The 144,179-nt window shown below is 43.3% G+C and overlaps 1 protein-coding gene across 1 annotated transcript; it reads right to left on the bottom strand.

Annotated features, from left to right (window-relative positions):
- Nucleotides 1-52,211: 52,211 nt before the first annotated feature.
- On the bottom strand, nt 52,212-91,797 carry LOC120913571 (sphingolipid delta(4)-desaturase/C4-monooxygenase DES2-like). Its single transcript, XM_040323599.1, has 4 exons — nt 91,654-91,797; nt 88,745-88,866; nt 59,303-60,045; nt 52,212-52,667 (listed from the first exon to the last, which is right to left on the bottom strand). Exons 2-4 carry the CDS (start codon nt 88,824-88,826, stop codon nt 52,524-52,526), a joined length of 969 nt encoding a protein of 322 aa, XP_040179533.1. The 5' UTR covers nt 88,827-88,866; nt 91,654-91,797; the 3' UTR covers nt 52,212-52,523.
- Nucleotides 91,798-144,179: the final 52,382 nt, after the last annotated feature.

Below are 144,179 nucleotides of genomic sequence, written 5' to 3'. Positions count from 1 at the left end.
AAAACGCTGACTTTTCGAAAACACTGAGTCAGATTGCTGGGTCAGAGTTTTCGAAAACGCTGACTTTTCGAAAACACTGAGTCAGATTGCTGGGTCAGTTTTCGAAAACTCGGACTTTTCGAAAACTGACTTTTCGAAAACGCTGACTTTTCGAAAACGCTGAGTCAGATTGCTGGGTCAGTTTTCGAAAACTCTGACTTTTCGAAAACTCTGGCTTTTCGAAAACTCGGACTTTTCGAAAACTGACTTTTCGAAAACTGACTTTTCGAAAACTGACTTTTCGAAAACTCTGACTTTTCGAAAACTCTGACTTTTCGAAAACGCTGAGTCAGATTGCTGGGTCAGAGTTTTCGAAAAGGCTGACTTTTCGAAAACGCTGACGTTTCGAAAACGCTGAGTCAGATTGCTGGGTCAGAGTTTTCGAAAACTCTGACTTTTCGAAAACTCTGAGTCAGATTGCTGGGTCAGTTTTCGAAAACTCGGACTTTTCGAAAACTGACTTTTCGAAAACGCTGACTTTTCGAAAACGCTGAGTCAGATTGCTGGGTCAGTTTCGAAAACGCTGACTTTTCGAAAACTCTGACTTTTCGAAAACTCTGAGTCAGATTGCTGGGTCAGTTTTCGAAAACTCTGTCTTTTCGAAAACGGACTTTTCGAAAACGCTGACTTTTCGAAAACACTGAGTCAGATTGCTGGGTCAGAGTTTTCGAAAACTCTGACTTTTCGAAAACTCTGAGTCAGATTGCTGGGTCAGTTTTCGAAAACTCTGACTTTTCGAAAACACTGAGTCAGATTGCTGGGTCAGAGTTTTCGAAAACGCTGACTTTTCGAAAACGCTGACTTTTCGAAAACGCTGAGTCAGATTGCTGGGTCAGAGTTTTCGAAAAGTCTGACTTTTCGAAAAGTCTGACTTTTCGAAAACTCTGACTTTTCGAAAACTCTGACTTTTCGAAAACTCTGAGTCAGATTGCTGGGTCAGAGTTTTCGAAAACGCTGACTTTCGAAAACGCTGACTTTCGAAAACGCTGACTTTCGAAAACGCTGACTTTCGAAAACGCTGACTTTTCGAAAACGCTGAGTCAGAGTTTTCGAAAACTCTGACTTTTCGAAAACGCTGACTTTTCGAAAACGCTGACTTTTCGAAAACGCTGAGTCAGATTGCTGGGTCAAAATTTTCGAAAAGTCTGACTTTTCGAAAAGTCTGACTTTTCGAAAACGCTGACTTTTCGAAAACGCTGAGTCAGATTGCTGGGTCAGAGTTTTCGAAAACGCTGACTTTTCGAAAACGCTGACTTTTCGAAAACGCTGACTTTTTCGAAAACGCTGAGTCAGATTGCTGGGTCAGAGTTTTCGAAAAGTCTGACTTTTCGAAAAGTCTGACTTTTCCAAAACTCTGAGTCAGATTGCTGGGTCAGTTTTCGAAAACGCTGACTTTTCGAAAACGCTGACTTTTCGAAAACGCTGAGTCAGATTGCTGGGTCAGTTTTCGAAAACGCTGACTTTTCGAAAACACTGAGTCAGATTGCTGGGTCAGAGTTTTCGAAAACGCTGACTTTTCGAAAACACTGAGTCAGATTGCTGGGTCAGAGTTTTCGAAAACTCGGACTTTTCGAAAACTGACTTTTCGAAAACGCTGACTTTTCGAAAACGCTGAGTCAGATTGCTGGGTCAGTTTTCGAAAACTCTGACTTTTCGAAAACTCTGGCTTTTCGAAAACTCGGACTTTTCGAAAACTGACTTTTCGAAAACGCTGACTTTTCGAAAACGCTGAGTCAGATAGCTGGGTCAGAGTTTTCGAAAGTCTGACTTTTCGAAAACGCTGACTTTTCGAAAACGCTGAGTCAGATTGCTGGGTCAGAGTTTTCGAAAACTCTGACTTTTCGAAAACGCTGAGTCAGATTGCTGGGTCAGTTTTCGAAAACTCTGACTTTTCGAAAACTGACTTTTCGAAAACTGACTTTTCGAAAACTGACTTTTCGAAAACTGACTTTTCGAAAACTGACTTTTCGAAAACTGACTTTTCGAAAACTCTGACTTTTCGAAAACGCTGAGTCAGATTGCTGGGTCAGAGTTTTCGAAAAGGCTGACTTTTCGAAAACGCTGACGTTTCGAAAACGCTGAGTCAGATTGCTGGGTCAGAGTTTTCGAAAACTCTGAGTCAGATTGCTGGGTCAGTTTTCGAAAACTCTGACTTTTCGAAAACTGACTTTTCGAAAACGCTGACTTTTCGAAAACGCTGAGTCAGATTGCTGGGTCAGGGTTTCGAAAACTCTGACTTTTCGAAAACTCTGAGTCAGATTGCTGGGTCAGTTTTCGAAAACGCTGACTTTTCGAAAACTCTGACTTTTCGAAAACTCTGAGTCAGATTGCTGGGTCAGTTTTCGAAAACTCTGTCTTTTCGAAAACGGACTTTCGAAAACGCTGACTTTTCGAAAACACTGAGTCAGATTGCTGGGTCAGAGTTTTCGAAAACTCTGACTTTTCGAAAACTCTGAGTCAGATTGCTGGGTCAGTTTTCGAAAACTCTGACTTTTCGAAAACACTGAGTCAGATTGCTGGGTCAGAGTTTTCGAAAACGCTGACTTTTCGAAAACGCTGACTTTTCGAAAACGCTGAGTCAGATTGCTGGGTCAGAGTTTTCGAAAAGTCTGACTTTTCGAAAACTCTGACTTTTCGAAAACTCTGACTTTTCGAAAACTCTGAGTCAGATTGCTGGGTCAGAGTTTTCGAAAACGCTGACTTTCGAAAACGCTGACTTTCGAAAACGCTGACTTTCGAAAACGCTGACTTTCGAAAACGCTGACTTTCGAAAACGCTGACTTTCGAAAACGCTGACTTTCGAAAACGCTGACTTTTCGAAAATGCTGAGTCAGAGTTTTCGAAAACTCTGACTTTTCGAAAACGCTGACTTTTCGAAAACGCTGACTTTTCGAAAACGCTGACTTTTCGAAAACGCTGAGTCAGATTGCTGGGTCAAAATTTTCGAAAAGTCTGACTTTTCGAAAAGTCTGACTTTTCGAAAAGTCAGACTTTTCGAAAACGCTGACTTTTCGAAAACGCTGAGTCAGATTGCTGGGTCAGAGTTTTCGAAAACGCTGACTTTTCGAAAACGCTGACTTTTCGAAAACGCTGACTTTTTTCGAAAACGCTGAGTCAGATTGCTGGGTCAGAGTTTTCGAAAAGTCTGACTTTTCGAAAAGTCTGACTTTTCCAAAACTCTGAGTCAGATTGCTGGGTCAGTTTTCGAAAACGCTGACTTTTCGAAAACGCTGACTTTTCGAAAACGCTGAGTCAGATTGCTGGGTCAGTTTTCGAAAACGCTGACTTTTCGAAAACACTGAGTCAGATTGCTGGGTCAGAGTTTTCGAAAACGCTGACTTTTCGAAAACACTGAGTCAGATTGCTGGGTCAGAGTTTTCGAAAACGCTGACTTTTCGAAAAACTCTGACTTTTCGAAAACTCTGTGTCAGATTGCTGGGTCAGTTTTCGAAAACTCGGACTTTTCGAAAACTCTGAGTCAGATTGCTGGGTCAGTTTTCGAAAACTCTGTCTTTTCGAAAACGGACTTTTCGAAAACGCTGACTTTTCGAAAACACTGAGTCAGATTGCTGGGTCAGAGTTTTCGAAAACTCTGACTTTTCGAAAACTCTGAGTCAGATTGCTGGGTCAGTTTTCGAAAACTCTGACTTTTCGAAAACACTGAGTCAGATTGCTGGGTCAGAGTTTTCGAAAACGCTGACTTTTCGAAAACGCTGACTTTTCGAAAACGCTGAGTCAGATTGCTGGGTCAGAGTTTTCGAAAAGTCTGACTTTTCGAAAACTCTGACTTTTCGAAAACTCTGACTTTTCGAAAACTCTGAGTCAGATTGCTGGGTCAGAGTTTTCGAAAACGCTGACTTTCGAAAACGCTGACTTTCGAAAACGCTGACTTTCGAAAACGCTGACTTTCGAAAACGCTGACTTTCGAAAACCGCTGACTTTCGAAAACGCTGACTTTCGAAAACGCTGACTTTCGAAAACGCTGACTTTTCGAAAACGCTGAGTCAGAGTTTTCGAAAACTCTGACTTTTCGAAAACGCTGACTTTTCGAAAACGCTGACTTTTCGAAAACGCTGACTTTTCGAAAACGCTGAGTCAGATTGCTGGGTCAAAATTTTCGAAAAGTCTGACTTTTCGAAAAGTCTGACTTTTCGAAAAGTCTGACTTTTCGAAAACGCTGACTTTTCGAAAACGCTGAGTCAGATTGCTGGGTCAGAGTTTTCGAAAACGCTGACTTTTCGAAAACGCTGACTTTTCGAAAACGCTGACTTTTTCGAAAACGCTGAGTCAGATTGCTGGGTCAGAGTTTTCGAAAAGTCTGACTTTTCGAAAAGTCTGACTTTTCCAAAACTCTGAGTCAGATTGCTGGGTCAGTTTTCGAAAACGCTGACTTTTCGAAAACGCTGACTTTTCGAAAACGCTGAGTCAGATTGCTGGGTCAGTTTTCGAAAACGCTGACTTTTCGAAAACGCTGAGTCAGAGTTTTCGAAAACTCTGACTTTTCGAAAACGCTGACTTTTCGAAAACGCTGACTTTTCGAAAACGCTGACTTTTCGAAAACGCTGAGTCAGATTGCTGGGTCAAAATTTTCGAAAAGTCTGACTTTTCGAAAAGTCTGACTTTTCGAAAAGTCTGACTTTTCGAAAACGCTGACTTTTCGAAAACGCTGAGTCAGATTGCTGGGTCAGAGTTTTCGAAAACGCTGACTTTTCGAAAACGCTGACTTTTCGAAAACGCTGACTTTTTCGAAAACGCTGAGTCAGATTGCTGGGTCAGAGTTTTCGAAAAGTCTGACTTTTCGAAAAGTCTGACTTTTCCAAAACTCTGAGTCAGATTGCTGGGTCAGTTTTCGAAAACGCTGACTTTTCGAAAACGCTGACTTTTCGAAAACGCTGAGTCAGATTGCTGGGTCAGTTTTCGAAAACGCTGACTTTTCGAAAACACTGAGTCAGATTGCTGGGTCAGAGTTTTCGAAAACGCTGACTTTTCGAAAACACTGAGTCAGATTGCTGGGTCAGAGTTTTCGAAAACGCTGACTTTTCGAAAAACTCTGACTTTTCGAAAACTCTGTGTCAGATTGCTGGGTCAGTTTTCGAAAACTCGGACTTTCGAAACTGACTTTTCAAAAACGCTGACTTTTCGAAAACGCTGAGTCAGATTGCTGGGTCAGTTTTCGAAAACTCTGACTTTTCGAAAACTCTGGCTTTTCGAAAACTCGGACTTTTCGAAAACTGACTTTTCGAAAACGCTGACTTTTCGAAAACGCTGAGTCAGATTGCTGGGTCAGAGTTTTCGAAAAGTCTGACTTTTCGAAAACGCTGACTTTTCGAAAACGCTGAGTCAGATTGCTGGGTCAGAGTTTTCGAAAACTCTGACTTTTCGAAAACGCTGAGTCAGATTGCTGGGTCAGTTTTCGAAAACTCTGACTTTTCGAAAACTGACTTTTCGAAAACTGACTTTTCGAAAACTGACTTTTCGAAAACTGACTTTTCGAAAACTGACTTTTCGAAAACTGACTTTTCGAAAACTGACTTTTCGAAAACGGACTTTTCGAAAACTCTGACTTTTCGAAAACGCTGAGTCAGATTGCTGGGTCAGAGTTTTCGAAAACTCTGACTTTTCGAAAACTCTGAGTCAGATTGCTGGGTCAGTTTTCGAAAACTCTGACTTTTCGAAAACGCTGAGTCAGATTGCTGGGTCAGGGTTCGAAAACTCTGACTTTTCGAAAACTCTGAGTCAGATTGCTGGGTCAGTTTTCGAAAACGCTGACTTTTCGAAAACTCTGACTTTTCGAAAACTCTGAGTCAGATTGCTGGGTCAGTTTTCGAAAACTCTGTCTTTTCGAAAACGGACTTTTCGAAAACGCTGACTTTTCGAAAACACTGAGTCAGATTGCTGGGTCAGAGTTTTCGAAAACTCTGACTTTTCGAAAACTCTGAGTCAGATTGCTGGGTTAGTTTTCGAAAACTCTGACTTTTCGAAAACACTGAGGCCTCGTACACACGACAGAGATTCTCGGCAGAATTCGCCGAGAAACTCGGTCAAAACCCGGATTCTGCCGAGAATCTCTGTCGTCTGTACAGTTTTGGCTCGATGGAGCCGCCGAGGAGCTCGACGAGAAAATAGAGAACATGTTCTCTATTTTCTCGTTGGCCGCGTTGTTCTATAGGAGAAGGCGGCCCGCCGAGCTCTTCGGCGGCTTCATCCCAAAACGAGACGAGGAACTCGACGTGCCAAGCACGTCGAGTTTCTCTGTCGTGTGTACGAGGCCTGAGTCAGATTGCTGAGTCAGAGTTTTCGAAAACTCTGACTTTTCGAAAACTCTGACTTTTCGAAAACGCTGACTTTTCGAAAACGCTGACTTTTCGAAAACGCTGACTTTTCGAAAACGCTGAGTCAGATTGCTGGGTCAAAATTTTCGAAAAGTCTGACTTTTCGAAAAGTCTGACTTTTCGAAAAGTCTGACTTTTCGAAAACGCTGACTTTTCGAAAACGCTGAGTCAGATTGCTGGGTCAGAGTTTTCGAAAACGCTGACTTTTCGAAAACGCTGACTTTTCGAAAACGCTGACTTTTTCGAAAACGCTGAGTCAGATTGCTGGGTCAGAGTTTTCGAAAAGTCTGACTTTTCGAAAAGTCTGACTTTTCCAAAACTCTGAGTCAGATTGCTGGGTCAGTTTTCGAAAACGCTGACTTTTCGAAAACGCTGACTTTTCGAAAACGCTGAGTCAGATCGCTGGGTCAGAGTTTTCGAAAACGCTGACTTTTCGAAAACGCTGACTTTTCGAAACGCTGAGTCAGATTGCTGGGTCAGAGTTTTCGAAAAGTCGGACTTTTCGAAAACTCTGAGTCAGATTGCTGGGTCAGTTTTCGAAAACGCTGACTTTTCGAAAACACTGAGTCAGATTGCTGGGTCAGAGTTTTCGAAAACTCTGACTTTTCGAAAACTCTGACTTTTCGAAAACGCTGAGTCAGATTGCTGGGTCAGAGTTTTCGAAAAGTCTGACTTTTCGAAAACTCTGACTTTTCGAAAACTCTGACTTTTCGAAAACTCTGAGTCAGATTGCTGGGTCAGTTTTCGAAAACGCTGACTTTTCGAAAACACTGAGTCAGATTGCTGGGTCAGAGTTTTCGAAAACGCTGACTTTTCGAAAACGCTGACTTTTCGAAAACGCTGAGTCAGATTGCTGGGTCAGAGTTTTCGAAAAGTCTGACTTTTCGAAAACACTGACTTTTCGAAACTCGGACTTTTCGAAAACTCTGAGTCAGATTGCTGGGTCAGTTTTCGAAAACGCTGACTTTTCGAAAACACTGAGTCAGATTGCTGGGTCAGAGTTTTCGAAAACGCTGACTTTTCGAAAACGCTGACTTTTCGAAAACGCTGAGTCAGATTGCTGGGTCAGAGTTTTCGAAAACTCTGACTTTTCGAAAACTCTGACTTTTCGAAAACTCTGACTTTTCGAAAACGCTGAGTCAGATTGCTGGGTCAGAGTTTTCGAAAAGTCTGACTTTCGAAAATGCTGACTTTTCGAAAACGCTGAGTCAGATTGCTGGGTCAGAGTTTTCTAAAACGCTGACTTTTCGAAAACGCTGACTTTTCGAAAACTCTGACTTTTCGAAAACTCTGACTTTTCGAAAACTCTGACTTTTCGAAAACGCTGACTTTTCGAAAACGCTGAGTCAGATCGCTGGGTCAGAGTTTTCGAAAACTCTGACTTTTCGAAAACGCTGACTTTTCGAAAACGCTGAGTCAGATTGCTGGGTCAGAGTTTTCGAAAAGTCTGACTTTTCGAAAACTCTGAGTCAGATTGCTGGGTCAGTTTTCGAAAACGCTGACTTTTCGAAAACACTGAGTCAGATTGCTGGGTCAGAGTTTTCGAAAAGTCTGACTTTTCGAAAACTCTGACTTTTCGAAAACTCTGACTTTTCGAAAACTCTGAGTCAGATTGCTGGGTCAGTTTTCGAAAACGCTGACTTTCGAAAACACTGAGTCAGATTGCTGGGTCAGAGTTTTCGAAAACGCTGACTTTTCGAAAACGCTGAGTCAGATTGCTGGGTCAGAGTTTTCGAAAAGTCTGACTTTTCGAAAACTGACTTTTCGAAAACTCTGACTTTTCGAAAACTCTGAGTCAGATTGCTGGGTCAGAGTTTTCGAAAACTCTGACTTTTCGAAAACGCTGACTTTTCGAAAACGCTGACTTTTCGAAAACGCTGAGTCAGATTGTTGGGTCAGAGTTTTCGAAAAGTCTGACTTTTCGAAAAGTCTGACTTTTCGAAAACGCTGACTTTTCGAAAACGCTGACTTTTCGAAAACGCTGACTTTTCGAAAACGCTGACTTTTTCGAAAACGCTGAGTCAGATTGCTGGGTCAGAGTTTTCGAAAAGTCTGACTTTTCCAAAACGCTGAGTCAGATTGCTGGGTCAGTTTTTCGAAAACGCTGACTTTTCCGAAAACGCTGACTTTTCCAAAACTCTGAGTCAGATTGCTGTGGTCAGTTTTCGAAAACGCTGACTTTTCGAAAACGCTGACTTTTCGAAAACGCTGAGTCAGATTGCTGGGTCAGAGTTTTCGAAAAGTCTGACTTTTCGAAAACACTGAGTCAGATTGCTGGGTCAGTTTTCGAAAACTCGGACTTTTCGAAAACTGACTTTTCGAAAACGCTGACTTTTCGAAAACGCTGAGTCAGATTGCTGGGTCAGGGTTTCGAAAACTCTGACTTTTCGAAAACTCTGAGTCAGATTGCTGGGTCAGTTTTCGAAAACGCTGACTTTTCGAAAACTCTGACTTTTCGAAAACTCTGAGTCAGATTGCTGGGTCAGTTTTCGAAAACTCTGACTTTCGAAAACGGACTTTCGAAAACGCTGACTTTTCGAAAAACACTGAGTCAGATTGCTGGGTCAGAGTTTTCGAAAACTCTGACTTTTCGAAAACTCACTTTTCGAAAACTCTGACTTTTCGAAAACTCTGAGTCAGATTGCTGGGTCAGTTTTCGAAAACTCTGACTTTTCGAAAACTCTGACTTTTCGAAAACGGACTTTTCGAAAACTCTGACTTTTCGAAAACGCTGAGTCAGATTGCTGGGTCAGAGTTTTCGAAAAGGCTGACTTTTCGAAAACGCTGACGTTTCGAAAACGCTGAGTCAGATTGCTGGGTCAGAGTTTTCGAAAACTCTGACTTTTCGAAAACTCTGAGTCAGATTGCTGGGTCAGTTTTCGAAAACTCTGACTTTTCGAAAACTCTGAGTCAGATTGCTGGGTCAGTTTTCGAAAACTCGGACTTTTCGAAAACTGACTTTTCGAAAACGCTGACTTTTCGAAAACGCTGAGTCAGATTGCTGGGTCAGGGTTTCGAAAACTCTGAGTCAGATTGCTGGGTCAGTTTTCGAAAACGCTGACTTTTCGAAAACTCTGACTTTTCGAAAACTCTGAGTCAGATTGCTGGGTCAGTTTTCGAAAACGCTGACTTTTCGAAAACACTGAGTCAGATTGCTGGGTCAGAGTTTTCGAAAACTCTGACTTTTCGAAAACTCTGACTTTTCGAAAACTCTGACTTTTCGAAAACTCTGACTTTTCGAAAACGCTGAGTCAGATTGCTGGGTCAGAGTTTTCGAAAAGTCTGACTTTTCGAAAATGCTGACTTTTCGAAAACGCTGAGTCAGATTGCTGGGTCAGAGTTTTCGAAAACGCTGACTTTTCGAAAACGCTGAGTCAGATTGCTGGGTCAGAGTTTTCGAAAAGTCTGACTTTTCGAAAACGCCGAGTCAGATTGCTGGGTCAGAGTTTTCGAAAACTCTGAATTTTCGAAAACTCTGAGTCAGATTGCAGGTCAGTTTTCGAAAACTCGGACTTTTCGAAAACTGACTTTTCAAAAACGCTGACTTTTTGAAAACGCTGAGTCAGATTGCTGGGTCAGAGTTTTCGAAAACTCTGACTTTTCGAAAACACTGAGTCAGATTGCTGGGTCAGTTTTCGAAAACGCTGACTTTTCGAAAACACTGAGTCAGAATGCTGGGTCAGAGTTTTCGAAAACGCTGACTTTTCGAAAACACTGAGTCAGATTGCTGGGTCAGAGTTTTCGAAAACGCTGACTTTTCGAAAAACTCTGACTTTTCGAAAACTCTGAGTCAGATTGCTGGGTCAGTTTTCGAAAACTCGGACTTTTCGAAAACTGACTTTTCGAAAACGCTGACTTTTCGAAAACGCTGAGTCAGATTGCTGGGTCAGGGTTTTCGAAAACTCTGACTTTTCGAAAACTCTGAGTCAGATTGCTGGGTCAGTTTTCGAAAACTCTGACTTTTCGAAAACTCTGGCTTTTCGAAAACTGACTTTTCGAAAACGCTGACTTTTCGAAAACTGACTTTTCGAAAACGCTGACTTTTCGAAAACGCTGAGTCAGATTGCTGGGTCAGGGTTTTCGAAAACTCTGACTTTTCGAAAACTCTGAGTCAGATTGCTGGGTCAGGTTTTCGAAAACTCTGACTTTTCGAAAACTGACTTTTCGAAAACTGACTTTTCGAAAACTGACTTTTCGAAAACTGACTTTTCGAAAACTGACTTTTCGAAAACTCTGACTTTACGAAAACGGACTTTTCGAACTGATTCGAAAACGGACTTTTCGAAAAAGCTGAGTCAGATTGCTGGTGTCAGAGTTTCGAAAAGGCTGACTTTTCGAAAACGCTGACGTTTCGAAAACGCTGAGTCAGATTGCTGGGTCAGAGTTTTCGAAAACTCTGACTTTTCGAAAAACTGAGTCAGATTGCTGGGTCAGTTTTCGAAAACTCGGACTTTCGAAAACTGACTTTTCGAAAACGCTGACTTTTCGAAAACGCTGAGTCAGATTGCTGGGTCAGGGTTTCGAAAACTCTGACTTTTCGAAAACTCTGACTTTTCGAAAACTCTGAGTCAGATTGCTGGGTCAGTTTTCGAAAACTCTGTCTTTTCGAAAACGGACTTTTCGAAAACGCTGACTTTTCGAAAACACTGAGTCAGATTGCTGGGTCAGTTTTCGAAAACTCTGACTTTTCGAAAACACTGAGTCAGATTGCTGGGTCAGAGTTTTCGAAAACGCTGACTTTTCGAAAACGCTGACTTTTCGAAAACGCTGAGTCAGATTGCTGGGTCAGAGTTTTCGAAAACTCTGACTTTTCGAAAACTCTGACTTTTCGAAAACTCTGACTTTTCGAAAACTCTGAGTCAGATTGCTGGGTCAGAGTTTTCGAAAACGCTGACTTTCGAAAACGCTGACTTTCGAAAACGCTGACTTTCGAAAACGCTGACTTTCGAAAACGCTGACTTTCGAAAACGCTGACTTTCGAAAACGCTGACTTTCGAAAACGCTGACTTTTCGAAAACGCTGAGTCAGATTGCTGGGTCAGAGTTTTCGAAAACGCTGACTTTTCGAAAACGCTGACTTTTCGAAAACGCTGACTTTTCGAAAACGCTGAGTCAGATTGCTGGGTCAGAGTTTTTCGAAAAGTCTGACTTTTCGAAAAGTCTGACTTTTCGAAAAGTCTGACTTTCGAAAACGCTGACTTTTCGAAAACGCTGAGTCAGATTGCTGGGTCAGAGTTTTCGAAAACGCTGACTTTTCGAAAACGCTGACTTTTCGAAAACGCTGACTTTTTCGAAAACGCTGAGTCAGATTGCTGGGTCAGAGTTTTCGAAAAGTCTGACTTTTCGAAAAGTCTGACTTTTCCAAAACTCTGAGTCAGATTGCTGGGTCAGTTTTCGAAAACGCTGACTTTTCGAAAACGCTGACTTTTCGAAAACGCTGAGTCAGATCGCTGGGTCAGAGTTTTCGAAAACTCTGACTTTTCGAAAACGCTGACTTTTCGAAAACGCTGAGTCAGATTGCTGGGTCACAGTTTTCGAAAAGTCGGACTTTTCGAAAACTTGAGTCAGATTGCTGGGTCAGTTTCGAAAACGCTGACTTTTCGAAAACACTGAGTCAGATTGCTGGTCAGAGTTTTCGAAAACGCTGACTTTTCGAAAACGCTGACTTTTCGAAAACGCTGAGTCAGATTGCTGGTCAGAGTTTTCGAAAAATCTGACTTTTCGAAAACTCTGACTTTTCGAAAACTCTGACTTTTCGAAAACTCTGACTTTTCGAAAAACGCTGAGTCAGATTGCTGGGTCAGAGTTTTCGAAAAAGTCTGACTTTTCGAAAATGCTGACTTTCGAAAACGCTGAGTCAGATTGCTGGGTCAGAGTTTTCGAAAACGCTGACTTTTCGAAAACGCTGACTTTTCGAAAACGCTGACTTTTCGAAAACGCTGAGTCAGATTGCTGGGTCAGAGTTTTCGAAAAATCTGACTTTTCGAAAACGCCGAGTCAGATTGCTGGGTCAGAGTTTTCGAAAACTCTGACTTTTCGAAAACTCTGACTTTTCGAAAACTCTGAGTCAGATTGCAAGGTCAGTTTTCGAAAACTCGGACTTTTCGAAAAACTGACTTTTCGAAAACGCTGACTTTTTGAAAACGCTGAGTCAGATTGCTGGGTCAGAGTTTTCGAAAACTCTGACTTTTCGAAAACTCTGAGTCAGATTGCTGGGTCAGTTTTCGAAAACGCTGACTTTTCGAAAACACTGAGTCAGATTGCTGGGTCAGAGTTTTCGAAAACGCTGACTTTTCGAAAACACTGAGTCAGATTGCTGGGTCAGAGTTTTCGAAAACGCTGACTTTTCGAAAACTCTGAGTCAGATTGCTGGGTCAGGGTTTCGAAAACGCTGACTTTTCGAAAACTCTGGCTTTTCGAAAACTCGGACTTTTCGAAAACGCTGACTTTTTGAAAACGCTGAGTCAGATTGCTGGGTCAGAGTTTTCGAAAGTCTGACTTTTCGAAAACGCTGACTTTTCGAAAACGCTGAGTCAGATTGCTGGGTCAGAGTTTTCGAAAACTCTGACTTTTCGAAAACTCTGAGTCAGATTGCTGGGTCAGTTTTCGAAAACTCGGACTTTTCGAAAACTGACTTTCGAAAACGCTGACTTTTCGAAAACGCTGAGTCAGATTGCTGGGTCAGGGTTTCGAAAACTCTGACTTTTCGAAACTCTGAGTCAGATTGCTGGGTCAGTTTTCGAAAACGCTGACTTTTCAAAAACTCTGACTTTTCGGAAAACTCTGAGTCAGATTGCTGGGTCAGGGTTTCGAAAACGCTGACTTTTCGAAACTCTGGCTTTTCGAAAACTCGGACTTTTCGAAAACTGACTTTTCGAAAACGCTGACTTTTCGAAAACGCTGAGTCAGATTGCTGGGTCAGAGTTTTCGAAAAGTCTGACTTTTCGAAACGCTGACTTTTCGAAACGCTGAGTCAGATTGCTGGGTCAGAGTTTTCGAAAACTCTGACTTTTCGAAAACTGACTTTTCGAAAACTGACTTTTCGAAAACTGACTTTTCGAAAACTGAACTTTTCGAAACGGACTTTTCGAAAACGGACTTTTCGAAACTCTGACTTTTCGAAACGCTGAGTCAGATTGCTGGGTCAGAGTTTTCGAAAACTCTGACTTTTCGAAAACTCTGAGTCAGATTGCTGGGTCAGTTTTCGAAAACTCTGACTTTTCGAAAACTCTGAGTCAGATTGCTGGGTCAGTTTTCGAAAACTCGGACTTTTCGAAAACTGACTTTTCGAAAACGCTGACTTTTCGAAAACGCTGAGTCAGATTGCTGGGTCAGGGTTTCGAAAACTCTGACTTTTCGAAAACTCTGAGTCAGATTGCTGGTCAGTTTTCGAAAATGCTGACTTTCGAAAACTCTGAGTCAGATTGCTGGGTCAGTTTTCGAAAACTCTGACTTTTCGAAAACGGACTTTTCGAAAACGCTGACTTTTCGAAAACACTGAGTCAGATTGCTGGGTCAGTTTTCGAAAACTCGGACTTTTCGAAAACTCTGGCTTTTCGAAAACTGACTTTTCGAAAACGCTGACTTTTCGAAAACGCTGAGTCAGATTGCTGGGTCAGAGTTTTCGAAAAGTCTGACTTTTCGAAAACGCTGACTTTTCGAAAACGCTGAGTCAGATTGCTGGGTCAGAGTTTTCGAAAACTCTGACTTTTCGAAAACTGACTTTTCGAAACTGACTTTTCGAAAACTGACTTTTCGAAAACTCTGACTTTACGAAAACGGACTTTTCGAAAACTCTGACTTTTCGAAAACGCTGAGTCAGATTGCTGGGTCAGAGTTTTCGAAAAGGCTGACTTTTCGAAAACGCTGACGTTTCGAAAACGCTGAGTCAGATTGCTGGGTCAGTTTTCGAAAACGCTGACTTTTCGAAAACACACCGAGTCAGATTGCTGGGTCAGAGTTTTCGAAAACGCTGACTTTTCGAAAACGCTGACTTTTCGAAAACACTGAGTCAGATTACTGGGTCAGAGTTTTCGAAAACGCTGACTTTTCGAAAACTCTGACTTTTCGAAAACTCTGAGTCAGATTGCTGGGTCAGTTTTCGAAAACTCGGACTTTTCGAAAACTGACTTTTCGAAAACGCTGACTTTTCGAAAACGCTGAGTCAGATTGCTGGGTCAGTTTTCGAAAACTCTGACTTTTCGAAAACTGACTTTTCGAAAACTCTGACTTTTCGAAAACTGACTTTTCGAAAACTGACTTTTCGAAAACTCTGACTTTTCGAAAACTCTGAGTCAGATTGCTGGGTCAGAGTTTTCGAAAACTCTGACTTTTCGAAAACTGACTTTTCGAAAACTTTGACTTTTCGAAAACTCTGACTTTTCGAAAACGCCAGAGTGCTTTCAGAGCCCTTTCACACTGCCAGCGCCCGAAAAACACTGGTAAAGCGCCGCTAAGACCCCTTTCACACTGGGGCGTTTTTCAGGTGCTTTGTCGTTAAAAAAAAAAGTTCCCTCAATGGGAAGGGGGCTTTAAGGGGGCTGTATCCAACGCTCCTAAAGCACTGCAAAGAAGCTTCTTGCAGGACTTTTTTTGACGCCCTGCCAGCGCAGCGCATCAGTGTGAAAGCACTCAGGCTTTCACATTGGGATTGTAGATGCAGCTTCTTTCAGGAACTTTTTTTTAACCGCTAAGACCCCTTTCACACTGGGGCGTTTTTCGGGCGCTTTAGTGTGAAAGCACTCTGACTTTCACATTGGGATAACAGATGCAGCTTCTTTCAGGCACTTTACATGTGCTTTTTTTAATGCTTAAGCGCCTGAAAAACGCCCCAGTGTGAAAGGGGTCTTAGGAGCGTTGAATACACCGCTCTTAAAGCGTTCCTTCCCATTGAGGCGCTTTTTTAACGCCCAAAGCGCCCTAGTGTGAAAGGGATCTTAAGGAGCTTTACCAGTGTTTTCCCGAGGCGTCTTTCAGGACAGCACCTTGAGATATGGTGACTCCTCCCACTCCATCAGGAAACACCTTCTTTCCAATCTTTAAAAGGAGGTCCCTCCTTGTACCATCAGTTTTGTGTTTCCTCCTCCGGAGGGGGCATCTTCTTAGGAGGGAGTCTGATATCTCAGGGAGCTCCTGAAAGTCGGACTCTTTTTTTGTACTCCTACCTTTCTTTTGCGGCGATCGTCGCGGAGACTGTCCACTCTCCTGTGCCACCCGCGCGGCGGTGATGGTATTCAGGCTCCTCTCTTCTCCGTGCTCAGTGGGAGCCAGCAAATCTGGGGCCTAGCATTCGATTCCCCGCGTGTGCGCGGGGCGCCGCCATTTTGGCGGAGCCAGGCTCCGGAGACGCGCGTCATTTCCGGCGCGCCGGGAGGAGGGGCAGGCGGACGCTGGGGCCTATTTCCGCTTCCTGGTCCGGCGCAGCGGCGCTTTAGGATTCCAGGAAGCGCTACACATGCCCACATGAGTAGCGCTGTCGTCTCTACTATGGACAACACAGAAGACACAGCGAGTGGAGCAGGCACTGGCACCAGCAGGACCTCGGCGGGAAGCAGTAAACGGAGTCCTGTCTTCCTTAGGGGTGAGGGGGTCTTATTTCTCTCTCTCGGTCTCCTTATTTTTTTCCCCCCAGTGGCATGGGGGCCTGTCAGGACGCAGGCAGTGGTCACTTTCCTTCTGGCGCACCTGGTGAATGGGGGGGTTTTGTTTCCGTTTTCTTGTCTGAGACCGGGTCTCATTCCGGACCCCTTTTATTGTTTTTCTTCTCGCCCGTTTCCTTAGGTCAAAACGGATACTAAGAGAAGGTGTCCTGCGTGCAGGACTAGATTGGGGGAGGACTGGAAGAAACCTTGGTGCAGAGCATGCATTGCAGCAGTAGTGCAGGAAGAGTCAGCTTCTATTAGGAGGAGTTAGTCTCTTCCGTTAAAAACGAGTTACTGGCCCAATTCCAGTCAGTTAGGGGATCCCTAGCTTCTACCCCCTCTACTCAGCCGTCCACCTCTCAGTCCTCCCAGGAGGTAGTAGTATTATCTTCTGGGCCCTCAGTCTTCGAGGAGGTATCTTTAGGGCAACCTCAGGACCCCTCTAGTGGGGAATCGGAGACTGAGGAGGAAACGGGGTCTCCCGCAAAGTTTAAACTTTCCTTAGAGGAGGTGGACAATCTCCTTATAGCCATTTACGCTACCTTGGGACTGGGTGAGGAGAAGAAGGACCTAAGTTTGCACGATAGAATGTATGCTGGTCTCTGCGAACCCAAGGGTCGTACCTTTCCGGTACATTCGGTTATTTCCGAAACTATTCTACGAGAATGGCAGGAGCCGGAGAAAAAACCCTTTTTTTCCAAGTCCCACAAGAGACGCTTTCCTTTTGGAGAGGATCCATCAGCTATCTGGAACAAGGTTCCAAAGGTGGATGCAGCCTTTTCGCAGGTCTCGCGTTCCACGGACTTGTCCTTTGAGGACATGGGTCTGCTCAAAGATCCTATAGATAAGCGTATGGATCTTCTCCTTAAGAAAGCCTGGCAGTCCATTTTGATCAATCTGAAGCCAGCCATGGCTACCACTTGCGTGGCTCGTAACCTGGAATATTGGGTGGATCAGCTTAAAGCACATATTGAGGCTGATTCCCGAAACAGGATATTTTGGATTCTTTTTCCACTATAGCTGCAGCAGTTGCCTATATGGCAGATGCCTCGGCCGAGGCGATTAAATTTTCTGCCAGGTCCGCAGCCTTAGCCAACTCAGCCAGGAGGGCCCTTTGGCTCAAACCTGGCCAGGAGACGCAGCGTCCAAAAGCAAATTATGTGGAATCCCGTTCTCGGGAGATCTACTGTTCGGCCCTGAACTAGATAGTATTCTGGACAGGACGGCAGATAAGAAAAAGGCTTTCCCAGTAAAAGCGAAAAAATCCTCCCCCTAAGCGTTTTTTTCGGGCCCATAAGCAGCAAAATAAGGGTAAAGGGCCACAGGGAAAGAGAGGTTGGTCAGCGCAGAAGGGTAAAGGTAAGGGAGTCCTTTTCAATCCTCCTGCGCAAACCAACAAGCCGCAATGACTCAGCCCTTCGGGTAGGCGGAAGGTTGGAGAATTTCCTTCCGCAGTGGTCGGCAGTATCAGACAACCAGTACATTCTGACCACTATCGCCCAGGGTTACACTATAGAGTTCTCGGAGGCCCCACCAACAAGATTTTTGGTAACTCAGACCCCAAGAGATCCAGTGAAGGCATTGGCCTTAAAGTCCTCCCTGTCGGAGCTTCGACAGCAGGGAGTATTAATCCAGGTCCCTCTAGTAGACCAGGGCTGGGGGTTTTACTCTCATGTCTTCCTAATAAGAAAGCCCACAGGAAAATTCAGGCTAATCCTGAACTTAAAACCTCTAAACAGATGTGTGAAGTACAAAAGATTCAAGATGGATTCGATATTTTCCATCAGGAATCTTCTGACGCCAGGTTGCTTCATGGCTTCGATAGACCTGAGGGACGCGTACTTACACATTCCTATATCCCCAAAGTCGCAGAAGTTTCTCAGGCTAGCGGTAGAGTTGGAGGGCACAGTACAGCATTTCCAATACAGGGCCCTCCCCCTTCGGGCTCTCATCATCACCTCGGATCTTCACCAAGGTGCTGGCAGAAGCCTTAGCACCTTTGCGGCTTCAGGGGATACAGGTCATCCCCTACCTGGACGACCTCCTCTTCTTTGCCCCCTCGAAAGAGAGGTTGTTGGCAGATCTGTCTCGGGCACGAAGTCACTTGGAATCCTGGGCTGGATCTTAAATCTTCAGAAGTCCGCCTAGTACCCTCCCAGGAGATTCGTTTTTCTGGGATTCCAGGTGAATTCACTATGCCGGAGAATATTTCTCCCTTTGGACAAGACAACCAAGGTCTTAGATTCCATTCGGTTGTTGCAGGCCCACCAGACACTAACAGTCAGGCAGGTTATGGCAGCTCTGGAGTCTTGACTTCCACCATGCCAGCCGTCCAGTGGGCGAGATTGCATTTCAGACCCCTGCAGGCTTTTTTGTTGAAAGCATGGGATCACAAGCCCAATTCCCTGGACTCCCAGGTGAAGATTCCAGCCAGTGTAAAGAGATCCCTATACTGGTGGAAAAATCAGAGAGTGCTTGTGGAAGGTCTGGAATGGTTCTTCCCAGTGGAAAAGAGGCTTACCATGGATGCCAGCGCCTGGGATGGGGAGCCCACTTAGACGAAAGGTTCACTCAGGAAATTGGCTAAAGGAGGAATCCCTGCGTTCCTCAAATTGGAGGGAGCTAAAAGCAGTCGCCCTGGCCCTATTGGGCTTTGCTCCACACCTACGGGGTCACCATGTTCAGGTTTTGACAGACAACTCCACGGTGGTAGCCTACTTAAACAGACAGGGGGGTACGAGAAGCCGGATACTTCAGTCCCTTACCACAGAAATCCTGCTCTGGGTAGAAAGCAACTTACTTTCCCTGACGCCTTACATCTGAAAGGATCACTAAACCGGGTGGCGGACTTTCTAAGCAGACACCAGATTCGGAATCAGAGTGGTCCCTGAATCCAGAGGTTTTCCTACAGATCACCGACAGATGGGGTCTACCAGAGGTGGACTTGTTCGCCTCGAAGGAGAACTCCCAGGTAGGAAAGTTCTTTTCCCTGAGCCAGGGGGATGGCTCCCTAGGGGTGGATGCTCTGGCGAATCCCTGGGAATTTCGCCTTTGCTTTGCCTTCCCCCCGTTTCAGCTAATTCCCTTGGTTCTGAGAAAGGTCCAGAAGGAAAGGGTCCCGGTCATCCTCATTGCCCCGTTTTGGCCAGAAGAGCATGGTTCGCGACGCTCCTGACGATGGCAGCCGAACCTTGTTGGCACCTGCCCCTCAGGCGGGATCTTCTAGCACAGGGCCCGGTCTCTCACCCGGAAGTGGCACGACTTTCCTTGGCAGCGTGGCTTCTGAGAGAGAAATCTTAAAAAAATAAAGGGTTTTCTGACCGTCTAGTTTCCACCTTACTTAACAGTAGAAAAAAGTGACCCGAGCTATCTATGCCAAGGTTTGGAAGGTATTTTCCACATGGTGTAGCTCAGCGGGCCAGGACCCTAGAGATTTAAGTTCCATCTTGGAGTTTTTACAGGCAGGGGCAGATAAAGGCATAGCTATCAGTACCCTAAAGGTGCAGGTATCCGCACTCACAGTGTTCTTAGAGAGGCCTGTGGCCACAGAACCCTTAGTGGGTAGGTTTTTTAGGTCTCTCACGAGATCCAGACCACTTCGGTTACAGGGGTTCCCGAAGTGGGAGCTCTCAGTGGTACTTAGATCCCTGGCAAACAAGCCGTTTGAACCCTTAGGGGAAGCATCGCTTAGGAATGTTACCCTAAAAACTTTGTTTTTTGATCGCTATTACCTCGGCACGTAGGATCAGCGAATTACAGGCCCTGTCTATTAAGGAGCCTTATTTATGTTATTTACGGATAGGGTAGTGCTTAAAACTGACCCTAAATTTTTGCCAAAGGTAGCTTCTAAGGCAAATCGTTTACAGGACATTGTCCTTCCCAGCTTTTTGTTCTAGTCCTTCGGGAGAGAAGGAATTATTTTTTCACATGTTGGATGTCAGAAGGACTTTATTAGGTTATTTGGAAATAACAGGTCCGTCAGACGCTCGGATGCTCTATTTGTCCTCTTTGGGGGTATCAAGAAGGGCCAACAGGCATCTAAGGGGACCCTAGCTAGGTGGCTGAAGCTGGCTATCCGGGAGGCTTATTTACAGGCAGACCTGACCCCACCAGAAGGGGTTAATGCCCATTCAACCAGAGCTCTTGCAACTTCATGGGCAGAAAGAGCTGGTGCCACGCCAGAGCAAATCTGCAGGCAGCGACGTGGACAAGTATTCACACGTTCGTAGAGCGACATTATAGATTGGACCTCACCTCGGCCAGTGATCAGGCATTTGGCAGGAAGGTCTTACAAGCTGTCGTCCTGCCCTAAGGTAGTAAAGTCTCTGTTATCCTCTCAAGGTGCTGTCCTGAAAGACGCCTCGGGAAAATTCAAGTTAGTCTTACCGGTAACTTGTTTTCCAGAAGTCTTTCAGGACAGCAACGACCCCCCTATGAGTGTTAAATGAACTATGCTGTGACTAACGTATGTGTTTATGTGTTCCAGCCGGGGCCGGAGGTTTTTCTCTATTACAACTGATGGTACAAAGGAGGGACCTCCCTTTTAAAGATTGGAAAGAAGGTGTTTCCTGATGGAGTGGGAGGAGTCACCATATCTCAAGGTGCTGTCCTGAAAGACTTCTGGAAAACAAGTTACCGGTAAGACTAACTTGAATTTTTCGGGTGCAGGTAGTGTGAAAGGGCTCTGAAAGCATCAGGCTTTTCACATTGGGATTGCAGATGAGGCTTCTTTCATGCGCTTTTTTTAATGCCAAATGCCCCAGTGTGAAAGGGGTCTTATACAAGCGCTGAGGGTTATTATTGTGTGATGAGAGGTATTATTGCGGTTATTGACACCAGTGCGTAGGATGTTATTATTGCAGTTTCTGACACCAATGATGGGAGTTATTATTGCTGTCTCTGACTTGGACACCTGTTCTGAGTTACTGTCAACTGACACCAATAATGGGAGGTATAATTTCAGTCATTGACACCAATGCAGTGGGTTATTATTGCATCCAGTGACACTAATGGTGAGTGGTTGTTGACACCAATGCTTGGGATGTTATTGTTGTGGTTTTTGACACCAATGATGGGATTTATTATTGCTGTCTCTGATTCACTGACACCAGTGCTGGGTTTTGAGTGAAAAATTCAGTGCGCTACTGTGAGTAAACAGATAGGATAATAAATAGTGATATTAAAGTGTACAAAATATCTGAGGCAGCTTTATCTAAGAGTGTTCACATAACACAAAATCTAATAAAATAAATAAACAAGTGATAAGCGCTTCAGATACGTGATCGAGATCACAGTAAAGAATAATACCAGTAATGAGTGCACAAACACAATATGTGACTGAACTGTGATTGGTGAAATGAGTACCAACTGGAAATAAATCCCAAAATAAACACAGGGAATGTGGACCTGAAAAGGTGCAAATAAACCTCTGTGCAGTTATATGTCCTACAGCAAGGAATGCAAGTAGTGAAAGTTCAAAAATAAATAAATGGAAGATTAAAGTTCAAAATGTAACAGACAGTCTGTAAACACAGTGATCAGATGGAATAGATTTCTAGATCTCTGCTCTCTTCCCTCAAAAGGCTGGTGGACTATCCTCATAGGTAATATAGTGCCCTTACCTGCAGGGTGCTATATATGGGCATATAGTGTTGTCTCCACAGCGTGATGGTCTTGCCTCTCCAAATGTGGGTTAGTCCTACTGCTCCAGCTGCTAGATATCTCCAGGCTCCGTGATCCAGAGTGAGAGATGGGATGGGGAGAAAAGAAAGAGTGCCTCCGATGGTGTAGTGGGTTTAGGTTCAATTCGATTTATTGTAGCGAATAACATGCAAATACACTTGGCAGGGATGGGTGCATGCAGTAACAAGATTTAAAATTCCCGGGGACGCGGCGTTCTAAGTACTGCCTGACGTCCGATGGCCTCCGGCTTGTGCGGGTGTGTTAGTATCGGTCTGATTCCCTACGGCGTTACGTCACGCACCTCGTGACTTCATCAGGGGAGTCCTATTGGCTGTCAGGCCGTCAATTAAATACTAGCAAAACCGGAAGTAAACAAGCTTCCATTTTCTCGAAGTCCATATCTGTAGACATGGTAGTAAAGGAAGTGAATGTTGTTGGACATCGCTGGGACATTAATGAGTTCTGTGGATATAGGGAAATCCAGACTTAGAAGTAGCAGAACTAATGTCCCCAAGGCAATATAAGTTAAATAAAAATAGGAATAAAAATAACGAGAAGAACTTAGAACGCCGCGTCCCCGGGAATTTTAAATCTTGTTACTGCATGCACCCATCCCTGCCAAGTGTATTTGCATGTTATTCGCTACAATAAATCGAATTGAACCTAAACCCACTACACCATCGGAGGCACTCTTTCTTTTCTCCCCCATCCCATCTCTCACTCTGGATCACGGAGCCTGGAGATATCTAGCAGCTGGAGCAGTAGGACTAACCCACATTTGGAGAGGCAAGACCATCACGCTGTGGAGACAACACTATATGCCCATATATAGCACCCTGCAGGTAAGGGCACTATATTACCTATGAGGATAGTCCACCAGCCTTTTGAGGGAAGAGAGCAGAGATCTAGAAATCTATTCCATCTGATCCACTGTGTTTACAGACTGTCTGTTACATTTTGAACTTTAATCATCCATTTATTTATTTTTGAACTTTCACTACTTGCATTCCTTGCTGTAGGACATATAACTGCACAGAGGTTTATTTGCACCTTTTCAGGTCCACATTCCCTGTGTTTATTTTGGGATTTATTTCCAGTTGGTACTCATTTCACCAATCACAGTTCAGTCACATATTGTGTTTGTGCACTCATTACTGGTATTATTCTTTACTGTGATCTCGATCACGCACCAGTGCTGGGTTATTGCATCAACTGTCACCAATGATGGGAGGTATACATTTCAGTCACTGACACCAATGCAGGAGTTGTGGTCTGTGACTGGGGGCTATTATCAGGCCAGGTTCACACCTATGCGAATTGAGTGCGGCTTAAACCGCATCTAATTCACAGGACATTTCAAAATACATTGTTTTCAAGGAGGCTGGTTCACATATGTGCGATGCATCCGCACTGCGCATTGCCTCCAAACCGTGTGCGGTTTTTATGTCTTGCGGTGCGGCTCAGGTGCGAATTCAGTCCCATTATCTTCTATAGGTACGCAGCTGAATTCGCAGATGTGTTCATTTCTCTTCAGTATTTGTCTCATTCAGTTCAATACACTTCCCCTCTCCCAGGTCTCCAAATTCGCACCTGATCTGCAGCTAAAACGCAGTTGATATGCAGAACACCTTATAGAGAAATTCGCAAAGACAACGGAGCTCCAAAACGCAACGCACTAGTATGATTCAGGCCTCAATGTGGCCTCTGACACCAATGACATACCTCCCAACTTTCTGAGATAGGTGTTCCTCATTCCAATCGGCGAAAGTATGCAGGCATAGGACACACCCACTGTCACGCCCCCTTAAATGAGAATTGTACAAAAAAATAAGATTGGTTAAACCCACAAGTGCTTTTTTTTTACCACTACTATTCCTTTATATTGTCTTTTGGAATTTACAAATGCAGCATAAATGCAGATAAAAATGCATTTTATATAGATCAGACCAAAATGAGGGACAAATGAGGAGGAAAGAGGGACAGAGGGACATTGCTCCAAATCAGGGACAGTCCCTCGAAATTAGGGACAGTTGGGAGGTCTGACCAACGATGTAAGTTATTATTGTGGCCTCTGACACCAATGCTAGGGGTTAGTACAGTATTGTAGCCACTGACACCAATGGTGGGTGTTGATTTAGTAGCCACTGACAACAATGCTACAAGTTTTGACAATGGCCACTAAAACTAATGATGGGCTTACTCCAGCTCTCATTTCAGTGTGCGTTGTGGTATACTGCCAAAATACAGCAGGACTACAATTTTAGGGTGTTGAGGTGCGTTACAGTGCATCTATTTTGAGAGGGCTGCTTAGCTTGATGCAATGCACCTCAATATACAAAAGCACACTGCTATTGTGTGGCCCTCTCGAAGTGTTGGAGACTGCACTAGAGGCTGTCTGTTTTTTTAAAGTTGACCACCACTGGCATTAGATTGTGAAGTTCATCTTTCTGCTTCCGACAATATACACACACCTCACAAGCTGCCTCATCATGTATGAAACTTAAAGAGCTGATGCCTGACTTTATCCAGTACTCGTTAACATACAATGGAAAAATTTGGTTTCTAAACCTTTAACCAGTGGCGGCCTATCCATTAGGGGCACGGGGGTGCTACCCCCTAATCCATGCGCTCAGCTCTAATCTACATGCAGGGCATTAGACACATAGATTCCAAAGTTTTTTTTTTTGAAGCACATGATCAGAGCCAGAGGCTCTAATTGGCTTCAAAAGGGGCAGGCTTGCGGTGCAGAGCACTGCGCCTGAGCCCTCCCAGTTGCGTGACATTAGCAAATTAATATTTGCTAATGTCTTCCTGTTTCCTCCCGGCCAATCAGGAAGCAGGTCCTGAGTCACGATTGGCCAGGAGTTCTAACTCCTGATTGGCCGGAAGTAGAGGCGACTTTGAGTTAAGTGGTGGGCTGGCTGGGGGGGGGGGGGCAGTGGGCCGTCCCCCCCCCCCCCAAAAAAAATGAAACACCAGTGGCAGTCGCCACTGCCTTTCTCTATTTGTTAGGAGAGACAGTGCTTAAATCTAATACAACTGACAAGATGATATCTGGCTACACAATACAGACAGGGGTTAATTATAGAAAACACAGCTCCCCACCCCCCTCATAACAAAGAGAACCAAGTAGGATTTTCCCCTCTTGTAAGTTTCAGAAAAGAGCATTTAAAAAAAATAATAGGCATTTTTTTTGGTTATGCTAAGTCAGTGCTTCTCAATTATTTTCTGTCATGCCCCCCCCACCCCCCCCCCCAGGGAGAAGAAAACATTTCGGGCCCCCCCCCCCCCCGCGCGACTGTAAATAGTATCTTTTGTCTATAAAATTGTTATTGCTCTATACGTTTTTTAGGTGAACCTCCACTTTAAGCTGACAACTGCGCGTTGGTTTTTGATCACCTCTGCGTTTTATTTTTTTCCTTTTTTTTCAACAAAAGATCAATTTTGACTTTTTTTTTTAACGTTTTTTTTTTTTTTATAAACCCTCCTCATTGGAGTACAGGTGAGGTGGGAGGAGGGATGACACCTGTCAGCCTGCTGGATAAGGTGGAGGGGACGGGCGGCCTTACCTTTACTTTTCTTCAGCGCACTGTGTAATGCGGCAGTCTGTCAGTCCCGTCCTGGTCCCGCCGTTAGAATTTGAACTGCATGCCTTACGCATGCACGCAACGGCGCCGCGCTACCACCTGACCACCTGACCTGAGACGCGGAGGAGGGAGGAAGGGAGGGCGTGCGTGCCAAGGGGACCAGACAGTGTCAGACACTTTGGGCAGATCAGCATCCCCAGCATCCCCACACACATCATTGCAAAGGCCGGCCCTGGTCGCTATGGTGGTAGTTCCGCCACTGGCTGGAAACGGGGGATAATTGCCAGGTCACACGAGCCCCCCCTTACGGAGCCTTGCGCGCCCCACTATTTGAGAAGCACTGTGCTAAGTGAATGGAGATGTGTAACAGATATACAATAGGCGTTATCTCAATTTGGCTGCAAAAGTGAAAATACACTTTTAAGTTGAATTCCAGATAATAAAATAATTATGAATGAATATGACTTGGAGTGATAGGGCATCTGATCATAAAGGTGAAAGAAAGTAAGTTCTTCATGTCCTCCATACTGGAGAAAAAGGCAGAGTAGTTTTGCAGTGGTTTTAGGGTGTCTATTGGAATGTGTATGAGACACTTCATGCAGGACTAGCAATTTGGAAGTGCAAATTAAACCACTAAAGATCTTGCATGCTGGGGCTTTGGGAGAAGGCTGGAAATTTGGATGAGCGGTGTGCAGTCCTCATGGCCAAAACACAAATGTCCTTAACCACTTGACCACTGGGCACGTAAACCCCCTTAATAACCAGACCAATTTTCAGCTTTCGGTGCTCTCACAATTTGAATGACAATTACTCAGTCATACAACACTGTACCCAAATGAAATTTTCGTCCTTTTTTTCACACAAATAGAGCTTTCTTTTGGTGGTATTTAATCACCGTTGGGTTTTTTATTTTTTGCGCTATAAGAGAAAAAAGACTGAAAATTCTGTAAAAAAATATAATTTTTCTTTGTTTCTGTTATAAAATTTGGCAAATTTAGTATTTTTTCTTCATTCTTTTGCATAAATGTGAAAGATGAAGTTACGCCGAGTAAATAGATACCCAACATGTCACCCTTCAAAATTGCACACGCTCGTGGAATGGCGCAAACTTCGGACTTAAAAATCCCCATAGACGACGTTGCAGGGTATTGTGGGGTATTGCGGAGTATTGTGGGGTATTGCGGAGTATTGTGGGGTATTGTGGGGTATTGCGGAGTATTGTGGGGTATTGCAGGGTATTGTGGGGTATTGCGGAGTATTGCGGGGTATTGTGGGGTATTGCGGAGTATTGCGGGGTATTGCAGGGTATTGCGGAGTATTGTGGTGTTTTGGGGGGCATTGTGGAGTATTGCGGGGCATTGTGGAGTATTGCGGGGCATTGTGGAGTATTGCGGGGCATTGCGGAGCATTTTGGGGCATTGCAGAGTATTTTGGGGCATTGCAGAGTATTTTGGGGCATTGCAGAGTATGGGGGCATTGCAGAGTATTGCACAGGGAGGGATGGATGGCTGGCTGGATCTGTGACTACATGTGTCACAGATCCAGCCCGCAGCAGCAGCAGCAGCTGCTGCTGCTGCTTCCGCTCTCTCCCCTCTCCTCTCTCACACTGTACCGTTCGGTACAGAGAGGAGAGGGAGGAACCGGCGTCATCACATGACGCCGGTTTGTTTACTAGTGATCGCTCCGTCATTGGACGGAGCGATCACGTGGTAAACCGCCGCTATCAGCGGCGATTTACCGTGATCCGTGATCAGTCGGGTCCGGAGGACCCGGCGATCACGGAGACTCCCGTGTGCGCGCCCCACAGGGCGCGCGGGAGCGCGATTCTGGGAGGACGTACATTGACGCCCTCCCAGAGTTAAGCAACCGCCTTGTAGACGTATTTTGTCTATAGGGCGGTTGCTAACTGGTTAAAGCGGTTGTATACCCGCAATTTTTTTTACACCTGTAAGGAAAAAGCCATAATGAGCTAGTATGCACCGCATACTAGCTCATTATGAAATACTTACCTTAAAACAAGGTGTAGAGAACTTGGTCCACGCCGAGCGAGATGTCATCTTGCCTCGGCGTGTCTTCCAGGTATCGCCGCTCCAGCGCTGTGATTGGCTGGAGCGGCGATGTCGTCACTCCCGCACATGCTGGCCCTTTAGCTGAGGATCCCCGCTGTGCATGCGCCGCTACAATCAGTGGCGCATTGCGAGGGGAATATCTCCTAAACCGTAGAGGTTTAGGAGATATTCTTTATACCTACAGGTAAGCCTTATTATAGGCTTACCTGTAGGCAAAAGTGGTAGTAAAGACTTTACTACCACTTTAAAGAGGCTGCAAATACACACAGGATACATGCCATTGCCACCTCCTGTAACTGAGATCCTGGAGATATGACATTTGGAGGGATTTTTCCTTTTTTGGTACCAAATCCCTCCGACCCTCGTTCGTCGACATTTGTCCCTCTTTATTGGTCCAATTTATAGATGTCTATAAAGTTGCATTATTCAACTTTCAAAACCATCAAGTGAGAAACACCAGACCCAACAATGCAGAAGAGCTGAAGGCCGCTATCAACCTGGGCTTCCATAACACCTCAGCAGTGCCACAGGCTGATCGCCTCCATGCCACGCTTCCTTGATGCAGTAATTCATGCAAAAGGAGCCCCGACCAAGTATTGAGTGCATAATATACTGTACATGGACATACTTTTCACTAAACCAACATTTGTACCCAAACAAAATGAATGTCCTTTTCCTCCCACAAATAGCGTTCTTTTGGTGGTATTTGATCACCTTTGCGGTTTTAACGACACTCATTAAGTCTGTGGCAGAGACTTTGAACGAGCTTCGCACCGGCTGCTAGGTCAGTGAGAGTGGACCTATCCGGTGGTTGCTGAATCCAGCTTGGAACGGATTTGTCCTCTGGATCTAAGACTGTACCCGTGATCCGCAAAGCAAGGTACCTGAGTCTTCCCTATCCCTCTACCCCTCTGTTGGAGAACCTGTTTAATAAAAATCTTAAAGAAAAAGAAACCGAAGTGTTGGTGCGGACATTCTTTTTGAATAACCCTTCAGGAGGGATCCCTAGATCGCGAGTAATGAACAATTAGGTAACGACAGGCCCAAAATTAAACCAGCAGCTCCTTCGGGGACAGTGCTGCACCAATATAAAGGAATAGTAGTGGTAAAAAAAAAGCACTTGTGGGTTTAACCAATCTTATTTTTTGTACAATTCTCCTTTACGTCGTGGCCGGTCCTTAAGTGGTTAAACTGATTGATGCAGTGCCGATCCTGACCTCCCTGGGGCCCTAAGCAAAATGACATGTCACATTAAAGTTGAGAAGTGGGGGGAGGGGTGTTCTGCTGTCGGAAATGACATCTTACATTAAAGTGAGAAGCGGGGGTGCTGACTTCTTACCTCTTCTCCCATGCAGCCAGCGAGTTGGGAAGCAGGGTTTGAGGACTTCTCACCATGCGGGCCTCTAGTAATTTGGGGGGCCCTCTGCAGCTTTGCGGGGCCCTAAGCGGCTTGCATAGTGAGCCTATAGGGGGGATCGGCCCTGGATTGATGAAAGTGGGATTGAAACCCACACCTCCTTTTGGAGATCAGAACACCTACAGAAAGTGAAGAGACAACTCTTGAATCTGCCACCCTAGACCACCAAGCCACCTTGACAAGAAAGGTTCAGTGGTGGGTGAGGCTGAGAGGATCATTGTTAGTGTTTTGGTCGCGGTTGGTGAGATCTAACCTGCCGTTTGTCAAAAGGGGTACTTGATTTAATATTAACAAAAGAAAAGTGAACACACTCATTCTAAATTGACGGTCACTGAGCTAAGATTTCTGCTGGCATAATTTAAAACAAAAACACACAAATAGAAATTGAATGTCTTTTATTGGTATTTTACATGATATTGGTGAGAAGAGCTGTTGGTCAACGTGTCAAAAAAAATTTGGTGTGATTCATGTTATCTTCCACTGGGTGGCACTCTTGTGTAACAAGATTCAAACCTCTTTTTAATAGACTGGATTATAAAATCCATTTCCCCTTTTGCAGTCATATTGGGAGAGAACCCCACTATAATGTATGTTTATTATGCATTCCCATACACACATCATTCCTAAAATATTTCTTACCTGTCTATTTGCTTCTTTGGCGCAGGTTTTGAACAATTTTAAAGTGCATTAGAGCAGCATTTCACAAACCCTTTTTGACAAGGCACCCCTTAACACACGATCAAACCTTTGTCCGACCAATATCACATCGGAATTCCGATGAAAATTGTTCTCTATCTAAGCTCCGAATTCATTGGAATTTCCAATGGAAATAATCCGATGGGGCTTGAACACGGTCGGAATTTCCGATGGAAAACACAGAGCTCCACATGCTGTCAGGGAGAGAGGAGACCGATCTGTGTCCCTTGTACATAGGGACACAGCATCGGTCACCTCCCCCAGTCAGTCCCCTCCCCCCACACAGTTAGAACACACCCAGGATACACATTTAACCCCTTCCTCACCCCCTAGTGTTAACCCCTTCCCTGCTAGTCACATTTATACAGTAATTAGTGCATTTTTATAGCACTGATCGCTGTATAAATGTGAATGGTCCCAAATTTGTGTCAAAAGTGTCCGATACGTCCGCCGCAATATCGCAGTCCCAATAAAAATCGCAGATAGCCGCCATTACTAGTAAAAAAAAAAATCATAATTCTGATCCCCATTTTGTAGGCGCTATAACTTTTGCGCAAACCAGTCGCTTATTGCGATTTTTTTTTTTTTTTTTACAAAAATACGTCGAAAAATACGTATCGGCCTTAACTGAGAATTTTTTTTTTTTTTTTTAAATTGGGATATTTATTATAGCAACAAGTAAAAAATATATATATATATATATTTAAATTGTCGCTCTTTTTTTGTTTATAGCGCAAAAAATAAAAACCGCAGAGGTGATCAAATACCACCAAAATAAAGCTCTATTTGTGGGGGAAAAAGGACGTCAATTTTGTTTGGGAGCCATGTCGCACGACCGCGCAAATGTCAGTTAAAGCGACGCAGTGCCGGAAGCTGAAATTTCGCCTGGGCACGAAGGGGGTTTATGTGCCCAGTAAGCAAGTGGTTAAAGTATGCAAAATCTTAAAGCACGTGGGTGATGTGTACATTGTTTTTTTTTATTTCAGGATAAATTGGGCCATCATTCGTGGCAAATGTTATTTAACACCTCTGTTTTTTACTTTTAAATGTGTATTTTTATGTAATTAAAATAACTCATCAACAAAAAAAAAGACAAAATAAATTCTCCTACTCCTCCCATGATTTTGCATGTGTGTTACACCATTGTTTGGGGAAAGTTATTTAGAAAGTTATTTTTAAATGATGCTATATGAAAGGGAACACAACAAATATAAAGTAGATTTTGCCTCAAGTTTGCTGTAAAAATGGAAATGCACTTAAAAGCGATCTTCTGGCTAACGCAAAAATGTAAACCAGAGGTTGAACTCTGGGCATTCTGCCAGGTGGGTAGTAAAGGCCAACCCAAACTATTCCTAAAAACAATCCCTCCCATTTCCTCCTACCTATGTATAAAAAAAGATCTCTGTACTTCTCTTTTTTAAACCAGTCTGGTTACATCATTTGGCAGCTCTGGCTTCCCTATGGCTGTGAATTCCCAGAGCCGTGATGTTATCCAAAAGCTTTCATGACTAAGCGCTCCCTCACACTGAAGCGATGGGTGCGCTGGATAGAAAGGTGTGGCTCTTTCCGGGCGCATTGCAGGCGCTATTTTTAGCGCAATAGCGCTTGCAAAGTGCCTCAGTGTGAAAGCAGCCTGCCTCTTTGACACAGAGAGCCAGGAGCTGCTGGATCACACGACCAGACCGGATTTAAAGAAAAAAGAGAGAAGGCAGCAGTTTTAAGAATAGTTCATGTTAATCTTTTCTTCCACTTTGAGGCCGGATTCACACCAGCTATGGCCGTGGTCAGCGGCAGGGGGTCTGGTGCGTCCCTGTTCTCCATTTCAGGTGTGAATCGGATCTGAATTTGTGCCTGAATTTGAACCCGAAACTGAGCCAAAGACGCACAGGACCCTTTTTCAGTGTGGACCGCAAACCGCCCCCGGAGCTGTGTAAACCGGCTCCATTGAGAGCCGGTCACAGTCCCCTATCATGCAAATTGCATGAGGGGAGGGAAAAGGGGGAGAGGGGGAGACATCAGTCTTAGGCCCCTTTCAGACTGGGGCGGGAGCTGCGGTGGCGGTATAACACCGCTAAAAATAGCGGCGCTATACCGCCGGAATTGCCGCGGGTATCAGCCGCTAGCGGTGCGGTATTAACCCCCGCTAGCGGCCGATAAAGAGTTAATACCGCCCGCAATGCGCCTCTATAGAGGCGCATTGCGGGCGGTATTGCCGCGGTTTCCCATTGTTTTCAATGGGAAGGAGCGGTATACATGCCGCTCCTCTCACCGCTCCAAAGATGCTGCTGACAGGAGATTTTTTTGTCTCCCGCCAGCGCATCGCCTCAGTGTGAAAGCCCTCGGGCTTTCACATTGAGTCTGCATTGAAGGAGTTTTTCAGGCGCGATAGCAGCACTATTTTTAGCGCTGTACCGCCTGAAAAACTCCTCAATGTGAAAGGGGCCTTAGAGAGGGATGGATGGTGAGCTCATTCACCCCTTGGCATTCAGCACCTCTCATCCAAATGTATCTGTGGCTGCTGGGCTTCAAATTTCCCACCTCACTTTCTAAGACACAGCAAAATCCGAACTGTCCGGGTGAATCCCGGACACGTGGCAACCCTATGATCTCCCCAGTTGTATTCAGCAGGCAGTACCGCTGCCAAACACCACCTATTCACATGACTGAGGCCCATGGTTGTGTTGCGGTATACCCACTGAAAAATCCCATTTGGCTGTCAGAAAAATAAAAAAACAAGAATCTTGAAAGGGGAAAGTATGACCAACTGAATGGGACTTTGCTACCCCACAAGTGCATGCACATGGTTACAGTGCAGTAGTGTGGGGTTTTAGGCATTGAAACAGGTGCTGAGCAGGCAACATATTGTCTCCTCACCATCTGTCAATCTCCCTATAAAAGGTGATTCACCACAGAGAGCAAGGCCAGTGTGAATGAGTCATAACCGTTCTTGGAAAACATCTGTTAGCAGTTGTAGATCATTCCCTTTTTATTTGGACATTCTTCAAGTCAGAAGACTATGGTGGCGGGCTTCTGCAGTGCAGCAGTGAATGCATGGACATATAATTAGACTCATCATTCCCATCATTTTCAGCGAGATCGCTGACGATGACTACTTGATGACGAAACGTGTTAGAAGAACCTGACAGATGACGCAAGCACGCTACAAGCCTTGGCCTTTTTGATTAATCTTACTATGATGCTGATTATTATTGGACGTATGCAAGTACCATTTTGATAATAAACTTTCCCTTCGTGAACATACTTTATCAGGCAACCTTTCATGTCTATTACATAACTGTATGTCATGTGATCGGTGAGCTGAGTGCGTGATCGTGATAGCAGTGGTGTGCAGTGGGAATTCATAAAAACAGCCATAGAGATCTTGATGGGAGCTACTTCACCGGCCGCCTGATGCTGTGTGGGTTGGGACAGTCTTGTAACATATGCTTATCTGACCACTCTATAACATGAGGGTCCAACCCCTCTGGTAAGAAGACTGGCTGGAAGCAATGTAGTGTGTTTCTATCTTCACACTGAAGCTGGTGCGGGCTTTCATCCATCATCTACTATATGGACTCCATTTACCCATATTTAATTAGCGCTGCATATTGACATTTGTCATACATGGCAAGTTTTTATGCCTTAAAGTAGTGGTGGTCAGCTTCCTTGATATAGGGGGCCAAGTGGGCTACATGCGGTTCCTGTGCCTTAGGACTCATTTACATGTGTGCAGCTCTATAGCGAGCGATCCACAGTGGATCACTTTTCATAGAGCTATGAAGCTTGATGTTTGGATTATGGTTGTGGCATGGCCCCATTCACTTGTATATGTCATGTTAAGTGTCAGTACTGCCTGCCAAACACAAAAAGGGGGGCGCAGTGTTGCTGTGCTGCAACACAAAGCATTGTGGCTGTGTTATGTGTATACCCCCTGTATGGCTTTTGCAGCTTAAGAGGATGCAGTTGGAGTGGCAGTAATAATGCAGCCCAAATGCAGCACCACTGCCTATTTTTTTTTTTACCACCCCCCGACCACAAGTGTAAACTAAGCCTAAAGGCTCAATTTCTCCTCTCCACTGTCATGCCTCCCTGCCCTTAGAATACACAGATATTTTCAGTTTAATCAGTGCTGCAGCACTGATCTGTGTATTCTTAAAGGGGGGGGGGGGGAGACGGGAGAGCCATAACACAACATTAGCAGAAGTTGCCCAAATGGTGGTGCTAAAGAGCTGAAAACAATGTAGTTTTGTATTTGTTTGCCAACAATTCTTTGCTGTTTGTATGCATTACAAGTTCACGGACAACGCCCTTCGCACAAAATTCCATGGCTTTATCCGATGGAAATCCGATCATGTGTACGAGGCTTTAGAGATATGAGGAAGGACAGATTAAACCACTGACTCATTAGCCACCAAGGGAGGATGTGATCTGAGTGAAACTTGGCTGCTTATTCTTTAACTAATTTGAAAATCACCTTCAATAATTTGGTTATCTAAGTACACACACCCTATGTAATAGAAGATTTTGCAAGTTATTGAATATTTTTATCCATTGCTAGAATAATGTTCCTGATAGAATAGTTTTCACAATGATGATACTATTTAGTACAAATTACTTGTGCCCCAGAAATGCAGCAATTCTATGAACACATATATTAGGCCAGAATAATATCCACAGGGTGAGGTTGGCCGCTTTTAGCCCTCACACTAAATACGGCTTTGAAATGAACTTGCACAATTCCAAAGTCACATTTCAGTCCGAAAGCGGGGGGGGCGATTTCAAAGCGATCTGTGCAGATTTATGCACAGGTGTCTATCAAAATCACCCCCGAAATTTCCAAAAGTAGTGCAGGAACTACTTTTAAAAATCGGTGCAGCGCCGCAAAGTCAGCGTCATAACGATTGGGACGCTTCTATTGCCGGCAATAGGCTCCGATTTGACATGCAATTTGACGTGTGAAATTGCGCTGATGTGAACGGGGGCTAACACATCAATGCATGTCTAATGCCGCGTACACACGACCGTTATTCATGTCATGTTAAAAACAACGTTTTTCTCGACGTGATTCCTCTCAAGCCTGCCTTGAATACACACGATCGTGATAAAAAATGCTCGAGCAAAACGATTCAAAGCTTACAATAATGCCCTGTACACTCGATCGGTTTGTCCGATGAAAACGGTCCAGTTTTCATCGGATGAACCGATCGTGTGTGGGCCCCATCAGTTTTATTCCCATTGGTGAAAAAAAATAGAACCTGTTCTTTTTAAAATTTTCTGATGGTTAAAAAACCCGATAGAAAAAAACGATCGTCTGTGGGGAAATCCATTGGTCAAAAATCCACGCATGCTCAGAATCAAGTCGACGCATGCTCGGAAGCATTGAACTTAATTTTTCTCAGCACGTCGTTGTGTTTTACGTCACCGCGTTCTGACACGATCGGATTTTTAACTGATGGTGTGTAGGTGCAACTGATGAAAGTCAGCTTCATCGGATATCTGATAAAAAAATCCATCGGTTCGTTTTCATCAGATGAACCGATCGTGTGTACAGGGTATAACCGTTATACCACTTGGTAAGCCCCAGTATTTGTACATCCACTTGACCTTTGGAAGATTTACCCCCCCCCCCCCCTTCATGATCAAGTCAATTTTTTTTGCGATACGGCACTGCAATATTTTAACTGGCAATTGCGCGTCTTGCGATGCTGTACCCAAATAAAATTTATGTCATTTTCCCCCCCCCCCACAATTAGAGCTTTTTTTTGGTTGTATTTGATCACCACTGTGTCTATTTTTTTATTTTTTGCGCTATAAATTAAAAAACACAGACAATTGTGAAAAAAAATATATATTTTTCCGTTCTGCTATAAAACATATCAAATAAAGAAAAGTAACAAATCAATATTTCTTCATAAATTTAGACCAATCTGTATCCTGCTACATATTTTTGGTTTGTGCAAAGGTTATAGGGTCTACAAACTACGGGATATATACTGGAATTTTTTTTTTGCTGCTGCTGTTGTGTTACGGTTCAGACATGTGCACGACGAAAAAAAATTGTTTTGTTTAGATTTGTTAATATAGTTAAAAATTTGGTTAATTTGTTTAATTTGGGATTCGCAGTCAACCAAAAATGTAATAATCCTGATACAGTATGTGCCATGTACTTGTATGAAACATGTTTCTGTTCTCTTTGTATTGCTTCCTCTATGTGAAATCCCTGGGGTTCCGGCCAGTCCCTCTGCTTTTGTATTAAAAACTGTCCACACTAGGAATGAGAACACAGTGTAGTCAGTTCTCCAGCTGTGCTGAGAACTCAGCCTGCTCTCTCCAATGATCAGACTGGTGTTAACACGCCCTCCGTCCGGCACAGCCATTCACTGGGAAGTTCAGTTTGCGGCTGTTCCCCCCCTCCCCCCTTATCTCTCTGAGCTTCTTATGCAGCTGAGAACAGAGGGAATGTGATCACTTTAGATCAGTTTATTTCTATTTTAATCTGAGTTGGTCGTTTTACATGGTGATGGTTCACTAATACTAAGCAGTGGATGTATATGGATTATTTTTGCAGAATAAGGATATCATTTAGTGTCAGTTTAAAGAGAACCAATCAGGAGTTCATTCCAGAATCAGAATGTTCAACCTTAAATTGTTACAAATTTGCAGATGTATATTTGCCTTTCTATTAAACTTAATTTTGCTTTGTCTGAGACTGGCATTTTAGCTTGAGTGTCAGAGGTTAATGTTCACCTTCAGTCTGACAGTGGCTCCCCTGTTAAAGTCTCTGACCTCCAGGGCCGCCATCAGGAATTATGGGGCCCCTTACACAGCTTCAGGCATGGGCCCCCTGGGGCAGAGAACCGGGGGGGGGGGGGGTGCTGCCGCCTGAAATTGAGAAGTGGGGGGGGGGGGGCTGCCGCGAATTGAGAAGCGGCGTAGCAGCAAAAAATAAGTCTCATTTACGTAATTCTCATCTACATGGTTCTAAAATGTAGAAACTCTCAAGTTTATGAGGTCAGTCAGTTTATAAAGCAGTCCTTAGATTTCATGTGACCTCCACATTCATTTTGCATGACCACGATTTATTGTATCAAACCAAGCCTAGGTGTAAAATGTGGTGACCCTGCCAGAGGGAGTTGCTGTAGGCGACAATTGTTGTTTCCCTTTATGCCGCGTACACACGATCGGAAATTCCGACAAGAAAACCGTGGATTTTTTTCCGACTGAATTTGGGCTCAAACTTGAGTTGCATACACACGGTCACACAAAATTCCAACCGTCAAGAACGCGGTGACGTACAACACTATGACAAGCCGAGAGAAATGAAGTTCAATGCTTCCAAGCATGCGTCGAACTTGATTCTGAGCATGCATTTTTTTTTGCACGTCTGAATTGCATACAGACAATCAGAATTTCCTCCAAGATCTTTTCCCGTTGGAAAAATTGAGAACCAGCTCTCAATTTTTTCTTTGCGGAAATTCCGCCAGAAAAATTCAGATGGAGCCTACACACGGTCGGAATTTCCAACCAAAAGCTCACGTCAGACTTTTCCTGTCGGAATTTCCAATCGTGTGTTCGCGGCGTTAGGCCGTAGTGATGGAAATCTGTCCCTGATCAAAACAAACCAATGCCATTTGGTGTCGACATGCAACAGGCCAACTTTGGCTATGAAAAGCATGCAATTAAATGTCTGGGTTGAATGGAACAAATTAATGAGATTAGTACTTTGTTCTCTTCAGTCAGTAAGTTTGTGTGAAAATTGCTTTGCATCAGCGACTGAAAAGGTACAACTCCGGGTTGACAAATAATGAATGGTTGCTACACCTGCTAGGCCGAGTGCCAAGCCTGAGATTACTAGTGAGACCGAATACTTTACTTGTCAGTTGTCACTTGTTCCTAAATAATAAGCACTGTCGGAATAATAAGCACATCTAAAATAGCAAGGAATGAATCAGAACTTTTACACAAATGTATTACAATCGGAAACAAAGACTTGCCTAGTCATAGTACAGGTAAGCAATAATTTGTCACTAGTATTGTAGCTGTGGTTCTTATATTCTCCACTAGCTGTGGTGCAAATAAAACACATTACATTTATATAAACGTGTATGCAATGCCAAAACTATGGAAGAGCCCTGGGGCCATCATAAAAAAAAAAAAATACAAAATTCTGAGTTTCAAAGTCAGAATTCTGAGTTTCAAAGTCAGAATTCTGAGTTTCAGGCCTCGTACAGACGACCGGACCTGTCCGATGAAAATGGTTCGCGGACCGTTTTCATCGAACATGTCCGCTGGGATCATTTGGTCTGATGGCTGTACACACCATCAGACCAAATTCCCCGCGGACAGGATACGCGGTGACGTGGCGACGTGCGCGACCCTGGAAGTTCAATGCTTCCACGCATGCGTCGAATCACTTCGACGCATGCGTCGAATCACTTCGACGCATGCGGGGGATTTCGGCCCAGCGGACATGTCCGATGAGTCGTAGTGACCATCGGACATGGTTCCAGCAGACATGTTTCTTAGCATGCTAAGAAACATTTGTCCACTGGAAACCTGTCCGGTCGGCCGGAAAATTGTCCGGTCGGCCCTACACACGACCGAACATGTCCGCGGAAACTGGTCCGACGGACCAGTTTCAGCGGACATGTTCGGTCGTGTGTACGAGGCCTCAAACTCAGAATTCTGACTTTGAATCTCAGAATTCTGACTTTGAATCTCAGAATTCTGACTTTGAATCTCAGAATTCTGACTTTGAATCTCAGAATTCTGACTTTGAATCTCAGAATTCTGACTTTGAAACTCAGAATTCTGACTTTGAAACTCAGAATTCTGACTTTGAAACACTACTACTTCTACTAGAAGGGAATTGAATGGACAGAATTAGACACAGACAGCAAAATATTAAACTGATAAGAGATCTTATCATTCATGGAACCCATATTTGGAGTCTCAGAATTGGCTCTAAAATGGTTTGTCATATTATTATTATAATACAGGATTTATATAGCACCAACGGTTTGCTAGGGGCTTTACAATATAAAGGGGACTGTACAATTACATTACAGAACAAATAGGATGGCCATGCTTACGGTGCTTACAATATAAAGGTAGGGGGTGGTGGTACAAAAGGTAATAGCTGCAGGGGATAACCTGATGGAGGTAACTCAAGTACAGTTCTTAGGTGTAGATGGGTTAGGCTTCACTGAATAAATGAGTTTTCAAAGATTGCCTGAAGGCGGACGGGGTGGGAGCTGACTGGACATACTGGAGTAGGGAGTTCCAGAGGATAGGAGAGCTTCTGGAGAAGTCCTGGAGGTGAGCATGGGAGGGAGGTGACAAGGGAGCTAGAGAGCAAGATGTCTTGGGAGGAGCAAAGAGGACGATTTGGACGATATCTGGAGATGAGGTTGGTGATGTAGCTGGGGGCAGTGTTGTGGATGGCTTTGTACATTGTGGTATAATTTTATATGCTGGATTAGTGGAAGCCAGTGAAGGGATTGGCAGAGAGGGGCAGCACTCGTGGATCGGTTAGTAAGGTTTATAAATCCGTAATTTACATCCCCCATGACCGCGCTCCATGTCAATATAAAGTAGTGGCACACCGCGCACCCAGCATTAGAGCGGGAAAGAGTGAGTCAACATTGTCAACATTGGAAGAAGAACAAAAGGGAGAAGACAGCGGAGAAGACCCAGCAAAAGAGCGAGAAGACAGCGGAGAAGACCCGGCAGATGACAGCAGACAGAGGGAGAAGAACCGGAGAGGGGAGACAAAGAACCGGCAGAGGCAGAAGTGCCGTAGAGAGGAAAGAAGAACTCGGAAAAGATGCCGGAGATGCCTTAATAAATTACTTGTGTAGTGTATTTTATTTTTGACACGTTTATTTTAGGTGAATAGGTAGGGGTACAATGTACCCCATACTCATTCACATAGGGTGGGGGGCCGGGATTTGGGGGACCCCTTATTAAAAAGGGAAAACCAGATTCCGATAAGCCCCCGCCCACCAATGGCCAGGGTTCGGGAAAAGGCCCTTGTCCTCATCAACATGGGGACAAGTTGCTTTGGGTGTGGGGGGCGCAGGGCCCCCCTGCCCCAAAGCACCCACCCCCACATGTGTGAGACTTTTACACAGCCTGGCCACATACATGCAGGGAGCACATCAGGTGTTTTAGGGGTAAACGTTTCAAATCTAATTTGACTAGCTATTACACTTTTGTGAGGCATTGTAGTGGCACAGATGAGAACTGATGTGGCATGGATGAGTCGTGGATGGGGATGGATGAGCCGTGGATATGTATGGCATGGCTGAGCATGGATGCAGGACCGTCTTTGCTAGTGACTGGACGCTGAGCAAATATTTTCTTGGGCCCTCCCCTGGGCAAACATTTTCTTGGGCCCTCCCCTGGGCAAACATTTTCTTGGGCCCTCCCCATGGCAAATATTTGATCTGATACAGTTTAATGTATGGCAGTACACTGTGGTAAATTCTGAATCATGTGGAGCAAAGCTGGAAAGCTTTGGCAAGTAGGGGGATTCTACACTGACCACCAATGTGAGGGAGCATTTGCACTGACCACCATGTAAAAGGAGATTTTACACCACCCACCAATATAAAGAGGGATTTCTAAACTGACACCAATGTAAAAGGAGCATTTACCACCAGGGTAAGGGGGAATATACAATGACTGCCATGTAAGGGAGAATTTACAATGACAACCATTGTTAAGGAGATTTGTACTGACCATTAATGTAAGGTGACACTTCTAAACCGACCACCAATGTTAGGGCGGATTTACACTTACCACCAATATAAAGGGAAATGTACAATGATCACCAATGTAATAAAGAATTTACACTGACAACCAATGTAATGAGGAATTTTACATCAACAACCAATAAAGAGGGATTTCTACACTGGCCACCAAAGTAAGGGGATTTACACTCACCACCCATTTAAAGGGTGCTTCTTCTTTGACCACCAATGTCAGGGAGCATTCGAAACTGACCACAAATGCAAGTTTCGATTTTTTTTTACCAATATAAAAAAGGAGGGCCAGATCCTCAGAGTAGATCCGACAGGCGTATGGCTTCGTACGCCTTCGGATCTAAGATGCAATACTTCGGCGTCCGCTGGGTGGCGTTCACGTCGTTTTCCACGTCGGGTATGCAAATTAGCCATTTCCGACGATCCACGAACGTATGAGCGGCCGGTGCCTTCCTTTACGTCGTCTCTAGTCGGCTTTTTCCGGCATATAGTTCAACTTGCCATGTTAAGTATGGCCGTCGTTCCCGCGTCGAAATTTGAATTTTTTTTTTTCTACGTAAGTCGTCCGTGAATCGGAATGTACGTAAGTCCCGTCTAAGTTAAAAAAAAATGACGTCCTAGCGACGTCATTTAGCGCAATGCACGCCGCAAAATTTTGGGACGGTGCATGCGCAGTTCATTCGGCGCAGGGACGCGATTCATTTAAATGAAACCCGCCCCCTAATAATAACACCCTCACACATTGGCTGAGATGTGTGTATTCACATGCAACAAAATTCACAGTGCTGTGGTACCATATTATTTTGAAAAAGGGTTCCACATCCAATTTGCATACCTTTTGTAGTACAGGCTGATGGTAGGTTTAATGAGCACAGATGTAGGCAGGACTTTCAACCTTGCCCCTTTACCTTCCCTAGTGGGCAGCATTCAGCAGAAGTAAGGGTGGATATAACCTCAGGGGGACATGATATACATATCAATGCAGCGGTCCACAGATATTTACATATTTCATTTCAATCTGTTTATTGGATTTTAGGAATCAGGAGGAAACAGGGAGAAACAGGGCGTGCCGTCACTTGGGTTTCATCAGCAACGTTATTACAACAAGGCGTCATAGAATTTACCATAAGGTTACAGAAATTTAAATTGCCACATGCTCAAGTGGTGCGAGAACAAACCAGAATGAAATAAAGTTCCTGTGTGGTTACACCAAATGTCTTGTGCCTTTATTTTGAATGAATCTCCAGACTTTCTGCAAGTGTCTACAGATTTCATATTATTTTTTCCTAACCTTTTTCATGAACTGTCTATTGGTGAACAGGGAACAGACTGAACTGTACATGCTGTCATCTCTGTAATGTTCCTTTATTGTGTCACAGCTAGCATTGGATCTCAGAGAGAGAGAGAGATCCCTACATGACACGGCATACAGGCCTCCAAGGGGGCGGAATACACTAGATAAATCAGAATGACGTACTTTTATTGTATACTTTTATTGTTTATTGTATACTCCTGGAAACCAAAACAATTTAATTTCGACTTTTTTATAAGGCCCCATACACACGATAGAATCTATCCGCAGATAAATCCCATCGAATGGGTTTCAGCGGATAGATTCTATGGTGTGTACACTCCGGCGGATATTTATCCGCGGATATTTCCGAATTCCAGCAGATAAATATTTGTCGACATGCACAGAATATCTATCTGCTGGAATCGGATCCCACGGATGGATCCGCTCGTCTGTACAGACTCACCGGATCCATCCGTCCAAAGGGATTCCCCGCACGCGTCGTAATGATTTGACGCATGCGTGGAATTCCTTATATGACAGCGTCGCGCCCGTCGCCGCGTCATAATCGCGGCGACGGCGCGACACGTCATCGCCAGAGGATTTCGGCGCGGATTTCAATGCGATGGTGTGTACACGCCATCGCATAGAAATCTGATGAAATCCTCGAGAGGATTTATCCGCGGATACGGTCCGCTGGACCGTATCCGCGGATAAATCCTCTCGTGTGTATGGGGCCTAATAGTAATCCTGTGCAAACAGTGGTGACATATAAACTCCCATATGTTTAAATGAGTCATATTTTTCTTAGTGCCACAACAGTTTCTGCAGACGCCTTCCAACTACTGTATGTGCATCATGAAAGGGGAAAGAGTTTTTAGAAACTGAAAGGCCAGCTTTGACTTTACATGTGCATTCATTTTTATTATTATATATATATATATATATATATATATATATATATATATATATATATATATATATATATATATATATATATATATATATATATATATATATATATATATATATATATATATATATATATATATATATATATATATATATATATATATATATATATATATATATATATATATATATATATATATATATATATATATATATATATATATATATATATATATATATATATATATATATATATATATATATATATATAATAATAAAAATGAATGCACATTTTTTTTTATGGGTTAAAAAATAAAAATATGCATTTTTCTTTCTAGAAGCCTATAAAGCATTGCACCCAGAATCAGCAGATCGCAGGTATATTGTCTGTGTAGCTGTCTGCCTATACCTCCGAAATGGGCAGGTAGTTACCAAGTGACAGGTAGATCGATGAACGCCAGAGCAATGTTTCTCAACTCCAGTCCTCAAGTACTCCCAACAGGTAATGTTTTCAGGATGTGCCTCAGATGAAACGGCTGTGGTAATGTGTGAGAGAGAGTGAGTAAGACCCCTTTCACACTGAGGAGTTTTTCAGGCGGTACAGCGCTAAAAATAGCGCTGCTATACCGCCTGAAAAACTCCTGCCCAGCTACCTCAATGTGAAAGCCGGAGGGCTTTCACATTGAGGTGATGCACTGGCGGGAGACAAAAAAATCTCCTGTCAGCAGCATCTTTGGAGCGGTGAGAGGAAGCGGCGTGTATACCGCTCCTTTCCATTGAAACCAATGGGAAACTGCAGGGGCGCTATGCGGGCGGTATTAACACTTTATCGGCCGCTAGCGGGGGTTAATACCGCACCGCTAGCGGCCGATTCCCGCGGAAATCCCGGCGGTATAGCGCCGCTATTTTTAGCGGCGATATACCGCCAACGCGGCTCCGGTCCAATGTGAAAGGGACCTAAGAGAGTGAGATCAGATGCTAAACATGTTACACCAGTGTTTCACAATTCCAGTCCAAGGCGCACCAACAGGTCACGTTTTCAGGCTTACTATTATTTTGCACAGGTGATTTGATCAGTTCCACTGCCTTAGTAATTACCACAGGAGTTTGAATATCTTGAGTACTGGACTTGAGAAACACTGTGGGTGTAACATAACCTGATCAGAAAGGTGAACTTATCCTGTTAATCTATAAGCATAAAGCCCGGATTCACAAAGCACTTACGCCGACGTATCTCGAGATACGCCGCGTAAGTGTAAGTATGCGCCGTCGTATCTATGCGCCGTGCCCATAAACAGAAATACGCCTGAAAATAGGCTTCATCCAACCGACGGAACTTTCCTACGCAGGCGTATCGTGGGCACATAATTACGCTGGCCGCAAGTGGCGCTCCCATTGATTTCCTATTCAAATAAAGAAATGAGGGAGATACGTCGATTCCCGGCGCATAATATACTCGGTTTGCGCAAGTCGTACGTCCGGCGTAAACTTATTCCCCATATAAGAGGCGCAAGTCATGCTAAAGGTATGGACCAGGGAACACAGCCATCGTAGTTTACGTAGTATGTGAATAGGGCTGGGCATAGGTTACGTTCACGTCGTAGGCAGTGATCCTTCGTATCTTAGGGAGTAGTTCCGACGTGAATCTGAGCATGCGCACTGGGATACGTCCACGGGACGGCGCATGCGCCGTTCATTTTAAGTACTTGTATAGCACTCAGCCCATCATTTGCATGGGGTCACGCCTCATTAGCATGGCTCACGCCCACTTCCACCTACGACAGCTTACGCCGAGGGAACCCAGTGCAGTTTGGGAGGCAAGTGCTTTGTGAATTCGGTGCTTGCCTCTCTGCGCGACGTCGGCATAGCGTATATTAGATGCGCTACCCTGGCATAAATATGCGCCAATGTATGTGAATCCAGGCCATAGAGGACATCTGTAGCTGGATACACACACACAGGAGTTTTTTTTTTCTCTCTTTTGACCAGAACATAAAATGAGAAAAAAAAATAAAAATTCCACATCCACACAAGCAATGTGTGCATGCAGGGATCTTCTCTGATGCACTATTGTATTCTGACAGCAGGGACTTCAGAATTCCCCCTCCAATGGGAATATCAGAATATACTGACCAGCGTGGGCTGATCCAATGCCAGCTGTTCCATTCAACAGAAGCTGTCAGACAGGTACACACAGAGCAAGCAAAAATTAGCGTAATCCTTCTGAAGCAGCCAATTTTTAATCTGTTTATACTCAGCTTTACTCATTGTGGCTTGGCTCAACTGTAACACCAAGAATCTGACAGCTCCAGAGGAACTTTGAGTAAAAGCTAAGGCTACAGTCACATGGTAGCCATGGTATCAATGACAGCAGCAGGAATCCATTGATTTTTGCAGCTCTTTTTGCTACCTGTGAGTCTGTAGTTGTGGCTGCAGAGCCTGTACACTTTAATGACAGCTCAGTGGAGGCCACAGCCAATCGTGGCTATTCGTCCATGTAAATGTAGCCTAAGAAGATGGGTATGTTAGTGCAGGTTGATGTGCACTGAGGTTTGTTGCATTAATGATGAGTTTACGTTTAAAAATAAATTAAAAATAAATGCACAATTATTATTTTTCAAAGCCTGGAAAGCATTGTACCAGTGCTGATGCCATGCAAAAATGGATAGAACATGCAACATGTTCTCGAAGTGGACTGGAGGGATCACCTGGCGTGGAGAGTGACTGTCGCTGTGACTCAGGAGGGGACATGTGTCGGTGATCTGTGCTGCTGCACACTGCTGTCATTATCACTGTGAGGCCTTGTACACACGACCGAACATGTCCGCTGAAACTGGTCCGCGGACATGTCCGACCGTGTGTACGGCCTAGCGGACAGGTTTCCTGGCCTAGTGAACAGGTTTCCAGCGGACAAAAGTTTCTTAGCATGCTAAGAAACGTGTCCGCTGGAAACCTGTCCGATGGTTAGTACGACTCATCGGACATGTCCGCTGGTTATGACGTATAACCAGCGGTCCGAAATCCCGCGCATGCGTCGAATCGATTCAACGCATGCGTGGAGGCATTGAACTTCCATGTTAGAGAACGTCGATGTCTTCTACGTCACCGCGTTCTCTGTCCGCTGGGATTTTGGTCTGATGGTGTGTACACACAGCAGACCAAAAGCTCCCAGCAGACATGTCCGATGAAAACGGTCCGCGGACCGTTTTCATCGGACATGTCTCCTCGTGTGTACAAGGCCTGAGAGTCAGTTTCATATGTGTGTGCCTGACCCAATCTAATTTCTTACCCTCCTGAGTCCTGTCTCTGACCTATTTACTTACTATATTGAAAATAAAAGAAATATGTTTTTTGCATTATTATGTATCTTAAATCACATTGCTAATCGCATATTGTACTTGTTTGTAGCCTAAATACTGAAATTTGCACTTAAAACAAATTATTTTACCACCGAGCTATAGACAAAACACGTCTACAGCGCGGTCGAGTTGTTCTGGGAGGACGTCCCTGGGACGTCCTCCCAGAATCCTCCTCTCGCGCGCCCCCTGGGGCGCGCTCCCGGAATCATCCGTGAGCGCCGGGTCTTCACGGATCGCGGTAAATTGCCGCTGACGGAGCGATCACTTGTAAACAAACTGCCGATGTGATGACGCCGGTTCCTCCCTCCCCTCTCTGTACCGATCGGTACAGTGTGAGAGGGGGGGAGCGGAAGCAGCAGCAGCTGCTGTGGGCTGGATCTGTGACAAATGCCATCACCGATCCAGCCATCCATCCCTCCCTGTGCAATACTCTGCAATACCCCCCCCCCATACTCTGCAATACCCCCCCCCCCCCATACTCTGCAATACGTCGCCTATGGGGATTTTTAAGTAGAGAAGTTCAGCGCCATTCTACGAGCGTGTGCAATTTTGAAGGGTGACATGTTGGGTATCCATTTACTCAGCGTAACTTCATCTTTCATATTATGCAAAAACATTGGGCTAACTTTACCTTTTTTTTTTTTTTTTTAGCACAAAACTGTTTTTTTTTTTTAAATTGCTGCGAAAATACTGTGCGAGATAAAAAGTTGTAATGGCCGCCATTGTATTCTCGAGGGTCTTTGCTAAAAAAGCATATATAATGTTTTGGGGTTCTATGTGATTTTCTAGCAAGTAAATGACGATTTTTTACATGTAGGAGAGAAATGTCAGAATTGGCCTGGGTGCTCCAGAACGCCTGATGCTCCCTGCATGTTGGGCCTCTGTATGTGGCCACGCTGTGTAAAAGTCTCACACATGTGGTATCGCCATACTCGGGAGGAATAGCAGAATGTGTTTTGGGGTGTAATTTGTGGTATGCATATGCTGTGTGTGAGAAATAACCTGCTAATATGACAGAAACAAGATTTTTTTTTTTTTTTTTTACAGAATTTTCAGTGTTTTCTCTTTTATAGCCCAAAAAATAAGAAAAGCCAGAGGTGATCAAATACCACCAAAAGAAAGCTCTATTTGTGGGAAAAACGGACAAAAATTTCAGATGGGCACAATGTTGTTTGACTGAGTAATCGTCATTCAAATTGTGAGAGCACCCAAAGCTGAAAATTGGTCTGGTTAGGAAGGGGGTTTAAGTGCCCAGTGGTCAAGTGGTTAAACTGTTGGAAATGCCATTAAAAACTTGGCTGTGCCAGTAAATTTTGGGTGGTTTGTCAGTAAATTTCAATCTGATAGGTTGGCAACACTGACACAGAAGCATACATCTTAGTTTTTTCCATATACTGTAGGTACTCTCCCAGGTGAAAGAAGAAGGTACTACACATAAATGAGAAATTTAGGGCAATCGCCAAACAATAATGTAGCTGCTTTTCATAAGGTGGTGCAGAGTAAAGTATCTTTTCAGCTCTGGTTGCTAGATTGCTCGAGTTTGTTTGACAAGAATATCATTGTAATACTTCGGTGTACATAAAATATCTACAGGGAGGTACAGGCAGTAAACATCACAAAGAGTGCAGCATTTGAAAACATTTACTTCACATTAGAAACAATTTTATTTAATAATCTTAAATGTCTTTTTTTAAAAAAAATCTAAATATACAAAAATAACCTTATACACACATACAAAGCAAAAATATACACACAGAATTATATAACAACTACCACCAACCTATATTCAGTGTCAAATCACATAATAACGGAGGTACATACTTCATGGATATCTGTCAGGTAAACCATAATAATAATTAAAAAAAAAACTAGGTGGTGCCTGCACATACCTGAAAACGTTTGAAGTTCATTGAAGGACCACAAAAAATCAAGGTTCTCAACACTTCTGTGTTATGTTGAAGGCGCCCTCCTGTTGGCCCACAGCTATAATGGGCAGGCTTTCAATACTGCTAGAAGTGTAGAATCTAGCAGAGTAGAATGCCCTGGATTTTTAGGGTGCCAAGATGCACTTGAAGAGGAAAGAAGATATATGCAGACACCTATGGGTGGCTGGACTATATGCAGTTATTAAAGCGGAGCTCCACCCTAAAGTGGAACTCCTGCTGATCGGATCCGTCCCCCCCTCCGGTGTCACATTTGACACCTTTCAGGTGGGAGGGGGGTGCAGATACCTAAAGACAGGTATTTGCACCCACTTCCGGCTACAGTCTGCGGCCAGGACGTCACCTCTCCCCCCCCCCCCCCCGTTGTGTTCTGGGAACACTCGGCTTTCAGAGCACAGCGGGAGCCAATCAGCAGGCGCAGCGCGACTCGCGCATACGCCGTAGGGAACCGAGCAGTGACACCGGAGCGCTTCACTTCCTGGTTCCCTCACCGAGGATGGCGGGGGGCAGCAGAGTGCTGAGTGATCGCTCGTCCTCTGCTTTCGGACGGCACTGGACTCCAGGACAGGTAAGTGTGCCGATATTAAAAGTCAGCAGCTGCAGTATTTGTAGCTGCTGACTTTTAAATATTTTTCTTTTCAGCGGACATCCGCTTTACAGTTCTAGTATTACCCCAACAGGCGTATTTTAACTTTACCAGTGTAATCTTAAGGTGTACATTTTACCTGCGCACATTATAAGCTGTTATTGTATGAGCTATTCAATATAAGAACAATACCAACTAATTCTCTAGGAACCAAAAGCTCTTCCATTATAGCCCAAGTCCATCTAAATCTGGAATTTCAGTTTTAAGGGTTTACCAGCAAGTGAATCACCTACCACCCTTTTATATTGCATGATGGTGTCACGCTCTGGATACTGCATTCTGCATAATGTAAAGAAACCGTATAAATGAGGCAACCAGTTTACAATAGAATGACCCTGATTAGTAGAAGGGTGAAGCTAATGACTATTTCAGGGAGATCTTGGCACTGGAATGTTTAAGATAAAAGTTATAATAAAAGTCAGCTGGTGATTAAATCCAAATATACCCAAAGAAAACCCAAGTACCAGTTAAACAGATTTCAAGCGGTATTAAACCCAAAAAACAAAACCTGTATTGTATTGCAGCTTACCAATGCTTAAGGCTCATGAGCGGACTTTTTGACAACAAATGTCCGACGGACCTGTTTGATCGGACAATCCGACCGTGTGTACGCTCCATCGGACAAATGTTTTCGCTTTTTCATCAATCAAATGTTCACTGTGGAAACAGACAAACTTTCTGGCAACAAATGTCCGATGGAGTATAATCCGATCGTGCTAAAGAAAAAAAAAAAGAGGGTGGGGGTGATATAAACTGTAATAAATATACGTACAGGTACAAAACGTGCAAAGAAAAATTCCCCCATACTATTTAGATCACAAGGTAAATGAATTATATATATATATATATATATATATATATATATATATATATATATATATACTGTTCAACTATATAATAAATCAATTGCTATATCCCACTAGCAAAATTGAAAATATAAACAAAGTGACATTGGAATATAATGAAATAGTGCATCAATGAATGGTTGATGTGGTGAATACCACTGATAAAGATAAAATAAACTATACAAAGTCCTTAAAAATTCATAGAGTTGGAACGCACGCCAGCTTTGGCAGCTAAGGGACCATCTCTCCCCAAATTTGATACGCCACTCAGCCTCAGTGCCGGGTTCAGGGCACCCCCAAAAGTAACAGTATATATATATATATCTATTATTCATTTACCTTGTGATCTAAATAGGTTGGGGGAATTTTTCTTTGCACGTTTTGTACCTGTACGTATATTTATTACAGTTTATAGTGCCCCCACCCTCTTTTTCTTTAGCACATATCTCAGTACGCACTGACTTTTGGGGTGCAGCTTTATTTAATTTTGTTTATTTATTTTGACGTGAGATACACACCTTTTCCATAATCCGATCGTGTGTACTAAAGTCCAAAGTACAAACACGCATGCTCAAAACCAATGCTAAAGATCAGTCAACAATAGCAGAAGTTGCCCACAGGGTGGCGGTAAAGAGCTGAAAAAAACCCACAGGATTTGGTGAAAGTTGGCTGAAAAAGTCCTGCCGCGTGTATGCAGAACAAGTTCACAGACAACGCTCTTTCAAGCTTGGCTTGCATACACACGGTCACACAAAAGTTCTCTAAACTTTTGACCGTCAAGAACGTGGCGATGTACAACACTACGACGAGCCGAGAAAATTAAGTTCAATGCTTCCGAGCACGTGTCGAATTGTTTCCGAGCATACGTCGGAATTGCTCAAGACGAACGGATTTTCCGAGAACCAGATCTTTTGTTGGCGGAAATTCCGACATCAAAAGTCTGATGGAGCCTACAAACGGTCGAAATTTCCGTTCAAAGGCTCACATCGGACTTTTGCTGTTGGAATTTCCGATCGTGTGTATGGGGCATTAGGCTTATTTTGCAGTCTGTGCCCTGGTTGGGTAGAGTAACCCTCTCTATTTGTCCTGTTTACAGTCATCATTGAAAATCCTCAGAAAAGTAATCTTCCAATAAGGACACTAGTTCTGGTGACTTTGGGGGCCCCAAATGATTCCCTTAAAATGTACAGCGTTTTTAACTTCCTGTTTTGGCTATAGGATAGAAAAAGAAGGTACATTTCCCCAATTGGATGCAGATGGGAAAATAAAAATTGACAAGGGTTATAACCCTCCCCTACTTTACCCAAAATAAAAAAAATGTTGCCTATACTTCTATTTTAATAATTTTCCACTCTATCCAAAACAAAAAAACATTTTGAGGTTAAAGATATACCTTAAAGCGGGAGTTCCGTGGCAAAACGGTTTTTTTTAAATAGCATTTTGAAACGCTGGTGGTACAAAGAAATTAGTACTCACCAGTCTAATCCTCATAGCCGCAGGCATGGCGATATCCCTCCGAAAGATATTTTATAAAATATTGCGATGGACATTGCCATCTTTAGTCAGGGCACTCTGAAGCCCTCCTGCAGTATCTTCCGGGATGCGGTGAATGCTGTCCCAGCATTCACCGCTCTATCCCGCGCATGCGCAGTGTGACGGCGAGGCGCGCCGTCAACACTGCAGAGTTGCTAGGACAACGGCCGAGATATCGCGAGATTGCTCCTCTGGCTGCTGTGTCTCGTCACCGTCCAGAGACACACGTGTTAGCTCCCAAAATCCTTTGTGGAGCTAACCGACACGCCCATTCCCGAAGCCCTGCAACCCGGATGTGCCTGCTCGAGATGCTGCAAAGGGGGTATGTAGATTTTTATATTTTTTAGGAACGGCCAAATCGTCAGGTACACCGGGGGGACTATTAAAGTCAACAAAGTGACCTAATAGGGTGAACCTCCGCTTTAAGTGTTGCCTTAAGCATTTGCCACACTAGTTAAAGTCAGATTGACAGATGCACTTTAGGGAATTAAATGAAAACAAGGAGGATTGTGCATTGCTAATCAAATGGAAAGTGGGTTAAAAAAAAAAAAAAAAAGACTTTGGCTATACCTATGTGCTACGAGATATGATACTCTGACAGATTCTCAGCGAATACTTCTTCTCGGAGAGAGTAGGCATTATATTAAAAAAAGTGCACATAGCCCTGTGAAATAATCTGCTACATCTGCTCCTCCAAAAGTCACAGCATATGCAGCTGTTCCACTATTACCTGCAGATTTCCTGTTTCTGAACTTTGCTCTCGGCAGTCAGGAAATCCACATAGACCTCCGTGGGACCACTACTTTGTAGGATGCATAGACGAGAGCAGAAATGGGTAATTTGTGGGCAATGGGCATTAGCTGAAGTGGGGAGAGCTATGACTGATGCAGTAGATCCAGTAAAGTGCAACTTCCCTCACAAGACCACATAATGACCTGCTTAGTAAAAGAGGACAGCTGGCTAATCACAAGAATTTCATGTCCACAAGTACACAGTGGCAGAAATACAGCAATATGTAGAATCAATATTAGCTTGCCTTTCCCTGTACCTACACAGCTCCCATCAGGTGCACACCCAGGAGCACATCCTGGCACAGCTGTTCCCATTGTCAAGTAGAAACGACTGGCCTGCACACAGGTTCGGTCACAGATGTAAAACGAGCTTAAATAAAAAAAAAAAAATAGAGGCTTCACAATATATGGTCTCACTTGCCCACTTGCTCCAACCTGTTTCACCCACAAAGGGCTTAATCATGGAGACTATAGGCTGTGAAGCTGCAAAGCTGGCATTAGTGTGCTGATCGTTCATTTTTATTTGATGAACAGAACTTTAGTAATAAAGTCTTGTGGGCAAAATAGATTTAGTTTTCTTTGCCTCCTTGGCGTATATGGCCAGGAAACACAAACACTGAAACAATCAATGGTTTTTATATGTATATTTGGTACATGCATCAGTTTTTTTTTTTTTTTAACACTCCGTTTTTTAAGATGTGTGTCTGTACCAAAAAAAAAAAAAAATTACAAAAAAAATGTATAGAAATTTTAAAAAGTCCCCTAGCACTTCAACATGTTTTACCTATTCGTTCATGGCCTCCTGCCAGAAATAAGACAAGGAACCGGGGAATGTATGAAAATAAAGAGGCTCCGAATTGCACATGTAGTCCTATCTAGGGAACGCTGAATCACATAACACTTTATAACCATGAAAATGAACATACTTGCTGTATTAACCAAGAAATAAATTAATATTTAATTGTCCATTGACATTCATTCCTTCTTTGCCAATTCACATTCTCTCTTGACACGGGAAAAGGGTCCCAGTTCCTTGCAAAATACAAAGTCCCAAAGCACACGTCCCCAAGATGTATGGTAAGGTAAGGTGTCATAATACTCAGAAGCTATTCTACGAACCTGTAAGTGATGAAAACAGAGGGATTAATGACACTAAAAGAGTTGAACATTCAAATGCGAAAATAATATATATTATAATATATTGAAATTGCTGTCTTTTTTTTTAGGTTTAAATGTTTTAAAAAACTAATGTTGTATGTTTTATAACCAAATGGAAAAAAAAACCTTTGTTTTACAAACAAACATTTAAGAGTGACAGAGGATTTACAGATTATTTTTTTTAAATATAAAGCACAGTACAAGCTGTCTGGAGTGGGGTGTGGTTGGTTTCAACTTGAGCTATTGAGCTCTGTTAGTCAATATTCACCAAACTGAAAATATATATATTTTTAAATATTGTATTTTTCTTTCCAGATTTGAATAAATACGGAAAATATATCGGTATGTAAAGCCACTATGCATTCCTTTCAATACTGTAGGAAGAGCTGTGTGTGTTTCTTAGAAATGGAGGGTAAATATCTGTGTCATTCTTGTACAACTCCCCTAAGGATTACACAAGCATAACATCCTTATCTACTTTTTAGAAAACCTTATATGGGTTAAAAATGCAGACATAGTTATATATGTTAGATAGAAGTACCTACAAAATGTGTGCTTAGAATGTCTTGATTTGCCTTACTATAAGATGACCAGATTTTTAAAATGAAATCTGGGGACATGTTATTATTTTTTTTTTACTAGTAATGGCGGCAATCAGCGACTCTCTGCCCGTCGCCGCCCACCTCACAGCCTGGACTTGAGCCAAGGCAGAAGAACAAGCGAGCGGAGCTGAATGGGCATGCACCCGAAACTGAAGAAATATTCCCTCCGCTATGACCAGCACATGATCATCATAAAGGGGCACAGATAATGGAAAGAAATAGACCCCCCCCCTTAAGCTAGTAGGATTGGCGAAGCAGGGGTGTGCAATTCAGAATATTTTTTTTTTAAATTCTGCACTGACTCATTGAAATTGCCCCAGCCCCTGTTTAAATCCAATAAGGGCACAGTTGTGATGGAAGTACTAAAATTCCTATTTTGTGATGAGCTAATTCTTTTATTAGATCCACTGAAATTTTGTTTTTCCTTTTATATTCTTATATATTGTTTTTTTTTCTTTTTATTTTCTTTATCTATTTAAGAGATATACATATGCATGTGTGAAGATATATATTCCAAGTGTTTATTTTCCTTAAAAGAGGTTATGTCAGATATAATGTTTTAAAGTTACAAGTACATCTTAAACTTTGAGTGAGAACAAAGGATTAAAATCAGATGCCATCCCCTCCTCCTCCTCCTCCTCTCTCTCTGTATGTCCATATATGACTTTGAAGAGAAAAACCCTTGCAGAGTTGAGAATGGGTCCCTGTTTATGAACATTCCACAATGGACTTACACAAGGCTGTCTGTGCCATGAGGAGCTCCATACCATATATGGGCTTGCAAGGAGAACGTGTCCAGTATAGATGTCACAGGGGCGTGTAATACGGGACTGAACTATATGAAACTGACCAATGTGTATGCTTATGTTTGTGATGTCATGTTGTTAATAAAATGAGCCGCACAGGCTCCACCTCTTCCTCTTGAGGCTGAACGTTCGAAAGGTGAAGATGTAGATTTTTTTCTCTCTGGTCTGTATGTTTCACTATTATGATTTGGGTCAAACGGCAGAAATGGGGTTCGCCCTGAGGTTGGATCAGGGGTCAATCCTTATCACAGTGTCCTCAATCCGGGGACTGTCCCCAGAAACCGGGGATATCTGGTCACCCTACCATACTAGTGCTTGCACTGCTCAGGTCCTGATATTCCCTGTCATCAGTGCTGAGAGAGAGTACATTTTCTAAATAAGCAATTTGAAAATTGTATTTGCCATTTACAAACCCCCAAATAGTCCACTACAATGTGAGGCACTCTAAAAAAAAGGACAAAAAAAAAAAAAAGTTAAAATTTTGATAGCCAACAATGTAAATAACCCATGGTAACGAAAATACTACATGCATTCTGCTTTTGTGCACCAGGCCTATTAATAAGAAAATGGAGGATTGGACAAGATGGCAGCAAGAAATATGACAGGAAAGGGAATGTATGACAGATGATGATTTTTTTTTTTTTGCTAAAGTTTTTGCTAAATAACCTGTTTTACAAATAGTGGAGAAATGGAAAACATGGAAAATAGTATGTAATCACAAGGGATTGTGTCATAGCTGAACTCCATGTGACCCTCACATTTATGATGTATTTGAGTAATGTGTTAACAAAAATTCCAAATCAATTATCAGTTGACTAACCTGTCCTACAGAAAACCCTAACCGAACTTTGGAGCCTGGTCTGCTAGAAACTGAAGTTAATAGGTAACCACGATAATATAAATGCTACAGCCAGGTGCCCTACCTTTGTGAGCCTATTATAAATAAGAGTCACAACTTGCAGATCCATCAAAAATACATTTGTGTATCTTATATGGATACTGCAACAAAGCAGTTCAAGTCTAATGCCCTGTATACACGATCGGTTCGTCTGATGAAAACAGACCGATGGACCGTTTTCATCGGACGAACCGATCGTGTGTGAGCCCCATCAGTTTTTTTCCCCATCGGTAAAAAAAATAGAACCCGTTTTAAAATGTTCGCATTGTTAAAAAACTGATAGAAAAAAATGATCGTCTGTGGGAAAATCCATCGGTCAAAAATCCACGCATGCTCTGAATCAAGTCGACACATGCCCCGAAGCATTGAACTTAATTTTTCTCAGCACGTCGTTGCCTTTTATGTCACAGCATTGGACACGATCGGATTTTTAACCGATGGTGTGTAGGCAAGACTGATGAAAGTCAGCTTATTCGGATATCTGATAAAAAAAATATATCTTTTTTTTTTCCCCATCAGATGAACCGATGTGTGTACAGGGCATTACTGGTCAAATCCACAGAATGTACACTGATCATGTATCAGCTTAATAATGAAACTACACTTTAACCACTTAAGCCCCAAGCCTCTTTCTGAGATTTAGTGCTTGCAATTTAAAAACATTTTTTTTTGCTAGAAAATTACTTAGAAACCCCAAACAGAAATATATTATATATATATATATATATATATATATATATATATATATATATATATATATATAATAACAACACGCTAGAGAACAAAATGGCGGTTGTTGCAATACTTTTTGTCACATCGTATTTGCGCAAAGGTCTTACAAGCAAATTTTTTGGGGAAAAAAACACTTTCTTGAATAAAAAAAATGAACAAGACAACAGTAAAGTTAGCCCAAATTTTGTTGTATTGTGAAAGAATCTTACGCTGAGTAAACTGATATCCAACATGTCACGCTTCAACGTTGCGCTTGCTTGTGGAATGGTGACAAATGTTTACCCTTAAAAATCTCCATAGGCGACATTTAAATTTTTTTTTTTTACAGGTTGCATGTTTTGAGTTACAGAGGAGGTCTAGGGCTAGAATTATTGCTCTTGCTCCAACGATCGCGGCAATACCTCACATGTGTGGTTCAACACTGTTTTCATATGAGGGCGCTGCTCACGTATGCGTTCACTTGTCGAGCTTGTCGGGACAGGTTTTTTAAAAAAAAAAAAATGTTTTTGTTTTTCTTATTTATTTTACTTTCATTTTTTTTTTATTTTTTTTTTTTTACACTTGGGGTCCCTTTTATTCCTATTAGAAGGAATTTAAACATCCCTTGTAATAGAAAAAAAAGATGACAGTTCCTCTTAAATATGAGATCAGAGGTCAAAAAGACTAGACTAGATTTTAGACTAAAATGCAATAAAAAAACAAAAAATTATGTCATTTAAAAATAAAACAAACATTTTCCTTTAAGAGCATTGGGTAGAAGTGATATTTTGACGTTGCTTCCGCCCTGCAATGCTATGGAGACCATCTTCTCCCTCACTCGTCCTCATACTTAACAAGGAGCAGCAACCGATCGCCTCCACCGCTGCAGACGGCTCTGGTAAGCGGCAGAGGGTACCAGAGAACGTCGGGAGGGGGGGCCCCCTCTTCCGCCACCGATGAAAGTGATCTCGCGGAATATCCGCCGCAGAGACCACTTGTATCAGAAAGAGGACCGCCCGCTGAAGAAGAGGATACCAGGGTAATGGTAGCTAGCTGCTACTATAACAAGGATATTCCTCTTCAAAGTGCCGACGTATTAGTCTGTAAGTGGTTAAAAAGGTTAGGTTGTAAAAAAATCACCCACTGGTTAGTATTTAAGGGACTGTGGTAAAGAGTACTGTGCCACATTTATTATGGGGTGTTTCTCTTCCTGCAACGCTCATTGCCCTCACGTTAGGCAGGACTTAGAAGTACTGAGACTACCCTTATAGAATCAGGAGTATCAAAGATTGTGTAAGCCCAACATTTCATATTCCTGATGTGTCTGCTGTACCATGTACTGTATCCTTTTGACTTTGTATTACTTCCTTTATGTGAAATTCCTGGTGTTCCTGCCAGTTCCTATTAAAAACTGACCCCACTAAACAGGGTGTCAGTTCTCTAGCTGTGCTGGGAACTCAGTGTGCTCTCCTCCAATGATAAGACTTGTCCTGACACCCCCCTCCCCTGCACAGCCATTCACTGGAAAGCTCAAGGTACTGCTGCTTCTCTTGCCATTATGCAGAATAGAATAGAGGGAAGGTGATCACTCAAAAAAAAAAAAAAAAAAAAAAGGGAAAATATATATTTTTTTTTATAGCTATACACATATGTTTTGCCCATTTTCAACTGAATGGGTTGTTTTACAAAATGATAGTTTACAGTCACTTTAAAAGGGTTTGTCTTTTATTTTCTAAATTGGTTCATTTAAGCTAGTGCATTGTTGCTTCACTTACCTTTTCCTTCGATTTCCCTTCTAAATGTTTTTTTTCTTTGTTTGAATTTCTCACTTCCTCAGTAAGCTTTCCACCACCATCTGAGCGGTGGAAAGTCAGCAAGAACAGCTTACTGAGGAGAAACAGAAAGTGAGAAATTCAGACAAAGAAAATATGCCTTTATCTTGGAGGGTGTTGAGGAGTTTAGCAGCTGAAAAGAGATCTGAAGCCCAAAAACATCCAGTGTGCATAAGGCCTAATCAAAAAAAAATTCACCTGTTGGGGTGCTGGGGGGTGGGGGGTTAAGCTTTCAACCAGGGCAAAGAAGCGGTTAATTTGACCAAAATTAGACTTTTTAGGAAAGTACAAAAAAACTTATGTTTATTAAATATCTATAAAATAAAGAATTCTTGTTAGGCACACTTAGTTACAAGGAAAATATATAAACAAAACATTGCAATTCAAATCAAGAAAAACAAAAATAAATATATTTCTGTGATTTTTGCCTTTTTTCTTTTCTTTTTGTTTCCTTGATTTTAATTGCAATATAGTTAAGTTTATATTTTTTCCTTGTAACACTTGTTACCTGTGCCTAACAAGACTTATTCATTTTAATGATATTTAATAGAAAAAAGTTTTATTAGACAAATCAGCATTACAGTACAGATACATCACAGAAATTACAGCAATGTAGAACTCAGAGTGTCAGGAGTGTACATCACTTCCAGAGGCAGAACCCAAGCAATCGGTAGCAATGAGGATTGGGTAAATATCAAACATACATAACAAATATATCTTATCAGGTACGCCATGGCTACTTCAAACAACCAAACAACAGTATCATGGGGGGGGGGGGGGCAAAACAACATTCGTCAGGGGAGGGCCAAATGTCCAAGACATTCAGTCGGGAGGGGGTCAAGGGCAGCGCGGGTCTCCATCCAGGCAGACCAGATTTTGTCGAACTTCCCCGGGCATTGTCTATTCTAATAAGTCAACCTGTACAAGGGCAGGACTGAATTCACCGAGCGCTGCCAAGAAGCACAGATGGGGGGTCCTCCGAATTCCATTTCAGCAGAATTTATCATCGAGCATAAATAGGGAGAAGGTCAGGCGTAGTTTACAGTACCTGTCCCCCTCCACATCCTCCAAATGGCTCAGTAACAGAACTGGTCGGGTCGACCGGGATGTCCGTCCCACTCACATCAGACAGCCTGGAGGCAACCGCCATCCAATATGGCCGGAGTTTTGGACACGACCAGACCATGTCCTAGACCGTACAATGATATTTAATAAAAACACACGTTTTGTACTTTCCTAAAAAGTCGAATTTCTGTCCAATTAACCGCTTCTTTGCCCTGGTTGGGAGCTTTAGAACCCTTAAGTGCGCATCTCTCTCTCCCTAACAGTGGTAGAGGCATTGGATTGATTCCCAACAATCTTTATTTACACCCATTATTTTTCTTATATCTAGAGCTTAAGAAAACGTATTTTATTTTAGATGGGAGTAAAAAAAGGGTTAAAAAGTCTGTTAGGTTAATTTTTTTGTTGTGTATCCATACCTTTATTTGTCCTGGTGACCAATGTCACTAAGACAAGAAGTGATGGGAAATCCCCCAAAAATGTTTTGCTCCTTTTGTTGCCCTCATATTTAAGGATAAATTCTATCACTGCCGTTGTGTTCCAGGGCAGAAGGTGGGGATCTATCCCAATGAGACACAGAGTCCCAGTTAGTTAAGCTGCACATGTAATTATATATATATATATATATATATATATATATAAGTTCTTTACTATAGAAAACTGTGGTAGATATAAATGGTCTTACCTCTGGAAGTTTGCTTCCAGGAATGCTGGGAAAGTCGTGATGTTCCATGTGATAGCCAACGTTGAAGGTCAGCAGGTTGAGTGGTCCATAGTAAGAGTAGGTTTCATAGCCTTTTAAAAACATATAGTGTTCAGCAATAAAATGCCCAGATATGGGGTGCAGACCCATTGACAGAACGGACCCAGCTAGTAAATATACAACAGGCTTCAGCCCCCACAAATTATATATCACCATGTCAAATGAAAACTGAACAATGGCATTAATGACCTCCATATGGGTGATGGGCTTGGGATTCACATAGAGAGGTCGTAGGACGTAGAGTAGTGGCTGTAGAATGATCCAGATTATTTTGAGTATGGGAGTACAAAAAAACCTTCCCTCAAAATCAGTGGGAATATCCACATCCAAGACGTCTCCTCCAAGATATCGGTGATGATCGATGTGGTACTTTTTGAAGGATGTTGAATATGGCATGGCAATAGGAAGATTAGCAAACATGCCAAAGAAACGGTTCCAACGGGCTGATTTGTTTCCAAATGCCACATTGTGAGAAATGTCATGAATGGCAAGAGTCAGTGAATGGTTTATCACACCACCAAAAGTATAGGACCAAAAAATCAACCACTTCCAGGACAGATCACGAACGAGGTAACAACAAAGGATTTGGACAAGCACCATGCAACTAACAGTCCATTTAAGTTGCGGGTCAGGTCCCATTAAGTTCTTGATCTGTGGATATTTTGCTGAAATGAGAAAAAAAAAACATAAATACATGCAAGAAAAAAAAAATGGCCATATTGAAAAAACAGCACAAAAAGTATCAAAGCAGTAAAATGGAGCAACCAGTCAGATTTTGGATTGACAAAGATAACTAAAGGATGAATTCTGATTGCTTACAACACTTCTCAATTTGCTTTATTGAATCCACCTTAATACAGGTGAAACTCGAAAAAATTTGAATATTGTGCAAAAGTTCATTTTTTTCACTATTGGAACTTCAAAGATGAAACTAATATACGAGAGACTCATTACATGCAAAGCAAGATAGTTCAAGCCGTGATTTGTCATAATTGTGAGGATTATGGCTTACAGCTCGTAAAAAAACAAAAACAAATCCACAAATCGCAGAAAATTAGACTATTGTGAAAAGGTGCAATATTCAAGGCTCAAAGTATCCCACTCTAATCAGATAATTAAGCCATAACACCTGCAATGGGTTCCTGAGCCTTTAACCACTTCCATACTGGGCACTTAAACACCCTCCTGACCAGACCAATTTTCAGCTCTCTCACACTTTGAATGACAATTACTCAGTCATGCAACACTGTACCAAAATTATTTTGTTGTCCTTTTTTTCCCCCCACAAATAGAGCTTTCTTTTGGTGGTATTTGATCACCTCTGGGAAGTATTTATTTTTTGCGCTACTAATGAAAAAAGACCGAAAATTTGGGGAAAAAATTATTTTTTCTTAGTTTCTGTGATAAAATTTTGCAAATTATAACATTTTTCTTCATAAATTTTAGCCACAATTTATACTGCTACATGTCTTTGATAAAAATAACCCAAAGTTTTTGGAAATTATTTGGTCTGTGTGAAAGTTTTAGAGTCTACAAGCTATAGTGCAAATCATAAAAAATTATCACATCTGATCACACCTGATGTACTGAAGGCCTATCTCATTTCTTGAGACCCTAACAAGCCAGGAAAGTACAAATGCCCACAGATGGCACTGATGAGGTGGCACAGATGGCACCGAGGTGGCACAGATGGCACTGAGGCAGCACAGATGGCACTGAGGCGGCACAGATGAGATGGGTACTGATGTGCACCGATGAGGCCTGTGTACTGGTGGACACAGGTGGGCACTGATGAGGCGGCACAGGTGGGCACTAATGAAGCGGCACAGATGGCACTAATGAGGCGGCACAAATGGCACTGAGATGGGTACTGATGAAATGGGTACTGATGTGCACTGATTGACTGCGGCACAGGTGGGCACTGATGAGGTGGCACAGGTGGGCACTGATTGCAGATGTGCACTGAGGTGGCAGATGCGCACTGGGCACAGGTGGGCACGGTGGTACTGATGGGCACGGTGGTACTGGTGGGCACACGGTGGTACTGGGGGACAGATTAGTCACTTTTTTTTTTTTCAAATCGCTCTTTGCCCTGTTTGCTCTCCCCTCCTCACATGCGATGTCTGTGTGAGGAGGGGAGAGTCGACAATGAGAGATGATCTCATATGTTTACATATGAGATCATCTCTCATTGGCCACACAGATCGCGCTGTAAATAGCCGCTGTGATTGGCTATTTACCACGATCTGTGTTTGGCTGTGTCCAAGGGACACGGCCAGCACAGGAGTTCCCCGCTGCGCGCTCGGGAGCACGCGCGGGGAACGCGGAAAGGGGCGGCCGTAAAAACACGGCCTGTAAGAGATCTAGAGCCACGCTGTGGCTACACACACTGCACACACTGCAAGATGCTTGAAGTCCAGTGTGAAGTTTCCACAGTCTGTGTTGATTTGGGGAGCCGTGTCATCTGCTGGTGTTGGTCCACTGTGCTTCATTAAGTCCGGGGTCACCGCAGCCGTTTACCAGGAGATTTTGGAGCACTTCATGCTTTCTTCTGCAGACAAGCTCTATGGGAATGCCAACTTCATTTTCCCAGCAGGACTTGGTACCTGCCCACACTGCCAAAAGCACCAAAACCTGGTCACATGACTGTGGGATTACTGTGCTTAATTGGCCAGAAAACTCACCTGACCTGAACCCCATAGAGAATCTAAGGGGCATTGCCATGAGAAAGATGAGAGACATGAGACCGAACAATGCAGAAGAGCTGAAGGCCGCTATTGAAGCATCCTGGTCTTCCATAACACCTCAGCAGTGCCACAGGCTGATCGCTTCCATGCCACGCCGCATTGAGGGGCCCCAAACCAAGTACTGAGTACATAGGCATGCTTATACTTTTCAGAGGTCTGATATTGTTCTATGTACAATCCTTGTTTTATTGATTGCATGTAATATTCTAATTTTCTGAGATTGTGGATTTGGGGTTTTCATGAGCTGTAAGCCATAATCATCACAATTATGACAAATCACGGCTTGAACTATCTTGCTTTGCATGTAATGAGTCTATCTCATATGTTAGTTTCACCTTTTAAGTTGCATTAGTGAAATAAATGAACTTTTGCACGATATTCAAATTTTTCGAGTTTCACCTGGAGATATATTAATAAGGAAGTTTGCAAAAGCCATTTTATAAGACTTAGGGCCCTTTCACACTAGCGGACCGTATGTCCGCTTTTTCATCCGTCCGTTTGCGGATGAAAACGGGACATACATGGGTCCCCATGTGATAACGGGTGTCAGCGGATGAATATCCGCTGACACCCGGAATTTGTCCGCCTCCGCAAAGATTCGCATTTGCAGACGGAAGAAATCCTATTTTTCTTCCGTCTGCTGGATCGGATCGGATGAACACGGACATATGGTCCGTGTTTGCCCGATCCCCCATAGGGGAGAGCGGAGGAAACACAGGGCGGTCCCTGCACAGTGTGCGGGGACCGCCCTGTCAGCTGCCAGCTCAGCGGGGATTTTACGGAGGATCCCCGCTGAGCAAAGCAGACAAACAGAGCGGATCATTACTGATCCGCTCCGTGTGAAAGGGCCCTTACAATGGTGGTCAGCAACCAGTATATCGCGGACAGGTGATTGGTAGATCGCGGTCTGGGCTTGCTGACCTGCCATCCCAGAGCATCAAACAGTGCAATGCAGAGGGACTTGTAAAGTTAGAGCTGTTGTAGGAAGCGGCCCAAGCCGATGCCTCCTATCTAGTGCTGGTTCCTGTCCCATGCACAGTAATACCGAATTCACTCCACCTCTTATCTCGGCTAGCGATCTCCAGAGTGATGCCAGCAAGAAGAAGAAGAAGATCTTCAGGTCAGTGTCAAGCAATACACTGGGCATAATAGTATAGGGCTGCTTTCATACTGATGTGCTGTAATTTACCCACACCGCGAGTGCAGTGCAGTGTACCTACAGCTTTCCTGTGGGTTTGCTGTGCTTAGCCATAGACTGTGTGTTTGGTGCGCTTTCTGAATGCAGGAGTTTTAATGTGCTTTCAGAAAGTGTACCACACTTGCAGGATATAGTAGAAGTCTATGGCAAAGCGCAACAAATCCAGGAAAGTTGCAAACGCACTGCGCTGCACACATGGTGCAGGTAAACCACACACATCAGTGTGAAAGCAGCCTTATAGGGGGCTCAGAACAGTAAGGGTTCATTTGCAGTTGGGGGTAGTAAAATCCTATAGCCAAGCCTTGTTTTTACCATGCCCGCCTCAACTGCACACCCTTTAAAGCTGCAGTGGCCAGGAGTGTACACGTCATAGGAGGAGTTCTATGCCCTGTCGTGGTTGGTGGGTGTAGCACCTGCCAAGCATGACCCATTCAAGTGAATGAGGCCACTCTGCAAATGCCCTACAATCTTGTGCAGTACAGAAAACAAGGGGTTAAAGCAGGCAGCATTGTGTTGCTTTCTCACAACCTACTTTGACCCTGCAGAAGGATGCAGTTGCAGGGCGCTTCCAGAGTGGCCCCGTTTACTTGAATAGGTCGCGATTGACAGGCGGTAGCACCCACCAGATTCACAGGGGGTTTATTTCCAGCTGTGGTATGTGTACACCTTTGGCTGCTGCCTCAGGCTGGGTTCACACTACTACACTACTTGCATCCTACTTTGCTCTGCTACATTGGTCCTACATTTATCCTACATTGGTCCTACATCCATCCTACTTTCATGAACAGGATACTACTTTGGTCCGACTTCAATGATATTCAATGGGTTGAAGTAGGATCAATGTAGGACCAAAAGTAGTACAGGGAGCATTTTCAAAGTCGGACCGACTTGTGTAGGACCAGTTAAGACAGCTCTCATAGGGAAACATTGATTTTCACACTTCATGCTACATGAGACTCCCAATGTAGGACCGTTTGTCGGACAAGTGTGAACCCAGCCTCAGCAGTGAAAGGCTAATTTGCCTTTTCCATTTAATAAAGTACACCTTGCCTATGTACCAATATATTACTAATGTACAGGACTGCAGACATGAAAAGGCTTTCTCCATGTTCTAGGGTAGGCTCACCTCAGCCTCCAGTTTATTCTATAGAAAGCTCCTTCAAAATGTGCAGTTCATGCAAGACAGCCCAAGAATTTACAGGAACTGGATGCGTTTTGCCAAGAGCAATGGGCAGCTTTACTATCTGAGAAGATAAAGAGCCTCATCCACAAATTAAAAAAAAGGCTTCAAGCTGTCATTGATGTTAAAGGATGCAATACATAGTATTAAGAACTGGGGTAAACTTTTGATCAGGTTAATTTGGGTAGTTTCTGTTTCTGTTGTCATTATGGGATTTAAAAAGAGTTAACACAGTTGATAATAAATGGCTTCAGCCAAACACTAACCATGAGTGAAAAAAAAGTTTGTTATTCATATTCTCTGAAAAATGGCCAAGAAATCATAAAATTCTGCCATGTAAACTTATGAGCACAAATATATATTATATTATATATATATATATATATATATATATATATATATATATATATATATATATATATATATATATAATCCCCATGTGTATTGAAACACACATGGATTTCTTCAGAATAACAAAAGGAGTCCACATGAACTGGCCCATATCTACTCTGCAGCAGAAAGTCCATTGGTTCAAAATATCAGCCTTCAGGAGAAGTCATCCAGATCGTCTGGTCATCCTGTGAGACCCTGCAGCATAGATTTTGGTCCTTCTGGACCACAAGCACATCTGACCCACTGTTACACAACAGATGAGTCCATCTCACATGGTAAGCGTACCCCATATTTCCTTTGTGTGAAGCAACCTTTAATTCTTCAGGCAAAATCGGTTATTCAGCATCCAATGTTGTGATTTGGAGGAATTCTTTTACACTGTGTGTTCACTATACTATCAATATGGACTTTATATTATTGTATTTAGTTGTGGTCTCACCACCACACATATTAATTTACTTTGTGGTCACTTCACTAGTTCACCATTTTTTATCATTTAGCGCTGCACTATTTATTATTTGTTTCTGTTACACTTTGTTGGAGTGCTGGCAGCTTATTTGTATTCACTTTTGAGTTTAGCGCAGTTTTTCAGTTCGGTTCAATATTGAGTTGGCCCACCCTTTGCAGCTACAACAGCTTCAACTCTTCTGGCAAGGCTGTCCACCTTTATCTGACCACCTTAAAAACGCGCCTTGAAGATTCTGAGGCCACATGGAAAAGGGCATTATGGTCAGATGAGACTAAAATTCAATTATTTGGCCTCAACACCAAACGATATGTCTGGCGGAAATCCAATAAAGCTCACCATCCAAATACCATTCCTACAGTAAAGCATGGCAGTGGTAATATCCTGTCTTGGGGGCGTTTCTCTGCAGAAGGGACTGGAGCACTTGTTAGAATAGAAGGAAAAACGAATGGGGCAAAATACCATCAAATCCTTGACGAAAATCTGCTGCCATCTGCCAGAAAGTTGTCAAATGGGAAGGGGGTTTCCCTTCCAATATGACAATGACCCAAAGCAGACAGCAACAATGACCACACAGTGGTTGAGGGAGACAAAGGTGAATGTCCTTGCATGGCTTAGTCAGAGCCCAGACTTAAACCCCATTGAAAATCTGTCGAATTACTTGAAGACTACAGTCCACAAACGGTCACCATCAAATTTAACTGAACTTGAGCAGTTCTGCAAACAAGAGTGGGCAAATATTACAAAGTCTAAATGTGCAAAGTTAGTAGAGACATCCCAATGGACAAAAGGCTGTAATTAAAGCAAAAGGTGTTTCAACAAAACACTGACACAAGGGGGATGATCCTTTTTCCAACTCAATGACTCTTATATGTTATATCTTTCACTTGGATGTTAACAGTTACACTAGTAAATACAACTGGATAAAACAAAAATGGTGTCGGTCTTCATTTCAGGCTGCAAAGCAACAAAATTTTATTATTTTAAAAAAGGGTAATTCATTTCTATATCCACTGTAAGAACATTGGGATGGCTTGGGCCGAAAAGATAGGCTTCGACCAATTATAAAAAGTGAACTTCGGATTGAAAAGGTGAACTTGGCCTTTATATCAGACTAAATGAGAGTTACTGAACTTTGCATGCTTTTTTTTTTTCTTCAGGATAACATTTGTGTGTGGTCTAACTCAGGTCGGTGTGTTCGTTTTTAGCGCTGCCAGCATGAGTTTTTGGCGCATGGGTACTAAAAGCCTACTGCGAGCAAGTGGCAGCTCTTGTGACACCAGGGAGGTATGTGAATTAAGACTCTTCCTAAAAGCAATGAGTGACATCTAATAAAGCTGAACTTCAGTCAGATATTAACAGAAAAAAATGGTATTATGCATTTATTAAAAAATCATTAAATGCATTTAAAGCCTATTAAAATGCGCTTTATAGTAGGACTGAGAATGTAAAAAGGAGGGGCAATACTAGTTGTGAATCAGATGTCCTACATTTATGCCAAGGCACATACTGACTGAAGGAGAGAACAGAGAGATAACCTCATCATACTATTGATGCTCCTTCACTGTTTAAATCACAGGCAGCTCAGCTGCGGCCAGGAAGGTGGCCTTGCTTCGTTGCTTAATTTCAGAAAATCCCTCGACAGATATGACAGGTTTTATACTTGGCTGTGTATTAGCCAACTTTCCCCTCGGGTGGACATCACAGGACATCCTCAGATTGAAGTGGTTATACCAGGATGATACCTGCATCTACAGGCATCATCCTGGTATCAAGATTTTCAGCCATGGATGCCCTTTCGTGTAGGGGCGATTCAATTGGCTATATAGCCGCTAGATCAATGCTACAGGTGGTGGAAGGGAGGGTGGGAGGGTGCCCTCCCTCCTGGACCGCTCTGACCGGCAGCATCCTGTGGACTGTGCAGAGAGAAGAAATTACGTTCCTCCCTCGCTGCGAGATCAGAAACGGGAAGCAATGAGGATTTGGTCATTTCCAGTTACAGGTCTTTTGTTTAGCAGCTTGTACAAGCATCTGATCAAACCGATCTCAGTTTGATCAGATGCTTTGGAGGTCAGATAAAATATATGGGGTCTAATAAACATACAAGGAGAAGACTGATCAGAGATGCAGTCAAGAGGCCCATGATAACTCTGGATGAACTGCAGAGATCTACAGCTGAGGTGGGAGACGCTGTCCATAGGACAACAAATCAGTCGTATACTGCACAAATCTGGCCTTTATGGAAGAGTGGCAAGAAGAAAGCCACTTCTTAAAGATATCCATAAAAAGTGTTTAAAGTTTGCCACAAGCCACCTGGGAGACACACCAAACATTTGGAAGAAGGTGCTCTGGTCAGATGAAACCAAAATGGAACTTTTTGGCAACAATGCAAAACGTTATGTTTGGCGTAAAAGTAACACAGCTCATCACCCTGAACACACCATCCCCACTGTCAAACATGGTGGTGGCAGCATCATGGTTTGGGCCTGCTTTTCTTCAGCAGGGACAGGGAAGATGGTTACAATTGATGGGAAGATGGATGGAGCCAAATACAGGACCATTCTGGAAGAAAACCTGATGGAGTCTGCAAAAGACCTGAGACTGGGACGGAGATTTGTCTTCCAACAAGACAATGATCCAAAACATAAAGCAAAATCTACAATGGAATGGTTCACAAATAAACATATCCAGGTGTTAGAATGGCCAAGTCAAAGTCCAGACCTGAATCCAATCGAGAATCTGTGGAAAGAACTGAAAACTGCTGTTCACAAACGCTCTACATCCAACCTCACTGAGCTCGAGCTGTTTTGCAAGGAGGAATGGGCAAAAATTTCAGTCTCTCGATGTGCAAAACTGATAGAGACATACCCCAAGCGACTTACAGCTGTAATCGCAGCAAAAGGTGGCGCTACAAAGTATTAACTTAAGGGGGCTGAATAATTTTGCACGCCCAATTTTTCAGTTTTTTTATTTGTTAAAAAATTTGAAATATCCAATAAATTTCATTCCACTTCATGATTGTGTCCCACTTGTTGTTGATTCTTCAAAACAATTTACAGTTTTATATCTTTATGTTTGAAGCCTGAAGTGTGGCAAAAGGTCGCAAAGTTCAAGGGGGCCGAATACTTTCGCAAGGCACACACACTATTTATATTATATTATATATATATATATATATATATATATATATATAAAAATAAAGTTCTAAGTAGTTTTCTGGCAAACAAATGCTGATTTGTTTTACATGTAAGTGTCAGAGTTGGCATGGTAAGCAGTGGTTCAGCTTTGACTTCGGTGCTGCCAACCCTTTAGTTGACCTAGATCAATTTCCTGTACTGATTTTTTTTTTTTTTTTTCACTTAGCTAGATTCCCAATATCACAATGTCTGCTTTTGTGAGGCCTGTATTCTCAGGGGTGTTAGTTAATACATGTGGTGTGGGTTCTGGCCTTTGGGTCCAACCAACATAAATCATATTGCTCTGCTATGGCTTTAGTCACAACACAAATAAAAAATCATTATAAATTAATAAATATTATAAATTGTGACATGTTTGCTTTAATAAATCTTTATGGTAAAAGAAATCTCATATCTCCTCACTACTCTCCTGGGCTATACAAATGCCCCTTTCATTTGGTTTTGCAGTGAAGATTGTCGATAGGATGTAAATATATTTTTTTCACAGGCAAGGAATACCAAGATCATCATGTTCACGGGATACTTAGTTATTCATGAAGGTATTTCTTCATATTTGTTGATGTTCATAATTGCCAACTCTGTCACTGCATCACATACTTTGTGATTTTAGCCAGGAAGCTTTGTACAAGCTGCCAAAAAATAATGTTGCACACACGCTAATAGAGTCTAATTTGGAGCTTCCCTTCTAAACTGGATAATTGAAGCTCATGTGGTTTTGACGGAGGTTGAGAAGCCCAGAAGTTCCAGTACACCTGCTCCTCCTCAACATAAACAAGCCTTTCTAGTTATCAGAAGCCTGCTCAGACCCACTATTGCAAGCATCTGCAGAGGTTTACATAACCTAGAATATATAATAAAAAAATAAATATACAGGGATATACAAGGTAATACTGACATATAATCACACACAGGCTGGATTTGAGTCTTTTTTCAACCTCACCCACTATGCAACTATGTAACTGTTGATCATATCAAAACAAGAGATGAATTGTAATTTTTTACTTTGGGTTACTGCATCTTGCACACTTGTCTTAGGCCAGCCATAGATGGTTCGAATCTCGGGCCGATTCAGCAGGAAATCAGCTGAGATTCAATATATGTATGGACAGGCTGATTGTACCCACATCGAGCCATCGATCGTCTTGAGTACAACCAGCATGTCAGATTTCTAGAATGCAATAAAATTGCATTGTCTATGTCCTGCCTTACTGACAAGGCATAACAGGGTAGAGTTTCAGTTCAGTTTCTATAATTTTATACACAAGGGACTGTTTAGACAATTATATTGTTCCATTTATTGGATCAATCAACTGTATAGTTGCCTTTACAGACTATAGTAAACAATGCATATTTATAGCACTGTTCACTGTATAAATGTGAATGGTCCCAAAAATGTGTCAAAAGTGTCCGATATGTCCGCTATAATGTCGCAGTCCCGAAAAAAAACGCAGATCCCCGCCATTACTAGTAAAAAATAAATAAAAAATAAATCGTTATGTCCCCTATTTTGTAGGCAATATAACTTTTGCGCAAACCAGGTTATTGTAGAAGAATACGTTACGGCCTAAACTGAGAAAAAAAAAAATATATATTTTTTTTTAAAAATGGGATATTTATTATAGCAAAAAGTAAAAAAATTGTGTTTTTTTTTCAAAATTTACGCTCTTTTTTTGTTTATAGACCAAAAAATAAAAACCGCAGAGGCGATCAAATACCACCAAAAGAAAGCTCTATTTGTGGGAAAAAAAAGGACGTCAATTTTAAAGCGACGCAGTGCCGGAAGCTAAAATCTCGTCTGAGCAGGAAGGGGGTGTATGTGCACAGTAGGCAAGTGGTTAAAATTTTCCACATTTTGTCATGTTACAATCAAAAGCGTGAATGTATTTTATTGGGCTTTTATGTGATAGACCATCTTATGTGATATTTTTTGCAAATATGTAGCACCCTCTACCATAGGTAGGTGCTAGAGGTGTAGTGTTTGAGGTTCTGTCAGCACAGGTAAATTTAAACAGGCCTAATGCTGCGAGCTAGGCCCGTTTGTTTTTGATCTGGGGGCAGGGAGTGGTTAGTGTAGCAGTGGGTGTGACCGACATGTGCTTTAGCTCTTGGGCACCTCCCCTGCTTTCAGTGAGAATGTTCTGGAAAAGGGGCAGGGCTGAGAGTTGGAGTAGCATGGAGTACATGTGAGGAGCCCTGACCAATCCCCAACTAGGATTGGCAGGGGGCAGGCCTCCTACATATACTCACAGTCAGCCTGCTCAGGAGGAGTTTCTGGCTGGGTGAAGTGAAGAATGGAGTGTTAGACTGCAGCAGAAGGCCCCATCCTCATCTGGAGGGACGGAGCCTCTCCTTACACAGTCATGGAGAGGTGTCCTGGAACAGGAGTTGGAGAAGCAGTCGGTATGCATGTCCGGGTAAATTCTTCACCAAGGACTCAGAACAGGAGAAGATCAGCGAGTGAGACACAGTGGATATCTGGAGGAGGCATGCCAGGGGAGCTGGGTGAGAGGTCAGAAGAGAGTCTGTGGGGTTTTGTGTCAAGTCGTTGCAGTCAGAAGACACAGGATTTGCAAGTCTGACTGGCTGGGATCAGTAGTTCACCAAGCATGAATTTCTGCTAAAGTAACTAGGCCACCAAGTAGGAGTACTGCAGGCCCCTGGCCTATTACAATTCAGCAAGTTCAGCAATAACTAGGCATTATTCATAGTGATGTCTAGTACAGTTCAAGATGGGGCGGAAAGACTAATGTTGTGACAGGAAAGTTTGTGCAGGAGGAGAAGAGTCCTGGGCAGGGGCGGTGCTTCCATAGAGGGCCAACACAAAGTGGCAAATAATTGTGAAGTGGAAGGAAAATGATAAATGGTTTTCATTTTTTTTTTTACAAATAAGTATCTAAAAAAATGTGGCGCTGGAGGAACTGTAGAGATCCACAACTCCTCAGGACAACTCTACAAATCTGACCTTTATGGAGTGGCAAGAAAAAAGCCATTGTTGAAAGTAAGCCATAAGTCCTGTTTGCAGTTTGCAAGAAGCCATGTGGGTAACAGCAAATATGTGGAAGAAGGTGCTCTGGTCAGATGAGACCAAAATTGAACTTTTTGGCCTAAAGGCAAAATGCTAGGTGTGGTGAAAAACTAGCACTGCTCATCACTCTGAACACACCGTTGCCGCTTCTCCCATGAAACATGGCGGTGGCAACAGCATGTTGTGGGGATTCTTTTCTTCAGCAGGGACAGGAAAGCTGGTCAGAGCTAAAGGGAAGCTGGATGGAGCAAAATACAGGGCAATCTTAGAAAAAAAAAAACCTTATGCCACGTACACACGGTCAGACTTTTGACCGAGCAAAACTCCGTCAGAATTTCCGACGGAAAAATAGAGAACCTGCTCTCTATCCAAGTCCGTCGGAAATTCAGACGGAAAAAGTCTGACGAGGCATACACACGGTTGGAATATCCGATGACTTTTTCCATCGGAAATTCCGACTGTTTGTACGCGGCAGAGTCTGCAGAAGACTTGAGGTTGGAGTGGAGGTTTACCTTACAGCAGGACAACGAACCTAAACAGAGCCAGAGCTACAATGGAATGTTTTAGATTGAAGCATATTCATGTGTTAAAATGGCCCAGTCAAAGTCCAGACCTAAATCCAAATGAGAATCTGTGGCAAGACTTGAAACTTGCTGTTTACAGACACTCTCCATCCAATCAGACAGAGCGTTAGGTATTTTACAGAGAAGAATGGGCAAAAATGTCACTCTCTAGAAGTGAAAAGCTGGTAGAGACATACCCAGGGCCATTTTAATGCAAGGGCACTCCTGGGCACTGGCCAGGGGCCCCAGGTACAAGGGGGGCCCCCACAATAATCTTGCAATCCATCATACTTGTAACTGTCCCGGAATTGCTGGGATAGTCATGCTTTTTACTAAACTGTCCGGATATGGTTGTGTCCCGGGAAGCGTCCCAGGACCAATACTGTGCCCTCCTGACCCCCTCTGTACGGTGCCCTTTGTGTTGACTAGTCTTGATTCATGGAATGTTTTCCTTTTGTAAAATCGATTTTATTGAAAGTACTAAATGAATATATGTTTAATTCTATCAACTATTTATACTTTATTTCTCGAAAGTAAGTGTGTAAATTGGGGCAAGCCGGTGAGGCCCCAGTGCATTACTTTGCTCAGGGGCCCATAATGCTATTAAGACAGCCCTGGACATACCCAAAAAGATTTGCAGCTGTAACTGCAGTGAATGGTGGTTATACAAAGTATTGACTCAGGGGATGAAACTAAATGCACGCCACACTTTAGATATTTATTTGCAAAACATTTTGAAAACCATTTATCATTTTCCTTCCACTTCACATATATGTGCCACTTTATTTTGGTCCATCACATAAAATCCCAATAAAGTACATTTATGTTTTTGGTTGTAACATGACAAAAATGTGGAAAATGTCAAAGGGGTATGAATACTTTTTGAAGGCACTATATCCAATTACTATACCAGCCAACTGTCCACCAAACCCTTAATTTTTACTACCCTATAAAACATTATCATTTTGAGCATATAATGGTATTAGATCATGTATTTTTCCACTCGTTAGCATTTTGCAGTCAATAATTAACTTTGGAGAAGAGGAAATTACCTTTATATACACCTGATATTGCTGTGTGTGCTAATAATTATCAGGACATTACTACCTGGAGACAAATCAGAAAGAAAAGGGATGCTATCTGGTCATTATCTTATTCTGTGGAACAAAGCCACTGAAATAAGGTTTAGCTTCGAATGATTATTGCCGAGTATGACTAGCTGTCAATATATAGAGTATGTACTCCACCAAAAGGTAACACTAGTGCATTCTGTAGCCTGCAGTGTAATCCCTACATGTGATGGCCCATAAATAGAATTTAAGTGACAGTCAATATATGTCTGGCCATAATGAATTTCCTTCCTTAGGCCCCTTTTTACACAGGGCAGAATCCGATTTTTTCAGCAGGGGATCAGCGGGCAGACATGTTTGTGTCCGCTCAGTTTCTGCAGATGGACCAGCTGTCCATTTACACCTGAATGCCCTCTGATTCAATCCACCTAAACAAAGGACGGATCCCCTTCCATTTTTTTTCTCGTTTTTTTTGTTTGTCTTTGCTCAGAAGTTGCTCTATTTCTTCCCTGTTCTGTTCACTTCCTGCTTGTTACTCACCACGTGAAGGGAGGCTTTACTGCGGTGGTCAGTGACGTGCTCGCCCCCTCCTGGGAACTACATCTGTGCGGCAGGACGCTCTCTACGTGTTAGAGACTTCAAGGAGGTGTGAATTACTAGGCGTGCCGCAATGCATACTGGGAAATGTAGTTCTTACATGAACGACGCCGCAAACCAGGAAGTGAATGAGAGAACAGAAACTATAAAGCCGGAGGTGATATAGATTAAGGAATTTTATAGGTATTTACTCGTTTAACAGAATCATTACACTATTCTGTCTGTCTACCTTGCAGACATAAATTTTAGGCAAATTTTTTTTTTTCCTTTACAACTCCTTTAAGTATTGCGGACTTTAGTTCTGCTTTAAAAGCATACATTCTGCTTTTGTAACAGGTTAAATCGGGGTGTAACATATGCACATTTATAATTTTTTTGTAAACTGAACGTATCCTTCAATTGGCCCCAATATGTGAATGTATGTACGCATACACACACACACACACACGAGGTAGGGACCTTGTAAGATCCTCGATAGTAGGGACTGGTCTAATTGTAAAATACATGTAAACTGCTGTGTAAATCGTCACCACTTTTTAACTACCTGTAATAAATAAGGTATAAGTATGGGAGCAGTAGTTGCTGACCCTTGTTAAAGGACAATCCAATCCTCATTTTACCATTTAGCGAGTCCCCCTCTAGAAACAAGACCACATCCAGATTTTGGGACACCCGATACATGCATACTTGTTTTGTAAAGGATGACAGCAGCAGGGTCTGCATCTTTGACTCTTATTTCTATTCTTGACAGGATCCCTTTAACTATCCCTTATTACTGTCAGCTAAATGGTCACATGCTGCCCAACCCTGTCACTGCCTGTCATTATGGGCTCTTTTCTGCAGGATAAGCAAATATTTTCCCACATGCATCAGGTGCATCTGTGACATACAAGGAATGACCGGTTTCATAATTTGTATGTAGTGCAGGTACTTTGACCTGTCATACAAAACATGATAAGTCCCACTGGCTTTGTACCTTCCTCACTACAAAGAGATTTTATCAGTCTCCCTTCCCTCACCGAGTCCTGTTATAAGTGTCTTAAAGAGACCCTGTCACCAACTTAAAAAAAAAAAAATGCAGATGAAATCGAGTATTTTAAATGCTTTTTTTTTGCCGGATTTTTCTTTTCATTAATGTTTTTTGTATTTACTTGTAATGTGCTTTTGAACTTACTAGCTAATTGGACTTCCCTGATACAACCCCCTCTATGGCCCAGATTCACAAAGCACTTACGCCGACGTATAACAACAAGTTACGCCAACGTAAGTGCAAATGTGCGCCGTCGTATCTGTGCGCCAGACCCACAAACAGATATGCGCCTAAAACCAGGCTACACCCCGCGGACGTAGCTTGCTTACGCCGGCGTAGGGTGGGCGCACATTTAGGCTGGGTGCATGGTGCCGCTCCCATTGATTAGCCATTCAAACATGCAAATGAAAGAAATATGCGCACCTCGCGTAGCTTGCGTCGGGCGCACGCAGGTTCGTGAATCGCCGTAAGTTGTACGTCCGGCGTAAAGTTATTCCCCATACAGGAGATGCAACCCAGCAGCAGACATGCAAAGGTCTGCACCAGGGGACACAAGCCGGCATATTTTACGCTGGACGTATGTCTTGCTGGGCATAGGTTACGTTCACGCCGTACGCAGTGATCCGGCATAGTTTAGGCAGTTGTTCTGACATGGTTATGAGCAGACGCAGGGGGATGCGTCCAAGTCACATGCGCAGTTCGTGATACGTATCTGTCTGGCGCTCGGCCCATCATTTGCATGGGGTCACTCCTCATTTGCATGGGTCACGCCCACTACAACCTACACCGGGGTACGCCTTCGAATCCCACGCCACGCTGGCGCAGCGTTGGGAGCACTGGCTTGCTGAATGCATTGCTTGCCTCTCTGCGCTGCGTTGGCGTAGCGTACATTGGTTACTCTACGTTGGCGTAATGTGCACCCACACTCTGTGAATCTGGGCATATACCTTGTACACCATAGTTCTCTCCTCTTCTGGGAGATTCTAATTACCGTCTGTGCTTGCCTAGCTCCTCCTCCCCTCCCTACACAATCTTTATGTAGCAGACAAGAGGAGACAAAAGGAGAATATATTAGAGGGTCAGTTCTGAGTCTACTGGGCAGTGTTGCCAATCTCCCGCAGCACTTTTATTTAATGACAAACCATATGCAACACCCTCTAGTTAGTGAGGTGCTAGAGTGAGATTTTACTCTGGCAGTGTAGGTAAATTTAGGCAGGCCTAGCTGGCGGCTAGGCCTGTTTGTTTTCATTCTGGGCTGGGAGTGGCTCAGGGAATCAGCTGATGACTCGCAGGCAGTGTCACTTCTCAGTTACCTCCCGCTTCCTTCTGGCATTTTCTAGAAGGAGGGGAAGAGAGGTGGAGTTGCCTGTGGTATCTTAAGGAGCCCTGACCTATACCAAACTAAGATTGGCAGGGGTCAGGCCTCCGTAAATACCTAAAGTTAGCCCAGCTGGGGAGGAGTTGTCAGGTGGAATAGATGGAGTGAGAGAGTGTAAAGACTGTCGTAAAGACTGTCTGGGGGGGGGTGACCCTGGGCTGGGGCTCGGGTGCATCCGGGAGGAGTGAAGAGATCCCAAAACCAAAGGCACACAAGAGCAGGAGAGATGACAGCAGGAGAAAACACGCCAAGAGTCTTCATAAAGGACCACATGTCACAGCCAAGAGGGCTGGCGCGTGAGCACAGTTGGGAGGACTGGAGAGGCATGCCTGAGAGAACTGGGAGAGATTCCAGTTTGAGAGACGGGTGCAGAACCAGTGGAGAGAGGACTGTGGAGAAGGGCAGTGGAAAGGGGTCTTTGGCTGGCTGGCTGGCTTGCGGGGCCTGAAGAGAGCCATCTGGGAGTTGTAGTAGATACCACCAAGTAATAAAAGTAATTTGAATGGTGTACACTAGGCAACACAGTAAATCTCTGGATAGTTTGTAAAAATCTGTGATTTTTCTGACAGTTGGCAACCCTGCTACTGGGGTTCCCGACCATGACAGCTCAGAGTCTGGTGTGGCTTCCAACATCACATCCAAGATGGCAGCGCCCAGCAGTCATTTTAAATGCCTACACAAGGAGAGCTTTTACGTGGAAAAAACATGCATAACGTATGTGAAATGTACAAATAATTTTGTGGGGAGATTGTAGCTGAAATGAATGGTCTGGCAACAGGGTCCCTTTAAGGTTAGTGTCAGACAAATCAGGCACAATAGGCATAAAGGTAGGAATGAGAGATGAAATATTCTTGTCAAATCTACATCAATGGAGCTATTCATGAGTGTCTATGGCTTTCCAATTTTTGTGTACCTTCCATCTGGGGGGCACGATTTCCTCCAAAACATACAGTTATATTATTATTTACCTACCATCCATACTGGCTTGAGTGTGATTGTGCATTTGCGTGTATAAACGACTGCCACAAGGACATTCGATTGTAAGATACTATTGGTATTTTGTGAACATCCAAAATGAAATATCCAATTTATACTATCACGCATATATAGTATACAATCTAGGAAACGTCTATCAACTTAAGCACAGCAATGAGAAATAAAAATGATCCCTTTATAACACGAAAACCAGTCTCTTTGTTGTTAATGGTCATTACCCAAACGACCAACTGGTAATCATCACTGTTGTGTTTGCAGAAGCGCCATGGCAGGTAATATACAATATCTGTTTATTCTGGAATGCTCTTACAAAGCCATTGTTCTTTGGGTAGCTATGATTACTCACTTTAAACCCGTGTGCCTTAAGCTACACTACAGGTTTTTTCCATTCAACCCAGCACAAGTCAAAGCCACTGCACTCACTATGCAAAGTTACTACAGCGATCACCCCCACTGAGCTGTTGTGTTCCGCCAAAACACCACAATCAGTGCTCTCTGCCATTAGCCAGGAGCGCTGATTGGGAGTCTGTTGGTTGCTGGTCTCAGACTTTTTTTTGAACAGGCAAAAGCCTCCCGACATTCTGCCTGTGTGTACATCCCGCTTTAAGCTTGCCATATACGGTTCCATTTTTTACCTTTAGCTAGCACGCTGAAGGAAAAGACAAACAAACCTGAACTGATTTCCCCATTCACACAAAATCAGGGGTTGATGGTGGAATCCTCCCTGCTGCGTTATTGTATTCTGACAGCAGGGAGACTCCCCCACTGACAGAATACACAGACCGGTTTAGGGTAGAACAAGTAACGGAACCTTGTTTTACTTTAATACAAGAAGTTTTAAAATGTAAATCTTCTAAATCTTTATCAAAATGGCAAAACGTGCAATGAAAGGTATAATAAACGGTTCCTACTATGGTTAGTCAGTCATTTCCTTACTCAGTCTACACCAGTGGTCTCTAAACTGCTGCCCAGGGGCCAGACGTGGCCCTTTGCATGCCTTTATATGTCCCTTGGGGCACTATTCCACCAACTGATGCTAATGAAGGGACACCATTAATGGGGCACTATTCATTTCACGGGTATGATTATGGGACACTATTCCTCCCAATAAAACCAATCATGGGGCACTGATGCCAGGGCATTTTCTACCCCCAATGGTCACAGTTTGGCCCTCCTAAAGCCTGAAGTAAAAGCTAACTGGCCAATTGCTAAAAAGTTTGGAGATCCCTGCTTTATACAACTGCTTTGTATTTTAGATATACACCTTAACCACTAGCCGACCGCGCACCGCCGTTATACATCGGCAGGTCGGCTCGGCTGGGCGAGAGCACGTAGTATAACGTCCTCTCTCTCAGCCGCCACTAGGGGCGCGCGCGTGCTCGCCCCCGACTCCCATGCTCTGTACCTACCCATGTGATACCATACCACGTGGGTAGGTATCACATGGGTAGGTACAGAGCATGATGGGACTGTGAGGCCTATATAGGTCCGATGCAAGCCGCGCACCCATCATTTCAGCGAGAAGAGCCGGCGTGTCAACATCTGGAGAAGAGAAGAAGATGACGTCACAGCCCGGAAGAAGAAGAATACGTCACAGCACGGAAGAAGAAGATAGACGTTCAGCGCTGAAGGAGAAGGCACCAGACAGCTGGAGGAAGAACCGGGGTGCGCCGAGTCAACAGCGGAGAGCGGCGAACATAGCAGAAGACCCCCGGAGAGTGAAGAAGACCCCCCGGATAGCCGAAGAAGACCCCCCCGGATAGCGGAAGAAGAAGCACACCACCCCCCGCCGAAGACGTTGGAGGAAACCCGCCGAGGAGTGGGCGCTTTTATAAAAGCGACCCCCCCCCCGGCGGTGGAAGAGAACCGGACGGCGGCGAAGAGCGGCCCCCACCCGAAGACGTCAAAGAAGAAGCCCCCCCTGGTAAACAGAGCTAAAGAAGACAGGGGGCGGCCTCCGGAGCAGACTAATAAATTATTTTAAAAACTCTTGTGTTGTGTTTATGGACTTTAACATTTTTCCTCCAGGTGAATGGGTAGGGGTACGATGTACCCCATATCCATTCACTTAGGGTGGGGGGCCGGTATCTGGGGGCCCCCTTTATTAAAGGGGGCTCCCAGATTCCAATAAGCCTCCCGCCCGCATACCCCGACAACCAACGGCCAGGGTTGTCGGGAAGGGGCCCTGTCCTCATCAACATGGGGACAGGGTGCTCTGGGGTGGGGGGGCCCCGCAGTGTGCCCCCCTGCCCCAGAGCACCCAACCCCCCCATATTGAGGGCATGCAGCCTGGTACGGCTCAGGAGGGGGGGGGCGCTCGCTCGTCCCCACTCCTTTCCTGGCCGGCCGGGTAGCGTGCTTTGGATACGGGTCTGGTATGGATTGTAGGGGGACCCCCTACGCCGTTTTTTCGGCGTAGGGGGGGCTCTCCTTACAACCCATAACAGACCTAAGGGCCCGGTATGCTCCTGAGGGGGGAACCCATGCAGGATTTTTAGTTAAAATCCGGCGGGGACTTCCCCCTCAGGATTCATAACAAACGCCGCACACGTGTAGAATTGGCGGGAATCCAAGTCGGATCTCCCGTCGCTTCTATGACGGCTTTGTCTCTATCGCGGCAAGCCAGCTCGGCGCTGGCTCCCGCGATGGGGCTCAATCTCGCCGAGAAAGGGAGCGAGATTGACACAATATCGCGTGCACCTACTGTAGCATAGTAGACACTGGGGAGAATATTTGTTGTTAGTTGGAAGAATACCCTGCTTACTTAAAGATCATTGCTGTCAGTGGTTACTAATCTTAGAGTCATAAAATGCTCTTTGCTGAAGGAACCCCTAGAAACCTCTGGGAGGAACACAGTTTAAGAAACACTGACAGAGTAATGGATGGCAATCCGATGATAGTAATCTATTAGCAAAATTTCCAGGCTGCCAGGGACTTCAGAAGAAACTAGATAAACAGGTTTAAGAAGCATTTACAATGGAAAGATTCTGCTGAATTGTCCAACACTGCCTTACACCTCCCCTGGACAAAAAGGTGACCTCTGCTCTATTTTATTCCACAAACAAATCTTTCTGTTCAGTTAGTGTTTGTTGGTAAAAAGTATACAGTAGGTGATCTGCTGGTCCCAACTGTAGCACTGCTACTTTTATATGAATACCAGCACAGATTGTGGGCAGAATGCCCTCTGCCTGCAGATAAGTCTGCTTAGGTGTATTGTCAAATCCATTAATTCTGCCATTTTCACTCTGCTCTGAGGAAGGGGGGTTTGTGGCCACCAAAAAGCATTGGCTGGCCTTTGCCCTGCTTACAACCAGTTGAACAATAAAGATTATGACCTCAAGAATATTTCGTTTGGCGCTCTTTGACTTATTACAGTTGGATTTCTTAACTTGAATTTCTGTCCTTTCCTGGGGGATCGATGAGCTGCCAATTGTGCTCAAATAATGACTTTGATAATCTGTGAAGATCCATATCCAACACCCCTTTACCTTTTGAATACAATAGCTGGCAGGGAAGGATCCTTCAGCCATGGTGCTTGGCATGGATGGAGGAATCAATAGGTTCCTCCCAGTCAGCCTGCATTGCTGATTGAGAGAACCTTTACAGTGTATGGCCTGCTTTAGGCTGGACTACCTCTGCACTAGAGGGACAATCTGCAAATTGTGATCTGTGATACAGCAAAGAAAGCAGATCTGAATTAAGTTGGCTGTAAATAGAAGATGGTTGTCCTTTGAAACAACCTATTCTGGATGGAGTGACAATCCAAAGGCTGTGGTAGTAAAAAAGATACCCCTCAACCAAACACGTTAAGAAGGAGAGGCAAAGCGACTCAAAATCTTTGTCCAGTTGCCGTTATCCTCCTTTGTCCATTTACTTAAAGCGATTGAACATGTAAATTTATAAACAAAAAATATAAACAGATTTATACTTACCTGATCTGTGCATAGAGTGACACCGAACCTCATCTTCTCTGGTCTCTCACTGATGCCCCTGGTTCCTTCCCTTTGCCAAGTGCCCCCACAGAAAGCCACATTATATGGGGGTACTCGTGTGGGTTTGCTTTAGAGTCTTGCTGTCTGTGTCTATTGACACAGACAGCGGGACTCAGCACCGCCTCCCGGCTCCCTCATCACAGACTTTGACAGCAACCGAAGCCAATGGCTTTTGTTGCCTCAGCAAAAGCCAGCGTGTCATGAATTGCCTCGGCCACCAGAGGGCGCTAGCGCCGCATCGGCGCACGCAATGCGCGCGCAATCGCGGCATCGCGCTCGTGCACCGGCGGTAAACGGCGCGCGGGAGCGCGCATCGGCGCCCGGGCACGTGCAGGCGTCCATCTGGCGCCAAAACAAGCCTATTTAAAGTGTCCTGGGAGCCTGGCCTCTTGCTGTCCGGTCTGCAGCGTTTCCTGAGACCACCTGTACCTGTACCTGTACCGACTACTCCTGGTTGATCCAGATCCTGATACCCGGCTTGTCTTCGTTGTTCCTGTCTTCCGCCTGCCCTGACCTCGGCTTGCTCTGACCATCCCTCTGCCTGATCCCTGGTACTCCGCTGTCCCCCTGTTGCCGACCCGGCTAGACGACCCCTCTACTACCTTGGCCTCTCCTGTGCCAGTCCGGCTGCTCTTGCTTCTCCGGTCTTCTGGGACCCTGTTCAGTCTTCTGGGACCTGCTGCGGCCAGACTCTCCGAATACCTTCCTTTCCGGCTTACCTGCTGTTCCAGTGCTGCTGCATCCAGGCTGCTACCTACCGGCCTGCACCTGCCTTTCAGAGACTTCCTCAGACTCCGCAGAAGCTCCATCTGGCCCCTGCACCAGCGTCATCCCTGGCGCTTGTGCGACTCTGCATTCCCGCTCCCCCTGTCTACTCTACCAGGGGTCCCGGGATCAGAGGAGTAACAGCTGCTGCTTCCTGCACGTCGGGCTCATCCTTAAGGTACGTGACACAGTGAGACTAGGAAGTGAGGGGAGAGGAGAGCTTCAGACGTACACATCGCTGGATCGAATGAGGGGCCGGGTAAGAAAATGGAGGAGTAAGGGGCAATACTGTTGAATAAACATTTCTTACCTTAAGACCCCTTTCACACTGAATCGGTTTTACAGCATTTTAGCGTTAAAAATAGCGCTATTAAAACGCTCATGAAACACTCTCCATGCATCTCAATGGACCCTTTCACACTGAGTCCTGCAAGCAGCATCTTTGGAACAGCTTTTGGGCGCTGAAAAAAACGCTCCAAAAACGCCCCTCTCCGTTGAAAACGCCTTACCCTTTCACACTGAGGCACTGCAAAAACGCCCTAAAACGTTAGGGTCTTAGCGGTGCTTTACCAGCACATTGGGATTGCAGATGAGGCTTCGCTCAAAAAACACCCCAGTGTGAAAGGGGCCTAAAGGATAGGTTTGCCTTAAAAAAAAAAAAAAAAAAAAAAAGCAATTTTTTTGCAGAAAAAGTGCATTTATTTTGATTTTTCTAATGAGCCTGCAGTGTATTGCTTCCATGATCAGCAGATCACAGGTGCACTCTCAGGACCCTGCAGTCTCTCAGCATAGCTGTCTGATCTTACCTTGTACAGGTAGGCAGTTACCCGAGAGCAGGATGATCAAAGTAAAGGTAAAAAAGGTTTAGGCTTTATAACCAATTTGAACAGGTTATTATAGGCGAGTGGCTCATACACATTTATGTTAATGTCCACTGTAAGACATGTGATGTCCCCAGGAGGTCATGTTTGCATTTGCAGAAAAGATCACCTTCGTATGTCTTTGGACATTATATAAAAAAATACTTTCAAAAAGGTAAACATTAATATTTGCTCAGTGTAGTTTCTCTCGCACAGGTATACTGCCTGAGAAACTTGCAATTTATCTAGATTGCTATATTTATTTTAAGGGATAGTTTAAATAAGAAAACGATTGCTATATTTGGTTATTTGATAACATTCATTGACAAGTCGTCTATTAAAAAAAGTGATGTTGGCACCGCAGCTGATGTATCCATCAGCTGTCAGGGACTGCCACCGCCATTGCCAGTAAGGGAATCCGGCAGTACAGCATTACGGCTTCACGCCGGGTCCCTACTGTGCATGCACGAGGCACCGCTGTGCTCTCCTACTGGCCCGGTTGCGGGTGGAGAAGGAGGGAGCCGAGCAGCTGACGTAATTTGTTGCGGCCTGGACTCCTGAAAGCGGGGACAGGATAACAAAGACAGGTATCCACCCCCCTCCCCCATAAAAAGGTTCCAAATGCGACACCGGAGGGGGGGACAAATGAGCGGAAGTTCCACTTGGGTGAAACTCCACTTAAAGTGGATGTAAACCCTCCATACACCCAGTAAAGTGAACAGCTTCAGATAATACACTAAGGCCCCGTACACACGACCAAACATGTATGCTGAAACTGGTCCGCGGGCCAGTTTCAGCATACATGTTTGGTCGTGTGTAGGCGCGAGCGGGCCGAATTCCAGCAAACATTTGCCCGCGGGGCCTTTTCCCAGCAGACAAATATTCCTGGACGTGTTTTAAAACCGTCCGCTGGAATCCTGCCCGCTCGGACATGTACGGTCGTCAGTGCATGTATGTGCATATGTTTTCAGTGGCGGTGCGTCCATAAGGGTGCATGGGTGCCGCCACCCCCTCTATGACTAACGGATAGATTCATGCATAGCATGAATATATCCATGGTCACCGCTGCCACCCCCATATTTAGATGTCCGGCCCCTTTTCGGGCGCTGGGTGCCTGAATTACAGCGGGGGGGGGGGTTTGAAGCACCTGATTAGAGCCATAGGCTCTAATAGGCTTCAAAATAGGTGAACTGCGAGCACCATGCTGGGAGCTCACAGTCCACCCAGGTGTGTTAGAAGGGCAAATTAATATTCACTTTCCTAACACTGAACCACCTCTCCACCAATCGGGTGTGCGGGTCTATTACCAGTCACCTGATTGGCTGAAATGATAGGAGCAGCTATTGGACGATTATCAGGAGGAGAGGAAGGGAGATGAGGACGGCAGGAGACGCATGAAGGACCACGCTTGTGGCGGTCACCTGCTGCCCCATGAGACAGGGTAAGTTCTGGCCGAGCGGGCAGGGGGATTCACAGTGATGGCATTCGATGGCACAGTTGCAGCATGGCAGCATTTAATGGGCACACTGGCATTTGATGGGCACATTGGCGGCATTTAATGGACACAGTGGCAGCATTTGATGCACAGTGGCGGCATTTAAATGGGCACAGTGACAGCATTTGGGCACAGTGTCAGTGTTTGGCACAGTGGCAGAGTTTGATGGGCACAGTGGCAGCATTTGATGGGCACAGTGGCAGCATTTGATGGGCACAGTGGCAGCATTTGATGGGAACAGTGGCAGCTTTTGATGGACACAGTAGCAGCATTTGATGGGCACAGTGGCAGCTTTTGATGGGCAGGGTGGCTGTAAATGAAGGGCACAGTGGCTGCAAATTATGTTTTTTTAAGAATTTTTCAGTTTGCTTAAGCCCCCTTATAAAATTTTGAGCACCAGCCGCCACTAGTGTATATGTGCGTGCATATGTGCATTTATATACAGGCAGTGCAGAATTATTAGGCAAATGAGTATTTTGACCACATCATCCTCTTTATGCATGTTGTCTTACTCCAAGCTGTATAGGCTCGAAAGCCTACTACCAATTAAGCATATTAGGTGATGTGCATCTCTGTAATGAGAAGGGGTGTGGTCTAATGACATCAACACCCTATATCAGGTGTGCATAATTATTAGGCAACTTCCTTTCCTTTGGCAAAATGGGTCAAAAGAAGGACTTGACAGGCTCAGAAAAGTAAAAAATAGTGAGATATCTTGCAGAGGGATGCAGCACTCTTAAAATTGCAAAGCTTCTGAAGCGTGATCATCGAACAATCAAGCGTTTCATTCAAAATAGTCAACAGGGTCACAAGAAGCGCGTGGAAAAACCAAGGCGCAAAATAACTGCCCATGAACTGAGAAAAGTCAAGCGTGCAGCTGCCAAGATGCCACTTGCCACCAGTTTGGCCATATTTCAGAGCTGCAACATCACTGGAGTGCCCAAAAGCACAAGGTGTGCAATACTCAGAGACATGGCCAAGGTAAGAAAGGCTGAAAGACGACGACCACTGAACAAGACACACAAGCTGAAACGTCAAGACTGGGCCAAGAAATATCTCAAGACTGATTTTTCTAAGGTTTTATGGACTGATGAAATGAGAGTGAGTCTTGATGGGCCAGATGGATGGGCCCGTGGCTGGATTGGTAAAGGGCAGAGAGCTCCAGTCCGACTCAGACGCCAGCAAGGTGGATGTGGAGTACTGGTTTGGGCTGGTATCATCAAAGATGAGCTTGTGGGGCCTTTTCGGGTTGAGGATGGAGTCAAGCTCAACTCCCAGTCCTACTGCCAGTTTCTGGAAGACACCTTCTTCAAGCAGTGGTACAGGAAGAAGTCTGCATCCTTCAAGAAAAAGATGATTTTCATGCAGGACAATGCTCCATCACACGCGTCCAAGTACTCCACAGCGTGGCTGGCAAGAAAGGGTATAAAAGAAGAAAAACTAATGACATGGCCTCCTTGTTCACCTGATCTGAACCCCATTGAGAACCTGTGGTCCATCATCAAATGTGAGATTTACAAGGAGGGAAAACAGTACACCTCTCTGAACAGTGTCTGGGAGGCTGTGGTTGCTGCTGCACGCAATGTTGATGGTGAACAGATCAAAACACTGACAGAATCCATGGATGGCAGGCTTTTGAGTGTCCTTGCAAAGAAAGGTGGCTATATTGGTCACTGATTTGTTTTTGTTTTGTTTTTGAATGTCAGAAATGTATATTTGTGAATGTTGAGATGTTATATTGGTTTCACTGGTAAAAATAAATTATTAAAATGGGTATATATTTGTTTTTTGTTAAGTTGCCTAATAATTATGCACAGTAATAGTCACCTGCACACACAGATATCCCCCTAAAATAGCTAAAACTAAAAACAAACTAAAAACTACTTCCAAAAATATTCAGCTTTGATATTAATGAGTTTTTTGGGTTCATTGAGAACATGGTTGTTGTTCAAAAATAAAATTAATCCTCAAAAATACAACTTGCCTAATAATTCTGCACTCCCTGTATATGTGTGTGTTTTTATATGTGTTTGTGTTTACATGTATGTATGCACATTTTATGTATGCGCTTTTAATCCTGACCCCCCTATATGTGTACAATCAGAACCTACTTGTTTATTTATTTTTTGATTGTTCATAGTACCAGCAAAAAAAGGCTGTTCCTCCAAAAAGCGATCCATGCTCAGATCGCTTTTCAGAGGCATTTGACAGCCGGTAAAGAGGCAATATCTTGCCTACTGACCGCCTGTTTTAATCCCTTAAATGCATCATCGCTATGCTGCAACTGCACGCAATGCACACAGTTGCAGGGGGGTTTGCAGTATAGCCCCATTCACCTAGGGGTATACTTCAAGGGTGCCCTGACTGGAAAAAGATTGAGAAACACCGACATAGAGCAACTGATGCCTCCATTTTCCTCCTGCAGCCGCTGAATACCTGCAGGAGGGAGAGGAGAACCTTCTTATAGACCTACCGTACATGTCCGAGCGCCCGCCGTCCCTCGCATGCGTCGAATGACTTCGACGCATGCGTGGAAGCCTTTAAATGGCAGGCCCGCCCAAGTCGCCGCGTCATCGCGGCGGACCCCCTCCGCGTAATGTTTACGCGCGGACTTCTGTACGATGGTTAGTACAACCATCGTACAGAAGCCCTCTGGCAGGCATGTACGGTGAAAACGGTCCGACGGACCGGTTTCACCGTACATGTTTGCTCGTGAGTACCCGGCCTAAGGTGAAAAAAAATTCCTACATCAGTTTCACACAGTGATAGAGGTGTGTGCGGAGTGGGGTGTTGGGGTTAGGGGGCTGCACTCTGCTCACAATTATTTGTAGGTGTTGGAATGAGTACACAAAGTAGTCTGCATCTCAACCCTCATCTGGAGAATTTGGTCCGTTTGTCTAGAAACTCGACATCAAGATCATTCTCACATTTGGTAAGGAATTTCTGGGTAAAATCTGCTGATGGTTGAGACAACAGTCTCCATGATCCAGAGAGACCATGTTGTAAGGGTTCAGTCTTCAAGCATAGGTGCTCAAAAGCAGTTAGCGGAGGCAGCAGGTAAAATTTACAGTCCATAAAAGATATAAAAATGGCGTAACTGCAGGGCTTGTCGCCCAATTCTGCTTTAAAGGGTTAGTTTACCTATGCAGGTAAGGGGTGCCTGTAGATAAAAACAAACTGTGCAGATTTGGCTAAAGTTGGATACTGCCCTTGCTATAGATGTAGGCCATGTACGTACCTCCCAAAGCCTAACTAAAAAAAACTCCTAGAGAAGGCACCATCACAATCTGCCTTGTTGCTAGGACGTTGCCAAGACTGTCCCAGATGTTACTGCTCATACCCATCATAACAGAAGTGACCATTCAAACCCCTGCATACATTTGGTTTACAATCTCCTCCATCGCAGTGACAGGGGAGAGAGCGCACATACAAGGGGTTTGAATAGGCTGGGAGTGTCTTAGGTAGGATGGAATAAGGCCAACTGAGTTTTTCAGGCAGACTTTGGGATGTATGTAAATTGTTAACACCTAAGCAAGGGCATTATTTAAATTTGGTCAAAACTGCATCTTTTTTTTTTTTCTTTCCCCAAGTGCCCCTTAGGCCGCGTACACACGGTTGGACAAAACCGATGAGAATGGACCGAGGTTCAGTTTCATCGGTCCAAACCGACCGTGTGTATAGCCCATCGGTCTGTTTTCCTTCGGTCCAAAATGTTAAAACATGCTTCAAAACCAAACCGATGTACCGCTGCCCGATCGGTCCAAACCGATGGTTAGTACACAAAAGCATCGGTTCAAAACCCGCGCATGCTCAGAATCAAGTCGACGCATGCTTGGAAGCATTGAACTTCGTTTTATTCAGCACGTTGTGTGTTTGACGTCACCGCGTTCTGACCCGATCGGTTTTAGGAACGATGGTGTGTACGCACATCAGACCATTTCAGCGGTGAACCGATGGAAATGGCCCGTCGGACCATTCTCATCGGTTTGGAACGACCGTGTGTACGCGGCCTTACGTGCCAAGAGTTTTTGACAAAAGGTGTATGTATGCATATCTCACCTTTACTTTAAGCCCCTTGGCTCTGGCTGCACCTTCCAATCCTCAATACTAAACCTTTAAAAAGTGATGATCAGTCTCGGTCTCACCGACCAAAAGAGGATTGGATAGGTTGGAAAATGGAGAACAAGTTGATGGCATATAAACTATCTGACAATACCTTCAACATTCACCAAAGGAAATCTCTGCTTATACATTCTTACAACACATCCTCAGTTTAAATGGCCTAGATAAATGTAAAGTTAACTTTAACGCACAGTATGTTAACACATTGTGAAAGGTTTACTCCTCATGAGTCATTTATTTCACTGATTATATCATGTCTGTAAAGACTAGCTCATACACAAAATACTCACCCAGAATCTCTTTCCTTCTGTCAGAGTGTGGTTGATCTGTATACACCCATTCAAATTTATCCCTTACCACCTGATTACCCATGGTGTATTCACCCTGCACCACGTAGAAGGCCGATTGTTACCTGTTGAATCAATGCAAAGATACACACAGATTAGTATGCTTTTATGTACCCCGTTACTCCTTTAAAACACAATACATCTTTAATGTAACAACAATTACCATGAATATTGTATACAGGGAGGCCTGGCTCTTTTTATGCTCTGCTTTCACAGCCATGTACACATTAGTGCTGCCATTCTGTTTTTTGAAAAGAATAGAACAGGCAACCGTTCCCACTTCTGCCCGGATCACTGCAGCATTCTGGGACACATTACAAGTCGCAAAGGCTTCACTGCCGATTTCCCTTAAGTTAAGATGCCGACGCCTGAACTCGAAGTCCATTAAACAATTGGCCTTGGTGAGGACTTTGCTGGATCTCTGAAAGGGAAGTGTCTTTAAAAGGGTAAGTTCACCTTTACAAAAAAATCTGTAAAGGTGAACTTACACTGGACCCCCCGCCCTGGTCCTGCTGACCTAGAGTCCAGCGATTACCCGTTCGGACACATCAGACAGCCGCTTTACCGGACCGGGGGTTAGAAATCCCCTTGGTTTAATCTGCTAAAATGTACCTCATAAAAAAGGGTACGTGTAGGAGGCATTGTTATTGGCGGGCACCATCACATGGGCGGGAATGACCAATCAGGACCATGTAGCCCATCTTGTCAGCGCTGGAGAAGAGGAGAGAAAGCCGTGGGGTTTTCAAATCCCCGGACCAGTAAAGCGGCGATCTGATGTGTCAGAACGGGCGATTGTGGTACTCCAGGTCAGCGGGACTGGGTGCGATGGGGAGGGGGTCCAGTGTAAGTTGATCTTCCAGATTTTTGTAAAGGTGAACTTACACTTTAAATCAAAAGTCAGCAGTTACAGTATTTTACATTTGTTGTTGGTGGGGAGACAGGAGCCTCTCTTTGACATCTAAACTGCCAATACAAATGACCCCTTAGGATCCATCCAATTTTATCAGTCTAGTACACTCCGTGTTCAACAGGACTAAGCCCTGACGAAGGGGGGCCCTTTGAAAAAAAAAATTCTGATACAATCTTTACATGTTCTGCTTTTGGCACTTTCCTCCTTAAACACCCAGGATACACTTATTGTCTACCCATAATTAAATTTAATTGTTTTGGGGGCTAATGCTCTGTAAACAAACTGACTAATTTAAAAAAATACAGTGGGGTTCAGAATCAAAAAATAAGGACACAGCACCAGGTGCCTGCAAATACTACTAGGGTCTCAAAACACTGCTGCAATCCAGAAGGTCCTTCTTCCTTGAGCTCTCGCCCAGACTTTACCAAAAAACAGAGAAATTAGTCCTGCTGAATTACATTATGAAGCTTTGGCAAAGTCTACTGGCACCTACATTGCTATGTACAATGCAAAGTGCCAGCTTTTTGAAAAGTTGTTTTTCATATATGCATTTGCAGGGCTGCTAACAGTTGTAGAAGATTATAATTCACTCATCTAATGGCCAAAGCCTTAAATAGGGCTTTCCTCGGGAGCATACATTTAATGTATAAAGAAGCCAGCGGTCCTCATCCGGTATTTAAAAAAGCGCTTTTTTCAGGTGTGCAAGGGATGGGGGTAATATGGTAGCTAGAAGATAAAGCAACCCATCTCCTAAAATCTTTGGCTCAGTTTTAGGTCTGAATTCAGGCAAAAATGCAAACCTGAAACAGTGAACGGGGATGTGCCATATCCACTGCTGTGCCTGTGGCTGCACATAGTGGGAACCCAGCTTAAAGTGGTTGTAAACCCTTACAGACCACTTTAACCTACAGGCAAATCTTGATTAAGGCTTACCTGTAGGTGCAACAAATATCTCCTAAACCTATACAGTTTAGGAGATATTTGCAAAAGAAAGGCACAGACGTCAACGGGGCGAAGGCGCACTGAGCGTGCCGTTACTAATGGACATCATCGCGGCTCTGGCCAGTCAGAGCAGTGATAGGCAGAAGTGACTCATGGAGAGATGGCACCAACAGAGAAGGTGACCGAGCACTGCTGCGGGGGCTTTGATCTCAGGTAAGTACTTCATAATGAGCTAGTATTATGCCTTTGCCTTGCAGGGTGTTTTTTTTTTTTTTTAAAGAGGGTTTATTTCCTCTTTAAAACACAACTATTGTGTAGCACCGCAAAGAATAGCCATCTTATATAAATTATGCAAGTGGAGGTCATTATGCAATATAGAATTAAAAATGAACATCAATTAATTAACAACACATTTTTTCATTACATATTGGCAAGGATTTACATAAAGCAAAACCTTTTTTTTTTTACATGTGCACATGAAAAAAAAAAAAAAGAAAAAAATTACCAGTAAAAAACACTTTACATTTCTTATCTAGAATTAGAAAACATGCGATTCACAATAAAATCCCAATTTTTTTTAATTAACTTTCAATCACCCTAGGTTAGCTTTATAAATCAATTTGTTATTGATTTGTGCCATTTTAGCTTCTTAAAAGTAATACATTACAAAAAGCACTTAATGCAAGAACGCAAAAAAAAAGGAAGCATTTTCTTCACCATTAGTAAATAATTTGCCAGAACTGTACTTTAGTCCAGTACACTACTGTGAGTAACCAGCTTTGGTCCCAAGAAATTTTAAATATTGTCAACTGCATTCAGTTTAAAACTGACCACACATGATGTAACTACAACCTAAACCCAAAGTCACCCAATTCTCATTTGCAAAAGTTGTCGATCTGAAAATGCAACAGTCTAAAAGACAAGCTGCTTGAAGATAAAGTCATGCAGCAAGCACAATTCCCACAAAATGACATAAAATCACATTGTATATGGACATTACCTGTTATATAGCCTGGTCTAGGTGCTGTCTCCAACCAGTAGGGAGAAGGAAAGAGCAAGAGAAGAGAGTGACAAGGTGTGTGTGGCAGTGTCACCAGAGAGGGAGGACCTGTTTTACCAATAGTCCCCAGAATACGCCCTCTGTGTCAATAGAAAACTACAGATAAGATACTTATGTGACTACAGGTGGAACCTGTTACCTGTTAGCTTCTTAATCCTCTGGCTACTCCCCAGCACAATGTCAAGTTCTGCAACCTGTCACCTGTTCAACCCGTTCAGCCACAAGCTGCAGGAATTTCATGAAATCAATGCACTTAGTCATGCTGATTCTTTTTGTTAGTCTCTATTGTACAGGACTGTAAACAGACAATATAGTGCCAAATAATATTATTACTGAATAGTTGCCAACTGCCTAGGGTTTTTTTTCTTGGAATGTTCCTGCCTTTAAAAGATTTAGGCCAGGAAGTGTGCTCTTGGAAATGTCAATGTTTTGAAACCAAAACGTAAATTTTATATGATAGGCCAACATAATTGTGAAGTGGAAGGAAAATGATAATTGTTTTTTAAAAAATACAATTTTTAACAAATAAATATGTGAAAAGTTGGGCATGCGTTTGTATTAAGCCCCCTGAGTCAATACTTTGTATAACTACCTTTTACCGCAATTACAGCTACAAGTCTTTTTGGGGGATGTCTGTACCATCTTTGCACATCTAGAGAGTGATGTCTAGTACACACGGGAACCGGCTCAGTCCCTTTTCCCCTGTACACACGGGCCGATTTTCCCGACAGGAAAACTGCCAGGAGAACTTTGGTCGGGAAAACTGTCCATCTGTATGCTAACACTGCGGGGAAAAAAACACTGCAATTTGCGGCGAAAAAAAAAAAAAAAAAAAGAGAACATGTTCTCATTTCTTAAACCGCAGCTTTCCTGTCGGGAAAACTGCCAAGGAGCATACACACGGCAGGTTTTCCCAGCCAAAAAGGAAAACACGTCAGTTTTCCCAGACGGGAAAAACGATCGCGTGTACTAGGCATGATTTCTTTTCCCCCATTCTTCTTTGCAAAATAGCTCAAGTTCTGTCAGATTGGATGGAGCGTGCCTGTGAACAGCAATTTTCAATTGACACAGACCCTCAATTGGATTTCGCTCTAGACTGGGCCATTCTAACACGTGAATATGCTTTGATCTAAACTATTCCAATGCAGCTTTGGTTTAGGGTCGTTGTCCTGCTGGAAGGTGAACCTCCACCCCAGTCAAGTCTTTTGCAGACTAACTTTTTCTTCTAAGATCGCCCATCCATCTTCCCATCAACTTTGATCAGCTTCCCACTCCCTGCTGCCACCACCATGTTTCACAGTGGAGATGTTGTGTTCAGGGTGATGTGCAGTGTTTGTTTTCCACCACAGTTAAATTTTGGTCTCATCTGACCAGAGCACCTTCTTCCACGTGTTTGCCGTGTCCCCCACATGGCTTCTCGCAAACTGCCAACGGGACTTCTTATGGCTTTCTTTCATCAATGGCTTTCTTCTTGCCACTCAACCACTTCAGCCCCTGAAAAATGTAACCCCCTTCCTGACCAGAGCATTTTTTTGCGATTCGGCACTGCATCGCTTTAGCCGACAATTGCGACGTTGCACCCAACAAAATTGACGTATTTTTCCCCCACAAATAGAGCTTTATTTTGATGGCATTTGATCACCTCTGCGATTTTTATTCTTTGCGCTATATATAAAAAAAAAAAAAAAAGCAATATTTTTTTACTTATTGCTATAATAAATATCCGCCATTTTTATTATTAGTTCGTTTTTTACTAGTAAAGGCGGCGATCAGAGATTTTTAATTGGGACTGCGACATTATGGCGGACACTTTTGACACTATTTTGCTATTTATGCTATAAATAGCCACTGATTACTGTATAAATGACACTGGCAAGGAAGGGGTTAAACACTAGGGGGCAATCAAGGGGTTAAGTGTGCCCTAGGGAGTCATTCTGTGAGTGGGGGGGGGGTGGTCCACCACTAACATGACAGTGGTCACTGCTCCCAATGACCAATAGCTGTCCTGGGAACAGATTCTCCCACCTGAGCTGTGGAACTCTGTAGCTCCTCCAGTTACCATGGGCCTCTTGGCTGCTTCTCTGATGAATGCTCTCCTTGCCCGGCCTGTCCGTTTAGGTGGACTGCCATGCAGGGCCGTCTTTAATATGGTTTGGGCCCAGGGCAAACATTTTTTTTGGGCCCCCCTCCAGCTTATTTTGGGCCTGGCTGGTTCACATGTATGTGTTTTGGCAGTCCTCATTTGTGCAGGTACAGCAGCCCATTGATTTGAATGGGCTGCCATGCCTTTGTTTCTGCAGAAAAAAGGTGCATTCAGCATTTTAAAAATACAGTTGCCTTGAAATCCATTCTGCTTTTGCACCATACTACTTACCTGCAGTTCTTGCACACACAAACGCACTGTGTTTTTAAAAGCGTGACCTAAACGTCTAAAAATGCAGCAAGTTTGACAGTGCGGGAACTGCAGATAAGTCACAGCAGACAGCAGAATGGACAGACAGTGCTGTATTTCAGTGTTTGATGGGCATGGGCGTGCCGTGTGCGCAGCCTATTACATGAGGCATGCACTTTTCTTTGCAGGAAACGCAGGCATGGCAGCCCATTCAAATGAATGGGCTGCTGTGCCTGCGCAAATGTGGGCCGCCAAAACACATACATGTGAACCAGCCAGGCCCAAAATAAGCCTATCAAGCAGTTAAATACATACAGTAATGCCATGTGCTCTGAGACCTTACTCAGCCTGGACTGCAGGTCTGGTCTGTGATTTAAAGAGTTCCTCTATTTTACACATGGCATGGCGTCCCATGGTGCCAATACAGAATGGACAGACGGTGCTGTGACCCCCATGCCATGCCATGTGTAAAATAGAGGAACTTTTTAAAACACTGACCAGACCTGCAGTGAATCATCAAATATTATAAAGACTTTGGGCACACTCTACAGAAAACTTCTATTTACAATATAGATTAGCAAACAGTGACATACCTTGAGGAGCAGGACATGAAGAAGTCAGCCTCGGGAAGAGCAAACTGGGGATGTTATAAAATCACATTCTAATTCACTTTTATATACAAGCAGCACCCAGTGGCAGGAAGGGAGAAGTGCACGTCTAAAGGGAAGCCAGGGGTGCTGTACATTTTAAAACACTGGGAAGGGAAGCAGTACTGTCACTGGCTGCGTGCCGCTGATGATTTTCAGCCTGATTTGTGGGCAGCACAGGGGCTTAACGGGCGGCAGGGCCGCCATCAGAAATTATGGGGCCACTTACACAGTTTCAGGCATGGGCCCCCTGGAGCAGAGAACCGGGATGGGGGGGTGCTGCCGCCTTAAATTGAGAAGCAGGGGGGGGCTGCCGCAAATGTAGAAACGGTGGGCCCTTTACAAAAAAAGAAATATAGAAAGAAATAAAGAAAAATATATATAAAAAAAAGGGGTGTAGCCATCCGGGGCCCTGGGGACCTCTGGGCCCTTTAATAAAAAGAAAAAAAGAAATAAAAAAAATATATAAAACATATATTTTAAAAAGGGGGTTGCCATCTGGGGCCCTGGGGACCTCTGGGCCCTTTAATAATTTTTTTTTAATAAAAATAAATTACAAAAAAAAGGGGGTTGCCATCCGGGACCTCTGGGCCCTTTAATAAAAAATAAAAAAATATATATAAAAAAGAAACATTTATTTAAAAAAAAAAGGGGGGGGTTGCCATCCAGGGCCCTGGGGACCTCTGGGCCCTTTAATAAAAAAAATATATATATATAAACACAAATAAAAAAAATAAACATTTATAAAAAAAAATAAAGGGTGTTTGCCACCTGGGGACCTCTGAGCCCTTTAATAAAAAAAAAAATATATATATATATATAAAAAAAATAAAGAAAAAAAATAATAATATATAATAATAATATCCCTGGGGACCTCTGGGTCCTTTAATAATAATAATAATAATAACAACATATATATATATATATATATATATATATATATATATAAAAGAAATAAAGAAATATATAAAAAAGGTTTTTTTATATTAAAAAAGGGGGTTGTCATCTGGAGCCCTGGGGAACTACGGGAACTACGGGCCCCTGGGGACCCCCAGACCTCTAAAAAAAAATTGTCCCTTTAATAAAAAATAAAATAAAAATATATTAAAAAAAATATTTTTTTTAATTTAAAAATAAATAAAAAATAGGGGGTTGCCATCTGGGGCCCTGGGGACCCATAAAAAAAATGGTCCCTTTAATAAGAAATAAAAATATATTAAAAAAAAAAAAATATTTAAAAATAAATAAAAAAAAGGGTGGTTGCCATCTGGGGCCCTGGGGCTTGCCATCTGGGGCCCTGGGGGCCTCCGGGCCCCTGGGGACCCATAAAAAAACCCATAAAAAAAATTGTCCCTTTAATAAGAAATAAAAATATATTAAAAAAAAAAAATTTAAAAAAAAATAAAAAAAAGGGGGGTTGCCATCTGGGGCCCTGGGGCCTCCGGGCCCCTGGGGGCCTCCGGACCCCTAAAAAAAAAAAAAAAAAAAAAAAAATTTTTTTTTTTTTTTTTTTTTTTAAAGGGGGTTGCTTTGGGCCCCCATCAGAGACAGGGCCCAGGGCACCTGCTCCATTTGCCCTGCGGTAAAGACGGCCCTGCTGCCATGTCTTGGTAGGTTTACAGTTGTGCCATACTCTTTCCATTTTCAGGATTAAGGATTGAACAAACCTCGATGAGATGTTTAAAGCTCTGGGTTTCTTTCTTCTTCTTTTTTTTTATATAAGCTAAATTCGGCTTTAAACTTCTTTAAATTACATGCAGATGGACTAATGGGTGACTTCTGAAGGCAATTGGTTCCACTATATTTTAGTTAGGGGTATCAGAGTAAAGGGGGCTAAATACAAATGCACGCCACACTTTTCTTTTTTATATTTGTGAAAAAAAAAATATATATAAAATGTATATATTGTAAGATTGGAGTGATCAGACTCCAGCATCAGGTGCATTTTTAACCACTTCCTTACCGCGTCATTGTGAAATGACGGCGGCAGGAACCCCTCCTCGATCCAGGAGGACGTCATATGACGTCCTGGGCTTTCCGGGTGGATATCTGAATGATGCCTGCAGCGAGAGGCATCATTCAGATATCCTTCTCTCCTGCCGGCGATTCTGCACAACGTAAGAACGATCATAGCGGCGATTCCACCGCTAGATCGTTCTTACAGGCGGCGGGAGGGGACATCCCCCCCCCTCCCGCCGCCATCCGGTGCTTCTCCGGGCTCTCCCGTGCCATCGAAGGCCCGGAGAACGAATCGTCCGGCGCTGGCAGGAAGCATAGAGATGACTGGTGACCAGATGGTCACCAGTCATCTCTATGACCGTCGGAGGACCCGGGCGCGATGTGATGACGTCACGCCCGGGTCCCCGTAAGTAAACAAAGCCGCAATTGCGGCTGCTAAGCAACCACAAGCATGAGATCGGTGAATTTTTTTTCACCGATTTCATGCTTTCCAGCCTGGAGGAGAGATGCGGGGTCTTATTGACCCTGCATCTCTCCATAAAGAGTACCTGTCACACACATTCCTATTACAAGGGAGGTTTACATTCCTTGTAATAGCAATAAAAGTGATAATAAAAAAAAAAAAAAAAAAAAAGTGTAAAAAAAATAAATAATTATGTTAAAAAAAAAAAAAAAAAAAAAGAAATAAAAATTTTTTTTAACGCCCCTGTCCCCAGTAGCTCGCGCGCAGAAGCGAACGCACACGCAAGTCCCGCCGACATATGTAAACACCGTTAAAACCACATATGTGAGGTATCGCCGCGTGCGTTAGATCTCCTCTGTAAATCTAAACTGGTAACCTGTAAAAAAATTCAAAGCGTTGCCTATGGAGATTTTTAAGTACCGAAGTTTGGCGCCAATCCATGAGTGTGCGCAATTTTAAAGCGTGACATGTTAGGTATCTATTTACTCGGTGTAGCATCATCTTTCATATTTTACAAAACAATTGGGCTAACTTTACTGTTTTGTTATTTTTTTTAATTCATGAAACAATTTTTTTCCAAAAAAAAGGCGTTTGAAAAATTATTGCGCAAATGGCGTGCAAGATAAAACGTTTCAATGACCGTCGTTTTATTCCCTAGGGTGTCTGCTAAAAAAAACATATATAATGTTTGGGGGTTCTGTGTAATTTTCTAGCAAAAAAATATGATTTGTACATGTAGGAGAGAAGTGCCAGAATAGGCCTGGTATGGATGGGTGTATAACTGCCCTGTATGGAAGTGGTTAAGTGAGTACACCAGTCCAGAACTGAATTTTTAAGAGCCTGGTAGCCCACTTTAATTTAAAAACACAAAAGTTCACAAATACATCAGTAGCCCTCACATGGGGTTCCACCATTACTGTATGTTGCATACTCAACACTTTAGCCTCCTTGCTTTCAGTCTTGCTATCCAGCCGTTTCCAGGTTTTAGCCTAGGCCTTAGGTCTGCTCCTCAGAACAGAGTTTCCTAGAGTTAAGCTCACACCTAGCTTACTCCTGATCAGCGCCTTGCTGCTCAATCACCAATGACATCTGCCTCCTGCAGACATGCGCAATCTGGCTGCACCCATGCAGCCTCTGACTCCTCTCAGAGGGATGGGAGTCCACGTGACTCCCAGGAACAGACTTCCTGTCTGTTGGGTGGGGCCCTGAGCCATAGTTGGGTCAGAACGAAATAGCCCAACACACAGCCGTGCAATTAGCATACCTTTCTCTCCAAAATCTGGCGTAAACCAACAGTCTTTAAGGTCGCACAGGGTCCCACGCCACAACATTTTTATATATACATATACACACACACACGTGTGGTTGTACAGCGAGTCCAATTAGTACAGATCAGACAGGGGGTTCTCTGTCACCCTGTGCCCCTAATCAACGCAGGGTGTCTTGGACATAGGAGGTGCATGGAGACCTGAAGCAAGGGTTTCCCCAACCTTTCCAAGGGATTCTGGGTTCCACGCCCCCCCCCCCCCGCCCAAAGTGACTCCCGTCACAGGCAGGAACTGGAACACTGATCCAGAGCATCCCAAGCATGCTCAATGGGTAACATGTCCGGTGAGTATGCTGGCCATGCAAGAACTGGGATGTTTCCAGCTTCCAGGAATTTTTTTACAGATTCCCTTTAACATGGGGCTGTGTATTATCAAGCTGTGGGGTGATGGTTGTGGATGAATGGCACAACAATGGGCCTCAGGATCTCATCACGGTATCTCTGTGCATTCAAAATACCATCAATAAAATGCACCCGTGTTTGTTGTCCATAGCATATTCCTGCCCATACCATAACCCCACCACCACCATGGACCACTCGATTCACAACATTGACATCAGCAACCCGCTCACCCCCACGACACCATATATGCTGTCTGCCATCTGCCCTGTATAGTGAAAACCGTGATTCACCTGTGAAGAGAACACCTCTCCAAAGTGCCAGACGCCATCAAATGTGAGCATTTGCCCACTCTAGTCAGTTACGACGACAAACTGCAGTCAGGTCGAGACCCCAATAAGGATGACGAGCTTCCCTGAAACGGTTTGACAGTTTTTGCAGAAATTCTTTGGTTATGCAAACCAATTGTTGCAGCAGCTGGTCTCAGATGATCTTGGATGTGAAGATGCTCGATCTGGAGGTCCTAGGCTGGTGTGGTTATACATGGTCTGCGGTTGTAATGCTGCCCATACACTATACGAAAAAAATAGTTCCATCATGTAATGACCGATAAATCATTCAGTGGACATAAATGAATAATTTTTTTGTTCGTTTTTTTTACATATACCTAGTGCAGACACTTCGGATGGGAAAAATATTAACCTTTCAATTCATCGTTCGTTCGGCAGAAAATGTCCAAACTTGTCCTTCGTTTTTCAGCTCAAAAATGTCCCAACGATTATCAATTTTGTGCCCATTAACTGTCCGAAAAACAAAAGGAACTGTCTAAATGACCGACTTTCGGCCTATTTTCCGTAAAGTGTATGGCCAGCATAAGGCCCTTTGGATGTTCTGTCAAATTCTCTAAAACGCCTTTGGACACAGTTGGTAGAGAAATTAACATTTAGCTCAAGGGCAACAACTCTGGTGGACATGCCCGCAGTCAGCATGCCAATTGCATGCTCTCAAAACTTGCGACATCTGTGGCATTGTGCTGTGTGATAAAGCAGCACATTTTAGAGTGGCCTTTTATTGCGGCCAGCCTAAGGCACACCTGTGCAATAATCATGCCGTCTAATCAGAATCTTGATATGCCATACCTGTGAGGTGGATGGATTATCTTGGCAAAAGGAGAAGTGCTCACTAACAGATTTGTGAACAATGATTGCGAGAAATAGGCCTTTTGTGTACATCGAATAAGTCGTAGATCTTTGCATTCAGCTCATGATAAATAGGGGCAAACACAAACGTGTAATATTTATAGTCAAGATATAATTTTGCTCAGTGTAAATCAATGGAGGAGCAGCATTTTCACCCTAAGGCCCCTTTCGCACCAGCGGACCGGGCAGGTCTGCCTGTCAGTTTTTCAGGTGGACCCGATTGGACCACCCATTGTTCATTATGGGGCACCTGATCACATAAAAATAGATGTATGGCGAAATGTTCGCCATCTGTCAAGCGGATAGGATGGCAATTAGATGAAAACAGACATGCAGTCCATTTCTATCTGACGGCCCCATAGAGAGCAGCTGTGTTAGTGTCAGCTCTGCATAGCGGAGCAGACACGGACCTGTCATCCGTCTGCTCAGCGTGAATCGGCAGAGAGATCCCCCGTTGAGCAGGCAGATTGCGCTTGGACGGATTTGCTCCATCTGAAAGGGGCCCAAGACATAACGTCGCAGAGAGACGCCCTGTGGATCACAGATCTGGGAATAATGTTATCTGACAATAGTCAGCACAAGCAGAAACCACAGGAAGTTATCACCTTACAAAGATTTCTGGTAGGATCAACAACAGGTATTTTAACCACTTTTCGGACCGGGTCACAACGATATAGGTCAGCACTTTAAAGAGGAATATCATTTTGGCAGCAGCTAGCTGCCATAACCTCAGTATCCCCTTCTTCAGTGAGCAGTCCAGTTTCAGATAACAGTAGTCTCTGCGTGGATTCACAGCAAGATCACTTTTATCAGTGGAGGAAGAGGGCCCCTCCCACCACGCTCCGGTGCCTGCCGCCAGCAGAGGCGATTGGGTCCTTCTCCCTGTGTGATATGGAGTCAAGTGAGGGGGAAGATGGCCCCCACCCCGCTCCATAACATTGCAGGGCGGAAGCAATGTCAAAAAGTCATTTCTGCCCATCGCTCTTAAAAGGGACTTTTTTTCAACCCCAAACTATTTCTTTTTTTATTGCATTTTAGTGTAAAATAAAAATCTTTTTGACCCCAGATCTTATATTTAAGAGGTTCTGTCATGCTTTTTTTCTATAACAAGGAAATAAAAGTGACAATTTTTTTTTTTTAAAGAACAGTGTACAAATTAAAAAAAGTAAGTTTTAAACCACCCCGTCCCGCCGAGCTCGCGTGCAGAAGCGAACGCATACGCGAGTAGCTCCCCTATAAAAAAAAGTTGTTCAAACCACACATGGCAGGTATTGTCACAATCGTTAGAGCGAGGGCAATAATTCTAGCCCCAGGCCTCCTCTGTAACTCAAAACATGCAACCTGTAAAATTTTTTTAAACATCATCTATGAAGTTTAAGTAAAAGTTTGTCATCACGAGCGGGCGCAAGTTTGAAGCGTGACATGATGGGTATCAAATTACTTGGCGTAACATCATCTTTCACAATAAAAAAAATAAAAATGGGCTAACTTTACCGTTGTCTTATTTAAAAAAAAAAAAAAAGCGCTGTAAGAGCGCTGTGCAAATACGGTGTGTCAGAAAGTATTGCAATGACCGCCATTTTATTCTTTAGGGTGTTCTGAAAAAATAAATATATATATATAATTAGAATTATAAAGGGAGGGCCCGTGGAATCCAGAAGCTCTTAGAAAGCATGAGCCAGAGCCGGACTCGAGAATGGCAGCTTGAAAGGAGAGCTCCCGCCGCCGCAGATTTTGAACGGATCGCATAAGCGCCGGTAAGAGGACCGACCAGCCCGACTTTGAAAATCGACACCCCTGATTTTCAGGGATTCGTTTGGTACCACTCCCGTACCCCAAAAGGGAGTTTTGGATAAAATATAACTCTTGGACATACTATACAACTCTGCAATGACTGATATCCACAGCCTCCCTATGGGAGCCAACGGAGTTCAATTTGCCGGTAATGTTCCGGTTTCCCCGAATGACGGGTCCGGTACAAAGACTTCAAAGGATTTGTCACAATCCCCCAGCCTCAATGACCTTCATCTTGTAGCAGCGGATATAAAATCTACCCTTGCTGCAGCCATTGCAGAGATCAGTTTAGAGATGCGCGCAGTTACAGCGCGAGTGCAGGAGGTTGAAAAAGTAACTGCGCAACAGGGGACAGCGCTGCGTCACATCAACAACAAAGCAGATGCCAATACATTGCGTCTCAGAGAAATGAATCGCCAGCTGGAAGATTTGGAAAATCGCAGCAGGCGCCATAACGTAAGGCTTAGGGGTTTACCCGAGTCATTTGATGTGGATCAACTAACCACTGTTGTATCTGAGATCTTCAATAACCTGCTAGGACGCCCCCCACTTACGGTCATAAAAATGGAGCGTATACACAGAGCTCTCAGACCAAGAGGCAAGCCGACGGATCCCCCCAGAGATGTCATCTGTCATGTGGATGACTTCCAGCTTAAGGAGGGAATTCTAAGAAATGCCAAATTAAGATCAAAGTATATCCATGAGGGTCATCCTATTTCCTTCTACCAGGACCTTTCCCCCATCACTTTGCAAAATAGGAGAGACCTGAGACCCTTACTGGAAAGACTGAGAGATAACGGAATTATATACAAGTGGAAGTTCCCGTTCGGCTTGCAGGCTACTAATCAGGGACACACGGCGATATTGAGAGTCCCAGAAGACCTCCGGGCATTCTGCAGGGCAATGGGCATACAACCCTTAGAACTTCCTGATTGGTATGCCGAATACCGCTTCAAGTTACCAGCTAAAGAAAGTACTAAGGATGATCCAATGGAAACGACTCAATCAAGACACCGGAGACGACGATCCCATTCAAACGACGGCCGACTGACATCCTCTGCTGATCCAAACACTGATCCCCGATCAACATCTTCACCAAGAGCAAGAAGATCAAGAAAAGGATATTGAAATGTTGATTTATATAATATATTTTTCCCTATTCATTTATAACAATGTCGCCCCTTTTGTTTATCCCTATTCATTTGTTTTCTATCTGACAAGTGAGTGGTGATTAGTGGCGTTGTTATATTTGAGACTTGCTATAGTTTTTGATGCAAATGATACATAAGTATACATGTTACTTTTGGTTTATTGAATATATATTACTCTCCATTGCTACAGTTTGAAAAGTATGTTTGTATATTGTGAAAATTTCACTACTGATACAAACTGTGACATTGTTTTTGTTGTGAGGATCTCTAGCCTTATTTACAAATAGGTTTGATAATTACTTGTGAGGCAATTGTGGAAATGTCCACACAAAGTCGGATTTCCTGCACAATGTCACTATACCTTTGTTAAAATGTTTTTTTTTCTTTTTTAGTATTACTGGTAACAGTATGTTGTTAATGTGACATCCGTTTTATGTTTATACAACCAGCTTCTGAAGCGTCTGCGGCGGAGGGCAGACGGGTAGTTTGGGTTGCTGATTTTGTGTCTGGCTATTTTCAACCCCCGAGTAGCAATACTCTTTGTCTAATTCTCCTCTTAGGAATAGGACAAAAGGGTATTGCTGCATTTTGGTTGCTATATTTCCTCCGATAGGAGGAATTTGATTATATAGTTTTACTACCTTGTTGGTATCCCCCTTACTTGATTTAATTGATATTTGAATTATTCCCCCCCCCTTTTTTTTTTTTTTTTAGGTGAGATCTTTCTGCTCACCTTCCTCCCATCCTTTCCTCTTTTCCTTTGATTACTCCCCCATCCGATTAATATATATTACTTAATTTTGCTTACACGATAGAAATGTCTTCACCCGCTGGCAATGTGATCGATTCAAAACTGAAAATAAAATTATATTCTATTAACGCTAAGGGTCTCAATATACCAGAAAAAAGGTCTAAACTGCTAATGTTGATTAAAAAATCTAGATCTGACATAACTTTCATACAGGAAACGCACTTTAAAACCGATAACTGCCCCTTATTTAAAGATAAAACATTCTCTCACATGATCCATGCTACTAACCCGGATTCCAAGAGTAGAGGTGTTTCAATTGTAATATCAAAACGCTGTCCCATCCAAATCTTAGATACAAAATTAGACACAGAAGGCAGGTATATCTTTATAAGGGGCTTGCTATATAATAGGCCTATAACCTTGGGAAATATCTACGCCCCCAACAGACTCCACGCTTCATTCTTTAAAAATGTCCTGGAATCCCTTGAAGCCTTTGCTAATGGAATGATAATTTTAGGAGGTGATTTTAACCTAGCTATCAATCCCCTTCTTGACACATCATCCGGTTCTTCCAAGACCCCTTACAAAACATTAAACCTGGTTAAAAATCTACTACATAGACTTAACTTACACGACTCCTGGCGCACTTTGAACACGTCGTCAAAAGACTATACTTTCTTCTCTCCTCCACACAATACTTACTCCAGATTGGACTACTTTTTTATATCCCAAGGGGACCTGGAATGTCTGAAAAGCGCTTCTATAGATCCAATGGTTTTGTCAGACCACAATCCCATATCTATGTGTTTAACATTTGATGACGGACCTATCCTACGTAAATCTTGGAGGTTGGATAACTCATTGCTCACCGATGCTAGCATAGTTAATAGAATACAATCTTTGCTTTCTTATTACTTCATGGAAAATTCAACACCGGATGTAAAACTTCCAACTACGTGGCTTGCCCACAAATGTGTAATCAGAGGAGAATTTATCTCCATGGCGGCTAAGAGGGCTAAAGATAGGAGGGAGCATATAGAAAAACTCACCAACCAAATAGGGTATTTGGAAAAGTCTCATAAAAATTCCCTGAATTCGAATGTGCTCAAGGAATTAACTGATGCCAGGAATGAATTGCTTGAAATATTGGATAAGAAAATTAAAAGAAATAATATATACTCGCAGAAATTTTTCTACGAATACGGAAATAAAACCGGTAGGCTATTAGCCAACTCCTTAAATGCTTCAAATAAAAAATTTGACAATATTCATTCTATAATGGATGCTAAAGGTAATAAACTCACATGCACTTCTGATATTGCCAAGCAATTCCAATTATACTATTCAAACTTATATAATTTACATTCTAAAGATCCATCCAATAAAACACAATCGAGAAAAGATATGATTGCTGACTTTCTTAAGTCTTACTGCCCTAAACCATTAGACCTGGAAGTGGCAAAAGGTTTAGATAAACCATTGGTACTATCTGAAGCCCTTGACGCTCTCCATCAACTAAATATAGGTAAAAGTCCTGGACCAGATGTTTTTTCGGTCAACTACTATAAGACTTTTAAGGATACGCTAATTCCCCATTTTATTTCAACATTTAACTCTACACCTGATCAATGGCCACCTTCTAATGAACTTCTCGATGCCCATATAGTCGTGCTTCCCAAACCCAACAAAGATAGGAATCAAGTATCTAATTACAGGCCCATTTCATTACTAAACGTGGATATTAAACTATACGCGAAAATCTTAGCGAATCGCCTCTTACCTCTTTTAAAAGATTTAATCTCATTGGACCAAGTGGGTTTCACCCCGGGAAGGGAAGCTAGGGATAACACCACCAAGGCCCTCTGCATTCAAAATTGGCTTATTGAATCTGGATTCCCAGGCTTTATGCTCTCCCTCGACGCAGAGAAAGCCTTCGACAGGATCGCATGGGATTACATGCACGCAGCTTTAAGTTCTTTAGGCCTCCAAGACCGTATTTTACAGTTCATTAGCCTTCTATACTCATCTCCAACGGCGAGGATCAAGGTTAATGGTAGCCTGTCGGAGGCTTTCTCTGTGTCGAATGGGACACGCCAGGGATGCCCGCTGTCTCCAATTATTTTTATTTTAATTTTAGAACCCATCTTGTGTAGAATTCGCACCAACCACGACATTGTGGGTATCACTATAAGAAATAATCAATACAAGTTAGCAGCATTCGCTGACGATATTTTGCTGTTTCTAACTAATCCCGTGATTACGCTCCCCAATTTGTTGAAGGATTTTTCAATGTTTCAAGATATTTCTAATTTGAAAATAAATTTAGCAAAGTCCAGAGCCCTTAACATCTCACTACCCAATGATGCAGTAACACTATGCAAACGAAACTTCCCATTTATTTGGGTAGATAAGGATTTATCTTATCTGGGCATTAATATGTCATCTAATATAAAAGACTTATACATTAATAACTTTGTACCTTTATTAAATACGGTTAGCTCGGACGTAACGAGATGGGATAAAGGTATATTTTCATGGTTCGGCCGAGCGAATGTTCTAAAAATGAACATTCTTCCTAGATTTCTATATCTGTTCCAGACACTCCCTATATCTGTTCCTGGTTCTTTTTTTAAATCATTTAGGAGACTCTGCCTAAGATTTATATGGGGTGGGAGGCAACCACGAATTAGCTGGGATAAATTGACTACACCAAAACTTCTAGGTGGAATTGGAGTACCAGACTTGCGCAAATATTATTGGGCCACTCACTTATCCAGAATAGCTGATTGGCATGTGCATCTACACTCCAAAGATTGGATTAAATTGGAAGAGATTTCTAGCCTTTCATCTGTACCTATAAGACACTTACCTTGGACCATTACCAAAAAAATCCCACGTAACGCCAAAATACATCCCGTGACGGGAACATCTCTAAAGATATTCAGGTATCTTTGCAAAACAGTTGACCTGTCCTCTATATATGGACCATTCACTCCGGTTACCCATAATCTTGAAATCCCTCTTCCTGACTATGACGCAAAATACACAGGCAACACTCCCACAGTAACACATAGGGCTGCGGAATTCTTTGAACACCGTTCCCTTGTTTCTTATGAATCCTTCAAATCCGTCAATAAGAATAGTAATATTTCAAACATCAGTTTTATCAGGATCACTGGATTTTTAAACAAATTGAGCCAAAAAAGTGGGTGGTATAGACCTAAAACGATGTTCGAATCTATTTGTCTTAGGGATTCTCCTCAGAAACATCTCATATCTCTTATGTACACCCTTCTCAACTCAAACACAGACCTTCTAAAGGACAATACTAACATTAAATGGGAAAAGGAGCTTCAAATCTCTGTAACGTCTGAACAATGGACAACCATATTCAGGCGTATACACAAAGGCTCGTTAAACATTTTAACACAAGAAAACGGCTACAAGATTTACTCGAGGTGGTATAGAACACCTTCTATTCTACATAAATTCAACCCTGACACATCTCCCTTGTGTTGGAGATGTGCCAGTGCACCGGGTACCTTAATACACATATGGTGGGATTGCTCCGCAATTACAAAATTCTGGAAGGAAGTCCATAGACTGATTGCGCACATTACTACCTTTACACCTGACTTCACTCCAGAACAATACTTATTACACCTATCAAGTCTCTCTCATTCTACCTATAAACACACCATTATTATACACTTGATTAACGCAGCAAGATTGTGTATCCCTATCAAATGGAAACAAACTCTCCCACCATCCATCCTAGATTGGTTACGCAGAGTTAACCACATTGCCAGCATGGAAGAACTAATATACCAATCTAGGGATTCATCTAAAGCCTACATTGATATGTGGTCTTGTTGGACGCACTTTACAAAATCAGATGAATATCTTAAGTTAATGAAACCCTGACGGACTGATATGTCACTGTTGCTAACTTATACCGTAATAATAATATTATTATTTCTTCCCTCTTGAAATATTGACCCAAACCGAATCTGATATAAGCCGGTCATTAAATTTCTCTAACTCTTGCACATTCCTTCCCTAGACTATTCCTATCCCTTCCCCTATATGTTATATATTCATTGTTGAAGTAAACAGTGCTCGTTACAGACAACTTTCTATATTTCCCCCTTCTATTTATTTTTTTAGAAAAATATACTCTGCTATATCAAAGTTACCTGTGCACATATATTGTATATGTTAACTTCATGAAAATGTTTGTGAACTTATGTTTGAAAACCTAATAAAAACATTTAAAAAAAAAAAAAAAAAAAAAAGAAAGCATGAGCCAGAAAATAATGGACATTCAGAATATATCTTGGACTACCTGAGATGGGACTGTTGTGTGGTTATTGTCCACAATGTATTCAGGATATCTGTGGAGAACTGGTTGCTGTTTGTTGATTCTGAACTCAACAGGTTAATTGAAAGAGTGACTCATTCATAATGTGGGGACACATACTGTTAGGTGTTAATGTCATCAACTCCAGCCCACCTGTCTGTCTGTTGTGATGTAAATGAACCTAGGATGGCTTCTGAGGACCTTTCATTGTGGCTTGTGCCAATTGACCTTGTATTGTGTGAAGAAGTCCTGTGATAATGTGTGTTGTAAGTTAGCAGACAGCCTAAAGATCAGGCGTCAGAGTCATCAGCTGTAGTTAATTAGCTCATGTAAATGAGGTCAGGGCCCAGAGACAGGATTTCTGCTAAGAGATTTATTGAGGGGGCAAATTAGGTAACTATTGTGTGATGTTGTGGATGGAGTTGGGTCATTGTTCATTTGGTTACTGCAGTATTCTTTTTGTGTATATAAGAGACCCGGCTTTCTCAATAAAGATTGTCAGACCTGCTTGAACTTCATACAGAGCTGCGCCTTGTATTATTCCTATGGGTCCTGTTCACCTGACTGTGGGGTGTCGGTAGCTGCCTTGTGTTCGGGAACGGAATATCCTAAACGGCTTTAACCCCTGTCCCATTTAGGGTGCCGTTACAATAACGTTTGGGAGGAGGAGGAGGAGGAGGAGGAGGAGGAGGAGGAGGAGGAGGAGGTGGAGGAGGGAGAAGGAAGAGGCAGAGGAAGAAGAAGGAGGAGGAAGAAGAAGAGGAGCAGCAATACAAAGAACAGGATACTTTCTCATACAAGTACATGGTGCAGTAGACTCATATCAGTAATATGAAATGTTGCAGTAACAAAGCGCTTTAATCAGTTTGTTTTTCTGTTGATATTATTGTCCATTATCTTTTCCTTGCAGGAAAGAAAATCTCACTTTTATAAATAGTTCATGTTTTTTTAGCCCAGATGAAGGACTTAAGCCAGTAATAGACAGTTCAAATCTCGGCTGGGTCAGTGACCGTCCGAGCCATGTATGGGCACCCCCCGGGAGAACACACTAGCTCTTCTCTCGGTGGGTTATGTCTCCTTTCTTTCTTTAAAAACTGACTCACTCCATTTCAGATCACTTTGTAAAAGCAATGGGGATGTGTAAGAAAATGATTATCAGATGGCAAAAGACATTTTGAATTTTAGGAACTGTTTTATATCTTTATTTTATTACAGATTTGTGTTGCCAAGCTGGAGATATTCTTGCTATTCCTATATATATGTGAAAAGGTTGCTGTAGGTCAGTACAATGTGTACTTTCAGTGTGGTTAGGAACCACTGACCTAGATACTATACTTGTATGGTTTGTTTGAGAAACGTTTGCCGTGCTTCACATCAATATAACAGTGCACGTAGGTGGAATCGATGCTGAAGGAATTCTAGCACGTAGTGTATGAAGTCATGGGATTGTCTTCTACATACATGTGTGTCACCGACTCCTACTCATCCAGGCGGTCGCTGATAACTTTTGCTCTTTAGTTAGTAATACGAGACTGCCACAGTTCATTCAAAACTCTTATTTAGTCAAGAAACATTGAGGATTAGCCATCAAAACTCAACCTAGTCCACTATTCCTTTGCAAACAAGCAAGCAGGCACATCAAAGACTATCCAAATACTTCATATGGCCATGAGGTTCGTCTTATGTATCTGGTAACCTGTATATTTTAAAGTGGTTGTAAACCCACTTTGACAACTTGCACCTACAGGTAAGCCTAGATTAACTGGTTGCCGACCAGCCGCCGCAGGTCGGCTCTCCTGCGCGAGAGCCCGTAGCCAGGGCCGATCCTAGGGTCAAACGCCTGGGTGCAGAAATATTTCTGGCGCCACCACATAGGCGTTGTCATCTTACCAACTTCTCCCCTTTACAAATGTTTCTTTGGCTACGACTCATACACAGAGATGCTCCCCTAAGAAGTCTTCATTAGTGTCCCCCATCAGAGCCCCCCACAACAGGTGTCCCCCATCAGAGCCCCCCCACAGCAGGTGTCCCCCATCAGAGCCCCCCCACAGCAGGTGTCCCCATAGATCAGTACTTGTCCATTAGATCCCTGTAGCTCGGGTGTGCTGGGAGCAGAAGCACATTACAGGGGGCGGGGAATACGTGGCATCTTTGGTTACTTGGAGGAGTGCACGGGATGATTGGCAGCAGCTCCGGCCAACCCAGAAGCCTCTCATCACACCACCTATGGGAGAAGAGCCGACACATGCAGAGGGGGCGGGGCAGACAGGAGACTGCTACATGCACACTGGACAGAATTAATTAGTGGAGCCTAGTGCAGGAACGTGTTCCGGTATTAGACTCCGCTGTGGTACCCAGCCCGGATTCCGGGAACAATGGAAGGTATGCGCTCTGTTGCCAGCGGAGAGAGCAAGCAGGATGGGGAACCAGAGCACCCGCTACATGCGCTCCGCCTCTGGACACAGACAAGGAGGGAGGGGAGCACTTTGGAGCTTCGGCGCCCCCACCTCTGAGGCGCCTGGGTGCGGAGCACCCTGTGCACCCTGCCTAGGATCGGCCCTGCCCGTAGCTCTACGTCGGCAGGCAAAGCGGCCGGCGCATGCCCCCCCGCTCGCTCCCGACTCCCGCGCGCTTGCCCGGCGGTCACGATCACGTGCCGGGCACCCGCGATCACTTGTTACAGAGCGAATACCGGGAGCTGTGTGTATAAACACACAGCGCCCCGTCCTGTCAGGGGAGAAATGCCTGACCGTCTGTTCATACAATGTATGAACAGCGATCAGTCATTTCCCCTAGTGAGTCCACCCCCCCTACAGTTAGAACACACCCAGAGAACATACTTAACCCCTTCCCTGCCAGTGGCATTTTTATAGTAATCAATGCATTTTTATAGCACTGATCGCTATAAAAATGCCAATGGTCCCAAAAATGTGTCAAGTGTCCGCCAAAATGTCGCAGTACCAAAAAAAAAAAAATAAAAAAAAAAAAAAACGCTGATCGCCGCCATTACTAGTAAAAAAATAAATATTATTAATAAAAATGCCATAAAACTACCCCCTATTTTGTAAACGCTATAACTTTTGCGCAAACCAATCAATAAACGCTTATTGCGATTTTTTTTACGAAAAATATGTAGAAGAATACGTATTGGCCTAAACTGAGGAAAAAAAAAAAAGTTTTTTTATATATTTTTGGGGGATATTTATTACAGTAAAAATATTTTTTTTTCAAAATTGTCGCTCAATTTTTGTTTATAGCGCAAAAACTAAAAACCGCAGAGGTGATCAAATACCACCAAAAGAAAGCTCTATTTGTGGGGAAAAAAAGGACGCCAATTTTGTTTGGGAGCCACGTCGCACGACCGCGCAATTGTCAGTTAAAGCGACGCAGTGCCGAATCGCAAAAAGTGCCCTGGTCTTTGACCAGCAATATGGTCCAGGGGTTAAGTGGTTAAGGTTTACCTGTAGGTGCAAGAAATATCTCCTTAACCCACACGGTTAAAGAGATATTTGCAGAAAACACTGCAACGATGTCTGCGGCGCATGTGCGATGTAGACAACGGCACAGACGCACTAAGCGTCCCGGCATAATGATTGGGATCATGCCAGGATAATGCCGGTCCTGCGCGCATGCACAGGAGTGACGTCATCGCCGCTCCGACCAATCACAGCGCCGGTTCCAGGAAGAAGCTCCGAGGGGACATGGTGGCGGAGGGGAACGAGAAGCACTTTGGAGGCTTCGATTTCAGGTAAGTGCCACATAATGCTATGCATACTAGCTCATTATGCCTTTCTCTTGCAGGTGTTTTTTTTTCTGGATTATTATCTAAGAGGGTTTACTTCCTCCAAGTGCGGATTATCCTACCTATTGAACGTTAATTTAAAAGAGTGGGAAGGTCAAGAATGATCAGTATCCATCCCAACTGTAGTATGTATTAAAACAACAACTATCATTCAAAGTATTCAGTTGAAGAGGAAGTAAACCCTGATGGGTTTTACTTCCTCTTTTTCTCCCTGCAAATGAAAAACATAATGGGCTAGTATGCATTGCATATTATGCGACACTTGCCTGCAAAAGAATCCAGCGATGTCCCCTGTGTAGGCAGCATCCATCTTCTAGCCCCTCTTCTTCCGAGCTGCAGTCTCCGGCTCCGTGATTTGCCGAAGCTCTGTGACGTCACTGCCGCGCACGGAAGCCGCCATTAACGGCACAGGCTATTGCTTTGTTTAGTTTCTTCCCCGCGCATGAGCCGTTAAGACTACAAGTGAAATATCTCCTAAACGGCGCACGTTTAAGAGATATTTACACTACCTATAGGTAAGTTTTATTCTAGGCTTACCTATAGGTAGAAGTCACTAAAAAGGGTTTACAACCACTTTAAGTGCCGTTAAAGATGGTCCCTTTTGCAAGCATAGCTATGCAATACTTTAAAAATAAGCACCTATATTGCTTAAAATCCAGTACAATACACTATCTCACCCTGCTCTGCACATGCTCTGTTGCTCTCTATTTTTAGGCACGGATGAATTTGTAGAGGCCGGTCTGCCGACAACCTTAAAGTGGAATTAAACCCTACTATATTTTACAGCCAAGGAAGCTTCTTCTGTTTGATCTGCAACTGCCATGGTGCTGCACATGTGACCAGCCGTTTGATGGTTTGACAGTTTTTTGAGGAAACAGGCAAATGCGAGTTGACAATCTCGGCATTCCAGGAATAGAACAGTTTTGAAACTGTTAAAACAATGGGTTTAGTTCCACTTTAGGATTTTCTGCTGTTCAGGGGCTTTGGATTTCAGCAAAATGGCAGCCTCCAGCAAGAAGAAAAAAAAAAAAAAACCACAGCAGGAGCAATGCTGGAGGTAATTTACAGCACACACAAATTTTGATAGCATAATTAATGTGGAATGTACTGTATGTTCCCAACTGAAGCTTAATTTTTGTTATGGGCACTGGCAGACCGGCCATATGGGGTGCAGGGGCGCCGCCCCCTAATCCATTTTTTGGAGGCAAGCGCATCGCAGTACAGGGGGCATAATCCGCTGGGGGACCTTTTCCAGCAAGACACCGGTATGCGACGTTCTGTGAAAGAGAATGGAGAGCTGATGGCCCGCCCATTCAACTCAGCGGTTCCATCCCACCTGACACCTGAGGGGAGGGGAGTGGTCGGTCACATATTTTTCCTCACGTACTGGCCCATCAAGTAACCCAGCCGCCCACACACAGGCACAGCAGCATAAAACCAGAACACAAGGGGAAGAATCCTTGTGTCTGCGGCGGCAGCCATCTTTTTGTAGTCCGCCAGGCGTTTTTCCAAAACATTCCCGACAAAGGCAAAATTCTGAGAAAAAAAGCGGGACACAAATCAATCCGGGACGAGGGTCCCAAATCCGTGATTGTCCTGAGAAAAACTGGATTGTTGGCAACTAGCCTGTCTGTGTAGGCCATACAGACCTGGACAGGCACTAAAGGCCATACAGACATGTCAGGCTTCAAGCTGCTCTCGTTGCATAGGAGCAATGACTGACTAAATAATATTCTGGGCAACACCCACCTGTCTCTGATCAGTTTAATACTGGTTCGTGGACCTTTTTCGCTGAGGAAACTGGCATTATTACACAGCGATAGACTGTCCATCTGTCCCAATATGTACAGGAATTTTGTAATAACTGCCTACATCAGCCTCTCCCAACATTTTCAAACACAGAGGAACCTTTGAAATAACTTTCAGGTCTCAGGGAACCCCTGCTAAAAATGACCAGCTACAACTCATAATATATTAGTGTGATGGTCAATGGAAAGAATTACCCCCTTTCAGATAACTAAAAAGGTCAATGGTGTCAGTGTGAACTTATCGGAGAGGCAGATATTTCTCAAAGAGCCCCCAGCAACCTCTGGAGGAACCCTGGTTGAGAAACATTGGCCTACATCTTTGGATATATTGATATTTTGGGCATGGGTTTGGAGTTATCAGCAGGAAAGCATGCATATATCACATAGCTTCAAACTGTCCATGATTTTGAGGGACTGCCCCTGATATTAAACAAAGTCCCTCTTTCCTCCTCATTTTGGTCTGATCTATATAGTTGTATATAAAATGCACTTTTTAGCTTTCAAAAAGCGCTTTCCAGTGCTAAACCTTTCCTCCAATTTCTAAATTGCTGCATTTGAAAATTGCAAAAGCCAGTATTAAAAGGAATATTAAATGGTGAAAAAAAAAAAAGAAGACCTGTGGGTTTAACCTGTTGGCGCCAAGCGCACACCGACAGGGGGCCTTTTGGTGGCCAGGCCTTGGACATTTGCATGTAATAGCGCCAATAGAGACGTGTTGACCGGCGGCTAACAGCAATTCTATGGGCATAGATTTGGGTATATGAGATTGTACAATTTTTTTTATTTTTTTATGGTTGAACTGGATGGACTTGTGTCTTTTTTCAACCTGACTAACTATGTAACTATGTTCTTGGCACAGATCTATTGGCGCTATTGCATGCATGTCACATGACCATAAGCCCCACCCCACTTCCCAGCATTCTAAAGCCCTTAAAGGGGCAGCTGCTGACTATCAATCAGTAGCCCTCCATTCTGCTCCAATGGACTTGTTTCATCGGAAATTCCGATCGTGTGTGGGCCCCATCAAACTTTTTTCCATCGAAGTAAAAAAATAGAACATGTTTTAAATTCTCCCGATGGAAAAAAATCTGATGGGAAATTCCGATCGTCTGTGTGGAATTCTGTTGGAGAAAAATCCATGCATGCTCAGAATCAAGTCTACGCATGCTCGGAAGCATTGTACTTCATTTTTCATGGCTCGTCGTAGAGATTTACATCACCACGTTTTGGATGGTCGGCATTTAGTCTGACAGTGTGTATGCAAGACAGTTTGAACGGATTTCCGATGAAAAAAATCCATTGGATTTTAGGCCAATCGGATACTCAGATCGTGTGTACGCGACATTAGAGGTATATTTTAAGCTCATTCCGATTTGTTTTTGAGAAAAAAAAAAAAATTAAAAAATTATCCTAAATGCCTGTACGCAACACTCTATATTAGCATTTTTTTTGCCTAAAGAACTGGCGTTTTTTTTTTTTTTTTTTTTTAAACCCATTGTGCATGGACCCAAAAAACCTAATTCACTTGCAATTCATTATAGGCGACACACTTACCTTTGCTTACCTAAGCTTCTTTCCAGTTTGTCAACCAGAATATATTTGACTACATCTGAAATAACACTTGGGGAGGACACAGACAGAATCATAAGATGCATTAGTAAGTTCCAGGAAAAAGGAGGCCACACTTAGTTGTCACTATTTGTGTGTAATCCTGACAAACCCCATGACTGTGTAAGGCAGTGTGACTTTCATTATGACTTGTTTCTAAATAGATTTTTTTTTCTTCTGGCAGATTTGAGTTCACATACAGTAGTCCAGACCACAGTAAATAAAAAATTAAATAAAAAAAAAATAATAAAATTCCAGCACTGCTTAATTTTGAAATTTATATTCACCTGCAGATTTTCCACGGTGGGTGAAAGCCACCTACTGCGATATATACGCTCCATGTATGTGCGGGTGCTCTTTGCAGCTAAGCTACATCCATTCTGGTTGGGTGGTCGCTGTCAATCCATTTACAGGAACATAACATTGTTATACATATTGGGGGTCATTTACGAAAGGCAAATCCACTTTGCACTACAAGTGAAAACTACAAGTGCAAAGTGCCCTTGAAATTGCACCAAGAGTGCACTTGGAAATGCAGTCACTGTAGATCGGAGGGGGACATGCAAGGAAAATAAAAAGCAGCATTTTAGCTTGCACATGACTGAATGATAAAATCAGCAGAGCTTCCCCTCAGATTTACAGCGACTGCACTTCCAAGTGCACTTTGCACTTGTAGTGCAAATTAGATTTGCCTTTCGTAAATAACCCCCATTGTCTCCTTATCTAGGATGACTTTTGTAAGTATGTACCATTTACCTGCCGTATTATGACTCACCTGTTTATTGCAATAACCATATACTTGATTTTGGATTGTTGCACTATTATATTGGATTGAAATGGGTTATCTCATTGATTTAGCAAGAATAGGGATGGGTACCATCATTCTAAATATACAATTGGAAAAGGGGGGGGGGGGGAGATATATCTAGGGATACTCCAAAATGGAACCCTGTTCGCCAATGGTGGTAGGACTGTCTCGGTACCCAGAAAAGATACAATTGGTTATAAAAAAATTAACAATTTATTACAAAAATTACAAAAGAAAAATAAAAAAAAATGCAGCAATAAAGGTCACAACAGTGACATGACACGAGATTAAAAACATTTACAAACTCCACAGGTAGGCAGAGGCAAAAATTTTATATGGCTAGTGACGTGTTCCTCAACATGTTTCGTGACTACTGTCACTTCTTCAGGCGGCGTCTATTTATGACATCTGAAAAAATAAATAATCTTATAACTATACTGTCAAAGTTTACTCCATTGTAGCAAATCTACTGGTTATATGGTTGATCAGTATAATAGAATGACAAAAAAAAAAAAAAACATAACTCATCAAGGTTGGCCCATAGGGCAACGTGCGGCAATTACACGCCCGGGGTCCCCCCCCCCCCGGGCACGGACACGGGAGAATGTTGGACGGTACTAAAAATTTATATATATATATATATATATATATATATATATATATATATAAAACATAGGGTAAGCCGCAGTTGGCAGGTGTATGGGGGAAGGGAGGGGGGGCAAAGGGGAAAGGGGGAGGAAAGGCGAGGGGAGAGAAAAGGGGAGGTGAAGGGAAAGGGAAAAAGGGGAAGGGAAAGCGAGGGGGGGGGGGGAATATCCTTTCCCTCTCCTTTTCCCCACCCCCATCCCTTACCCTTTTTCCTCCCCTTTTCTCTGCCCCTTCCCTATACTCCCCTTCCTTCCCTCATACACCTACCAACTGTGGCTTACCCTATGTTATACATATATATTTCTTAGTACCGTCCAACATTCTCTCATGTTCGCGCCCAGGGGGGGGGGGACCCTGGGCGCGTAATTGCCGCACGTTGCCCTATGGGCCAACCTTGGGGAGTCATGTTTTTTGTAATTCTACTATACTCCTCAATAACCATATTACCAGTAGCTTTGCTACAATGGAGTAAATTTTGACAGTATAATTATGAGATTATACATTTATTCAGATGTCATAGATCGACGCCTCCTGAAGAAGTGACAGTAGTCACGAAACATGTTGAGGAACACATCACTATCCACATCAAATTTTGCCTCTGCCTACCTGTGGAGTTTGTAATGTTTTTAATCTCTTGTGTCAAGTCACTGTTGTGACCTTTATTGCTGTAATTTTTGTTAATTTTCTTTGGTCATTTTTATAATAAATTGTTAATTTTTATAACCAAGTGTTTCTTGTCTGGGTACCGAGACAGTCCTACCACCATTGGCGATCAGGGTTCCATTTTGGAGTAGCTCTGGATATATCTCCCCCCTTCTTCCATGTACTATTATATTGTAGATCTTTGCACTCTTCTCTCCCCCAGAAGGAAAATACATTTCCGAAATGCGTTGGCCTGCTTTGTGAACACCTCCTAGGACTGGCCTTTTACTTCTTATACGCATTTTAGCACTCCAACGTATCCAAGTTTTAGGGTGCTTTCTTCTATAAAAAGGTCTATGTAATCATGTTGTCAAGCTTTTTATCTTGTGATTCAATACTGCCCGGATGGTCATTGTTTTAGATTGTATAATAATAAAACTTGGGTAGTTTTTATACACTTTGTTATACGTTTCTACTAGTCCTTAGTCTGCCTTAAAAGTCCCATGGGGCAATTCTGTTTTCTATGTGAACAGAGATCTGTCTGTTTCTTCTCCCTGACAGATAGTAAAGTAAATGCAGAAGGCATTACACATTGTTAGGCACACAGGTAACCCTTCGATTGCCCCAAATGTTAACTCCTTCCCAGCCAGTGTCATTAGCACAGTGACAGTATGATCACTTAATTAGTGTCACTATTGAGGTCAGTGTAAGTTAGTGTACCCCCCCAACCCACACACTTACTTTCAGCTAGCGCCAGATTGCCCACTACACTATCACAGTATAAGTCATTGATCACAGCCATTACCAGCAGAGTGTGTGTGTGTGTGTATGTATATATATATTACACAAACACACACACACACACACACACACACACACACACACAATTGTTTGTAGCCACTAGCCAAGTTTTTCATAAACCAATCAATATAAAACTTGGAATTTTTTTCTTTTTACAAAAAACATGTAGCAGAATATATTTTGACCTAAATTTATGAAGAAATTTGATTGGATATGTTTTATAACAAGTAGAAAATATGTTTTTATTCAAAATATTCAAAAATGTTGTCGCTAAAATAAAAAACTCCAGTGGTAATTAAATACCACCAAAAGCAAGGGCTATTTGTGTGACAAAAAAATGTATAAAAATGTCATTTGGATACAGTGCTGCATGACTGCACAATTGCCAGTTAGAGTAGTGCAGTGATCAGTAGAAAAAAAAATCCCCTAGTCATGAAGGGGGTAAAACCTCCTGAAGCTCAAGTAAAAAAAAAAAAAAAAAAAGTATAATAAATATATATATATATATATATATATATATATATATATATATATATATATATATATATATATATATATATATATATATAAATAAAAAATATTATTTTTTTCAGAAAAACAAAACAAACAAAAACGTTCCTAGTGCTCACAAACTAATTTTAAATTCTATGTTTTCAGTAACTATAAGGCCTCGTTGACACTTGAGCATTTTAGCTTGTAACTTGAAGCTCTGAAACTTGCAATTCTACTCCAAAAGAATGCTACAGAAGAACTTTACATGTGAATGTAGCCTAAAGGATGAAACCGTGTTGCCGTAACAAAAATGTAATACAACATGTCAAAGGAGAAAGAAAACAAAAGTGCTACTACATTTCCCCCCCCCCCCAAAAAAAAAAAAAAAAAAAAAAATAAGTACTTGGGTAAGGGAGCATACACACGATAGATTTTTTTCCAATAAATTTACAAAAAACATACAAGAAGAGGTCAAACCTAAACACTTTCCATTTGTATGCAATCAGGCAGGCCCTTGCACTACATGGTTTTGATAAATCTAAAGGAAATCTAACAACAAAAGTTTTATAGTGTGTATTGTACAGCTTTAGAGAACAAAAAAAAACAAAAAAACACGAATGGAAGATAGAGTGACGAAGGATTAGAATCTGTGAATATTTTCTCCATGGGGTTGAATACCACGTGAATACCAGTTCCGGTCTATAAGTCAACTGTCTCCAGAATATGTGGAAGTCTCCCCAACAGATAGCAACACAACCTAACAGGCTTCAATCCTACTCTGCTCTATCCAAACAATAAAATATTTTGGCTGCAGTTCAATTAATATTTTTTTTTTTTAAAAAGGTCTTTAACCCCCCCCTCCCCCTGTTTACAATGAGACACACCCCATTGTCGGTAATGGCACTGTTCAAATCGGTGCAAAGCCAATTTTGCGGTGCTGCATCGATTTGAAAAAGTCGTTTCTGCACTACTTTCAGCAATTTTAGGTGCGACTTGCATAGACATCTGTGCATGAAGCCGCACAGATATCTTCCAAGTCACACCTGAAAGCGCACCGACATGCGGCTTTGAAATCGCGGGTCAACTTCAATTGAAGTTGCAAGATAACAAAGCCGCATTCAATGTCAACGAGGGCTTCAGGTTTACTGAATAGTATAAAATAGTAGGGCTGTTACTGATTAAAATTTTCGTGTTCGATTAATCGATTTTTTCTTTAAATCGATTAATTAGAACGCACATACATTTTTCGTATCACCACCATATATAGTCCCCCACTGTAATATCCACAGACATCTCCCCACTGTAATATCCACAGACATCTCCCCCACTGTAATATCCACAGACATCTCCCCCCACTGCAACATCCACAGACATCTCCCCCCACTGCAACATCCACAGACATCTCCCCCACTGTAATATCCACAGACATCTCCCCCACTGCAACATCCACAGACATCTCCCACACTGCAACATCCACAGACATCTCCCACACTGCAACATCCACAGACATCTCCCACACTGCAACATCCACAGACATCTCCCCACACTGCAACATCCACAGACATCTCCCCCACTGCAACATCCACAGACATCCCCCCACTGTAATATCCACAGACATCTCCCCCCACGTAATATCCACAGACATCTCCCCCCACGTAATATCCACAGACATCTTCCCCCCACTGTAATATCCACAGACATCTCCCCACTGCAACATCCACAGACATCTCCCCCACTGTAATATCCACAGACATCTTCCCCCACGTAATATCCACAGACATCTTCCCCCACGTAATATCCACAGACATCTTCCCCCACGTAATATCCACAGACATCTTCCCCCCACTGTAATATCCACAGACATCCGTGGATCACGTTTTGCGCCGATCCGCATATGGTGACCCGCTCGGATCATTTACAAATCCGTTGCACCACTAGTACCGATCAAAACAATTTAAGATTAATCGAGGAATTAATCTTTAATTTCCACAGCCCTATAAAATAGACAAAAGTAATCTTTCTTCAGTTGAAGTGTCACAAAAAAAAAAAAAAAAAGGAATGCTGCTCTTACATGGTCAATTATAAAAAAACATAAAACAAAAATAATGAAAGGCTCTAGTTGGAGAACTATTTTACCAACACCTGTGCATTGTGTGCTCAATGCTCACTGTGCAATTATTTACCTTAGCCAGGTTCTGGCCAAGAAATGCAAAGCTTAGCAGTAAAATATTTTGCAGCCAGTGTTGCAAGAGTTGGCACTCAAATCTCAGCTCAAACACAAAACAAGATTTTTCTCGATTTCAGAGCTTGTTTTACCTTGTACTTCTATACACATTATGTGTTAAACAAATATTTCAGACAAATATGTAGTCTTGTCTTGGGGTAATCTTTATGTATCTCATTCTGTTTATCGTCACAACACCTAATCGAGAACAGTAACCATAAAAACCTCACATGAATGCAATTTTATTTCTTCAGGCTTGTGCAAATGTACGGCAGCCCTTGCTGTTATTCTAAAAAGCGATCTGCAGTGGATCACTTTTCAGAGGTGTTTGACAGACTAGATGTCACCTCCAGACTACCCTGCAACTGTATAGATGTGAGACATGCTGTTTAAAACTATTGTAAAGGTAAAAAAAAAAAAAAAAAAAACAACTTGTCTATACGGTACTTACCTGCTCTATGGAATGGAATTGCATAGAGCGGGTGTGGACCTCCTCTTTTTGGGTCCCCTGTTGGTGCTCATGGCTCCTCCTCCTCTGTCCAGTACCCCCATGGTATGCACTTGTGCATGCTCGCTCCCGAGCCCTGCTGCTGCAACCATTGACAGACAGTGGGACTCGGCCCCCATCCCTTGTCACTGGCTTTGATTGACAGCACTGGGAGCCAATGACTCCTGGTGCCCCAGCAAAGCCAGCAGGGCCCAGAATTGAGAAGAGCTGCAGACGTGCACAGCGCTGGTTTCAATGAGGGCTCAGGTAAGTGAAAGGGGCTGGTGAGGGGGGGATGCTGATGCCTAAACATTTATTACCTTTATGCAAGGAATGCATTAATGGACAAAATAGGTTTAGGGCTCTTTCACACGGAGCGGACCGTTTCTGGGTCCGCTCCGTGTGTCCGCCAAAGCTCAGCGGGGATCCCCGCCGAGCTGTCGGCGGATAGGGCAGTCCCCGCACACAGTGCAGAGACCGCCCTGTCGCTGCTCCGCTCTCCCCTATGGGGGATCAGATGCAGACGGACCGTCTGTCCGTCTGCATCCGATCCGTTCCGCCGAACGGAAGAAAAATAGGGTTTCTTCCGCTCGGAAAAGCGGATCCCGACTGACGCGGACGCTAGCGGATGCTCCATCCGCTAATGGACACGATCCCATAGGGATTCATTACAAGTCCGTTAACGGACTTGTAATGAGCGGACGAATGGTCCGCTAGTGTGAAAGGACCCTTAGGCTTTAGAATCCCTTTAAATTTTACTGCAGCCAGGAAGCAAAGCTTTGCAGACGCAGCATGTGTACAGCCCTGAGTGGCCAATATAACATTGCACATACCCAACTACTGGCGCCACAAACATATATATGTAGTACATATGGATGGGAATTATATAAAATTTTCCTTTGTCAACAGCTTGTTTTTGGGTCACATGCTCCACAAAGTGCAGAATTTTGTGAGTACTGTGAAGTCTAGCTGGAACATAAATCTACATCAAGTGACATGTTCCAATGACCTGTGCTTACAGAAGCAGCAGATAAAATGATTTTGGTTTGAATCCAAACCACGGCACTACCTGTCTGTAGTTGTGCTGCAAAAACAAACGTGTGTGCCGCCTTGGTTTCAGAGATATTGTGCGTTATACAGTTGTGCTCATAAGTTTACATACCCTGGCAGAATTAAATTTCTTGGCCGTTTTCAGAAAATATGAATGGGAACATAAAAACTTTCACTCATGGTTAGTGTTTGGCTGAAGCCATTTATTATCAAACAACGGTTTACTGTTTTTAAATTATAATGACAACAGAAACTACTCAAAAGCTTACATACCCTGGTGATTTTGGCCTGATAACATGCACACAAGTTGACACAAAGAGGTTTGAATGACTATTAAGAGGTAATCATCCTCATCTGTGAACTGTGTGTGTGTGTGTGTGTGTGTGTGTGTGTGTATGTGTATGTGTATGTGTATGTGTATGTGTATGTGTATGTGTATATATATGTGTATATATATATATATATATATATAAAAAAAAGGTCAATGAGTTTGACTCCTGACAGATCCTTACACCTTTCATCCAGTGCTGCACTGACGTTTCTGGATTCTGAGTCATGAGGAAAGCAAAATAATTGTCCCATAATGGAAGTATCCACAACATAGGCTTGGATACGTTTTTTGCCATTACTGGACCCCATCCCAAATACAAGTGTACCAAAAAGTAAAAGGTCAGAAATCCAGAGTAGGAGTCATTTCCCTCGGCCTAGGCCACCCAGTATCCATTTCTAGAGACTATGGGGCTTAAAGGGAATTAATCCAGGGGGACCACACCCTATCAAATCTCGCCTGTCTGTCTTTAAGGATGCTGGTCAATTCTTCATTGACCATGATCCAAGAAATGTTATGCTTTACCAGTGCAAGACTGACCACTGGAGTTTTTCATGCTCGTGTGATTGTAATTTTAGCTGCTGAAAAAAAAAAAAAAAAAAATGAGAGTTCAGAGATGTGTAGGGGTCTCATCCAGGTCCGCAAACAGCGCCGTCTTAGGGTTTTTAGGTAGATTTTGTCCTGCCACTGAGTAGACCAGGGTGAATATTCTGATCCAAAAGCGCTGGACCTTGGTACAGGACCAACAGATATGAAACATGGTACCCTCTTGTCCACATCCTCTGAAGCAATGGGATGAAGTGCCGGGGTACATGTTCACCAGCTTCGTCGGAACCAGGTACCACCTGGACAGCACCTTGCAATTCCCTTCCACCAGGGAAGTATGGAGTATTATCTTGTGCACCATGGTCGACACTATGTATATTTTATTGATCTTTCATGGTCACCACGTTCCCATCTATTATCTGTGAGTGAGGTATCCCGCTGCTGTTGTGGAAGGGTAGGATTTCAGTTCTTGGATCCCTTAAAAAAAAAAAAAAAAAAAAAAAAAAAAAAAAACAAACAAACACACACACACAAACACACACACACACACACACACACACACACACACACACACACACACACACACACACACACACACACACACACACACACACACACACACACACACACACACACACACACACACACACACACACACACACACACACACAAATCATCTCCAAATACCCATGTGGGAAAGCTGGATTGACCCATCTGTTGATTCAGAGGTCCATACTTTGAGGTGAGCAGCCTGCATTTACAGTGGTGGAAGCACTATTATAGATTCACGTAGAGGATATATCTTTGAGCACCCTGGTCACTACTGAAGAGGACTAATCTTGTCTTTCTGGTTTTGCTTCTCGGGACTGTTTTTATGGCTCTCTTTTGCCATATATGATTATATTATATTTTAGTGTGGTTTTATTTAGCGCCGTTTTCAATTTCTATGCACTTGTCCAAGGATTGTTATATTGACCTTGAGTGTTCAGCTGCTTAGGTTAGAAGTTTAGTTTTGGTTTTGCACTGACTGAATACTTATTCCACACTTGGAGATCATGACCCAGTAGTGCAGAGGCTTTCTGAGAGCCATACTATCAATTCCATAGCCCAGTGGCTGACAGAATGGAAACCAGCAGGTGCTACCGTTCCAAAGCAAGCAGTCTGCAATTTCTCCCTTGCTTTGCTTGGAGCACTAGTTAGGGCCTTCACCTCTTACCCAGACTTGGAGATCGAGAGATAGAGATAGAGAGAGATAGAGATATATATATCTCTCTAATGCCCCGTACACACCATCACTTTATGTGATGAAAAAAAACGACGTTTATAAAAACGTCACTTTAATTGACCGTGTGTGGGGGAAAACGTCGTTTTAGGTCTTGTAAAAAACAACCAAAAAAAATTGAAGCATGCTTCAATTTTATGTGTCGTTTTTCAAAACGTCGTTTTTTTACTTCACAGAAATTGACCGTGTGTAGCAAAAAACGTCGTTTAAAAAGACGTTTTTACACCCGCGCATGCCCAGAAGCGAGCTTCAATGGAAAAAGTTGTGAGAATGTAACCTCGCTTTGCTAGAACATTGTGAGAAAAACGATGGTGTGTAGGCAACTTCGTCTTTGAAAATTGAAGTTTCAAAAACGTCATTTTTTACTTCACAGAAAATGTCGTTTTTTTCATCACATAAAGTGATGGTGTGTAGGGGGCATAAGTGTTTTGGAGTGCTGACCAGAAAACTCATCAAACCTGCCTCCTTGCTTCATTAGAATTGATGTCGCACGCTGTATCAAGCTCATTAGCTGATGGGAATGCCTAAGACAAGAAGGAAACAGAGTGAGAATTCTACCTCATAGCAATGGCACAACTTCTCCAATCAAATTCACTGGATGATGCAAGGGAGCTCATTCATTCAATTGCAGTTGTTGCAAGGGATCGATGACAGATGCATACTTGTTATAGCTGAGACATGCAAAACTCAGCTGAAGAGATGCATCACAGAGGGATGTCTCTTGCCTGGTGTCCAAATCGGCACAAACGTTTATTTTTGTGGCACAAACGAATGGTGTGTATGTTTTTTTTTCAAATTCAGCAACATGGGGTGCCAAATAGGCGGGGCTTGCATTAAATTTAATGTTTATTATCTCAGAAAACAAACCAGCACAAACGCTCATTTTTGCGGCACAAACGAATAGTATATTTTTATTAAGGTTTTACAAACATGGGTGCGCCAACTTCACACAGCTGCAGATTGCACATCCTTGTATTGTTTCTTCATGTATATAAGGGAAGTGAATTCTGCACTATCCCTAGTGCTAAATAAAACATGATGTGAATAAAAATAAATTAGTGTATGCAGTAATCTTTAAAGGGGTTGGAAAGGTCTGTTTTTAAATTAATAAATAGGTTCCTTTAAACTAGTGCATTGTTGGTTCGCTTACCTTTTCCTTCGATTTCCCTTCTAAATATGTTTTTTTTTCCCCTTTGTCTGAATTTCTCACTTCCTGTTTTTCCTCAGTAAGCGTGCCCCAATCATCCAAGCCGTTCTGGCTGGGGGTTAGTCAGCGTGCTCGCCCCCTCCCTTGGGACTACATTCCTGCAGGGAGACGCTGTCAACAGGTCCCAGAGGCTGCAACACCTAAGCAAGAGGCACCACTAACCAAAACACTGCCACGAAGACCAAGGAACTCTCTAAACAAGGAAGGGACAATGTTGTGGATAAGTACAAGTCAGGGTTAGGTTATAAAAAAATAAAAAAATAAAGAATTATCCAAATCTTTGATAATCCCTAGGAGCACCATCAAATCTATCATAACCAAATGGAAAGAACATGGCACAACAGCAAACCTGCCAAGAGACGTCCGCACACAAAACTCACGGACCGGGCAAGCAGGGCATTAATCAGAGAGGCAGCACAGAGACCTAAGGTAAGGAGGAGCTGCAGAGTTCTACAGCAGAGACTGGAGTATCTGTACATAAGACAACAATAAGCCGTACGCTCCATAGAGTTGGGCTTTATGGCAAAGTGGCCAGAAGAAAGCCATTACTTGTGAAAAGGCATGTGGGAGACTTCCAGAATGTATGGAGGAAGCTCTGGTCTGATGAGACTAAAGTGAAACTTTTTAACCATCAAAGAAAACGCTATGTCTGGGGCAAACCCAACATATCACATCGCCCAAAGAACACCATCCCCACAGTGAACCATGGTGGGGAAGCATCATGCTGTGCTAAAGCAACACTTGATTGGTTTAAGAGGAAACATGTAAATGTGTTGGAATGGCCTAGTCAAAGCCCAGACCTCAATCCAACAGAAAATCTGTGGTCAGACTTAAAGATTGCTGTTCACAAGCACAAACCATCCACCTTGAAGGAGCTGGAGCAGTTTTTCAAGGAGGAATGGGCAAAAATTCCAGTGGTAAGATGTGGCAAGCTCATAGAGACTTATCCAAAGTGACTTGGAGCTGTGATAGCCGCAAAAGGTGCATCTACAAGTTTTAACTTTAGGTGGGTGAATAGTAATGCACATTGACTTTTTCTGTTATTTTGTCCTATTTGTTGTTTGCTTCACAAAAAAAAAGAAAAAAAAATCTATAAAAGTTGTGGTTGTGTTCTGAAAATTAAATGATGCAAGTCCTCAAACAATCCATGTTAATTACAGGTTGTGAGGCAACAAAACACAAAAACTGGGTGGGCTTTGGTTGAAGTGCTCTGCGCCCCGAGCCCACCCTTTGTTGAACCCCATTAGAGCCTCTGGCTCTAATCACATGCTTAAAAAAAAACAGATTGGAATCAATGCGTCCAGTATGTGGATCAGGGGGCCGGATGCGTGGACGTGGGAGGGCGTGAGAAGTTGACTCGGAAGGGTGGGTTCTTGCACCGGTTCTGTGCACATTCGGATTCCCTGCAGACTCACAACTCTGAAAAGCTGGCCAAGGCTTTAAAACTATGCCAGATCTACCAGTCTGCCGCCTAAAATACATATACTGCACCCAAGTAGTAGTCTGAGACCTGATTTTTACTGGTGCAATGTTACTTTTGCGTTATCAAATGAGAGAATTCATAAACCAAGCCACAATCCTATATAAAATATGCTTTATAAAAAGGTGCATTACAGGTCATTTTGGAATGCCTTGTTGTGCAGCAAAGCTGTTAAATTGTAAAAGTATAGTTTGTAAATGAAAGAATAAAATAAAAACTCTGCTAAAAGGGAGTTCATAGCTTAGAAATGATCGGGATTACTGCAACAGTGACACATGCAGGTCAGCAGAAGGCACTACAGTCAAACAAGTGTTACAGGGAATTTCCATATCCAGAGCACAGCCTGAATCGTTATTGTATTGCATTAAAGGTGGCTCGGCTGTGCAAATCGTAGTACTGGTAAGGCTTGTGCGCCCCCCGCCGTAATCGGAAATGTTACAGAACCCATCAGTCTACAGGACCAGGCCAATATTTCTTGCCTGGACCTGCTGATCGGTTTGGCGAATGAGAGACTGTCCCCTGCCTGTGTAATGTAAACACAGACGGAGGAAATCATGTCATCGCCCCTCGTGGAGCCATTTTCGTTTCCAGCTCGAAAGGAAAAAACATCTACTGTGAGTACACCAACACTACACTAACACCAGTGCATGTAGGCACACATTTAACCCTTTTATCACCCCCCCCCCACCCCGTTAACTCTTTCACTCTCTGTCACCAAGTGCAGTTTTCAGATTTTTCTCTGATCACTGTACTGGTGTCACACTAAACAGCATTAGGGTAGATAGTGGTAGTTCCAGGTAGGTTTAGGGTACCCCCAATAAAAGGTTTAACCCTCTGATCACCCCCCAGTTAACCCTTTCAATCCCCTGTCACCAGTGTCAATAGTATACAGATATTTTTTCTGATCACTGCATTAGTGTCACAGGTGACGCTAGTTACTGACGGCGTCAGTCTCTTATAGCGTCAGGGTACCCGTCACATATTACTTAATAAAGGTTTAACCCCTTGATCGCCCCCCAGTTAACCCTTTCACGGTGTCATTAGGTACAGCATACAGATCTCCTTTCTGATCACCGTATTAGTGTCACGGGTGATACCGTAAATACCAGGCATTGTCAGATGGTTCTGAGTAATTTGTAGGTTTCCGAAGAAGTTAATCCTTCAAAACGCGTCAACAAGCAGTAGTTGGTGTCCTCGGTTTCATTGTCTGGAGACTGCGATTATCAGACCGATTGCCATCATTTGAAAGGCTTTTACATTGCGGTTTCTTGCTCATGATTGGGAGTAGTTTTTAATTTGTTTTTTTAAATAAATAAATTTAAGGATAATGCACAAGGCTGGTGCTCCCTCTTTTCTCTACTCTCCCTTTGACTGTTGGATACCCCCATCCTGGAGGGCAGCAAGGCCAAGGACATTATCCATCCTGAACTTTAGATTACCTGATCAACACACTTGTGCGTGTAGTGCCTGTGTACTTTTCAGTACAGGTGCTATACTAAATTTAGTGGGGAATGAGAGAGTTACTTGCTCTCATTCATTGATTTGTTAAATTGGGCTGTCGCCAATTCTGGAATGTCCTGTGGGTCAGTCTGTGCGTCCAGAGATGCGGTTTCATCTCTGAGTGGCAGGTGGCGCCAGAGGGGTCCAGGCGGAGCCACTTCTTCCCAGAAGCCAATGAGAGGAGTTTTGACCTTGCTGTGCATGCTGGGAGGGGTATTTCTGTGGCGGAGGCCGTGGTTTTCGTGTTCTTTCCGCGGGTTCCTGGTTCCAGGTGCGGCCCCCACCTTCAGGGTGTGCGCACATCACGGGCCCTGGCATTATGGCCTACCAGGCCCGGGCGCACGTGCTATGCGGAGTTCCTAAATCTGGGCTCCTTAGGCCCGGAGCAACTGATGCTACAAAGGGGCCCCAGTGACTTACTGGGTCCCCCATCTCTATTGAGAAGATCCCAAGCTGGGTGCTGTTCAGTGGGGGATCAGTCTCAGGAGAACCCGGAGGCAGGTGATCCAATAGGGCTTGAACGAACCATTGGGGATCTGGGTGACCGGACACTGACAGGTTGTATTCAGACTGTCAGTCGGTGACCCCAAAAAGATACATTGGGAGGATTCGCTCTACCGTTCAACTTTCAAGTACTAGGCCTGTGGCAGAGGTCTCATCTTCAAACTCAAATTTAATTACAGCCAAGTCTGTGGCACAGACTTGTTTTCCTTCCCAGAAGTTCTAAGTGGCGCTCTGGCTGCCAGGTTCGTGAGAGGAATCTGTCCAGGGGCACTTTACCCACTTCGGCTGAGGTGGCGACGAGGAAAGAGTTGCTGTAAAAGCAGGACTGCTTTTACTTATCCATAGCCTGATACTACATCCTGCTAAAATATATATGCATTTCCCATCAGAAACTTTTCTAATAAAACACATGAATAAACCTCAAAAGAAAACCTCAAAAGAAATTATACTGATCATAAAGTCCTCAATATAATTAATAAGGCTCTGATATCTTCTGACAGTGATGGATGTCTCAGATACTAAAATACACAGATGCAAAGAGAGTCCTTCTGTCAGTCCTAATATGAAAGGAAAACCTTGAGACACACTTCAGCAGTTACTGTGATGGTACAAGCATTGACACGCAGGGATCCCCCAAAGGGACCTGACTCACCAGATAGATGTCATCAATAAGCATGGAACGCTGACTGTCTCTCAGGGGTATGTTATAGTACAGCTGAATCTCTCCTCCGTCACTCTGCTAACACCTGGTAGACTCTGGTAGTTCTCAAATGGATGCGGTCATGTAAGGATAAGAGGGAGACTCCACATAGTGTAAAATGTTTATTTCAAATGAGGAAAGACACTCTTAAATGTTATGCTTACACGTGGCCACGTGATCCAACCGTCCAATCAGGTGAGCGGGATCCCGGGACTCACAGCGTCAGGAGGAGGAATCCCTTAGGCAGCTGAATTAGTGAGTTTTGAATTTGATTCTTGTAAGCATAACTTAAGAGTGTCTTTCCTCATTTGAAATAAAAGTTTTACACTATGTGGAGTCTCTCTCTTATCCTTACATGACCGCATCCATTTAAAAACTACCAGAGTCTACCAGGTGTTAGAGTGACGGAGGAGAGATTCAGCTGTACTATAACATACCCCTGAGAGACAGTCAGCGTTCCATGCTTATTGATGACATCTATCTGGTGAGTCAGGTCCCTTTGGGGGATCCCTGCGTGTCAGGCCCCATACACACGATAGAATCCATCCGCAGATAAATCCCAGCAAATGGGTTTCTGCGGATAGATCCTATGGTGTGTACACGCCAGCGGATCTGTTTCCGCGGAGAAATCTCCTCTGGGATGGATTCCAGCAGATCGGATATTTGCTGACATGCACAACAAATCCATCTGCTGGAATCCATTCCAACGGATGGATCCGCTCGTCTGTACAGACTTACCGGATCCATCCGTCCAAAGGGATTCCCCGCACGCGTCGTAATGATTTGACGCATGCGTGGAATTCCTTATATGACAGCGTCGCGCCGTCGCCGCGTCATAATAGCGGCGACACGTCATCGCCAGAGGATTTCAGCGCGGATTTCAATGCGATGGTGTGTACACGCCATCGCATAGAAATCTTCTGAAATCCTCGAGAGGATTTATCCGCGGATACGGTCCGCTGGACCGTATCTGCGGATAAATCCTCTCGTGTGTATGGGGCCTCAATGCTTGTACCATCACAGTAACTGCTGAAGTGTGTCTCAAGGTTTTCCTTTCATATTAGGACTGACAGAAGGACTCTCTTTGCATCTGTGTATCTTTGCATCTGTGTATTTTAGTATCCGAGACATCCATCACTGTCAGAAGATATCAGAGCCTTATTAATTATATTGAGGGCTTTATGATCAATATAATTTCTTTTGAGGTTTATTCATGTGTTTTATTATATATGCATTTCCCATCAGAAATCTATTGTAGCAGGATGTGGTAACACGTTTTATTTTTAAGCACGTTGGCTTGAATTAAGCACTGTTAATGTTTATTTTATTCAGTGTTAGGCCCCGTACACACGACCAAGTTTCTCGGCAGAATTCAGCCAGAAACTCGATCGGAGCCGTATTCTGCCGAGAAACCCGGTCGTGTGTACACTTTTGGCCGAGGAAGCTGACGAGGAACTCATCGAGCCAAATAGAACATATTCCCCATTTCCTCATTCGTCAATGGGGAAACTTGGCTCGCCGAGATCCTCGGCGGCTTCACAAGGAACTCGACGAGCAAAACGATGTGTTTTGCCCGTCGAGTTCCTCGGACGTGTGTACGGGGCCTAAGAGATCATTGAGATTATAGGCATACTTGAACTATTTGCTACTTTTTATATAATAGCTGCTTCACTGCTTTATACATTTGATGACTAGCGATTCACGCAAGTGCTAAACCGCACAAGTCAATTTGCATTAGTGCGCTGGGTCAGTATTAATCACCTGACTTGCATTAGGTGTTTTTACTGATTTCCCTGTCTTCATAGCCTGATACTGCAAAGTTCATTCTTCTTTCACCAATCTGTCCTGTCTACCTCAAGTTAACATGTTGGTCGTGTTGACTAGGAAAATAAAGCATTGAAAAAGTCAACCAACAGCCTGGACATTCTATTACTCATTCCTGTCATCATCCCTAGACACATCACAGAGGTAACTTAAATACGCCGATCCCAAAATCTAATCAGCGGCTCCTCCGGTGGTAGAGATACATGCGCAAAAGTATTTGTTTACTTTTCGTGTCAGATTAGTGCCAGGTGAGATGGAACGTTTTCGTTGCGTCTTCCATCACGCAGACATGACAGTCCAAAATTACTATGGCAATTGGTGTTGAGAAGCCCCTCTGTGTCCACGAATACAACCTTAAAATGGGAGGGGTTGACTTTAACGACCAGATGATGTCCCCCTTCCTTAAAGCGGGGGTTCACCCGAAAAACACATTTTTAACATTAGATTGAGGCTAATTGTAGGAAGCACAATCGGGTGTTTTTTTTTAAATCAATGCAGTACATACCGTTTTAGAGATAGATGTTCTCCGCGGCTTCCGGGTATGATCTGCGGGACTGGGCATTCCTAATTGATTGACAGGCTTCCGACCGTCGCATACATCGCGTCACGAGTTGCCGAAAGAAGCCGAACGCCGGTGTGCAGGCGCCTTATAGAGCCGACTCGTAGTCCGGCTTCTTTCGGGAACTCGTGACGCGCTGTATGCAACGGCCGGAAGCCTGTCAATCAATTAGGAACACCCAGTCCCGCAGATCATACCCGGAAGCGGCGCAGAACATCTATCTCTAAAACGGTATGTACTGCATTGATTTTTTTTTTTTTTTTTTTTTTTAAAACACCCGATTGTGCTTCCCACAATTAGCCTCAATCTAATGTTAAAAATGTGTTTTTCAGGTGAACCCCCGCTTTAAAAGCGGAGCTCAATCCTAAAGTGGAACTTCCGCTCATCGGATTCCTCCCCCTCTGCTGCCACGATTGGCACCTTTCGAGGGGGGCGGGGGCAGGATACCTGTCTTTGACAGGTATCCTTTCCCACTTTCAGAAGTCTGGCCGCGGCATCACCGCGGGGCTCCCTTCTCCTCCTCCCCTGGCTGCCAGGCTAATAGGAGAGAGGAGTGGGGCCTCGCGCATGTGAAGTAGGGTTCCCAGCGCAAAGCCTTTCAGCTTCACGCCGGGAACCCTACTGCCGACATCGAGTGACAGCAGGACAGGTAAATGTTCATTTATTAAAAGCCAGCAGTTGCAGTATTTGTAGGAAAATTTTGGGAACAACTGCGCTAAAATGATAGGTTGAGATTGATAAGCGGCAATTAAATTGCGTATAAACAAATTATGAACAAGTGAAAAAAAGGGGGGATAATTGCGCTAAACTCAATTGTGCACGTGTGTCAAATATGTGACCAAATATGTGCGTTAACAAGTGAATCTAAACTGGAGGTATAGATTCGTCCGTGGAATCAGGGGGGCGTGGCCACCTGTTCCCACTGAGCACTGGTGTGTATAAACCCAGTAGTCAAGTGACACTGGGATGTGTCAATCGTGACTGCAATATTTGCAAATAGCAGAGTCAGGAAGCCGTGGCTGCCAGTCCCTCCTAAGCAGTGGTTGGTGTGAGCCCAAAAACTGCAGTGACTTAAATAATATAACACAGATAATAACAAATAATAAAAACCGTGATAGCAGTATTTGCTAAAATTGATAATCACAGAATTGATATTTTGTAAAAAAAGTCCATAGAATCCAAAATTGGAAAATTAGATAGATGATGAGTCCATATGGCTATGAAGACACCCGTGAAATTCCAGAAATGCTGTAACTGAACACCAGATGTGAATCCACCACCAATTATGCAGCTGCTTACCAGAAATTCAGGTCCTGCCGGACCACTATCAACATATCTCTTAACCAAAGATTTTAAGGCAGTAGTAGATCCTCCACTTGCACTAGAACCCAGCCGTATCCAGCGATGGATATAGAAAACAACAAGACAGAGCTCCACATGGCATAAAATCCGGGTGATTTATTTAAAATAACATTAAACGAATATACAACTCACATTTGTAGATAAAAAAAACAGCAATTGGCCTGTAACGCCGGCCGGACGTATCCAGGAACAACAGCCACTCGTTTGGAGAAATGAAGGGGATGGCGTCCACACGTCACTCACTCCACCCGAGTGAGCAGTATTTGTAGCTGCTGGCTTTTAATTTATTTTTTATTTTTCCAAGACCTCCTCAATTCCCCGTAATGTCAGACCCTGGTACAAAAAAGTGTCCGTGTATTTATTTCAATTGGCTCTGTTCAACGCCTATGTGCTATACAAAGCATCTGGATGAACTGGATGCTTCCTAAAATTCCAGGAAGATCTTTTGTTTGTTTCCAGACTATGCTGTGGCCTAAGAGAGAAGAGCCGCGGAGGCAGAAAAGGGGGAGCTCAGGAGATGGCTGCCTAAACTGAGCTCCAGTCCCAGCCTTCCGCAGCGGCACCCATAACAGCGCTCACGGCAATTTCACACTCCCCAAAATGCTACAGCAGGACGATAGGGAGACCGGGGAACACCCCCATATACTTTAATATTTATTTTAGGTGCTTTTGGGGCCATAATCGTTCATTCAAATGAAAAATCCAAAACGGCCGCCGAACCTCAGCTCTCAGCTGCATCTATTCACAGCCTCATAGAACAAAGACAAGCTAGACATTCTATGGCATCCTCATTCTCTATAGTAATTCAGGATGGTTCTTCTCAGGTATTCATTCCCTCTTCACCTACCCCTGAGACCCCCCAACAGCAGTTTTATATCAGAATTTTCTCCTGCCTACCTAGGGAATAATACAGCTAACCAAGCCTTTCCTATTACCTCAGGAGCCCCTCAGAGATGAGCCTTATCAAATGGCAGAATTATTTCAAAATTTCTCTGAGCTCTTGGACAAAGGTCTAGCACAAACTGCAGACAAAATTACAAGCGAATTAAAAGACGACTTTCAAAAATGTAGGGTCCAGAATTGACTCTATAGAATATAAAATGGAGGAAACTATTGCTGCTTCCAATCAAAATATGGACCACATCCACACAGTGCAAGAACAACTGGATGTAGCTATAGCTAGAATTGATGAACTTGAGAATAGGTCCCGCAGATATATCAGGATCAGAGGACTCCCTGAAACGGTACTAGATGTCCCCACTGCAGCCCATGATCTACTCGGAACCATTCTTCCTAGCACCCCCCTCAGCCGCCTGGAACTAGATAGGGCCCACAGAGCCCTAGGAAGGATGGAAAACCCAGGGATATTATCATTAAGCCCCATTTTTATTCAGTGAAGGAGGAGGCTATGAAGCAGGCTAGAGCATCCCCACAAATGACATACCAAGGCCATCCAATACAATTATTTGTGGACCTGTCCATCTACAATTCAGAGCAGGAGGGCTCTGAAACCTTTGTTATCAGTCCTAATAAAGAAGGACATAAAGTACAGATGGTCCTTTCCATTTGCAGTCAAGTTCTCAGAAAATGGGAGATCTTACTAATTTTCCAATTTCCATGATGGCGAACGGCTATTCCTTCAATTAAAGCCGATATCCCAAGAAAGCAGACATGGATACTTCTCCAAGCAGTCACGGCTCAACAAAGCGTCCAACTCCAACTAGTCCACAATCCAATTTGTGGAACAAAGGGAAAGAAAATAAAAAAGGACAATGGTCCCACCTGAAGGAGTGAAACTTACTATCTGTCCACCTTAATGTTACATTGGTCCTAGAGTCCAAGCACTTTCCCCTCTGGGAATTTTTTATTTTTTTTATTTATGGTGTTCCTCCATCTTATATTACCTAACATGTCCCCCATGGTTTTCAATTGTTATGTTTCTTCACTTTTACAGTTATGATTATTATTTTTTGGGGGGGCGACATGTCAATGCTTTCAGCTTATGGATTACAGAGCTGTGTTACTCATTGACCGCATCTTAATTTTTCTTTTTAGGGTGCCCTGCGGAGGGTTGGCACACATGTGCCTCTGCCTTTCCCTTGGACACCAGTAGGCCTCTGAGGGACAGGTTGTCTGTGCCTCTAATTTTTTCTGGCTACAAGGCTCCGGGAGGTTCTTCCCTTCTGGACCCTGGTTTTTATGCTAGGAGATTCTTTTCTCTTTCTCAATATTTTCTCTTTCCTTCTTTTTCTCCCTTTATTGTATATCTCATTGCCTTAACATGCCTGGCTTGATTATGTATTAGATTATATATTGTCAGTCTCATCCTCGTCTTGGAGCAGCCTACTTTCCTGCGGAAGGAGATCCTGAGATCAATCCCAGATGGAGGACTTCTGAGGGTGAGTGGGGGTAACTACGATGGGTGCATCCACCTTGGCTTCCATGGCCAATACCTCACAATCCACTCTTAAACTTGCCTCACATAATGTTCAGGGGCTGAACTCTCCAACCAAAAGACGAAAAATCCTTGACCACTATAAATCTAAAAAAATAGATGTCCTCTTACTACAGGAGACACACTTTCCAAAGCGGCACAATCCCAAATATATACATCCGCATTACCCACACAATTTCACTTAGCCAATGCCGAAACCAAAACCAAGGGAGTAGCAATTCTTTTCTCTAAGCATTGTAAATTTGTGAAGACTTTTGAGTATATCGATCCTGAGGGAAGAATTATCTTAATAAAGGGTACCTTGGAGGGGCACCTATACTCCTTGGTTTCCTACTATGCCCCATATAGGGCACAAGCTGCCTTTTTTAAAGTTTTATTGGATATACTTAACCCTATGCTAGAGGGCACCATAATTCTTGGAGGATATTCGAATGTTGCTTTTGATCAGACCCACATTTCTTTTTTTTTTATGTCACAATGTAGGGTATAAGATTTCCTATTATCTGTGCCCAGTCTTGCCACACAGAGTTAATCCAGCTCTGAGCAATCCTCTTTTATTGTTCAGTGAAATAAAACAGACTTACAGAAAAAAACCTTAGTCCGTTCCGCCCCCTTGCTGTGACGGGTTATTTACATATCTCATACACTAGCTTGAGACAGAGGCACATCCTGTGTTAAAAGTTCACAATTCACATCCCTCTCCCCTCCAGCTCTCCCAGGATTGGCTGCATTTACTGTGTTTTGACTGGATGTTTCTCATCATGGGGTGTGATTCACAGTTCAGTGTGACGAGGAAATGCATGTATATTGCAGTGAAAACACAGAACAGAAAGCAGAATATACACAGACAAGTGATCTGATTTAGGTTAGATGTATCTAGTTAGAGATGGCCTGGCGGTTCGCCCGGCGGTCATTTCACGGCGAACTTTGCTTGTTCGCGGTCCGCCGAACATCTGGCAATATTCACGGCGGTCCGCCATTTTACATTGAAAAGAACTTTGACCCATGACACATCCATCAGGTGGTACAGGACAGCCAATTGAGACATTTCAGCACATGGACATACCCCCTACCTTATAAATAGACCTGATCTGGTGGCCATGTTACATTCTGCTTTTTGTCAGTGTAGGGAGAGGTTGCTGTGTGTGGAGCAGGGACAGGCTGTATTGAATCAAATAGCTATCTAAAAAGGTCCACAAAGGTCCTTTTAAAGGACTGGTATAGGTGTACTACTTGCTGTGCAGTATATATGGGTGTAATACACTTATATACTTTTTGTCAGTGTAGGGACAGGTTGCTGTGTGCGGAGCAGGGACAGACTGTAGTGACAAATCGTTACCCGACAGGTCCACAAAAGTTCTTTCAAGGACTGGTATAGGTGTACTATTGTTTGGTGTGCAGTATATAGGGGTGTGTAATACACTTATAATATACTTTCGAATATAGAAAGCATATTATAGTGGATTTGTATTGTGCAGCATTGTGACTGGTGGTGTATTTGGGTACTGCAGAATTTTCGCCTCTTTCGCTGCGTTACCTCTGCTACACACACATTGACAAAATTACCTGAAAAAAAGTTTCATAACTGGTGCGATAAACCAGTGGACCTCCAAAACGACAGATTGAAGCGGGGTGTTATATACCTTCTTCCACATATACTGCGCTTCTCTAGAGACTTGTCACAGGGTCATTTAAAAAATGACAGGCAGAGGAAGAGGCAGGCCCTTCCGCAGGGGTGGTAGGAGTAGGGCAGGAGCACCAGGCCGGAGCCAAAGTGGGAAGTGGCACAATGTTTGTTCGATTACGTCAAAGGACGCACCAGACTTGGTTGAGTGGCTCACCACCAACACCACCATATACCCTCCGCTTGAGTCACAGGAATTATTTTCCGATCCATCAGAAGACATTTCCGATGCGCAGCCATTCTTGGCATTGGATCAGGAAGAGGAGGTAGCAACAGCCGGCACTCAGCAGTCTGACGACAGTACCCAGATCAGCCCTAGGAGGTTGGTGCCCGCTGTTGCTGCCTACTCCGAGACCTCTACTGTTAGTGATGGGGAAGGTGACGTCAATGATGACGTGTCTACAGACATCAAGTGGGTGCCCACAAGAGAGGAAGAGGAGGGGAGTTCAGAGGTAGAGATGGACCAGCAGATAGGGAGGAGAAGCAGGCCGAACTTACATTGCACAGGAGGGACAAACCAGACTCCTAATGTATCAGGAGAGAGCCATCAACCATGTACGGTCACATCTGGCGCTCCTAGGACCCCGGCCCATGGCTCCGCGGTGTGGGCTTTTTTTAATGTGTCCGCTGCAGACAATAGTGTTGCCATCTGCAGCCTTTGCAGTCAATACATAAGTCGCGGTAAGCCCAACAATCATCTAGGGACAACCGCCTTAAAGCACCTGGCCTTCAATCACCAAGCCCAGTACCAGCAACGCCATCACAACCCACAAAGCCACACTCCAGGCCCTCAGCGTCTTCTCCTTCTCTATGCTCACAATTGTCCTCCACTCCACCTTCCATCATGCCGTCCTCACGTTTTTCTGCAAAAAGGCAGGCTTCCGTGGCCCAAATGTTAGCTCGTAAAAAAAGGACGCCGGATAACCCTCTTGCCCAACGGTTGACCTCTGGCTTGTCGGAACTGATAGCCCGCCAATTACTGCCATATAAACGGGTGGAGTCGTTGGCTTGCCCCTTGTCCAGTCCAAAAGGACGTTCAGCGCAGCAGGGGGGGTCGTGACCGATAAGCGCACTCGCCTAGCCCACAACAGTGTTGATTACCTCACATTTCTAAAAATGAATGAGGCATAGATCTCTGAGAAATTCAACACATGTGACCAGTAGACCACGTTTGATTCAAATTCAGGTGAATGCCTGTGGGCTAATTTTTGGAGCCTGAACTGGCTGGCACTTACTTCTGTATCCGGTGAATGCCTAATGTACCACCAGCCACAGAATACAAAAGTTGTTTGCCGTCAGGTGAAGGCCTGTGGGCTAATTTTTGGGGCCTGTACTGGCCGACACTTACTTCTGTATCCGGTGAATAGCTTAATATACCTCCAGTCACAGAATACACAGTTGTTTGCTGTCAGGTGAACGCCGTGGGCTAATTTTTGGCGCCTGTAAAGGGCGGCCGAAACAGATCCACCCAAGTACTAGGTGGGGCTCCCCCAAAGGGAGACCCCATGAGAGCAGGCAAACTAAGCCAGAAGGCCATGTCCACCCACTCCCAAGACGTTCAGGGCAGGCCCGAGGACCTACACCCTACTAATCACACTGTGACAAACGTGCTACACCAAACAAAAAAAATACATAAAAGTGACAACACAGGGGTAAATAAAAAGAGTGGGGAGAAGGAAGATGAGGGAGAGTGAAAGTGACCATCGTGCAATGCAATGGCCGACACTTGCTTCTGTATCCAGTGAATGCCTAATGTACCACCAGCCACAGAATACAAAGTGGTTTGCTGTCAGGTGAACGCCTGTGGCCGTGGGCAAATTTTTGGGGCCTGTAATGGCCGGCACTTACTTTTGTATCTGGTTTTTCGCTTAATACTTCTGGTAGGTCAGTGTCCATGTTGTGGGACTATTTGTGCACAGCTAGTAAGTATTTTGTGGCTGCAAATATGACCTGCAGGTTTTTAATGTTCGCCTGACATTAAAGTCAATGGGGCCTGCCGCTAACATCTGCGAAAGTTCGCGGTTAGCGTTCGCGAACCGTCCTGTCAGATGTTCGTCCATCACTATATCTAGTAAGAGCTGGGCAGAATTGCAGTGTGTGTCTGAGGTCACCTGATCACAGTTGCAACATCAGGTTATTTACATATGTCATGCACTAGCCTGGAGACAGGCATTATTTTTTAATTCCCACCCCCACTCCTTTTCTGAAGTCATGTGGTTACTTTTCTGGATTTTGACTGGATGTTACTGATCATAGCAGAATTTAGTGTAAGAAATACACAAGAGAAATTGCATGTTGGCAAGGGGAGTGTAGAGGCGGGTGGGGAGTCTACTGACATCACGACTCCAGACAACAGACCCACCCACAGAACTTGCAGTTTTTCGGGTCTCATAACAGACAGAGGGGAAACATTTGACAGGTAAGGATACATGCAGGAGACATATATATCCTTATAGATCAGCACTATGGCAGTAGTTTAGAAAGGATGAGAGTGGGTTTACATCCACTTTAAGTCTGCGAGTGGTGCGCCTGACATATTGGATGTTGCACGACTCACACTTGATGGCATAGAGCAGTGATGGCGAACCTTGGCACCCCAGATGTTTTGGAACTACATTTCCCATGATGCTCATGCATGCTGCAGTGTAGTGGAGCATCATGGGAAATGTAGTTCCAAAACATCTGGGGTGCCAAGGTTCGCCATCACTGGCATAGAGTCTATGCCATAGACCAAGAACTTGGTGTTGCAGTTGATAAATTGCGGTATGTCAAAATTCTTGCTATTGGTGCTGGAATGTACAACCTGGCCTGTTTTGATGTGTTTGCAATAATTGCATCCCGAGATGCCACATCTAAAAGTGTCCCCAAAATGAAACCAATTGGGCACAAGAGGCTTGCTAAGGAAAAGACTAGGTGAGAGATGGCTCCCCAAAGTAGGGGCTCTCTGAGATACATATTTAATGCCTTTGGACAATATAACCTGGTAAACTGAATCGTTTAACAAAATGGGGAGATATTTCTTGATAGTTAGATTAATCTGATTGTATTCCAGGCTGTAAGAGGTAGAGAAAACTGGAACTCTATTAACCACTTGACAACCGGGCCTATTTTGGCACTCTCCATGTAAAAATCACAATTTATTTGCTAGAAAATTAATCAAAACCCCCAAACATTATATATAATTTTTTTTAGCAAACACCCTAGGGAATAAAATGGCGGTCATTGCAACTTTTTTTCCCCTCGCACGGTATTTGCGCAATAATTTTTGAAACGCCTTGTTTTAGGAAAAAAAACTGTTCATGAATTAAACAAAACAGTAAAGTTAGCCCAATTTTTTTGTATAATGTGAAAGATGATGTTACGCCAAGTAAATAGATACCCAACATGTCACACTTTAAAATTGCGCAAACTCATGGAATGGCACCAAACTTCGGTACTTAAAAATCTCCATAGGCGGCGCTTCAAAACATTTTACAGGTTACTATTTTCGAGTTACATAGGAGGTCTAGTGCTAGAGCTCTAACGTACGCGACGATAACTCACATGTGGGGTTTGAATGGCGTTTACATATGTGGGCGGGACTTGCATGCGTGTTCGCTTCTGCGCGAGAGCTACCGGGTACAGGGGAGTTTTAAAAAAATAAAAAATAAATTTTAGTTTTATTTTACTTCATTTTTTTTTTTACACTTTTTTTTTTGATCACTTTTATTCCTATTACAAGGAATGTAAACATCCCTTGTAATAGGAATCACCATGACAGGTCCTCTATGGAGAGATGTGTGGTCTCCAGGCATGAAAATCGGTGAAAAAAAAAAAAAAAAAAACGATCACATGCAGACAGCCGCAATTGCAGCTTTGTTTACTTGCGGGTACCGGGCGTGACATCATAACGTCGCGCCCGGGCCTCCGACAGTCAGAGATGACTGGTGACCATCTGGTCACCAGTCATCTCTATGCTTCCCAGACAGCGCCGGCCGATTCGCTCTCCGGGCCCCCGATGACAAGGGAGAGCCCGGAGAAGCAGCGGATGGCGGTGGGAGGGACGCCCCCTATAAGAATGATCAAGCTGCGAAACTGCCGCTTTGATCGTTCTTATAGCGCACAGAATCGGCGGCTGAAGACGATTATATCTGAATGATGCCTGTAGCTGCAGGCATCATTCACATATCACCGCACAAAGCCGTGATGTTAAAAGACGGCCTCCGGTTGTAAAGTGGTAAAGGACATGGCTAGTTTATGATCATGCTTTTTCATGTGATCCTGTAATAATACCTCTCTGGGAATAATACTAGCTGACCTTAAAGCTCTCTGAACTGCCATTGTCAATTGCAAGGTTGACATCCAGAAAATCCATGGAAACTGCGCTGAGTTTCCCTGTAAACTGAAGGTTCATGGAATTGTCGTTAAGAAAATCAGATTGTACAGGTCTATATGATCTAGTTATTCTTAAAGATTATGGGCCAGATTCAGGTACAATTACGTTGCGCGGCGGCGTAACGTGTCCCATTTACGTTACACCGCCGCAGGTTTACAGCGCAAGTGCCTGATTCACAAAGCACTTACCTGTAAACTTGCGGCGGTGCAACGTAAACCTGCTCGGCGCAAGCCCGCCTAATTCAAATGGGACGGGCACCATTTAAATTAGGCGCGTTCCCGCGCCGAACGTACTGCGCATGCTCCATCCGTAAAATTACCCGACGTGCATTGTGCTAAATGACGTCGCAAGGACGTCATTGGTTTTCGACGTTAACGTAAATGCGTCCAGCGCCATTCACGGACGACTTACGCAAACGACGTGATTTTTCAAATTTCGACGCGGGAACGACGCCCATACTTAACATTGGCTAGTCCACCTAGAGGGCAGCCTTAGTTTTACGCGGCGTATCTCGACGGAAACGATGTAAAGTTAGAGCGACGGGTAAAGCGTACGTTCGTGAATCGCCGTAACTAGTCATTTGCACTATCTACGCCGACCGCAATGCAATCGCCACCTAGCGGCCGGCCTAGAATTGCATCCTAAGATCCGACGGTGTAAGTCAATTACACCTGTCGGATCTTAGAGCCATCTATGCGGAACCGATTCTATGAATCAGCCGCATAGATACGACAAGCGTAGAGATACGACGGCGTATCTCTTCTGTGAATCTGGCCCTATGTTTTTGGTATAGAGCTAATCTACGATTCCAAGGAATAGGTACTCATATACATATTTTTACTAATATATGCATGGACAGCTAGGTCACTCATTTTAGACCAGTCATCCAGGTTGCATTTATAGACGTCCGCAATAGCATTTCAGTACAGATATTGTGCATTCACATGCATATATAAATTTCATAAGTACGTAGTGGATAATAAACACTCAAATTTTTCTCTAAATATTTTTCCTTGGACTCAGTTTTAAACCAGTTTTATTAGTCTTTTGGCCAACAACACATAATCGCATTACTTCTCCACACATGCACTTCGCCATTTCCGAGAGGTTTACTAATGACAAGCGACTATAGGCTTGCTGTTTTAGCCTCTTTACTACAAAATTATCTTCTACCCATTCACGTCGTTTGATCTTGAACATATACTTGCCTTGTCGCCAGTGGTTTTGTTATCGGTTTTGTTAGCGTTTTTTATTTCATTATTTACAGCCGATATATGTATATATATTTATATACACATTTCCTTTTATACTTCCGATAACCTTTAAATAACCTTAATAATCTGGAAACCTATCATTATCTTGAGTTTATGAGCTGGGTGCAGCACCGGGATGCAACCTGTTACATCTATATACACACACACACACCACGAAATTTACTAGATTGCACTGTCTATATGATACTGACCTATATATAAATGATAATAGAAAAGATTATATATATATATATATATATATATATATATATATATATATATATATATATATATATATATATACACAATTTTTTTTACATCAGGACCTCTATCTTTTCTATCTATCATATATATATATATATATATATATATATATATATATATATATATATATATATATATATATATATATATATATATATATATATATATATATATATATATATATATATATATACATACACACACACACACACACACACACACACTTTGATCATCACATGTATGCCATATTTATGTACACATTCATGGAGTGCACTGTGACACTCAAGAGGCCCACTGATCTAATTATTAGTGATGCATGCATCTAATTGTCTAGTCCTGTTTTTTTCTTCTCCTTTTATTTTTAATATCAGGTTTTAAGACTAAAACTAGT

Source organism: Rana temporaria, chromosome 9, assembly GCF_905171775.1.
Source record: "Rana temporaria chromosome 9, aRanTem1.1, whole genome shotgun sequence".
NCBI classification, from domain to species: Eukaryota; Metazoa; Chordata; class Amphibia; order Anura; family Ranidae; genus Rana; species Rana temporaria.
The sequence above is the reverse complement of the archived record's forward strand: the minus strand, read 5'-3'. Positions and strand labels throughout refer to the sequence as shown.

Coding starts and splice junctions, on each gene's coding strand:
- LOC120913571 (XM_040323599.1), bottom strand. CDS start 88,826: ATGGGTAATCAGGTGGTAAGGGATAAATTTGAATGGGTGTATACAGAT. Junction 60,046..88,744: donor CAGAAGGAAAGAGATTCTGG/GTGAGTATTTTG, acceptor TTCTCATTTCAG/CAAAATATCCACAGATCAAG. Junction 52,668..59,302: donor CTGGAAGCAAACTTCCAGAG/GTAAGACCATTT, acceptor CATCACTTACAG/GTTCGTAGAATAGCTTCTGA.